Source organism: Narcine bancroftii, chromosome 5 (assembly GCF_036971445.1).
Source record: "Narcine bancroftii isolate sNarBan1 chromosome 5, sNarBan1.hap1, whole genome shotgun sequence".
NCBI classification, from domain to species: domain Eukaryota; kingdom Metazoa; phylum Chordata; class Chondrichthyes; order Torpediniformes; family Narcinidae; genus Narcine; species Narcine bancroftii.
In genome coordinates, this window is record NC_091473.1 from 138,821,460 (window position 1) to 138,965,638 (window position 144,179).

At 40.5% G+C, this 144,179-nt stretch overlaps 1 protein-coding gene across 6 annotated transcripts; it reads right to left on the bottom strand.

Moving 5' to 3' along the window:
* Positions 1–16,621: 16,621 nt before the first annotated feature.
* On the bottom strand, positions 16,622–103,724 carry znf644b (zinc finger protein 644b). 6 transcript variants are annotated; one of them, XM_069939168.1, is made up of 9 exons: positions 103,621–103,724; positions 89,363–89,518; positions 88,434–88,579; positions 57,145–57,237; positions 32,482–35,675; positions 25,515–26,126; positions 22,837–22,959; positions 19,610–19,712; positions 16,622–18,652 (listed from the first exon to the last, which is right to left on the bottom strand). In XM_069939168.1, the coding sequence occupies exons 4-9, from the start codon at positions 57,183–57,185 to the stop codon at positions 18,460–18,462; spliced, it is 4,266 nt and encodes a 1,421-aa protein (XP_069795269.1). In that variant the 5' UTR covers positions 57,186–57,237; positions 88,434–88,579; positions 89,363–89,518; positions 103,621–103,724; the 3' UTR covers positions 16,622–18,459. The 6 variants fall into 6 exon arrangements, with proteins under 6 accessions (XP_069795269.1, XP_069795268.1, XP_069795267.1 ...); XM_069939167.1 differs by lacking the exon at positions 89,363–89,518; XM_069939166.1 differs by lacking the exons at positions 88,434–88,579; positions 89,363–89,518; positions 103,621–103,724 and adding exons at positions 45,890–46,032; positions 51,072–51,261 and having other exon boundaries at positions 57,145–57,229.
* Positions 103,725–144,179: the final 40,455 nt, after the last annotated feature.

Below are 144,179 nucleotides of genomic sequence, written 5' to 3' on the forward strand. Positions count from 1 at the left end.
ACTTCCAGGCCAAACATTTTGGCAGTTTCTGCAAAACAGGCTCTGAATGGGCAACTAAAACAGCATCATCTGCAAAGAGTAGTTCACGGACAAGTTGCTCTTGTGTCTTGGTGTGAGCTTGCAGGCGCCTCAGATTGAAGAGACTGCCATCCGTGCGGTACCAGATGTAAACAGCGTCATTCAACCAATAAATCCTGAACTCTTCATAAAATTCAACTAGAAATGCATCTTCTCCTGGAGATTTATTATTTTGTAAACTGGAACACGCATCAAATACATCCTGTTCAATAAAGGGACTATCTAATTCATCCTTACCTTCTTGAATTAAGCTTGGTAATGAACATTGTGACAAATAATCACCTATAGCCTCTTTGTCATGTAATGATTCAGAGGTATAGAAATTTTCATTGAATTTCCTAAATACATCATTAATTTCTTGTGGTTTATCATTATCTTGCTGTATTGTATTAATTGTTCTAGAGGATTGTTCCACTTTTAGTTGCCAAGCCAAAACCTTATGCGATCGTTCCGCCAATTCGTAATATTTCTCTTTAGTGCGTTGTATCATTTTCTCTGTTCTATATGTTAACATTGTATTATATTGCAGTTTTTTTTATTAACTAAAGTTCTATGCTTATCCTCAGAAGGTGATTTTTGAATTTCTTTTTCCAATAAAGTTGTCTTCTTCCAATTTATCCATATTTTTTAAGTTTTGAAGAATATCATAATTTGTCCCCTTAAATATGCTTTCAATGCATCCAAAATAATAAACATATCTTTAGTTGAATGTAAAATAATATCACAAAACTATTGAATCTGTTGTCATATAAATAAACAAAAATCTGGCCTTTTCAATAATATAGAATTCAATCTCCATCTATAAGCTAGGGGTTGATTGTATCAAGATGAATATTTTTCCACTAATTCAATATTTATTTCAAACTTTGCCTATAACTTTACCCCCAAAAATTTTTCAAGATTTAAATAAGCAGCTTAGTAAATTTCTTTGGAAAGGAAAAGTGGTAAGAAATTCATTAGCAAAATTAACATGGAAATATGAACAAGGAGGGTTGTAACTTCCTAATTTTAAGAATTATTATAGAGCAGCTCAATTAAGGTTTTTAGCTTATAAGTTTGTTAAATCCAGACCATCATGGGTAGATATTGAGTTAAGGAAGATAGGTGAAGTTATGCCAGACAAATTTATTTGTAAATGGGAACCTAAATTTAGTATAATAGATAAGGAAGATAAATTGTTGAATATTTGGAATAAAATTAAATTAGAAATTGATGGAAATATTCTTTTGTTAAAAACACCATTACTCAATCCTTTTAAACTTTTCAAAAGACACTCCTTTTTCTATAAACTCCAACTCAATTAAAGAGAATCAGCAGATATTAATTTAGATTTATAGTCCACACCAATTACTCTTGATTGATTATGGGCAGGGGAAAGCAAAAAAAAAAAATCAATTCTAGAATATGTGTCAAATCTACTGGAGTAAAAAGAATAATCCCTGTCCTTAGGATGCATTCTTCGCCATTAGATTAAAATCTTTCATCAGAGACAACAATATTTTAGCTGCCTTTGACTTCACTATATTTTTCGAAGATATATCCAATACAGGTTCTAAACAAAAGTTAAAATCACCCCCTACCAAAATATTTTCATGTACATTCACTAATTTAAAAAGTATCTTGAATAAATTTCTGATCATCCAAATTGGGTACATAAATATTCAATAAGGTCCAATCTTCAGAAAATGTTCCAGTCTGAATCTCTGGATCCATCCATAACTCCTGCTGGCAGCTTACAATCTGTTTCGGCACATCTCTATTTGGTGTAATTTGTATCTTCAAAACTTCTCTTTGTATTTCTTGTTTTAGGGCTTAAACTCAACAGTTCCTGTTGTTTCTCCTGAACCGTAGGAAATGATTCTGCAAATCTTTGTGCTTCCTCCTCATCTACAAAAAATCTGGGTCGCTCATTGACCCAAAACACTTTTAACTTAGCTGGATATCTGAAAGAAAACTTATAAACCCTTCTTCCAAAGAATCACATTTATTGGGTTAAGTTCTACCCACCACAGCCTTACTTAAATCTGGAAAAAAAGAAAACTTTATTTCCATCAATAACCATAGGGCCCATATTTTGTCTTGCTGTTTGAAATGCCAATCTTAAGATTTTCTCTTAATCACTTGATCAATATAGCCCCAGGTGGTTGATTTGGCTGTGGTTTCCTCCATAAAGCTCTAGGAGTTCTTTCCAATTCAATTCCATTTGGAAAATTTTCTTCTCCAAAAATTTAGGAATGCACTTTTAAAAAAACAATTATACTGGATCTCCACTCCCTTCAAAATCTTCTTATAAGACACACAATCTTAACATTATTCTGTCTACTTTGATTTTCCAACATGTCTATCTTTTCCATCATTTCCTACCTTTGCTTTTAACAATAGAAACATAGAAGATAGGAGCAGGAGTAGGTCATTCAACCCTTCGAGCCTGCTCCGCCATTCAACGAGATCATGGCTGATCTTAAAGTTCAGACCCCGTCCCCGCCTTCTCTCCGTAACCTTTAATACCCTTTTACTGAAGAAATAGATCTAATTCCCTCTTAAATAGATTTAATGAACCTGCCTCTACTGCCCTCTGTGGCAATGAATTCCACAGATTCACCACCCTCTGGGTCAAGAAATTCCTCCTCATCTCGGTCCTAAATGGTTTGCCTATTATCCTCAAACCATGGCCCTGGGTTCTGGATTTTCCCATCATTGGAAACATCCCATCTGCATCCATTCTGTCCAGTCCTGCCAGAATTTTATAGGTCTCTATGAGATCCCCTCTCAATCTTCTAAACTCCAGCGAGTACAATCCCAATTTGTGTAATCTTTCCTCATTAGTCATTCCTGCCATTCCAGGTATCAGCCTGGTGAATCGCCTCTGCACTCCCTCCATTGCAAGAACATCCTTCCTTAGATAAGGTGACCAAAACTGCACACAATACTCCAGGTGTGGTCTCACCAAGGCCCTGTACAGCTGCAGTAAGGTATCCTTGTTCCTATACACAAACCCTCTTGATATGAAGGCCAACATACCATTTGCCTTTTTAACTGCCTGCTGTACCTGCATGCTCGCCTTCAGAGACTGATGTACAAGTACCCCTAGGTCTCTCTGCACTTCCCCATCTCTTAATCTATTGGCATTCAAATAGTAATCTGCCCTCCGGTTTGTATTACCAAAGTGGATAACCTCACATTTATCCACATTGTAGTGGATTTGCCATGTATCTGCCCAGTCCCTCAATTTATCCAAATCACACTGGAGCTTCCTGACCCCCCACTTCCGTGCACACAACCCCTCCTAGCTTAGTGTCATCTGCAAATTTGGAGATATTACATCCAATCCCCTCATCCAGATCATTAATGTAAATTGTGAACAGCTGGGGTCCCAGTACAGATCCCTGTGGCACCCCACTGGTCACCGCCTGCCACTCAGAAAACCAGCCATTTATCCCAACTCTCTGTCTTCTACCTGCCAGCCAGTTCTCAATCCACATCAATACTTTGGCCCCAATCCCATGAGCCTTGATTTTGGAAGCCAGTCGTTTATGCGGGACCTTATCAAAGGCCTTTTGGAAGTCCAGGTAGACCACATCCACTGGCTCTCCCCCATCTATTTTCCCAAAGCTTATCAAAAATTTTAACCCTATCAATTCTGGCCATACAGGTTATCCACATCATCTTTAGCAATCTTCACGTCCAAATCAACTCTCTGAACTGCTGCTTTGACTTCTGAAGCACCTTTCAATGTTTCACTTTTAACCTCTTTCTTAACAGTTCTTACAATCTTAATATCTGCGCTTAAAATCTTATATTGTCCCTTCATTAGTAAATAAAGATCTTTCATATCTCCATATCCCAAAGCCTCTTCCACACCTTCATCTGTGTCTCCTTGATCTCCCCTTTCCTTTTGATCACCAGTTGTCAAAGCAATAGGTGTTCCTGACAGCTCTGGTAAGTCTGGCTGTAATTCCTCAGTTCCACCACTACTGGGAATGGTGCTATGGAGCGATCATTTTGCTTCTTCTTCATGTATACTCAGTGGCAACCCTCTGCACATGTGCATAAGAGTAGTGTATTCTTCAGAGGAGATCTGAACCAACTCAGCGCCATCTTCCCCGATTTTCTCAAGAGGTGGCACTGGTTTCGGTTGAAAGAAGGTCATCATTGCTCGTGTTGTTCACTGGAGCTTCGGGACCTGAGATCCAACTGCACGGTAGGCTGCTTCTCTTCAGTTTTCTTTATCTCTTTACTCATGTTTTTCTTCCTCTAGCTGCTATATCCAACAGTTCCTGAATAAATTCCAGAGGTTTTAATCTAGTTTAATTTAAAAAAAAATTAATTCAGCCTTTATTTTTAATCCCCCGGGAGTCATAAATCCACCTCCTTCCCCATACGTCATTACGCTTACCCCCCCCCCGAAAATTAATTTTAAATGACATTTTGCACTTCATGGTTTTCTATACCATGTAGGAAAGGGTTAAGGGCACTCTAGAATTCTTTGTAGTGTCTTTGAAGCAAACTTAAAATATGACAGGAAATCATAAAATAGGTTGTATCTTAAAAGGTACATGATAGGAAAAGTTTAAGGTGATGTTCGTGATCAGCAGCCCAAAATTCCATAAAATATACCCAAAAGAGTTCAGGAAGCAAAATCTTCATTGTCCAGTGTAATTGATCCTTTTTTTTATAACAATCTTTGAATTTTTACCCATTTATTTGAGTTTAGAAGTTGAACTTTACTTTTGCACTTCTTCCCATTATGCCCAGTAATCCATATCCCATACTCATTCTCAGCACTGTTATGTCAATCACTGAAGACTTCCCAGAGTTTGTACGTACCCTCATCCCTCGCACAGTGCATTCATACCTACTGTCAGTCTGACCTACTTATAGATTTTGTGAGATTGTACGTTTCTGGAGCTTCCCCATTACTGGCTGTTACACCTTCTCTGGTGACCTCTGTCATAAGAAAACTCTTAACAGTCTGTGATCCCTGGAGATTAATACAGTCTCACTGCAGGATGTGTTGTATGCAGCACTCTAACTCTGGAGCTCAAATTTAGCCCATGGTAATAACCGGGACAGTGATAATTTTAAAAACATCTGAGGAAAATGGTAATTTTCTATAGTGTGACAGGCAAGGGCATAATCTTTTCATGGTTTTCCAGGTCAGTTAGATTTACAGGTTTATAGATCTGGTTGCATGATGGCCAATTGAAAAATGTTATTGACATTCCGTTTCACAACACAGTTATGTCAATAATTTAAAAAAAAAACAAGCTAATTACAAAAATAAGCTAATTACTTTTTACTACAGTTTAATGTTATTCTGAAGCAGTTTCTCAGATGACTTCAAAAATGAGTATTGGCTAACACTCTTAAATATGCTAAAGGTGAACAAACTAATTATAGATGAACACTGATGAACTACACATCTAATATTTTGATATCAAATTAGACTGACTAAATATTTGTCAATTCTACTGTGGAATTATGCATTTCCACTGCAGTATTAAAAGAACAGCAGAATTGCCTAGCTTGACAAATGTGTAAGGATTTGCATGCATAAAACCTCAATGGTAGTTGCAGTGATTTCTGATTGCATAGTTTCAACATTTTCCATTTAATTTGTCTTTATTGAAGGTCTAACCTAATTGCAGGCTTTGGCCACCTTCTGTGAAGAGAGTTTTTAAAGGCTCCCTCCCAACTGTTACTATGTTGTACACAAATGAAAATCATATTGATCCATTGTCCATGAGCCATGCCCCAGGCATTATCAATAATATATTAAACTCTTGCATACAACATGCATTGTCTGCTAGAGCATCATTTTCTTTATTATGCATTCCTCTCATGCTTTTCATTTTACATTTATATTTTACACTTACCTATGAATAAATCCTTTTCTCCCACATTTCCCTTGCAGTCATCACAAGGTGAAAACCATGTCCACTGTGTTTCAAGAAGAATGGAATCACTTCAATTCAAGGAACAGCTCTTTGGTCACTGGGAGCAGGAGGCTCATGACTTTCCCTGTGGCAGATAGATGAGAGACACCGATGTAGTTAATGCAATCAGATTTGTCTCCTTTCTTGATGGTCATAACAACAGTATGATCTAAAGTCATCACGTTTATTGTCATCTGATTGCACAAGTACCACCCAATGAAACAGCATTCTCTGGTTCTTGGTGCAAAACTAGACATAGTAGACATGTAGACAAACAATACATATGCAGGACAAGTATTCAGATATACAAATCAATAAGTAAATAAATATTGTTTCATGAATATGCAAGTCTCGATTGGTTAGTGTGACCAGGTCCTTTGGTCGTTCAGCATTCTCACTGCCTGTGGGAAGAAGCTGTTGGTCGATGGTGGCTCTGATACTCCTGTATCTCTTTCCTGACAGGAGCAGCTGAAAGATACTGTGTGCAGGGTAGAAGGGTCCTCAATGATTTTGCGCACCTTCTTCAGCCAACAATCCCGGTAGATCAAGTTGATGGGGGTTGGGGGTGGGGGGAGACTCCAGTCATCTTATGGTCCTGTGGTTTGACCTCAGGGCAATTTCCCCTCTTCCCAGCTGTGAGAAATTAGATTGTGAATTTGGGTCTGAAGTTCATCTCCAAGTTTTAGTACATCAGCAGGGATACACTTTGTCACTTCTCATTTGATACAGTGTATGATCTTGTCATCTGGGGTGATGCTAAGAGTGTACTGAAGGATTAGTTGTAGGAAAGGGTTAAGGGCACTCTGGAATTCTTTGAAGTGTCTTTCCAGTGGGCGCTGATTCCCTCTGCCTTGATACATTTGCCTTCATTTTTTATTTGTCTTCGCATCACTGAGCACAAAATGATTTCCAGACTCATTCACACCTATTGAAATAATGTATTGAGGCCCCATTTGAACAACCTTTGGAAGATGGCAACTCCAGCAACATGGTCCTGCACAGCCAAAAGGTAAATGTAAATATCATCTAGGACTTTAGGGCAGTTCCAGCACAGATCATACTTAAATTCCAAGGGTCAAATTCAGATGGAATGATCATACTATTTCCATCAAAGGGGTTTCAGCATTATTTTTACATGGTTACTTAAAGTTGTTAAAAGTTAAAACACCCAGGATATTTGTAATACCAGAAGAGCATTAAACCTTTAATACCCTGTAATCTCCTTAAATTACGACTCGTCTTCAAATCATTGTGTTCTACTTCCTTGTACAACCAGACTAAAGATTCAGCACACTGGGAAACCTCCAGTAACACACATTTAATTTTTCAGGAAGAAGTTTGGTAAAGGTTTTTCGTGGTGTTATAAAATATCACACCCCCAGTATAGATTTTTTTTTATTATCACTCCCAAGATTTAGCTCTCTGTTACAGTCATAGGGCCCTCAGCCCAACAATTCCATGCTGACTTTTCTGGACCAATACATTTGCCTGCTGTGATAGTACAGATTCTATCACCAATGTGTACAGATGGTAGTGTAGGATGACTGTGATTGGCTGAGAGTGTAGCCACACCTACTGGCAGGTCTTAAAGGATTGCTCCGAGCCAGACCAGGTCATTCTGGACTGGTCGACCTACTTGTGATACGCTCCAGTCTTTTAGTTAATAAAAACCTTGGTTTGGATCAATAAGTCTTTGGTTCTTTCGACGCGCATTACACCTGCATTTAGCCCAGATTATTTTAAACTCTTCCTATCCATACACCTGTCCAAATATTGTAACAGCATGTGTTTCTCTTGCTTCCCCTAGCAGCTGATTTCAGATAATGGATTATCCTCTATAAGGTTTGCTCCTCAAATCCCATTTAAATCTCTCCCCTCCCACCTTCAACCTTTGCCTTCTTGTTCGAGAATCATCTAATCTGATAAAAGATTGAAGTCACAATTTATCTAAGATCCTTATGATTTGAAATAGCTTTATAAGGTCATCTCTCCAGTCCTATTCTCCAGGGAATAAATATCCAGCTTCTCCCAATAAGACCTCAAGTCCTGGATAATATTCTGATTCTTTTCCATAGCTTTTCTCAACTTAATGGCATCCTTCCTACTCCTGGGGCAAACAGAATTGCACACAGTACTCCAGGAGTGGTCTCACTAATCACTTGTGAGATCATGGTTTCCCAATGTTTGAAATCAGTACCCCGCCCAATGAAGCCAAATGTGCCAAATGCCTTCTTCTCCACCCTGTCCACTTGAGTTGACAGTTTCAGAAAATTATGCACCTGCCATCAAACATCTTTCTTTCTAGGGCTTTACCATTTATCATGTAGGTCCTGCCTTGGTTTGAGTTACCAAAATGGAACACTTCACACTCATCAATGTTAGATTCCATTTGCCATTCCTTCATCCATCTTCCTAAATGATCTTGATCCATTTGTCAACTTAAATATCCTTCTCGTCGTTCACTGTGTCACCAATTTTAGTCCTGTGTTCTCTCCCCTATTCTCTGATTAGTCTTTCAAAAGCTGCAATTTTGGTGCAACACCATAATTATATCTGGATTCTGATTAAACTACTGAGATGAAGTATTTTGAGAGGCTTTTGTTGAAGCATATCAGCTCCTGTCAGAGTGGAAACATGGATCCATTCCAATTTACCTACTGCAGCAACAGGTCTAAAGCAGACACCATCTCAAGGACTCTACACAAAATCCTTGAACACCTGTACAGCAAAGATGCATTCATCAGGATGTTCTTTACTGACTACAATTCTGCAATCAACACAATCATTCCCTGAAAACTGATCAGCAAACTTTAAGACCTGGGCCTCAACACCCCACAGTATAATTAGATTCTGGATTTTCTCACCTCTAGACCCTAATGAGTGTAGATTGGCAAGAACATCTCCTTCTCAATCTCCATCAGCACCAAAACACCACAGTGCTGCTTACTTAGTCCCCGTCTACTCGCTAAACACCTATGACTGTGTGGCTCAGTGTGACAACACCACTACTTACAAATTTGCTGACAATACCACAGCCGTGAGCTAGAAAAAAAGGGGCAATGAGTCAGTACACAGGTGGGAGATTGAAAATTTTATTGAATGGTGTACTAACAACCTTGCACTCATTGTCATCAAAACCAAGGGGCCGATTGTAAACTTTAAGAAGGGTAAAGCAGGGGTGTCAATTTAAATTCCTGAGAGTCACCATCTCAGAGGACCTTTCCTAGAACTAACAAACTAATGTCATCAAGAAAGCACATCTACTTCCTTATGAGTTTGCGGAGGTTCAGTATGACATCAGAATCTGTGGCAAACTTCGACATTTGTGTGATAGAACATGTGCTGTCCAGCTGCTTCATGGGCTGGTATGGGGGTATCAATACCTCTGAGCCCTGCAAAAAGTAGTGGACACAGCAAAGTACATCACAGGCAAAACTCTGCCCACAATAGAGAAAATCTATAGGGACTGTTACCAGTGGAGAGCAGCAGCAATCAAGGATCCACACCACCCAGAACATGCTCTGTTCTCGTCAGGCAAGAAGTAGAGGCTACCACAAGACTTGTACCACCAGGTTCAGGAACAGCTACGACCCCTCCACCATCAGGCTCAATCAGATCGCATTTTTTACACAGTAACTTTGGAATTATTTTTTTTTAAATTAGCATACTTACCTCTAGTGTGGTACCCAATGTGGTCGTTTACACAGGGGCACTTTTACACAGCCTTCCTGTGTTGTGGAAGTTGTCAGAGGTTGAACATCATATTCATTAGGCCTGTGGCTCCGGTCAATTGCTGCAGCTGCTTCGTAAGGATGTGTAGGGTTATGAGTTGAAAAATGACGGGATGGAATTTGCATAAAAAATTCCGTCCTGACATTTTTACACTGCCACTGGAGCAGAAATTTTCTGCTGTTCAGAGGCTGGGTAAAAGTGCACAGAGACCCATTTAAGGTCTCTTACTTTGCACGTTTTTTTAATTAAGGAACAGTACCACATTGTTTGCATGGTCAACTTGCTACTCCAGGGTTCAGATAAGAATAATTAGCCCAATTTTTAACTGTTGGTATTCATTGAATGCAGCATTGTTAATGCACTGAGGTAGTGATTAGTGCAACGCTGTTACAGAACCAGCGAACCAGCATTGTTAATGCACTGAGGTAGTGATTAGTGCAACGCTGTTACAGAACCAGCGAACCAGCATTGTTAATGCACTGAGGTAGTGATTAGTGCAACGCTGTTACAGAACCAGCGAACCAGGCTCGAATCTGCTGTCTATAAGGAGTTTGTACGTTCTCTATGAGTCTGTGTGGGTTTCCTCTGGGTGCTCCAATTTCTTCTTACCCTTTAAAATGTTTGAAGGTTTGTAGGACAATTGGGTGTAATTTGGTGACACAGGCTCAAGAGCTGTCTAAACTTAAAATTTTCATTTTGTATACATTTATTTTTCTTGAGTACAATTTACACTACTGATAAGTAAAAATTCTGCCTTGTCCACAGGAAAAAGAATCTCAGGGTTGTATGTGATGTCATGTACGGTGCCCTCCATAATGTTTGGGACAGACACTTCTATCATTTATTTGCCCCTGTACTCCATAGTAATCAAACAATTCACATGCCATTAAAGTGCACATTCCAGATTTGACCACGTAGAAATGACAGCACTCTTTATCCATTTCAAGGCACCATACATTTGGGACATTTGGTTTCACCGGTGTTTGTGATTACACAAGTATGTTTAATTGATTAATTGGTGCAGGTAGAAGAGAGCTAGGCCTGCTTCTAATCTTTTGACCATGTTTGAAGTTTGTAGCTGCCATTTTTCACGAGGAACGGAGTTGTGCCAACAAAAGTCAAATAAACCATTATGAGGCCAAAAAAAAAACAGGAATAAAACGGAAAGAGACATTGCCCAAACCTTCGGATTACCAACATCATTGAGAAGAAAGAGCATATGACCTCAAAAAACTTCATGAACACAAATACAGAGGCTACACTGCAAGAGGCAAACATTAGTTAGCCACAGAAACAAGTTGGCCAGATTAGTTTGCCAAGAAGTATTTAAAAGAGTTGTGTTCCTTACATTACAGATTCAAAAAGAAGGGAATTAAAATGACCACTATAACTTCCATATTAAAATCACAAACTTGCTGCTGAGAACTGATGCATTTTTTAAAAAACAAATGATTTACAATGATCTTTTTCCACCAAAGCATTGGTTGCTAAATCCTTTGAGCCAATATTGATGTGATACAACATTCAATTCAATTAGTTTTGCATTTCCAGGATAAATACAAATTAAAGAAGAAATGCTGACAATCCACATTAAAGTGAGGGCCTGCCTGAACACAATAGAAGAGAAATAATACCAGGGAATCTGCAAGAACTGACACTCTCTTTCCTATACAGTATTAGACTGTTGATGCAATTTTAGAGAACCATGCACTGGATAGCCTTTATATGTCTTAACAGTGGTGATCATATTAGAACTGCTCTTGAAATACTCCGCAGAACTGTCATTTTATTTCAACCATCAATCTAGTTATTTTATTAAAACAATAATTGGAGATAAATAGCTTCTCTTCATGCAGGTTTTCCTTTGGGTTTCTCTGATTTCCTGATCGTCAGGGAAGATCAACGCTTCTGATCTGTTGAAAATGCTAGGTCATTTCAGGAGAACTTAAGGAAATTCCAGGAACCATGTCCACATAGCTAGAGATTTTTTTTCTTATTAGCAAGATACCTCTGTGGGATACTTTATTTTTTTTTTAAACTTTATTTATTCATTCAAAAAACAAATAATATATGACATATACAGCAATTAAACATGAACATTTTTTATATATATAAAAAAAGAAAAGATTCCCTCCCCCTCAGCCAACTCTCCTAAGGAGAGCCATAAAAATAGAAAGAATATTTAAAAAAGTTAAATATACATATTAAAATCTAATCAATATAAAATGAAATGTAAATATTCAGAGTATAACAAACACTTATTAATATAAAAAATTATAATTATCATGCGAAACATATGTAATTTTTTCCATTAATAAACAATATTTCATCTCATTATGCCATCTATTAATATCAATCATATTTGTATCTTTCCACGTACTAGCAATACATTTTTTTCACTATGGATAAAGCTAAATATACAAAAGCAAGTTGAAACTTATCTAATCCCAAGCCTTTCAGAGGTTGCAAACTACCCAATAAAAACTGATGGATCTAAAACTATTTTAATTTTATACAGATATTCTAAAAACGATAAAATACGCCAAGACTCGCTTACATTTAATCGAACTATTTAATCCTTGAACATTAAAAGTAGCAAACCTTAACTTCAACATATCTATTACTAAATACCAATAATATCTTTACATAAAAACTCAAATCAACGTATATAGGCCCTCCAATAAAAAAAATCACAAATTAAAAACTAATAAAAAAAGTAAAAAAACAAATAAAAACAATTAAATAAAATCCCCCCCTCCCCCCAACAAAAACTACCAAAAGGTAGTAATCCCCCAAACAAAAATTGGGTGTGGATCACCCACCAGTGGCTGATGACTAGTAAAGAACTTAGTGCAAATCTCCCCCTCCCCAGCCAAACAATCAGTAACATCCAAGTATCATAATAACAAAAGAAAAAATAAAATAAGAAAATTCTTCTTTTCATCCAAAAGACTCCAGTCTCGAAGATCCCATTTCGGAAGGAGGTGGACTCTTTCCATTCCCATTTTTCCCATTTCTGCCATTTCCAGAACTACCAAATTTTTCTTAAGGAGATAATGGTGAGCTATGTCTTTGCCCTCTTATATCCGGCAATGAATCAACAAAAATCATTGCTTCACAATCAGTTTCAAAAAAACCAAAATTGATAGTCTCCGTAAAAGACCTTCAACACTGCAGGGTAACGAAAAGTAGACTTATAACCTTTATGCCACAAAACTTCTTTAACTGGATTAAATCGACGTCGATGTTGAATGACATCTTGACTCAGATCAGGATTAAAAAAAACTCTACTATTCTGAATCAATAATGGGGTTTGTTGTTGTCTTGCATTTTGTACTGCAAGTCGAAGTATTGCTTCTCTATCCAAATAACTCAGACATCGAATTATTACCGGTCTCGGGGGTTGATCAGCTGAGGGTATTCTTCTTAAAGCTCTATGGGCTCTTTCCAGTGCCAATCCCCCAGAGAAAAATTCTTGCCCTAATATTTGCTGAATCCAGTCTTTAAAGAAACAAAGAGGGTCTTGTCCTTCTATACTTCCGGCAAACCAACAATTTTCACATCATTCCTTCTGCTTTGATTTTCCAAATAATCTATTTTTTCTTTCTAGCTCCTTCTCACGATTTCCTAATTCTATGACTGATCTTTTCACCTTCAACACTTTCTGTTGTAGAAGTCACTTGTTGTTTACAGTCCAAAAAAGCAGTCTGAAATTTTTTTAATTCTTCAAAAGATGCATCCACATGTGTCTTAACCATATTTAATTCTGAACTTACACCAGCATTCATTTGAACCACCTCATTCATTAGAGATGTCAACATAGGTTGAATAACTGCATTTAATTGCATACATTGTGAATCCGTAAATCTCAGCTCTGCTCTCTCTGACATGGTGGCAGAACAAGGTAACTGCAGCTCCTGCTGCAATTCAACAAAAGGCATTTTAAAAGATTTACTGCGGGTCTGGACTCCCAGCGACGGAAACCCGACTTCTTCAGGGAGTCGCTGCTGGTCTCCTCCCATTCCATTCGCGAAGAAAAACGACTTGTTCAGATTGTAATGCTGCCTGATGCATTTCCTTTTCAGCCTCCACAGGCGATCCTTGGGATTTAGGCAATGAAGAAATTGAGCCCGGGGCTGTTTCAAGTCATCCAGGCCCCAAATCTTCAGCACTTCGAAAATGTATTTTCCTTTGAACTTGAGATTTAGTCTTTTTACCATTAATGGTCATAGTAATTCCTTAATACTTTAAACTAAAATTTAAAAAGTTTAAACTTGGAAACAAAGGGTTAAAAAAAATGGGTATTTAAAAGTCTGGCCAGTCAGGTCGAGATTGCACGTCTAGACTCTACGCCATCTTGCCACACCCCCCTGTGGGATACTTTATTTAAAATAAATGACACAGCACAGTAGACTCAAGGATTTTGTATAGAGTCAGTGAGATGTGTCTACTTGCCACATGAAATCCATGCCGCCCAATTAACCTATGAAGCCAAAACATTTGTAGAGGGTGGGAGGAAACCGGAGCACATGGAGAAATCACATGCTGGTTTCTAATCTGGGTCACTGTTGCTGTAATACCATTAGCTAACCATTATGATAACCAACTGTGCCTGTGCTAATATGGGTGACAAGGGTGTAAACTAGTGATTCCCAAAGTGGGCGATGCTGCCCCCTGTGGGCATTGGAAAGATCCAAGTGGGCGATTAGGGGGTGGTGAGAAAAAAAGGGGGCGTTCTGAACCTTCCGCCTTGTTATTATACAATTTGCTGAAAAGTTTAATGAAGAAGCAAATGCAGTAATTTTTTTGGCCAGACTCTGGGTGGCAGTAGTGTGCAAAATAAACAGTGCCAAAGCATTCTCGCGAGAGCTGGTCTAGGTGGCTGCCATGTGGTATTGGTGTCATTACCGCCCACTCAGCGCCGCCACAAACCCCCCTCCCACAGCATCGTTACATTGGGGGGGGGGGGGGGGGAGGTACTCAGGATGTGGCCTGGAGGCCAAGGGGAAGGCATCCCGAAAAAGACTGGGAACCACTGGTGTAAACCTACAGCGCCATAAGGATTTCTGAACCAGCAAAGACAATAGTGCATCTAGTTTTCCTTCAACTATTCCAGTAATTTTGACTTCTTAAAGCTAAAAATATATTTTTTTCAAATAGTCAACAACAAACTACAAATGATGCGATGAAAATGCAAATGGTGGAAAGTTTTAGAAACATGGAACCCAATATCAGCTATTCCTACCCAAGCATTCCACATTAACTGATATCTCTCACATTATTTGTACAAAGCAGTCAAACTATTATTTCCTGGGTTAAAAAAAAGTCTACATTGATTTAGTTAAAATTTTACTCAGGTACTGAAGTATTGTTTCTGCAAGTTAGTTTGAATCTATCCTCTTTCAACCAAATGTCATATTTTTTGGTTCCAATGTTCTGAACAAAATTACCTTGTCAGCCATAATTTACCTCATCTATTTCTTTGTAAACTATTTTCATTTCAATAAAAGTACTGAAATTGAAATAAAACCAGTTTCCAGAAAATATGATGGGAGACATCAGAATATGGTACAGCATGTACCATTTCAAGTCCTCAGACCTGAATATTAAATCTTAGCCACTTCTAACATCATATTTGGAAAGAAATAATGGATTAGGTTTCACTAACCCAAGCCTATCACTTAGAATTAATACCAGCAATGTCCCAGCACCCATACTTACCTAATTCAGTCATGGGGGGTTTATCTTGTTGGCCCAAAATGTTCTGTACCTCAGGCAAAGTTGGGTGCAGGACCTCCAAATGCACAGAAGAAACCCCCATCCTCATGCTTTGAGCATGAGCAAGACTGTGCCACTATCATTTCCAATTGCGAAACCAGAAAGATTTTTAATTCTTCATAAATGTCAGACATGCAATGCTATTTAAAGGCTATTGTAAATAAATCAACATTTAATTTTAAAATGTACATTTGGCTAGGACACGAGCTTAATTTTGATAGAAATTAACTTACCTTCTTTTTTGCTTGGCATGCACAAACCAGAGGAGAGATTTCCTTGCAGAAACATGATGACATTTCAGCAAAATGGGGCTCTGCTATCAGATTCCACAAGCAGTCCAGCAGCAGAGAAAAATGACAGATTTGGTATTTAATCTAAGACATTGGCAAGTAAGATCAAGATCAAAGGTACTATATATACTCATGTAATAGTCGATCCCGTGTAAATGTCAACACCCTGGCCACATTCTCCTCGGCCTTGGCTGCCTGCCCATCCGAGCTCCAGACGCCCCGAACGCGGACATGCCATCTTGTCTTGGCCATCCACACTCTTAATGCCTTGAACAACGCAGGTACTACTATGGTCAAATGTATGACTCGTGTAAAAGTCAACCCCCCCCCCTTCATTTGACCCATAAAATTGATCCAAAAAATTCGACAATTACATGAGTATATACGATAAGTGCCAAGAATTTTTAATTGAACACTCTTTTCTGCTAAAAGTGAAGCATCCTTGAGGATAGAACAAAAAGCCCAACTTCCCCAAATGATGACAAAGTTATCCTCACACAGTCATGTAAAAAGAAATAGATAAAATATTGAAGGTATTTAGTAGCAAAACATCAGTTACAGGGGAACATACTTGAGCAGCTTAAACTGTGTCAACTAATTGGCAGAGTTCAATGAAAAACAGAATTTCAAGAATAAATGAATTAATTGACAATTAGAAGAGTTACATAATTCTCTCTTTCCTCTTGTAAAATGAGGTTAACCAATCTTAACATCCACTAATAAAAATATTATTCATCAATTAGTAAACATATTCGCATCACTTGACTGAAAAATGTGGATAATAAAAACACAAGACTTCAACCAGTGTTAAATGTATGACTGTACATTTTATTTCTGCCACTAGATAAGGAGACTTGTAGTAATAGCACATTTCACATAGTGTTTACACGGTTTACTTACAAATATGAGCGTGCACAATCACGTCTGAGCACTTAATATCATATACCAGTGTACTTGTTGGATACGCAGTAATTAGGCATTAAAATGCCTGAAGAATACAGTGAATTTTCAGGAATCTCATAACTCTTCAGAGTTGTTAAGAACATGCTTTCCTTTACAGTTAAAATTGTACAGAAAAAATATACTTTTACAATATCCAATTATGAAATACAGGGAGCTCAAAAAAAGTTAGGCAAGAGAAGTTAATTTTAGTTTCAGCAAATTAAAAGCTACATTAAATCAGTACCTGTAAACCTACTCCAGATAAGTCAGCTGGTTAAATACAATCTCAGCCTATTTAAGAAAATACAAATATAAAATCCAATAATATCCATCTCAAAAGCAATGCACCCTGGTAGTTATGTACATGCTAAACCTAGTAAAAGACAAGTACATACAATTTGTTGAGTTACCCTTAGGAAGATGAATACTGACCTCTGTCAGGAACAAAATTTATAATTAAATGTCCCTTTCTAAGAACATGACAATTCTAAAACAATTAATATGCTAAATGTACAGCAATACAATAATCACTAAACTTGAGGAACTATTATCTATACACTGCCATATTTAAAAATGGTCTGACTACTAGAAAATCTCCTAATGACATAATGTTAAGATGTTTTAGTATGGACTTAAAATTACTAGCTATTGCATACTAGCAAGCAGCCATCGAGATTTCAATTCAACAAAACTGATGAAAACAAAATCAGAAATTGAGAACAAGGTTTGCAAATAATATTCTACATAAAAAGCACACTAAGGAGATTTTAGTCCAGCAAAAAACTGCTTGCCGTAAAAAAATTGAACCGTGCTCAAAATGTATTCTGAGTTTAGTTGCATTCTGAATTCTTGCAATGGAAAAATCATTGTATGAATCATACTTTACATTATATCAGTGTTAATGCTTCTTTATTTCATGACCTGGGAGTTAAAGTAATTGAGAGCTCATCATCATTAAGTTGAATGTATGAATCCCAAACTGGCTGGATCACTCTAATAGAGGGGCTTCAATCAGGGAAACTTCCACCATTCTTATCATTAATAGTTCTTTGTTTCATGCATTAATGGTATAACATTAATGTTAAAAAAAACCCTGCATTTCATGAAATTCCAAATGATCATGAACATATGCAAATTTATCTTGGGGACTGTTGCAAGTTTTTGTTTTAAATTAAACTTCTGCTGCAACCAAAGATAACTATCCACAGTTGTTATACACAATGCTGAACAGGAAGGTCGCTTCCTTACTAAATTGGAAGTTAGAATAGTGTTCGTGAATGTGTCAGTGAAATTGAATGCTTCATTTCCTGCTGCCATAAGGTTCCTCAGGCAAAAGGACTATCTTTCCGAAATGATTAGGGGAACATCTGACTTGCTGTTTATGCTAATATCTACCACTAGCTATGGTAAACGATCATCTTCATTGTATTTTTGACCAAATTGTGGTAAATCTAGACAGAATTCTTCAAGCTGATTGGCTGGTGAGCTATTTTACTGAATAAGATTTCTGAATATACACATAATCATTCAACCTTTTAAGGAAATCGAGCATTTTCAAATAATTTTAAGGTTATAAATAGTTTATATAGTTGCAGTGATCTAATAAGCCTTCTAATGGGGAATAGAATGTACTTTTACTAGGTGCTAATGGAAAAACACCAGATCAAATTTACAGCAGATTAAGTCACCACAATCTTATAATTTTAGGAAGCTGGTTGTGTCATTAATAAAGAAAATGATGATTCAGTTACTGGCAAATTTTCTTTTGAGGGCAATGAAATTTCTACCATTCCAGCACCAGTACGAGGAAGATTCGCATTTACAACATGCCGCTGCAAGTGCTTGATCCAATCTTCTTGGACAGAAAGCGGACCCCGGAAGACCAGATCACAGAACCTTAGGAAAGTAATGAAAACACATTTCTAATGAATCATGCATTTATGTTGCTATTTCGACTACCATGACTTTTTAAAGTTCAAAACTACACATTAATATCCAATGAGATTAATTCAGAGAAAATTGTAAGCCATGAAAAATTTTGTGAATTTCTTGAAAATACTTGATAAAATGAAACTACTGTAAAATCACTGTTATCCAGAATTCCAGCAACCGGAAACCTTAAGCAACTAGCCAAAAAAAAGGGGAGGAAAATAAATAATAAAATATTAGGTAAAATATGCACATTTAAAATTGTAAAAGTAAATGTTCTCTGAAATAAACACAGAAGCTTTTGGTGAAGATGGAAGCAAATATTCAGCCAGCAGAGTGTCTTGGCTGTGCTTTGCTCGAGGCAGCTGTTTAAATAAAGTTGTGTGAAATAGTAATGCCATCTCCCAGGATGAAGAGCTGGTTGATGCTGGTCACCTTTTGGGGGGTGAGTTGCCTAAAGTATCTCCTTATCCCTGCTTAGCAAGAGTTGCTCTGGTCAGAAGCTTTATCTGTAAAATTGGGAAACATGGGGGGGGGGGGGGGGTCATTAAATATATATAATGTTATCATTCATTTTTTGGGCGGCTCAGTGGATGGGGAGGAATTTTCAAATGCGAAGGTTAAATGTTTTCAAAGAATGTGACTGTAAATAAAGTAAAATGCTTTAAGGTTTATATATTCATGTAAGTGAAGTTTGTTCATTATAAGTGCAGTATAGTATTTTTGTTTTTATACTATTTATTCTTAACTCTATTAGTAAGTCTCAAGCAACCAGAAAATACACTTATCCGGCATCTAGCAATCCTCATGGGTGCTGGATACCAGGGTTTTACTGTAGAAACATTTTGTCTAAAGCCTTTGAGATGTAAGTAATTTTAATCTGCAACACAGGTCAGAGACACACCTTATAATCAAGCTACTTACCTGCATTTGAGTACATAAGCATCATCAAGTGACGGAACAAATAGGGAAGACTTCTTTTTGGTCCCAGACCGTGATCTCGACCTCTTTTGCTTGCAGTCAAAAGCTGGAAAAAGATAGCTTGAGGAATAGGTTTGGTCTTTCTTGCAAAAACCATTTTATTTAGCTACATATTATTACAACAGAAGTTTCAAAAACAAAGATTATTCATTACCATATTTCCATAATTGCAAAACTGCACCAACAAAAGTTAGCTGGATATTAAAGTTCGCAAAAATTCTTCTGAAAACACCATTTAAGTATTTTTTAAAAATCTGATTTGTATCCAATTATTCAGCTCCCCCACAACCTGAGAGAGCAAAGCATTTGGTCATTAACCATACATAGGATTGATCTACTAAGTCCAAAAAAGTTTTAGATGGATTGGATTCAATGCTTCAGTGGCCTCAAGAATCAACTACACTGCCATTTCCAGCTGCAAGCTGTGAACCACCATGGGGCTAATTGCAATGATGCACAAGAAGAAATGACCAGCTATGACTCATTTCATACGTCACCTGAGTCACTATCATAGGGATGCAACTTCCAACTATGGCATAATCTACAGATGTCGACCACTTTGGGCTTAATTGAGATGGATAAATTGCTGCTACGACTCATAACACATTAGGAATATCACGAGGCCCATTATTAAAGAGACTTTTCAGGCAGCGAGTCAAATTGGTGGCTGTAGATAAAAATGCTATGTAGTATGAAAGCAATACTGTTTTCACTTGAATTTTCAGAAGGCCTCTGATAAGATGGCACATATGAGGCTGCTAAATAAGATAGGAACCCATGGTATTATTGGAATGCTACTAGCATGGATGGAAGATTGGTGACTGACAAGCAAAGAATAAAGGGGGCCTTTTCTGGTTGGTTGCTGGTGTTCCACAGATGCCAGTGTTGGGTCAGCTACTTTTCACGTTATATGTTAGGGATCCAGATGCTGCAATTAATGGCTTTCTTTGTACATAAATGGAGTGGCAGGCTGTGTTGACGAAGCAGGGAGTCTGCAAAAAGGCATGGACAGGTTGAGAAAATAGGCAAAATGGCAGATGGAGTGCAGTGTATGAAAATGTATAGTCATGCACCTTGTTAGACGGAATAAAAGCCTAGTCTATTTTCTAAATGGGGAGACAATACAAAAATTGAAGGTCCAAGCGATTTACAAGTTCTCATGCAGGATCCCCTACAGATTAACTTCCATGTTGAATCGATAGCAAGGAAGACAATGTTAGCACTCATTTTGAGAAGACTAGAAAAGTAAGGACATAATGCTGAGGTTAATAAGGCGTTGGTCAGACCATATTTTGGAGTATTGTGAGCAGTATTCCTTAACTATGGAAGGATGTGCTGGCACTTGAAAGGGTCCAGAGGAGGTTTACAAGAATGATGCCGGGGATGGGAGGATTAACCTACGATGAGTATTTGATAGCTCTGGGCCTATACTCGCTGGAGTTTAGAAGGATGATGGGGAAATCTCAGTGAGGTCTGGAGAGAGTGGATGAGGAGAGGATGTTTACAGTTGTGGGATAGTCTATGACGAGAGGGCATAGCCTCAGAATATAAAGACATCCTTTCAGAACAGAGGATAAATTTCTTCAGCTAGAGAGTGGTGAATGTGGAATTCATTGCCACAAACAGGTGTGGAGGCCAAGTCATTGGGTATATTTAAAGCAGACACTGATAGGTCCTTGATTAATGAGGATGTCAAGGGTTACAGAGTTTGGTGTTGAGAGGGAAAAATAAATCAGCCAGGATTGAATGCCATAGCAGCATCAATGGGCAGAATGGCCTAATTATGGCCATCTCTTGTTTAATTACAGTACATATAAAAATTGCAAATTTTAAGACCAAAATAAGATTCCATTGAAATTATTAATAACATTGTTACCCAAACTGAACTGATAAAACTAATTCACTGTAATGAATAGAATAAACTGGAAATAGACTTTGAAGTTAAAACTCTAATCTATACATCTAATAGGCACAATGTAATTAGTATTTAATCAGTCTCCAATATATTTGTTTCCAAGTGTTAGTATTTAATCAGTCTCCAATATATTTGTTTCCAAGTGTTTTATCTCAAATACACCATATCCATAAAATTTCTCAACTGAAAACTCAAATAACCAAGGCAACATATTATTTTGAACCAAACATTTGCATGAGAGTTGCAGTCATCCATTTCCCTGTTAAATGGACTGGTGGGAATCACAGTTCCAATCAGAAACATAATCTTAGTTGCTGGATCACAACTTCATGAATGACCTTGTACATACATTTTTATTTCAAACCGTATGCATGGGGCTACACAGTGAGATCAGGAGAGCTAGATGTTTATAGAACTAAGAACAGGACAGCACACGAACAGGCCCTTCAGCCCACAATGCCTGACCTGACCACAATGTCAAATTAAACAAATCTCATCTGCCTGCAGATGATCCATATCCCTCCATTCCCTGCATCTCATATAAATGCTTCTTAGATGTCACCATCATGTCTATTTTCACACCTCTCCAGCAGTGCATTTCAGGTATCTACCACTCTCTTTGTATAAAAACTTGCCTTGCAAATCTCCTTCATACTCCACCACTCCACGTTAAGTTTAAAGCTAGTTCCTTTAGCATTTGACATTTCCACCCTGAGAAAAAAACATTATATCACCCATATCAATGTGTCTTGAAATTTCATAAACTTCTATCTGGTCTCCCCTCAGTCTCCGACGCTCCAGAAAAAACAATGCAAATTTGTCCAACCTCCCTTTATAGCCAGGACTTGGTGAACCTCTGCATTTTCTCCAAAGCCTCCGTATCCTTCCTGTAATGTGGTGACCAGATACTCCAAATGTGTCCAAATCAAAGTTTTATACAGCTGCAACGCTAGGTCAAGAACTGAAGTTAGCTCAATCCTTTATCTAACCCAAGTTGCAACTACCTGCATATCTGGCTTAAACACAAAGGGTTATCAGATTGATAACAATTCATTAAACTGTGGATTGACCACTAACTAGCATTAAGGACAATACTACCCACTTTGGTGATTGCTCAAAATTGTTAGTTATGGCAAACCCACACTATTTGATAGGTTAAAAGTAAACAATTTAAAATGTTATAAAGGCAAGAGCTCAGCAATTTGTTTCCTCTGCCTCAAATACTTGTTTAAAAAGAAAAATAATGAAAACTTACGAGTGCCAGTCAGATCCCCAGCTTGCTTTCTTCTTGCATAGACTCTGAGATGATTTGCCAGGCTAACTGCACTTGTAAAGGTTGCATGACAATGGACACAAGTTCTTAACTTCACAGGATGGCCTTTTTTGACGAGAATGGAAAGAATAATTTTAGGGAGATAAATGCAGGCTAATTTTATAAGCAGTTAGCAGAATAAATGAAAATTTCTGAAAATTTACACACATGTAAAATAATACAATCTTGTAGTTTTATTTTCTTCATTTGGTCAGTATTAAGATCATCGATATACTCATTAAAAGCATCTAGTTAATACATTTCAGTTCCTATTATGCTCCAGGCAAACATGATCAGTGACTGAAGTTTTGATATTCACAATATGGATTGGTGATAATAAAAGATCACTAAATGTCTAATCACAATCTCTTCTGTATTGACACACCTTAAAAGGGCCTTATGTATGATCTACAAGACTTAAAAGACACTTGCTACACTGGACGTCAAGCAGCACTAAACCAAGTATTGACAAAGTTGTAAATACAGTGTTTACTCAAGTCTTGAGAAAAGCTGTTCAGGGAATGAGGGGACTGTAAATGGCTCTTTTACTTCACATGAAATAGCTGATGAAGACTTGGGAGGCAAGGTGGCAAAATAAAACAGACTGGTGAACAGCTGTTAAATACAACACTTAAATTAGTGCTTTTGTACAGTCATCACTTTGCATGTGCAATAAATAATGAAAGCTAATGATTTGTAATTCTGATGGCGACACTCAAACCTCTGTGTTGAACAAAAGAATGGACCAACTTCCAAGCAAACAGCATTTACTACAGTATGGATAAAATTTAGCATCAAGTATATTTCCAATTAGTAATCATGAATCCACATACATATTTAATGTTTTAAATATTAAAGTTATGATCAAGAAATGTAAGCCAGCTGTTTGCCCTGTGGTGGTTAAATGTAGAGTGCTATTTTAGGCATATACAGAAACTCAGGAAAAAAACTAAAATCTTAAGGACTTTGCTGCAATCTCTTCCTTTCAAAATCCTGAAAATATTTTCCTTTTTCCAACTGTGCTGTCTTTATAAGATGGTCTCTTTTTTAAAAAAAAATCACTTTTTTTCCAATAAATAAAAAATTGAAATAATTTTGGCATCCACGGGACAAGGGTCAAAATTTTCAACAGAATAGACATGTGTAGATGGAGGTAATGGGGGGGGGGGGGGGGGGGGGGAAATCAATTGCCTGGTGAAGCTTATGAAATCTCACTTATTTTCACTACCGGTATTGCTTATTCCAAATAATGGCTAAATAAAACACAAAAGCTGGGGAAAATTCCACTCTAAGCTAGACTGTAATGGTTAAAGGAAAGTCACAGCATACATTGTGGCACTACATTGCAAGTATTTTCCAATAATTTTATTCCAAAACGGAGTACTATTTGTTTTCGGCAAGGTCTTGAAAGTACAAGGGAAATGGTCTTTCCTACAGTTGGAAGGAATTGGTTAGCAATTGTTTGAGTTTGAAGAGCAAACTATGTTTAATTATTAAACTGGGAAACTGAGTACCCCACTCAAGACCTTTTGATTTTAAATTCCACTTATAAAAGTCATGTTTCACTTTGCGGTAACAGGAACAATTGAAATCATTACATGGTCCAATTGCAAAGATTATCTACAGAGGACCTGGAAGACGTTCTGATGACATACACTGATAGTTTTTGCTATGAACACACAGGCTACGTTCAGTCTTTCTGCTTAATGGGTTCTGTGGAATTTAATAATGAATCAAGGAGGCTTTTCATTTGTTGGATGGAAGTATGCACAACCAATTGACTAATGCCACCTACAGAATGATCCAGATCATAAAGTTTCAAGGCAAGTCCCTTTCTTAGCCACAGGTATGACATTCAACAAGTAGCTGACATCATCAGCCTTGCAGGTAATACAGAAATCACTCACTGTGCTTCTTTCTTAAATGCAGGAATAAAATAGGTGATCTGTACACCCACTTGGTTAAGGTGTGGTGAGAGTTGTGGGAAGCTGGGCTCTTGCCTACGTTTCTGTTTGTCGCTTCATGCTTTCCGCTTCCAGCAATGGATAAATCCATTTACTACATATATTTAGTTACCCAAGATTTCCCATTGGCATCTGGTAAAAATGTCTCTGATAAATCTTCTGGAAAACTAAGTTCAGCAGCCGACACAAAGTGAAACACAAAATTAACAAACTCGCAATTTGTCGAAGACTAGGTAATAACTACTCTAGATGCACGTTAAAATGAAAAGGCCAATTTTAAAAAATAATTTGTCGGTCCATTATAGAAACAATGACCAAGACAATAAATTCCTAATTTTGACTTCTGGGTCCAAACAATACTTCAATAAAAAAATTGCTTTATCTATTTTATTTAACACTCAAAATGGCAGGAGACAAACAGAAAATAAAGGATTGTCAGAATTTTCAGGGTCCAAGAGGCCACATTACCCTGTTAAAACCCTAACCCTGACACAACATGAAACAGCAATTATTTCCCAAGATTCAATATTACTGATCAATTGACAAGTTTTAAATACACCTCAGTTCCAAAATGCTCATGAATGCACCAAAATTGCTAAAATTATTTATAATTATACAATTACTACTATGTCACAATTTAATGCAAAGACAGCTAACCTGATTGATAGGTCATATCTGCACTCGTCATTGGTTGTGATAGTGAACTGGATTGTAAAATTGAACTGCCAAACTGTGGCTGAAAGGGGCGTCTGTGATCAGGCAATCGTTTTTTTGCAGTTTGAACATGACCTCTTCCTGGTTGAGATTTTGTTGGTGATGATGTCTCCTCTCCAAATTTATGAAGAATTTGCATTAAAGAACTTGACTGTTCATGTCCCTCACTACATTTTCTTGGCTGCAGGTCAGGAAGACCATCTTGCAAGTCTGATTGTGGTAGGGGGAAGGATTTTGTCTTTACCTCATTTTGCTGCAGTTTTATAGTTATACCATTTGGAGCAAGAAATAAACCATCACTTGTTGCAAATTTCTGTGATACAAATGGCTTATATCTGAATTGTTTACTGCTCAACAACTTTGCAATGTTTTCAGATTCTGCATCATTCTGCATCATTTCAGTCAAAATGCTGAGTGGGGATTTGTGTGCTTCCAGTTCTGTTTTCCCCAACCTCTTCAAGTGACCACGGACATGGTTTGACAGGCCAACCTTTGTGTCAAACCAACCCCCACATAGAGGACAGGTATTCTCAGTTGATGATCCAGATTTTACTTCTGTGGAAACAAAAATGAAAATGAGATTAACCAATCTAATTAATGTAACGTAGCTTTTGAAATGAAGAAAAGTGATTCATCAATTAATTTAGATTACTAATGTGAATAAAAATTTAATGGAATCATTAACAGAGATGAATCAAATTTATTTCAGCCTCATAATTTAATTTGAGATTTAACGCAGAGCAACTCATCCATATTAAATACACAATCCACAAAAAGGAGCAACTAGTTTCTTTTAAAACATATGACAAGAAGAATTTGGTATATTTTGCTATCATTAGTGGTTGCAAAGTATCTAGATTTACTAATAACAAAACACAACGTGCAAGGTTACAGTGTACAAACTCAACTTGTATGATTTCCGAGGAACTTGTTCAACCAAATAGAGCTTGCCGTTAAGTTCTATGATACTGGACTTGAGTTTCTGGGTCATAATTTATTCAAAGCCAAATGTAGAAAATTGTGTTGACTTGAAGTAAATGTCTCTGTGCAATTACTCAACAATATTAAGCAGTTAATCGCAATTCACAGCCAGTGAAAAATTTTGAAGGGTCATAATTAAGTATCTCATTCTTATTAACAAATCTGTGACAATAATTGTGCCATGTTCTGAATTTAACTTTATTCTTTTAATCCTTTGCTCTATTTCCAATTTTCAATTCTCTTTTTTCAAGCATCCATCATTTTCTTCTATATAATTGATAATTACAAACTATCATTTTTCTTGCTTACGATTTATTTTTCTTTATGCTTTTTTAAAAACACTATAATCACAATCTTTGTTGTGCATCCTTTCTCAGTTTGTAGCAAAATGAAACGTTGAAACTCTATATACTAATTTGATTAGCTGAGAGATGTTCAAATTTAATCTCGATTAAAGCAGTGAGGCAACAGACAGGCATAAAATAATCATGGCTGGGTTCCCTCAAGAGAACAAGGTAGCTATGGGAAAGATTAAAACTAGCTACTACAAAATATATTAAAGCTATAATTCTGCATGAATACACAGAAATGTAGCAGTAATGTCAGAACTAAAAATCTTATTTATGTTGAAGGAATGTATTTGAATACTTCCTCTTAACTGTATAAATTGGCAAAAGCAAAACATGCTGTGTACCTCAGAGACTTGCAGCTTGTATACTTGCTTCATTCTTTCCTCATCTAGGAAGTGAGGTAATTTCAAAAAAAAGTGATCAATATTCAAGGATCAAAATATTTTCTGATCCAGACCAAGGGTGGTTTTATGGAACTGTGATACCAATACATGAAGCAAATGACACCATTGAATTAAGCAACTCAGAAGACAGCTTGGCTAAAAACTAGTTTTCCTGTAAACAAATTTTTGACACCAGTCCTTAATAGATCAATAGAGAAACACAAAGGCTACAGATCATGAGCAAACAAAAAAAATGAGAGAAATGACTCAGAAGTGATATAGATAGGACAGAGGTGTGAGATGGAAAGACAGGAAGAGAGAGAGAGAGAGAGAGAGAGAAACCATTAGGAATGGGGTGAGGAAAGAAAAATCAGAGAGAGAAAAAATAGTAAGTACAGGAGTAGGTAAAGAAGAGATGGGAACCGTGGAATCAGATTGGGGAGGTAGGGAAGGGTAGGGGTTACCTAAAATTAGAGAAGTTAATGTTCATGCTGTTAGGTTTAAGGCTGTCCAAGAATATGATCTGTTGTTCCTCAAATTTATGTTGAGCCTCACCCCAACAATGGATGAGATCATGTCACTGTAGGAATTGGAAAGAAAATAGTTGGCTGGAGGAAACTCATGTCTCCCCCCCACCCCTAACTTTTCTTTCCCCACCCCCATTCCTAATTGTTTCTCCCTCTATTTGCCTCTCCACCTCCAATGCATTCTAGGCTCCTCCCCAGCTTCTTTTATTATATGATTTTTCACCTGTTCTATATTAGTCTTAATAAAGAGTTCACACCTGAAACACTGCCTGACCATTTCTACTCATGGATGTGTTCTGACTTTCTGAGTTCCTCCCGCAATTCTTTAGTTTGCTCTTTGTTCAGTATTTGAAGGGGTATGATTTGTGCAGGATACTGCCAACAAACTCTTAAAATCATACATTAGGAAAACACCAGAAGTCATTCAGCTGCTGGATGATTTAAGGGCAATTACTAGCAGACATCTTTGATTTGAACTTCATTCAAGGTGCGCAAAGCTCTTCTGGAGTGCATCCTCGAGGACTATTTTGTTTGGTCATTTCGCTATTTTGTCAGGTTGTACTTGTGTAAATGGATGATAATGAACTTGCATAATGGAAAACTTGCCAAATTCTTTCACTAAACTCAGGATGTGTGCACAAAACAATATTGCAAATATCTGGGGGGAAAACAGTACAAACCTGGAACCCCAGAGAGTCAGGAAAAAAAACAATAGGTTAAAAATCAATCAGCACAAAAAGTGAAACAAATAAACTAAACCACAGAAGACTGACTGGAAAAGTAACTGAATTGCAACTGACAATTCGGCAGATTTGTGCAGCTTAATATAGTAAAATGTTTTAGTTTTTGTATGTATTATTTCTCAATGATTGTAAACAAAAAAAAATCATTAACTGATCAAAATCAATTTTTTGTTGGTTTGGTGACTTGTGGTGTAACAGCTAACGCAATGTGGAATATTACAATTATTCTAGCAAAAACTCGGATTGCAGGGGCGGTGAAAGCAGTGGAGTGAAAGAGTTAAAGATCTTGTGTTAAACAAAATAGAAAATATGTCACATTTATGTTTTTCTCCAATGGATTGGGGACTTTGGTGAGTGGAAATAGAAAGTTGCACTAAAGGAAAAAGTGAAACACAAAAATCTGTAAGACACCGTGGTTGGATTAAAAACACATTGCAGGAGAAACTCAGCTGGTCAAAGAGCATCCTTCATAGAGCAAAGGTAAAAATACATTTAATCATACCAAATTTTTTAGTATGACTTATTACAATTAAAGAACAGAGGTGTGTTAGATCCTGACTTATACGTAATAAATGATTTGTTCTTAACAAAAATTAACTTAAACTCTTAGTCAATGTTTGGAGTCACGTTGTAAGTAGAGGTGACAGAATCAAGCGGTAAGTGCATTTTAACTTCATGTATTACATTTTGAAAATGCAAGCAAGAAAATCAAAAATTAAGAACATTTGCACAAATTCTATTTAGGTTTTGATTTTTAACTTTATATTCTGCTTCACAACAGGTTGGCCATTACAGTTCCATAATAATCTTCTCAAAAGATAATTGACAGTTATGCATCAACATGTTACTCATTATTTCTGTTTACTGGCTATTCCTATTTTTAAAAATCAATGAAGCAGAAATAAGCTCAAGACTGTGTCTTGACTCAATAGTCTAATTTCTGAATCAGAAGATTCCAAGTTCTAATTCCACAGGAGAAACTTGAACACTCAACTTTGGGTTGACTCTTCAGGACACGCACTTAGTAAATGATCATACCATGACATTGTCCAATGAATTAGCTGTTGCTACCCTTCTCTGTTAGTCTGCTGCACATCATCTTGTTATTGCCACACTTATCTTGAGTGGTCAAGGTCACATCTGCATTCTGTTACTCCTTAGTACTGGGTGACTCCTTCTCCGGTCCCATCTCATGATGTTTTTACCTTACACTCTTCAATACAGTTATGAGGGAGTGTAACACTGCTGACATTCGGATGAAATTAAATTATTCTCATCAACTTTCTTAGGAGGATGTAAAGCATGCCACAGTATTATTCTTAAGTGGTTTAAAAAAAGGTAATAGGGAGAATCCTGAGAATTCTAGACTAGTGAGTCTTAAGACAGTGGTGTGCAAACTATTCGAGAAGATTCTTAAGGACAGGATTTCTGACATTTGGATTAATACAGTCTTCTCAGGAATAGTTAGCGTAGCTCCATGAGGGGAAGGCCATGCCTCATGAGCCGAATTGAGATTTTTGAGGAGGTAACATAGATTTTAACAAGGCATTTGACAAGTTCCTCATGAAAGACTCATTCAGAATGTCATGAGGCATGGGATCCAAGGAATCTTGGCTGTGTGAATTCAGAATTGGCTTGTCTGTAGAAAGCAGAGTTGTAGTGGACAGAACATATTCTGTCTGGAGGCCAATGACTAGTGGAGTTCCTCAGGGATCTGTTCTTTGTAATTTTTATAAATGACCTAGATGAAGAAGCAGAAGTATGGGACAGTAAGCTTGCGAATAATATGAAGGTTGGAGGAGTTGTCGATAGTGTTGAAGCTTGTCACAGGTTACAAAAAGACATAGACAGGATGCAGAGTTGGGTAGAGAAGTGGCAAATGGAGTTCAAACCGGCAAAGTATTAGGTGATACATTTAAGGATTTTAGAAGGTCAAACCAGAAGGCTTAATGCAGGGTCAATGGATGGATAATTAACAATGTAGAAGAACAGATTGACCTTGGGGTCCAAATGCATACATTTCCCATGGTTGCTGCACAGGTTGATAGGATAGTTTAAAAGGCCTATGGTATGCTGGGCTTCATTAGTCAGGGGTTTGAGTTCACAAGTCAAGAAGTCATGTTGCAAGTCTACAAATCTCTGGTGAGACCACACTTAGAATATTGTGTTAAGTTCTGGTCACCTCATCATAGGAATGATGTGGCAACGACACAGAGAGTGCAGAGGAGATTTACCAGGATGTTGCCTGGATTGGAAAATAAATCTTATGAGGCAAGGTTAGCAGAGCTAGGGTTTTTGTCGTTGAAGCATAGAAGGATGAGAGGTCTACTAGATTATGAGAGGCATAGATAAGGTAGTCAGCCCTTTTCCCAGGACGGCAGTAGCAGATGCCAAAGGACATTTGTAAACGGTGAGGGGAGAAAAGTTTAGGGGAGACATCAAGGGTAAATTGTTTGGTTTTTTTTATTACACAGAGTCTAGTGGGTGTCTGGAATACCTTGTCAGGGGTAGTGGTGGAGGCTGAAATATAAGGGATGTTTAAGAGACTATTAAGACAGACACATGGATGAAAGAAAAATAGAGTTACAAGATAGGAAGGATTTGGTATTTTATTCATTTTGGTAGGAATATATAGGTTGGCATAATATTGAGGGCCAAAGAGCTGGTACTGTGCTGTAGTGTTCTATTTTCTAAGTGTGGGAGCAATATCCTTCAAATCCTGGCCAATGTTTACAGGTAGGAATTTAGGATTTTGTCATTATTACACTATTTGTGGAAGCAAGCACAAATTCTCTGCAATTATCCTTCAGTAGTTAATACTTCATTGGCTGCAATGTGCCTTTTTCTTAGGAAATCTGAAATTAATATGAAAGGCACAATACATTAATGTATATATTTTTTATTTTTATGCCCACTCCATTTGCTTGGCATAAGCACTCAGATTTCTGACCAGGATGCAAGTTTACACTCTACAGAACCTGAGATTTTATCTTCATATTTAATTTGCATGGCCATCTGATCATCACTCCACGTCTATCAGGTTCAATCACATTCAATAAACTTGAATTGGTTGTGGAATCATACTGTAGCAACAGTAAACTTTTTTTTTAATTTGAGAAGAATAGATTAATGGCATTATTTCCCTATGGATGATCTATAGTTATTTCCTGATACAATGCAGCTGGAAGAATTTTAATCAGCTCCATTCAGCTAAGACAGCTTTTAGGATATTTTCTTAAAATGAGGATTTAGTCTAATTGTTTCTCTGACTCAGCCTTCACTCCCATTGGCTAGGCATGACTAGGACTAGAACATATGTCCAAATTTCATTCCATATAACCATTTACGGAGCGGAAACAGGCCATGTTGGCCTTTCGAGTCCGCACCGGTTCACTGATTTGTAAAAAGTTCACCAGGCTTTGGTGCTCTCCTCTGCATTTGAAATGCCTTTCTTGCTTAGATCAGAGCCGTCTCTAACAAGTGCACATTCAGGTAATAATCTGCTATTGTCAACAGTTCAATGCAAAACTGAATTACTCTTTCTGTTGAAATTCTTCAGATGGAGACTTCTTTTAAGGACATGAGCAAGTTCTGTATCCTTAAATGGTGGATTCCTGCTAGGAACTGAGTTGGTGCTGATTGGAAAGTAAGGCGTATACATCTTCTATTTAATTATATAACCGGCCTTTTATCTTGTTTTCATTCATTGGGAGAAGATCCTGTGAAGTACTGTTTACGTTGGCCTTTTGAACTGAAGTTCTTTGTCCTTCAGTATTGTTCACTTATAATTACTCTTTTGTGTTTGTTATTTTTAAACCAAAAATGTATTCATTTCTCATTAAAGCCTTGCGCATATTGAATGAAAACTGAGAACTTAAATCCCATTGTTGATTAATTTTAGGCAGACACATTTAAATGAAACTTACCTTTTTTTAGTCTCCTAACAGGAGCATCATTTTTTTTGATCCGCCGCCTCTTATCACTGGATGCTATCTGCTCTGGTGGAACCAGATGACGAGCATCATAGGTTAAGCCAACTCTGTAGAGGTGTCCTCGTACGTGATTTGACAAGCCAACACCTGTGTCAAATACAGCTGGGCAGTATGGGCATGGCCGCTTCTCAGTGTGAAAATCCGTCCAATTGTAGGTTATATTAAACGGAGCATCATGTTGATAAAGAACTGGATCCATAACTTCTATACATTTAGCATTATTATTTATATGAAAATCTTCATTAATAAAATGGTTGTGAGTCACCTCTTGATATTCTGCTGAGTAAAGGCTTTGGTTACCATAGTCACTGTGGCCATAATCATGTATGTCATCGAAATCATCCAAATTATCGTCCTCCTCACTCTCATCGTATGTATCAAAATCATCTTCATCAACTAGCTGTACTTCAGTACTGAAGTACTGAGTTTCTTTATCACCAACATCAAAATCATTCTCAGCAAGAGTCATTGCAGTAGCATCACTCATACCGTTAGCAGATTCAACCACATCAGGTTCTGGTGAATTTTCCTCACCATCGCCTTCTAATTCATTTGCACATGGCTCAAGTTTATTCAAAATGACCACAGGTGCTTTGTGAAATACATCTGGATACTGATCAAAAATATCATTGCCAACAGAGACACTAACCATGACATCCTTCACGGATCTCCTAACTGATACAGCTCCAGCGTCTACACATTCTGTTTCTCCTGATATTTCTTCAGCATCTGTTCCACGGAAGCTCAAAGCCGATTGTACATCCGTTTGTTTTGTTTCTATTAATGTCGATGGAGGCAGCAAATCTTTCAAGATCCCCACGTCATTTTCAGTTTGGGCAAGATTCTGATAGCCAACTGCATTGTTCCCTTGGTCATCAATATTTCCCTGCTTTCTAGTGTGCTCTTGATTCAGGAAGCTCACCTTTTGATTATCAGTATTTAGTCCTGTCAGAATCCTTGTTGAAGACTTGCTGTAATCAATCACAGGATCAGATGAATGATGGATGTTTTTTGTGGCGGTGTAGCATGGTTTTTCAGTAATAGTATTATCATTGACCTTGCTGTACAATCTCGAGAAATTCCCCAGTGTATCAGGTGCTTCAAAACTCCTTTTTATACCTCCCTTTATAATAAGTTTGTTCAGACATTCAGACTCCTGCGATGCAGTCTTATCGTCAATCACCAAATTAAATGGTTTTGAACTCAAGCCAGGCATCTTTGATGCATGTTCATTTTTATTCCGAACATGATAGAGACGTTGATGCAAGTATTTGACATGCTTTTTAAATATACTCCTAGCTGGTGTGGTAAAAGGGCATTTTGTACATACATATATGCCTCCCGACTTACAGTGACTTAATAAATTTTCTAATGATACACCTTTCAAAGGTTTATGAATGGACTTATTAATAACTGCATCATGAATATAAATTTGATGACCTTCGAGTTCATCCATTGATGCTGCCATGAAGTTACATTTATCACAGCAGTAGTATCTTTTGTCCTTCTCATGAGTTTTAGCATGCTGTACAAATGTTTTAGGGCAGTTTGTCCCAAATACACATTGTGGACACTGTAATTTTGCATTCCGGCCTTCATCTTGGAATGTGCGGAGCTCACGAATCTCCTCCATCAACCTCTCTCTTTTCTCTTGATGAAGGCTCCTGTGCTTTTGGAGAGGGGCACGGTCACGAAATGCAATTCCACACTCTTTACATATGTAGGGTCTTGGCAGATTTGTTTTGCTATGTCCTTCTAAGTGATAAATCATGTGTCTCTGCAAATGCTTTTTTTCCCTGAAATTGACATTACATTTAGTGCAGGGGTAAAATGACGGCTCTGTCTCGGTATCTTCGTCTGATGGTGACTCAGAACCAGTTTGTAGATCATCTATTTGTAGAGCACTGCCTGGAGGAAAAATTGTTGAACCAAAAGGTAAAGTTCCTTCTACAAATGTAGTTGCAGCAACATTTGTTCTTGCTGCTTCTAGGTTTTTGATGGGAAATTTATAATCACTGAAGATCAACTGCTTAATTGCTTCCACTGTTTCTTTGGGAAGGTTTGATCGTGTCTCGCCAACAAGATTTTTTTTGGCAGGCGAGTATTTTGGTTTTACAGCTGAAACCTTTTCTTCACCCGGTTCTGTCCCTTCCAAATTAACTGCAGTCTTTTTAGGTATAAGGTGCATATCTGGATTTTCCAGTTCAGAGAAATCCACCATTTGAACAATCTCCATTTTCCGCCTCCTTTTTCTTCCACAGTTCAAATTTGATTGGACTTGAGAATTTTCATCAATTTGAACCATCTGTTCATCCTTTTCCTTTGTTAGCAGAAACTGCATGAATTCTTTTTCAGGGTCCCAATTTAAGCCAACATCATTTGAAGCTTCTGATTCAACCCCATGAATATCAGAACTACTTAATATTCTTTTCCCCTTTATATCTTCTCTTTCTTCTTTCGTCTTTTCATTTTCTTTACAATATAACAACTGGCTTGTAGAAGCACCATTTAACTGGACTGCATGTTTGTGATCCACTATTGGCAAAGAACGTGTCACTTTAGGCTGTGCATTAACTTGACCCTGAAAAGGCACTACATTGGGTACCAGCAAGAGGAATGGGGCTGGTGAAACTGGCTGAACTTTATCTGAATTGCCAGATGATGTTGGAACCTGAACAGACTGAACAAAGTGAGATGATGGGCAAGAATCTGCAACTGACTGGCACAGAGATTGAGAAATACTTAAAGAGACATCAGCCTGCTTTGTGTTGGAAGATTTAGTTGAGGAGGGATATGGAACTCCATCCCTCACAGCTGTTCCTGTAGGCGAGATAGGTTTTGCACTCAAAATAGTAGGAGCACCAGTTGGCATAAACACAGTCTGCTGGGTTCCACTTAAGGCTTTTATAGAACTGTCCCTGGACAGATATTTAGACAAGTTTAGAGTATTGCTTTTTGGAGCTGACATTTGATTCTCTGTTAAGGTCTGAGGTATAATTGTGGTAACAGTGGTTGATGGGAGATCTTTTTCATCTCCAAATCCGCTTTTAGCACCGGGAGAACTAATATGGGTCTTCATGCTATCTGCATTACTCATCTTCAATCCAGAACTTTCGATTTTGTTAATCCTGCAAATAATAAAAATAATTATTACAAGTAAAAAGTAAAACCTTTTAAAAATCATAAATATTAATGATAAAAAGTTCTTAAAATTCAAGAACCATCTGCCATTAAAATGGCTGCACCAGGGATAGAACAATATAATTATCATCAGTCATAAAATAATGCACTAAAGCAACATATAATATTTGCAGTTCCAGCATCAACAACGTTCAAATCAGCCCTTTTATCATGGAATGCAATAAAATCACATCCATAATTGAGATTCCTGAGACAAGTCTACCACCCAAAGGTTTTGGGTTAACCTGGTATGCAAACCTGTAATAAATTTAACAGTCAATTAAATGATAACCTTGCTGAATGCTAATTAGATGTTTATATTTCTTTGTTCCCTTAGTATATTTCAATTTGTGCATTTCTAGAGACGTGTGACTTGATAAATACCCTTTTTACGCAAAATACTTTTTAAATATATTAAACTCCATCAGAGATGAAATAAATAAATTTAAGTTACAGTTTTATATCTCTAACGCATCATGTATTGTATTATCAGAATGGTATAAAGTGCTGGTAAATTATGAAATGTTTAACCAATAAAGCCTTCATGGACTTATAAATCATTCAAAATCTTGAGAATACATTTAATTATATATTATTCAAACACAGCGTAACAGAATTGTAGAAGTAGATGATTACATTTTATTTATAATATTTTTACCTTGGTTTAACACTATGAATAAAATGATTATAACGACTTAAATCAACTAGGTGCAACTGCTTCATCAACCAAGAGATTAGTGGTTTCAACAACTATTACATCTACATCTTGTCTGTTGCTGAAGGAAAACGATTCCTGCTGTCGTTCTCAAATACTGGGGACTTTAATTATGTGTGAAGAATCAAAATTCCACACATTTTAGTTACAACCTTCCTGTTTCCCCTTCAAAACTCTCAGCTGCTGCTAAAATTGACCAATTTCCATGGGAACAAAATACACTTCCAATGAGATCATATTCAATGTTATCACTCTAAAATGGTGCTAAAACAGTTCCCAGCATGAGTCTCTGTGTTAAATACGCAGCAGAAGCTAAGGGGTGGGCACGTACAAACAGGTGCTAAGAATCACGACTGAAAATGTCAATGAATAGGAAAACAAGCCTGGAAATGCTATAATGTTTGTCTCATTTACCTTAACTGATTTTAATCAATATGAGCAACCTGTACAGAACAAGTGCTGTAAAATTAATTGCTGTGACAGTGAGCAATGGGAGTTTTATAACACATCCTTCCTTCCAAAAGCTCTCATTTAATTTGTAATCAAACAAAAAAAATAACAAGCATTTAAAACCAGCTGAAACACACAGAAATAGTGAAAGCTTTAATTTCAAAATGACTCTGGTGTCCAAGATCCATAGCCAAATGTATGCTCAGTTAATTTAATATGCTGTACCTGAACTAGCTTTTCTCAACAGGAAGCAACGTTGCTAACGAAGTGGTAAATTCAGTGTTAATGAGTGGTGGCTTCACTGTTACCACCTCAGAGGTAAAACCTTCCGTGCTCCATATTCTACCCATCTGTTCTGGTGTTAGGGGTTCAAAGAAAGAACAGACGTTTCCCACTTAAAGCAAACTTCTGTGGTACCCTCTGAACAGCAGGATAGCAAACCCTCACAAAAATAACGAATGGTCTCAGATTTCAGGCCTCATTTATTAAGAAGTTCTATATTAACAGTCCTATCTGCAAGTTACAAAGACTTTATATGCTTCAAAACCTTATGTGCTTTTAAATCAATGAAAGGGGTGGAGAAGGATGAAATCATCTAATTAAATGTATGGATAATAAAAATCAACAAAATTAAAAGATACCCGTGGAATATAAACATAAACCAGCAGTAGGAATTCTTTGTGCACTCATTATTAGGGTCTTTGACAAGTCATTAAATTCACAAATTACAACATAAAATATTGTTGAAAATGCAGACCTTGCAGCAAATGCTGGAATGAATTAGAAACTTCCCTTTACAGCAATCTATCCAAATCACAAACAAAACTTGTACTCATGGAGATAAAGGTCAAAATTTTATTCATTATGATAAGAGACCATTATGAAGCTATCGTTATTGACTTTCCTTAGAAATCTCAAATGTCAGTATTTTTGCAAACTATCAGCACTTGCTATAACACCCATATTGCACTACATCTTGAGGGTAATGCAGAAAAAATGAGGTGATAATTGCATATTAACATAATTATTCTGTAATCCCTTTGAGCAGCCTTCCTGGGTCATTTAGTAATGCAGATTAAGTACAACCTTTCTGTCATCAGAACTGTGTCGCCCACTTCTGTTCTCTAACGATTATTTATGATGGAATAGTCGTCCAAAATTAAATCAACAGACTGTTTAAAGGACAATTTTGTAATGATTACTTTTGGCAAATATTTCTGAAGTACAGTTCCAACAAAGAATCCATGCACAAAATGATGAGATTATTCATATAAAGACAATAAATGCAATTACTTCAACAAGTCATTATTATACTGATCATCACAGGTACTTCATCATTGTTGCTTTTCAATATTATGCAGGTTTCATTATATTTAAAAAAAATCAAGGCCAAACTGCACATTGTAATATAATGTAACAAAATTAAAACTCTTGTATACTAAGATACAATGGTCATCTCCTCCTTAAATACATTTTGCCTTTCAGAAATACTTCGATCTGCATTCCTCTGAAAGACATGACATGGTGCTGGGATTGAAAACAAAGTCGTGAAAACAAAATAATTTGGAATCTCATATATTTGTTTTTTTCCAGTACCATATCGAACACTATCACAGACACTGTGATCCTAGAAAGCAGCATTTTCCTTTTCCTTTCCTTCTTACCAAAAATAACAGAGTAGGTCATAGAACATAAATTATCACACTGACATTGCAATAATCAGTACATTGCAGATGGCGTCTTCAAGAGCCAACGAGTCCCATCCTGGGTCCCATCCGTACACATCATAAAATGCCTGACACTGAACTTGGTAACTAAAATATGGTGAATTGGAGGATTCGTCAATTAACAAATTAAAATTAAGTTGGATACATATATTGCTGATCCATTAATAATGAAATGCTGTTATATGAGAATCAGTGAAGAGAAGCAATCAGACACAAAAAGCATCTAATAAAATAAGTTTGGCAGTCAATACTTTAATGAAATACAGTTTTCTAGAACACAAAAGGAGCAAAACTGGAGACAATGGAGGAATGATTCATGGTTAAGAAGTTATACATCTCAATTGTAATTCTTATTATTAAACTGTCCCTTGGAATTCAGGATAAAGTCCTTCCATGTCAAGATAGCTGATGAGGCCAATGTGGATACCACCAGTGCTGCAGAAGCTTGACAGGGCAGGGTGGTGGAGAGTACTGGTGCTCCTTCTGCAGTTTACACAAATTTAGATATGTTCCCTTGAGGACTGTGAGGTTCCCAAAGGCTTCTCAAATGCTCCTTTTAATTTTTCAAGGTCAATGGCCAGGTTGTAATGATCCCATTGACACGATAAGTCAATGAGTATGTTACAACTTTTCAGAGGTTTTCAGAATGTTCAGAACCTCTGAGCTTTTACTAACCTCCTCCAATATCAAAACCTGATGCAGGGAGTCTGTCCATCCAATCCACCTGACTGTAAATATATAACCATATAACAATTACAGCACGGAAACAGGCCAATTTGGCTCTTCTATTCCGCACTGATCCAAGTACCCTTCTCTAATCCCACTTACCAGCACTGCCCATATCCCTCCATCCCCCTCCCATCCATATACTTATCCAATTCTTTCTTAAATGACAAAATTGACCACCCACCTTTCTCGGAAGCCCATTCCACACAGTAACCACTCTCTGAGTAAAGAACTTCCCCTCATGTTACTCCTAAACCTTTGCCCGTCAACTCTCAACCCTTGACCTCTTGTATCCATCTCTCCTACTCTCAATGGCAAAAGCCTTTCCACATCAACTCTATCTATCCCTGTGCTGAGAAAAACACAAAAGTGCTGGAGAAACTCAGCAGGCCAATACAGCATCCATGGAAAGCAATGGGTAGTTGGGCGGGGTGGGGTGGTGGTAGAGGTAAACAAGATTCACAAAGGGGTGTGAACCAAAGTGAACAGGATGAGGAAGAGGTGATTAGCACACAAGTAGGGAAAGCTGGTGGGAGTTGTGGAAAGACAGGCAGATAGGACAAAATTGCCACCAGTGGGACACAGAGTCAAAAGTAACAAATACAGGACTAAACATTTTGTATTTAAATGCACACAGCACAAGAAATAAAGTGGATGGCTTTGGAGAACAGCTACACACTGGTATGTACGATGTCGTCATCAGAGAGTCGTAGCTAAAGGATCGATGTCATTGGGACCTTAATGTCCAAGGATATAGTGTATCAAAAGGATAGGCAGGTAAGCAGATGGGGTGGAGAGCTCTGTTGGTGAGGAACAACATTAAATTATTAGAATGAGGTGACATCGCATCAGAAGATAGAGTCATTGTGGGTTGAGTTAAGAAATGGGAGGGTAAAAAGATGCTGTTGGCATTTATATAAAGAACTTTAAACAATAGCCAGGATGTAGACATAAATTACAACAGCAGACAGAAAAGGCATGTCAGAAGGGCAATGTTAGGGTCGTCATGGTGGATTTTAACATGTAAGTAGAGTGGGAAAATAAGGATGGGACTGGATTTCAAGGAGACAATTTGTAGAAAGCCTTCAAGATAGCTTTTTAGAGCAGCTTGTTAATGAGCACATTATGGGAAGAGAAGCAATGGATGGAGTTTCTATATGAAATGAGCAAGGTTTAGGATAAATACAGACCAAAAAAGAGGAAATATTCAAATGGAAAAATGTTACAACTGTGGTTGTTAAGAAAAGTCAAAGCCAACCTAAAAACAAAAGAGGGCATACAAGGAAGCAAAAATTAGCGTGAAAATAGAGGATTGGACGATTTTTAAAAATGCAATGATAACTAAAATCCTTATAAGGAGGGAAAAGATGAAGTATGAAAGTATATTAGCAAATAATATCAAAAACAAAAAGTTTCAGGTATATAGAGTAAAAGAGATGCGAGGACCATTATAAAATGACACTGGAGAAATAATTCTGGGAGACAAGATGGCAGAGGAATTAAATGAATATTTTGCATCAGTCTTCACTGTGGAAGACATTAGCTGTGTGGTAGATGTCAAAGAGCATAAGGGAAGTGAGTGGTTACTAACTTAAGGGAGAAGATAATAAAAATATTTTAAAAAGGAAAAAATGGTGGTGGTCAGAAGCTCTAAGGGTAGACAAGTCTCCTGGACCAGATGCTTTGCACTCGGGTTCTGAAAGAAGTAGTGGTAGAGATTGTGGAGGCATTGGTAATGATCTTTCAGGAATCAATAAATTCTGGTATGGTCCCAGAGGACTGGAAAATCGCAAATGTCAAGAAGGGAGGGAGGCAGCAGAAATGAAAATATAGACTGGTTAGCCTGATATCAGTGGTTGGGAAGATGTTGGAGTTGATTGTCAAGGATGAATTTATGGAGTACTTGAAGGCACATGGCAAGATAGGCCAAAAGTCAAAGCCATCATGATTTTCTTAAGGAAAAATCTTGCTCGACAAACCTAATGGAATTTTTTGAAGAAATGACAAGCAGGCTAGATAAAGGAAATGCAGTGGATGTTGTGAATTTGGATTTTCTGAAGGCCTTTGACAAGCTGTTGCACATGAGACTACTTAACAAGGTAAACAGCCCAGTTTTACAGGAAACCTACCTGGGTGGGTAGAGCATTGGCTGATTGGTAGGAACCAGAGAGTTGGAATACAGGGATCATATTCAGGTTGGTTGCCAGATGCTAGTGGTGTTCCAATGGGGTCAGTGCAGGAGCCACTTTTTTTGTGTGTTGTATATGAATGATTTGGATTATGCAATGAATGGCTTTGTGGCCAAGTCTGCAGATCATACGAAGATAGGTGGAGGAATGGGTAGTATTGAGGAAAAAAAGAGGCTGCAGAAGGATTAAGACAGATTTGAAGAATGGGCAGAGAAGTGTCAAATGAAATATAATGTTGGAACATACACAGTCATGCACTTTGGAAGAAAAAAAATATACAGGCAGACTCTTTTTAAATGGGGAGAAAATTTAAAATACCCAGATGCAAAGAGACCTAGGGGTTGTCGTGCAGGATAGCTTGAAGATGAGCTTGCATGGTGGTGAAGAAGGCATTAATTTCAAGAGGAATAGAATACAAGAGCAGGGATATGATGTTGAGGCTTTACAAGGCAGTGGTAAAACCTCACTTGGAGTATTGTAAGCAGTTTTGGGCTCCTCGTTTTAAGAAAGGATATGCTATGGAAATGCAGGGTTGAATTTCTCTGGAGAAGATTACATATAACTTAAGGAAAAAGTATGGGACATTCGTTGAAGTGTGGCAGCTGTATCTGAAGCACATAGGTGCACAAATTTTGAGCCTTGAGTAATGAGGGGAGAAAAAAAATCCATTCCACGAGGTATATAAAGGAGAGAGTGCATTGGAGGGCATGGCACAAACAAGTGTTTTAGTTTTAATTTTTATTCTCATTTTCATTGTTTGCCCCCTACCTTTTATTGTTTATTTAATATTGTTTATTTAATATTTGGGGTCTGGTAGCATGTTGTTTTTCTTCTGCAATTGTGTATCTGTACAAGTTATGGGAGAAGGGAGGGGAGAGGGGAAAATGCTGGACTCTGAATTATATTTGTGCGGAAGAAAATGTAACTATATTATTTGCTTGAATTTGCATGAGTTGAAAATAAAATAATTAAAAATGGAAAGGATAAGCTGACATTGTAGAGGGTTCAGAGGCAGTTCACAAGGATTATCTGAGGAATGCTTGATGGCTGTTGATCTGCAGTCATTGGAATTTAGGAGAATGGGAGGGGGGGGGAATCTCAATGAAACATTTTGAGTGTTGGAAAGGGTGGTCAGAGTACATGTAGAAAGATTGTTTCCCATGGTGGGTGAGTCCAGGACAAGAGGGCAAAACTTCAGTCAGAGGGTGGCAAATCTGGGGAATTTGTTGTCACAAGCCGTAGTGGAGGCCATTTCACTGATAGTTTCTTGATTAGCCAGGGCATCGAATGTTATGGGGAGAAGGCCCGATAGTAGGTCCGAATGGGAAAATGGTTTAGCTCGTGATTAAATGGCAGGGCAGGCTCGATAGGCTGAATGGACAATTGTTGCTTCTATGTCATGGTCTTGTGGCTTTTCAGGCTTTTCAACAGGAAGACGAGTGGATACTTAAATAAAAAGGTGGAGGGAGGATGTAATCAAAAGAAAAGCACAGGCTAACAGGTAATAGGTAGATGCAGATAAGCGATGGTGAGAAGGCAGAGGGGCAAGAATGATGTCTTTCTGAGAGAAGGAAATGAAGTGGGCAGAGGAAAGGAGACAGAACAGTGTGGAAAGAGAGAGGGACTGGGAGAGGAGAATGTCCACCTGGTTGCGGACTGTCAAGACGGATTCGAGGTGAGGGAGTACAAGTGTAGCACTTCTTCCAGTCACCGGGATAGGTACCAAGGAAAGGGATGAATAGACTAGGGAGTCATGGAGGAATTGAGCCCTACAGCAAAGGGAGTAGACCAGGGAGAGGAAGAGGTGTTTGCTGGTAGGATCTCATTGTATGTGGTTGGCTGCATCACAGTGTGGTTCATTGCTCCAGAACATTGAATTGGAGGTCAATCCACATGACCATAAAAGTAGCAGAAAGGATCAATGGGGCCTCACCTCCATCAATATCATTTCCTCAGATAATTGTTTGAAGAAGGCATGCAAAATCATTGAGGACTCCTATCACCCCACATACAGCATCTTTCAGCTACTCCCATTGTATGTGTGTTATGTCTGATTGTGTGTTTGCACGTTTTTGCACCGAGGACTGGTGAACTTTGTTTCGTTGGGTTCTACTTGTACAATTAGGTGATAATAAACTTGAAATTGCAGAGAATATGTTGGATGGGGAGGCTGATGGGGTGGAAGGTGAGAACAAGGGGAGTCCTGTCTTTGTCGCATCTTGGTGGAGGAGGAGGGTGTGTTATGGAAGGGGCCAGGATAGATGTGAAAGAAATAGACGAGATGCGGCTGAGGGTTGAGTTAATGACCCACCGACCTACACATCTTGGAAATCTGGGAGGACCAAAGCACATAGGGCAGTGGTTTGCAACCCTTTTCTTTCCACTCACATACCACCTTCAGTAATCCCTTAGTAACCACAGCACACCTATGGCATCCTATGGAACTACTGACCTAGTGGAAACACAAGCAGTCACAGAAAGAACTTGCAAAACCAAAGTGCAGGTTTGAAATCAGATCGAGAAGAACGGAGAGGCTGTATCACTTTTCACAAATCTTCTACCTACACTGTAACAGCACCAGTGACCAGGACTGGGATTTGTATACCGCACTGCCTATAAGGAATTTGTACATTTTCCTTGTATCTGTGTGGGTTTCCTCCCAATGTTCAAATCGTACCAGGGTTGCAGGTTAATAGGGTGCAATTGGGTGGCGCGGGCCTATTACTGTGCTGTACATCTAAATTTAAAAATTTAATTAAAAAATTTAACTTAAAATTTAATTTAAAAATGCTAAAATTTAATTTGACACTGATGCATCTCAGCTATAGAGGAGCTAATCTGCAGGACAATTAGAAAAACATTCAATCAATATAATTTCCAATCCAGAACCAACATCACCCTAATTTCAGCAATCAAGTTGCAGTACACAGATAATTTTACATATATACACTTTTGGAGGCCAAGCTCAAAGTCATTGACTACTTAATGGAATGGCTTAACATGTAAAAAAAAATCCCCTACCAATCAGTCCCTGCTGCACAACACCATACTCAACAATAAGTTTGGAAAGCGTGAACTGTTTCTTATTCTTTTGAAAACAGATATTAATGATGAAATTAGCCATCATATTCAGATTGCCCATTGCCATCTCTGAAAGAGTATTTGGAGATCACAACCCCAAATAGTGCAAGGTGGTTATTAGTATTTATAGAGTAGTGAGTTTGTAACAGTTTCTGAGGAGGGAATCAAGATAAACATACAACAGAAAATGGTTTTAAAAATACATAATGGAACTAAGAGTATTAAAATTATAGCCCAGAAGGCATACTTTCCATAACACAGTATTGAAGAAGGCAAGTTTGCAAATATTCTTGAAAATAAAAACTATAAATAAAGAATTTTAAAGTGGATAACTTGAGAAATTCATGGATCACTTCATCTTAATAACACATCAAAGATGAGATTTTCCACATTGACAGAATTATCTATTTTGGAGGTTGTCTATAATGGAGCAGAATATTTGAAGATTCAAGACTTAAGAATCAATTTATTCTCATGTAATAAGGAAAGTGTGATATTACATGGAATTTGTTTTCGTCTGCCATAAGGCAGACATTCACTTTTGGGAGAAGTTGCCTGAAGAGCTCTTATCGTCAGAGAAAGAAAAGCAAAAGAGAGTCCCATCAGAGTCACTGAGCATCTCCAGCACTGACGCAGCCACACAGAGTCCAGCCCAAATCATCTGCAGTCTGAGCTCAAGATCTGAACCTAACCCTAACCCTAACCCTAATATTAATAACCAAATATTAATACCCTTCAGCCCTCTTGGCACCCTCTCACATACCAATTTCAATACCTGACACCCCTTCATTTAGTCTTGAGCCAGTCTCTAGCAGTCCACGGATCAGTGCGAGTCCCTTGACTGCAGATGCCTGCGTATCTTCCTACCTCGAGTCACCAACAGCCAGCTGCCTGTGTGTCTCTTCAACCGCTACCACGGTCACCATCTGTGGTTTGTCTCCTCTGTTTCCCCTGATCAAACGGGGTGTGGGGGTGGGATGGTCTACTCAGAGTCCACGAGTTGGCCGTAAATTTCACTGAATGCATTTGCAGTCACAACAGGCATATGCAGTGTTACTTTTAATTTCTGGGGCTGGAAAACTTTACTAAATACACAGTGGAGTGGTGGGTCATGCTCTTAGCAATGGTGTTACATGTTTAATGCCCCTGGACCCGCATAGCAATATTAGAAGTATGTGGTACATGAAATTCCTGAGCATACAACATTTTCTTCCTTATAATAAATAGGAAATAAAGGCTTTGGCTATTTCATATCCTGACATAAATACACTCACCCATATTTTGGCAGATTAATTTTGTTGTCATTATCAATGTTGAAATTAGTAAATATGATTTTCCATCCCATTCTGGACCTTCTGCTGTTTATATTTCTTTGATATCAAAACAGATTTAGACCACTGGATCGATTTTGTGGAGTCTATAACATGCAAAAATTAAAATAAAGTTATACGGTAAATTTAAAAGCATGCTTCTGAAGGGCATTTGAAGTGCTTTCCCAACAAATACAGCTAAATGTGATCAGCAAGTTCTCAAAAGCAGAGATGAATTTGTTTTGTTCAGGACAGTTAATCAAGATAGTCAAAATGTAGTAAATGAGCAAAATTATGAAAACAATGTCAATTTTAATAAATGTTCCACAAGTGCAGCAAAACAACTTTCGCCACACAGAGCCCATTCTCCTAAGTCTAGAATTACCCCCAAATTATATAAACAGGATCTGATGGCTTTGAACTGCTATGAATTTGAGTTTCATGCGATGCTGCAAAAGAGATTTGGCAAAAATTAAGACATAATGTAGGTGCACAGGAAGAGATAGGATCGTAATTCAATGGCTTTTAAATACATTGATACAGACAAGAGTGTTCCTCATATAGCAGGAATCCTGAAACCTCTTTGGATACCATTTATATTTATGATATTTTTAAATTCATTTTCAAGATCTTGGTGTTGCTGGGAAGACCAGAATTTATTGCCCATCCCAAATTTCTTTTGAGAAGGTGATGGTGAGCAGCCTTTTTGAATCATTCCAGTCTTTCAGATGAAGGGACTTCGGCAGGGCAGTTTCAGCATTTAGACACAGTAAATGAACCTGAATCAGAATTTATTATCATAAACCAGTCACGAAATGTGTTGTTTAGTGGCAGCATCACGCTGCAAACATTTATATAAACTACCTTAGAAAAATAAGTAAAAATAGTGCAAGAAAAAGAAGTAAGGCAATATCTGTGGTTCACTGTTCATTCAGGAATCTGATGGCAGAGGAAAAGAAGCTGTCCTTGTGCCACTGAAAACTCGCCTTCAGGCTCCTGCACATTTTCCCCAAATGGTAGCAGAGTGAAGAGGACATGGCCTGGGTGGTGGGGTCCTTGAGGATAGAGGCTGCTTTCTTAAATCACCGCCTCTTGCATATGTCCTGGATGGAATGATGTCTCAGGCTGTGTTAACAATCATTTGGAATTTTTTCTCAACTTGGGCATTGGCACCTCTATACCAGAGAGTGATGCAACCAGCCAGAATGCTCTCCACAGTACACCTGTAGAAATTTGAGACTTCAGTGACATTCTGAATCTCCTCAAACTCCTCACAAAGCCACTGGCAAGCTTTCTTCGTGATTGCATCGGCATGGAGACTCCAGGATAGATCCTCGGAAATGTTGACACTCAGGAATTTGACCCTCTCCATTGCTGAGCCCCCGAGTAGGACTGGTTCATGTTCTCCTGACTTCCTCCTTAAGTCCATATCATCTCCTTGGTCTTGCTAACATTGAGTGCAAGGTTGTTGGTGTTACACCACTCATTTAGCTGATCTATCTCCCTCCTGTATGCTTCCTCATTGCCGTATGTGATTTCACCAACAACCGTGACGTCTTCGGCCAATTTGTAGATAGTATTGGAATTAAGCAACCAGATTGCAGGATGTAATGCGATTTTCCAAGTGCCCTCTTAGAACTTCCTTGGAAAATGATAAAGAATAAAAGGAAATATACCATGAATATATGGTTCATAAGTGGAATAAAAATGGATGCAAATATAAACATTTCAAACAGTGCAAAATGTTATGAAAAAGCAGAGTTTTGGGTTTGTATGCAGAGCAATATTGAAATGAAAAGATGTGCACCAGTATTCATGATGGCTCTTTTGGTCCTCCACCCCAAGATGGAAAGACAAATTTTATTAACTGGTATGTTTGAACATACTAGATATATTACAGTTAACTAAGTAAGTACTTACATTTCTACAGCTAATGTCCTGTTACTACAAAACCCAACAGATACCCCGTGCTCCTCAATTCATTTTTTACACAATCCAATAAAGTAATCTGCAGGCACTGTTTCTTCATCGTTGACTCTTTGCAAATCTGGGCTTTATTCCAGAGAGTCCCCAGGTTTGAAATCAAAATTCTCACAACAAATTAATATTGCTTTTCATTTCCTCTGAAAATGTTCAACCACTCCTCTCTCCCCCCCCCCCCCCCCCCCACCCCCGACCTTATAATTTACTTACAAGGACATCTGGGCAAAATTCTTCTTCTGTATTGGTTTGTTACTGGTTAAGCTCAACAAACTCACTGAACTGAAAACCTTTGAATTTATTGGGATGATCAGTTTAATGTTATTTAGTGAGTTGACATCTTCAGCCCTTCACAAGATACATGCAAAAAGTATATTTCTAGAAGGTCAAAAAGGTTGCTTTCAGTTTGATGTTCATGATAACAGATGGCAGGACTGGTCATACATTAACATGGATAATTTTGAGTGCTTTCTTGTCAAGTAATTGCAATTCTTAGCAAAATGGCAGTTTTGAAGCATAACCATTCCATTTAAAAATCGAACAGCTTGGCTCTGTAAATCTTGTGAACATTACCAATTTGCAAAATAAAATACATTTCTGCTTTATACCAAACAATTGTTCAGATTGATAGTTTTAAAACATGTCAATCATGAATTTTATAAGCAACAATAATGTTTAAAACAAATATGACTGAAACTCAAATTTTCTTTCACAAACAGAAAAGGAATTTCAAGTGACCACTTAAATCTGCACGTGTCGGGGCTTTAAAAAAAATACTTCTCTTTACTGAAATGTTTCCCTTCTTGAGATCAAGAGCATCAAATTTAAAGTGAATTCTGACTATGAATTTGAGATTTTCTGATTATAATTATTAAAAGATTTTCTTTAGCATAATAAAACAAGTCCGCTGCACTACAAATCTCATATTCTGGCAACAGGACAAACACGAGTTGGTCCTGTTAATCTGGCAGTCAAGAGAAACAATGAACCAGAATCAGGGCAAACAGCAAGAATAAAATTCCTTTATGAGGTGTGCATTTGTCATTTGAATATAAACCCATGCATTATTTTCTATTTGCAAATAATAAATTAAATGGTTTTAGCACCAGTTTGTGAATACAAATGACAGAATAACACACACTCTAACACTTTGTTAGCACAAATCTGGCAAAGTCACCAAGACAATGCCACTAGAATAAGGCAAATAAGACAGTCAACTTCAGAATCAGAGTTTATTGTCATGAGTATGTGTCAAAAAATTTGTTGTTTTGAGGCAGCCTTATTGTTATCGGCAAGTTTGGAGAAGCACCAGTCGGTTGCAGCTTCTAAAATGTTAATGCACCTTAAATCTATATACCAAACAATTGTGTTCACAACAAGTAAAATGCCTGAATACAATTTAAATCCTTAAAGTTAATACAGTTAAAAACCCCTGGTATCTGGTGCTTATGGTGATTGGTAGATGTCGGATAAGTGAGTTTTCCAGTTACTTGAGATTGCCTGTTGTGTGGATTGGTAAATAAAGAGGCACAACAATTTTAAACTTCCATTTTTTTTAACCTCTTTATTTTCCTTGATTTTTTTTTTGCCAGTTGCTTGAGGCTGCTGGTTGCTTAAATTCCGGATAACAATGATTTTACAGTATTTATATCTTAAAAATCAAAAAAAATTGTAATTTCCCCATACTAACTAAAATATCAGTTCAAAACCATGATGAAGAATGACCATATTGGGCAGATGAGATGTTTTTTGGCAAACTCAAATCAAGTCAGATTCACTGCCCCTATATTATTTTTACTCTTGTAAAACAAGCATGCGCCATTGCAAATCACCGAGGCTACTTGGACAGACAGCACTTCTTTTCCCTATGATCCTTACTGCCAGGGGAAAAAGCTACAGCATTCAAGATTCTGATGTTTTCTCCCAGTCTGCATGACTTGAAAATATTTTATCATCGCTAGAATATTGTCCTGCATTCTCTACCTGAAATCACCCCAAGGACTGCAGCAGTTTAGGGGAAAGGGCCATCACTGACTGGCAACTAAAAAATGTGCAATGATGGACCACCGGAAACACAAGAGAAAGGTGCTGAAATGAAAATGACATGACATGCTCAGCTTGATAGAACCATTACATCTAATAATAAGCAAGTTAAGCTAGACATTGGTGAGGCTATTGTAGGTGTATTGGTGACAATTTTGGGTGCTACACTTTAGCAGAGAGGGTGCACTGTGATACCAGTGTTAATTAAATTGCAAAAAGCGATGAGCATCGCTCAGATGGTTCTCTTTCAAGTAGTGACTTTTAATTATTCTTAAACTGGATATAGTTTTTGGTGAAGCCACAAAAATTGTTAGTAGTAGGCAACAAAAAAAACTAACCAGAAGATGGTGATTTAATGGCAAATTAGATAAGGCAGCACTTGTCACAGTCTAGAATGCACTGCTTAGGATGGCTGTGACAGATCTTATAGCAGCTTTCAGACAAGAACCTGATATAGAATGGAAAAGGAATAATTTGGAGAGAATTGGGAAAAGGTTCAGCGGTATATGGTGAACCAAGATCAGCACAATGAACTCTCCTTCTATGCTACTAGATTTTATGATTCTAAGCAAAGCATTTTATCTCAGAATCCCTCTTCATGGAGAAATAACCACTACTGCCATTCTCTGAGAAAGAAAAAGTCCCACAAGAATCTATGAAAGGAGAAACTATTGCATGATATGTTAACTTGGTTTAGAAATCAAAATTCTCTCTATTCTGCTGCAATTAGTGGGTGCCATTCCTTTCAAGGAATACTCAATTATGCCTTTCTCTCCTTATTCCACAGAGGGCTAAAGATCCTACTGTACTCGTGACGAGCAGTAGATTCAACATGCCTCTCTCTCCCAGTGCCAAAAAGAGTATTTCATCATTTTGTGGTTCTTCACCTGTGCAGCATTTGGTTAGATAAAATAGTAATTGCATATGCTGGTAATTTGTTGCACTACATTAAGTCTCTGGGCTGGAATATACTACAAAGCTCTTAAAAATACAACATATCTGATTATAATAAAATAAACACAATCATGGCAAGTTCCTGTATTTAAATTTTGTTATATATATTTTTTTTGTTCATCGTGTTTTTCAGGAAGCCACGACTGCATCAACCACAGATGGTGCTAACCTTTGAGCTTGAAATCTTTTTCAACAACCAAGCTATCAATTAGAATCTTCCTGAATCTGTAAAGAAGTTGGCTTCCCGAGTTGAGAGAAAAGGAAGATCTGGCTGGCATTACTCATTAGAATGCTGCATAATCATGACGTGTGAGGGGTTAATATGAGTTGAAAGGATTCGTTTTTGCTTTCTGAGAATCCTATGAATGAAATAGAAATGAAACAGTACATGATTTATTTTGTTCATTTGGAACAATTGGACATCTAGAGTTCACAACTGCCTATTTTTGCTCAAGTCAAAATATAACAAGAGCTTTATGTCCATTATTTCAAATTGAATAATTATTAGGTAATACCAAGTTTTAGTAATTTTCTGAATAATTACTGGATTCACAATCAGTTAATTTTGCTTCCTTTATTAGTGCTGAATATATTCAAAATAATGGAAGAACAAAATTAAAAAGAAAATTAGTTTCCACCAGCCCAGCAAAATCTAATATTTTTTCTCTCCAGTGATACCACATACATTTCCAAGTAATTCCAATACTTTCTATCAATTCACCGGCTGCACTGAGACAATCAGAAAATTTTTCCTTCCATAATAATAGCCCGTCCATTCAGGACTCATACAAGGAAATAAACAAAGTCCTGACTGTTTGCCAATAAAATGACTGGTTACCATTAAAATATAGAGAGTGGCCCAAAAGAGACCTTAAAGCTCAAGCAAAGCATTTGAGGAAAAATTGTATCACAGTTTGCCTAGTCTGCTACAAAGGTGTAAACAACCAAGTAAAATGCTATAATCTTAGAACTGGAACATTAAGTTTAAGAAAGGGTAACAAAACATTTTGGTGGCACTCTTAAGAGAAAAATTCTTAAATTTAAACTGTGGAGCAAACATAAATGGGAGTGGGTCAGGGTGACATATTCAGTAAGACAGAACTAGAAGATCATATCAATTAAAAATAATGTTCCACAAGTCAACTTCTGAAATTAAATTTGAGAGATGGTCTTAACATAACAAGGCCACCAATTACTGATAACCTATTGCTGCTCAAGTCATTGCTGGTGTAATTAATTGTCAACCATATTGGTGCGGCATAAGAATCAAATGTAAACCAATCCAAAGACATCAGGTCTCTTTTCAAGTGCATTAATGAATAGGGTAATTCATCACTACAATGTTATATTTCCTTAACTTTTCTTGGTTTAAATTAAATTGAATCAACCAGCTAACGTGAGATTTGAAAACAATTTCTGAACATTAGTTCATAGAATCCAAATCAAGGTCATCTTTTTCTGCGATTGGTGCCAAAAGCTGCAATTAGATTTTCAATATTTTTCAATTTGACTCCAGATAGCAGCTTATTCCACACTCTCACCACTGAGTTAAGAACTTTCCCCTAATCTTCCTCCTGATTCTTTCCCCTTTCAGCTTAACCTGTTTAATTTTTCCCAAAACCTGATGTACAAGTCAAAGGCTCATTCTTTACCTGCTGTTGGTCCCCACGGGCATCAGAGGCACCCCAGAGGTTAGTAGGCTGTTGGCGGACATATTGATTACCGTGTGCGCGCAAATGCCGGCATGTCCACAAGTGCGCATGCACCATGGACTGGGTCGACACATGAGCACTTGCCTCGGTCCCAGCAACGAATGGTTGGAGCTGGGAGCCAGCGTGTTCAAAGGAGCATGCATGATAGTTTTGGGTTTGTTTAAATATAAGTTCTACAGCCAGAGTCGGTAGTTGGTGATCCCATGAGGGTTAGTTAGGCAGTGATCATTTCTGTCGGCAGCTTCGCTACGCAATATGTTACTGAACATGGGCCGTTAAACAAGAACATTATAAGGACATTATAATTTGTTGAGATAAATCGGTATTTTAGACATTAGCCCTTTTATGTTTATTATTAAAGATTGAGAAAATTTTTTAAATGTAGTAAATCACTGAAAAGCTAAAATAGAAGAACCATTTTCAGCTAATCATGTAAAACTATAGTTTTTGCCAAAGTCAATTTAAAATTAAATGACTCTGTTAACTTAGATTTGTTGGTTTTTTTCACTTAATCATTTATTAGTACTCCATCTACAACAAGCCCAGAAGAGAAACAACATCTGATGAAACTGAAAGCACTTTCAATAGTTTTAAAGTTCTTCTTGCTTGCAAGTTCAATGTCTTTTGTCCCTTATATAAAACCAAAGCAGGCTTAACTATATTTATATACAGTGCTCTCTTGTCATTGTTTGGTAGCTTCAAGGGTTGGTAGCTTCAAGTTCCTTGGTGGTACAGCATATGAAGCAACCATGAAAAGGCATACCAATGAATCTACTTTCTCAGGAGTTTGAGATTTTGCAGGTCATTGAAATCTCTATCAAAATACTACAGGTATACTATGAAAAGCAAGCTGACTGATTGCAGCATCTCCTGGTTTGGGAAATGTGAATGCCCAGAAATGTAGAAGGCTGCGGTAAACGGCATACATAGCCAAGATCATCACGTGCTCCAACATTCAAAATCATCGAGGACATCTACATTAAGCTGCCAACATCATGAAATACCACCATCACTGATACATTCAGGAACATGGGTTGAGTGAGGCTAGCCACCTCTTAATTCAAGAACAGTTTTTTTTTACCCAAACAGCTATCAAGCACTTGAACCTTTCCACATTACCCTCAACATAACACTATTTCAAGGCTACCAAAGATCTGTCTGCTCTACAAACTCAGCCAACGATGAATATTTACTATTATTTACTTATTCCCTTGTTCTTTGTGTTGTGTGTTGTTTCTTCTCACGTACCTGAAAAACAAAGGACTCTACATCACCTTTGTTGACCTCACCAAAGCCTTCGACACCGTGAGCAGGAAAGGGCTTTGGCAAATACCAGAGCGCATCGGATGTCCCCCAAAGTTCCTCAACATGATTATCCAACTGCACGAAAACCAACAAGGTCGGGTCAGATACAGCAATGAGCTCTCTGAACCCTTCTCCATTAACAATGGCGTGAAGCAAGGCTGTGTTCTCGCACCAACCCTCTTTTCAATCTTCTTCAGCATGATGCTGAACCAAGCCATGAAAGACCCCAACAATGAAGACGCTGTTTACATCCGGTACCGCACGGATGGCAGTCTCTTCAATCTGAGGCGCCTGCAAGCTCACACCAAGACACAAGAGAAACTTGTCCGTGAACTACTCTTTGCAGATGATGCCGCTTTAGTTGCCCATTCAGAGCCAGCTCTTCAGCGCTTGACGTCCTGCTTTGCGGAAACTGCCAAAATGTTTGGCCTGGAAGTCAGCCTGAAGAAAACTGAGGTCCTCCATCAGCCAGCTCCCCACCATGACTACCAGCCCCCCCACATCTCCATCGGGCACACAAAACTCAAAACGGTCAACCAGTTTACCTATCTCGGCTGCACCATTTCATCAGATGCAAGGATCGACAATGAGATAGACAACAGACTCGCCAAGGCAAATAGCGCCTTTGGAAGACTACACAAAAGAGTCTGGAAAAACAACCAACTGAAAAACCTCACAAAGATAAGCGTATACAGAGCCGTTGTCATACCCACACTCCTGTTCGGCTCCGAATCATGGGTCCTCTACCGGCACCACCTACGGCTCCTAGAACGCTTCCACCAGCGTTGTCTCCGCTCCATCCTCAACATCCATTGGAGCGCTCACACCCCTAACGTCGAGGTACTCGAGATGGCGGAGGTCGACAGCATCGAGTCCACGCTGCTGAAGATCCAGCTGCGCTGGATGGGTCACGTCTCCAGAATGGAGGACCATCGCCTTCCCAAGATCGTATTATATGGCGAGCTCTCCACTGGCCACCGTGACAGAGGTGCACCAAAGAAAAGGTACAAGGACTGCCTAAAGAAATCTCTTGGTGCCTGCCACATTGACCACCGCCAGTGGGCTGATAACGCCTCAAACCGTGCATCTTGGCGCCTCACAGTTTGGCGGGCAGCAGCCTCCTTTGAAGAAGACCGCAGAGCCCACCTCACTGACAAAAGGCAAAGGAGGAAAAACCCAACACCCAACCCCAACCAACCAATTTTCCCTTGCAACCGCTGCAATCGTGTCTGCCTGTCCCGCATCGGACTGGTCAGCCACAAACGAGCCTGCAGCTGACGTGGACTTTTTACCCCCTCCATAAATCTTCGTCCGCGAAGCCAAGCCAAAGAAAGACCTGAAAAATTGCAGTTGCACTATCATTGTTGTTTGTACATTGTGCTCCTGCACATGACAACCGTTCACTGTCAACTGCAGCCAAATTAGCACTTCTTGCCCTGCACTATTGCAAAAGTCGATCCTTGTCCACTCCATCCATCACATTCCACAAACTCATAACATAACATAACAATTACAGCACGGAAACAGGCCATTAGGCCCTTCTAGTCCGCACCGAACCAAACACCCCTTTCTAGTCCCACCTCCCTGCACAATGCCCATAACCCTCCATCTTCTTCTCATCCATATACCTGTCCAACCTTTTCTTAAATAATACAATTGACTCCGCCGCCACTATTTCTCCCGGAAGATCATGTCATATTTGACATGTGATCAATCATTTTTAATACAACAAAAACTTTTAACCATTGTACATTCTTGATGAGGCAAACTGATTATAAGGTTGACATTTTGCTAGACTCCATGCAGCCTATTTCTACAAAAGGATCTGAATCCAGATCGATCTGAATGGGGACTCTTGACCAGAAGATTAGAGTAGATGTAGTCATTTTTGTTTAGGTATCTTTTTCTCATTAATCATTATTGTTGTTAGTGTCTTAATTTTTAAAAATTTCAATAATTATTTAAATCTCTCAAAAATCAGTCACATTTTCAAACACAAAATCTGAAAGCCTTTGAAGCAATGCTCCATTCCCTGTTTTCGTCCTGCCCAATGCTGTTGGGATATTCCAAAGACAGGGATTCAGTGGGACAATGGTCTGAGGCCTCATCAGCAACGTTAAATATCTGGAATTTTCTACCCCAGGGAGTTGTGAAGACAAGCACATTTTTAAAAGGTCAGGGATTGATGGTCTGTTGGGACCTGGCAGTGGTTAAAGCCTGGGTGGCTCAGCTCTGATCATACTGAGTTATTCTCGTGTATTCTGGCATTTATTACCAATCATTACTTGAAGCAAAGGATTCAGAGTAATTAGACTCAAATAACCATTTGGCTGCTGTAGTACTTCTGTCATTATTTGCCCAATTGGTTTTGCGTCTTTCAATATCTCAATTCTTAACACTGAATCAATATCTGGGGAGAGAATTTTTTGTTTTCCTTTACATAGTGTAGCCAATTTTGTTCTTTGGCATTTCAAACAGTGAAAGTTGATCGAAGCATACAAAAAACCTAGAGGACATAACTGTGGGTGGTGATGTGGGAGAATCTCCACAAGAGGATCTTGTTGCAGGATTAGGTATCATTTATTTAAAACTGTGGTGCTTGGTAACCTTGCAAAAAATGGTGAAACACTGAAATTCCCTATGGTGGCTAGATCATAGAGAGTATTTAAAGACAAAGTAGAAGGACAATCAAAGGAGATGGGGGCTGAGATACATTAGCCTTCGTTATTTTGAGTTGTGGGTAGAATTGAGGGCTCAATTGGCCAATACTTACTCGTATTTTTTATGTTCTCAAATTTGTTTGCCAGCCTAATATTTTTAAAAAACTGATACTTAAAATTGGGATGGTTAAAACAGAGCGTACAGTTCTTTGGCCGAGAATGTTGTTCCAACCTACATAATCCTATTCCACATCAATTTCATCCTTTCCAACCTCACACAACCCGTGTTGAGTGCTCTCTCCGTATCTGCGTCGGTTTCCTCCTACTGTTCAAAATGTACAAAGATTGTTGGTCAACTGGTGTAATTGGGTGGCATGGGCTTGTGGGACGAAAGGATCTGTTACTGTGTTGTATGTCTAAATTATAAATGATAAATTACAATGAAGTCATTCAAATTTGTTAAATGATTTTAAGTATGTCAAGATATGACAATAAGATGCTCTGAAATCTAGGCATTAAACATTTTACAATTTTAAACTACAACTAAAATAAGAAGAGCACTTACTCTTTACATTCCTCAGCCCCATCTGTGTCTTTCAAAGCCATGGTGTAGTTGGAGGCCAAAGGGTCTAAATAGCGACAATATTGGCCTTAAATTCTGTTTTTCAAAAAATACACAGTCATTTCCAAGAATATGTTCCGTTATTTAAAAAAATATATTTTATTGTAGGTTTTCAAATTAGGCAAACTCTAAACCATGTTCAGACATTGCAGATTTATGATTACAATAATCCTTTCAAATACTTACCAGACAAGATACCTAAAAAGCTGAAAACTAATAAGATAATTCAACAATATACATACAGTCAAGATATAAAAACAAAATGTCTTATATGTAAGAATCATTCTAGCTTTAATTGTTATGATGGTTCAAAAATGTAGCAGTTTTTGGAACCGTTCACAATTTTATTAGCAAATATGCACAATCTAAACATCTTGATTCACATTAGTGCTTTGATAGTCTCCATAACAGAATGTTGAAATCTTATTTAAAAAAAACATATTTGTTTGAACCTTGGTATTGATTGACATTTATAGTTAGTTATCCTCAGTGGCCTTGACTTCAGTGAGAAAGCATACTATTGCAAGAAAGAATTACTAGCCCAACATAGCCCCATCCTCAAAGTAATTTGTAAATTACTGATAATGGCTAACTTTCTTGATTGAGGAACCATCATGAAATGAACACACAGATAGAATTATAGCAATATTAAATAGCACTGAAAGAAATTCATTCTCAGGAAGCTATCATTTTGTTGTGAAAATCTTTTAATAGAAGAGAATGAAAATTTTAAGAATAAAATGCACAACTCAAAATAAATAACTACTAGTCAGTTTAAAAAAAAGTAAATGTTTATATATGTCAGAGAAACATCCTCACATGCCTCTATTTAAGTCAGTCAATTGTCAATATTATTTTAGAAATGCACAACAGGTTGAGAACAATTTTGACACAAAAATTACTTTATTGCACAAGTTCCTAAGCATTTTCAAACCTCCTGATCAATATGAGACTAAATGTTTTTGAGTGATTCGGTAAGTTTTCATTCTATTGTTCCATCTGAATGCCGCTCTTCAAACCAGCTCTGATTTCTTCTGTCCTTTTTGGCAAAAAGTGGATGCCTGGTCCTTAGTAAAGCTTGCTTAAAATAAAGTAACCATAAAATACTTGATTGCTTGACTTATGCATGATGAATCATAAAATTAAATCAAAATGTTTATATTATAAAGCAAACAGATATCCAATTTTGAGTTACTTGACAAAAATAGTCAAGTTAGTTGAATGTAGCCACTAATATTTTAAGAAAGCGATTGAGTGTATACTTAACTGCGACATTGTCAGTTCTTGGATTTTACAGTTATCTGCCTATAACTAAAAATACATTTTGAAAGATTCACTTAAAAACTTATTTTTTATTCCTGTTGTTTTGCCAACATATTTGTATTTATTTGTTCATGGATAGTGCTTATAAAGAGATTGGGTAACACAGGATACAAAAATTAGTAAACATTTGGGTGTAAATAGACAACTTTCTCAATGTAGAAATAAAAATTCTTTATTTTTAGAACAGTTACAATTTATTTTAGAAACTATGATAATATTCTGAATCAAACCAAAATTAAAAACTGAAAAGTTTCAGCGCTAACCATTATGTCAGATATTTTAGATAAAAGTAAAAATGAAAGATCAAAATAATATTTCATTGAAAACGGTTAGTCGATTACCAAATTAGGATTTAAAATATGTCCCCTGATACAATGAGCAAATAATGTATAATGTATATAATATTTTCTCAACTTTCCTCTCTTGAAGGCGTTGACAACCTCTGTGGAATAATAGCTTGTGCGTGCCCTTCATCACTTCACTCAGATAGTACTTATTCACATGCAAGTCTAAAGAATGAATATTTTCAGGCTATTCAATTTAGAGGATCAGTACACCTGAGCCAGAGGGCATCTGCTTATTCAGTTCCTTGGGAAGGATGGCCCATTTCCACTCCTGTTTGGTGGGTTCTGAAATAATGAAAAAGAACAATATGGGAATCATAGATTCTTCCATGAATGGGCAGATGGGTAATTTGTAAAGTGGCATCCTGCTTCTGTCTGCTATTGACGTATGCTCTTCATGCGTGGGCTGAAAGTTTTCAATAACTTCTCCAAGATCATGGGCCAGAGGATGTCAGGATTTTTCTTTAAGGAGCCTTGAATCCTTTTTGCTGACGACATGGATATCTCTTCCCATGTAATCGAGTATCAGCTTCAGAAGTCTGTCGCTGGACAATGCAAACAATGTCTGGTCTGCCCAATAAAGGCAAAGAAAAATGTCTAAGTACTGGGGAAGTTGGCCTCAAAGATATTGCTGTTAATTCACTTATCCTTGAAATGAATTTGGAGGATTTTGCAGTTTAGTCATACCCAGGGTTCCAAGCTGCCTGTTGGAAGTGCAGATCGCAGAATTATGCAGGAGGGCAGGCATCACACTGCCAGACAGGGCAGTAGCTTGTGCCACGTTTAAGATTTGAACTTCAAATATTCTTTCCTTCAACTAACTAAAGACTGTGCTGGTGCATTGAAGGTGGTGATGAATTTCATCATTAATGTCTGTTTTCACCAAGAAATGGCTCCTGATATGTGGGAACTAGTCCACATTTATCAGTCTTTTCATGAGGCGACATTGTGTCAGAGTCATTACAGCCGATGCCTTACAACGCCAGTGACCCAGGTTCAGTCCTGACCTCCCAAAGATGTGGAAGGAAAGGTCTTGCACATCTCGATAAAGTGCTGGCACATCCGCATCCTTCACCATATCACAAAATGGCAATTGTTTTGAATAGTAAAAGTTAACAAATCATAATTTCCATTTGAGAGCTCCCTCCTAATTTTCTATTAGTGATTTCAAAATTTAAACTGGAAAACCAGAAATTCTCAAAAATGTTGGAGAAAGTAAATTAGGTGGAATTAAACTCCTCTGTAAACTAACTGCTCCTTACCCAAACAGAACAATCTGGGTTGAATCCACATAACTGATTCAGTAAAAGTAAGAAAAACAAAACATAACAAGAGTGAATGACAAAAAGCAGCAGTATTTGGTGAAGAAACAATACTCTGAACACCATTAGGTGATATGGTGATATCAGCTTCAGATCATGTTCTAAGCACTTTGATTTGAAACTGTGTAAGAAACTAAGGCATTATCAGCGCCATCTAGTGGCCATCTTATCTTTTTGATTTTGGTACTAAGAATTTACATCACTAGATGTCACTATTATTAACAGTAAATTCACAAAAACACGTTAATTTTCTGCTGCAAGTATCACATAGTTATTTCACAGCAAACAAATTGTAAATATTATGGCCACAACTTCTGTTGTTTCAATGACATTTATTTAAAAACACATTTTCATAAACTTGCCAGATTTATTCAGTTTTGTGCCAACTGTGAACTGTAATGGTGTTTTGGTCTTCATCTGTTGGGAATTGGGTATGGGCTGCCCAAACACATTTCATTTAGAACCCTTAGAGAGACTTTAATCCCATCTGTCTCAGATCAGTATTCCAACTAACACCACCACAAGATCATTGGAATTTGCCAATTCTACGAACAAACAAATTAATTTTTAAAGTCTCACAACTGTAACCAATACAAAACAATTACTTCCACATTCCAACGATTTAAAAAAACCATTTTCAATGTTATAAACTGATCTTATTCTGTGATTTATGTCAAATCCAGTAGAACCTATCTTGTCAACTGTAATGAAATGCTGCCATCCACAGGCTGCTACTGCCACTTAAACTAAAATTGTTTTGAATCAGTCTGTACTTAAAAGACATATATATATATAAATTTTTTGAAATAATTAATTTTAGGAAAATAACTGCAATAATAGCTACTCAAAAATTACTCTCCACACTGTTCAAATACCAACATTCACTTTCCTGGCTCCTTGATTCTACGCACATCTGCCAAATGACATTCTAATTGCACATTTTCAACATTTTCCTCTTTAGAAATGGATCTTTTGAGCTATGAAATGTTTAATTATTTGGGCCAACAGGTTATACCTCTTCCAAGCTTAATCCAACCACAGGCATCTTTGCTAAAAGATTTTCAATAACTCTTTTATTGTCCTTCAAGGTATGGAAGTCGCTGTCCATTCCTAATTAAGAATGTCCTTCAAGGGGCTCATTAGCCCCTTGAATTGTACTTTGCAAGGGTTTACAATCAATCTCTCTTAAGTCAGCTACATACTATACCCAACTCATTATGAAAGGCTCCTGTACGAGAAGACCAAATAGTCCTCAAATTTCTGCTGCATTATAAAGTACTCTGGTTCCACAACACAATGTCAAAAAAGTTAAAGGTGAACTGAGAGAATAAAAGCTTTTATCTAATTTCTCTACAGTTCTAAATATTGTTCAAATTCTACTACCCTAACCTCATACACAAAGATAGACTTTGATGCATCATTCCTGTAAATATCCACCATCATCTCAACATCACAGCAGGAGAAGCATTAACAAAATATCATGATCACTTTGTTCTGTCATATTAGGATAGAAGCTAGCAATTATAATCTAATGAAAAAAATACAGAATTATTTTATGGAAGCAAAATCTGACTTCTCATTCTCAAATTGACATGACCAGTTAATATATTTGAGAATGCATACATATCATTGTCCAAGTTAAACAAAAGTTTAAAAAATTATTGATACCTCAGATGCTAAAATTGAAATAAAAAACAGAAAATGGAAATAATCAGATACAGTCACAGAAAAATTTTTAAAAAGTTAATGTTTCAGAACATGAGAACTTTTTCAAAGTTTACACTGTGACAAAATTAACAACTCAAAATCAAACTTTGAACTGAAGATGCCTTTTCAAACATACTTCCTGGTGTCATTGAAAAAGATGTGCTGATTTTTACTGTCAGTTTTAGCAATACAGTAAAATTCCTAGTATCTGGAATTCAAGCAACCGGCAAGAAGAGAGGAATTTTTTTTTTAGAGGAAATAAGTAAATAAATAGACAGGAATAAATAATACATAAATATGTAAATACAAGTTTAAAATTGTAGAAGTAGATGTTCCCTGAAGCAACACACAAGCCCTTGGTGAAGATGGGAGCAAACGTTCAGCCAGCAGAACACCCCAGTCATGCCCCAGTTGCAGCACCTGTTTGAATAAGGTTTCAAAAAAGTTGTGCTTGAATAAAATGGTTACGCCCAGGATGAACGGACAGCTGATGCTGCTTACAGCTGAGAGGACTCCCCCAAAGTGCCTCCCTATCCCTGCCTAGCAAGTCTTTATCTTTATTAATATATTAGTAACATTCAGAGCCAGCTCTTCAGCGCTTGACGTCCTGCTTTGCGGAAACTGCCAAAATGTTTGGCCTGGAAGTCAGCCTGAAGAAAACTGAGGTCCTCCATCAGCCAGCTCCCCACCATGACTACCAGCCCCCCCACATCTCCATCGGGCACACAAAACTCAAAACGGTCAACCAGTTTACCTATCTCGGCTGCACCATTTCATCAGATGCAAGGATCGACAATGAGATAGACAACAGACTCGCCAAGGCAAATAGCGCCTTTGGAAGACTACACAAAAGAGTCTGGAAAAACAACCAACTGAAAAACCTCACAAAGATAAGCATATACAGAGCCGTTGTCATACCCACACTCCTGTTCGGCTCCGAATCATGGGTCCTCTACCGGCATCACCTACGGCTCCTAGAACGCTTCCACCAGCGTTGTCTCCGCTCCATCCTCAACATCCATTGGAGTGCTTTCATCCCTAACGTCGAAGTACTCGAGATGGCAGAGGTCGACAGCATCGAGTCCACGCTGCTGAAGATCCAGCTGCGCTGGATGGGCCACGTCTCCAGAATGGAGGACCATCGCCTTCCCAAGATCGTGTTATATGGCGAGCTCTCCACTGGCCACCGTGACAGAGGTGCACCAAAGAAAAGGTACAAGGACTGCCTAAAGAAATCTCTTGGTGCCTGCCACATTGACCACCGCCAGTGGGCTGATAACGCCTCAAATCGTGCATCTTGGCGCCTCACAGTTTGGCGGGCAGCAACCTCCTTTGAAGAAGACCGCAGAGCCCACCTCACTGACAAAAGGCAAAGGAGGAAAAACCCAACACCCAACCCCAACCAACCAATTTTCCCCTGCAACCGTGTCTGCCTGTCCCGCATCGGACTTGTCAGCCACAAACGAGCCTGCAGCTGACGTGGACTTTTTACCCCCTCCATAAATCTTCGTCCGCGAAGCCAAGCCAAAGAAAAAGTAACATTTTATCTCTAATCTTGGGGAAGTGGCTTTAATTATGATAGCAGCACGGCTAGCGTAGCGGTTTGCACAACGCTGTTCCAGCACAAAAACTGGGGTTCAAATTAGCCAATTAAAGTGAACTTTACATAATTAAGGACAACAATACATATTGTTTTTTTTTCAAATTGCTTTACATTTTGCACGGCCTTTTTTGTCCTTTAAACTGTTCATTCTTAATGCAGTTGTATTAGTTAGGCATTGCAAGAGTATGTCTCAGGCAACCATAAAATTTGCGTATCTGGCATCCACAATACCCATAAGTACTGGATATTGGGGATTATTACTGTATTTTGTTAAATTAATGTCGCTTCACTTCTTTTTACAAGTAGAATTAAAATAGATTGCAACCAGAAATAGTTGACACGAAAACGTGAAATGAAAAAATTATCAATAACACTATGGCATTGAATGAATAATTATTATCCTCCCTCCAAAGAAATTCTGGTATCTTCCACTCCTCAATATTAGTACATTTCTCTTTTCCTCTGGTCTCCTTTACCCTTCAAGAGGCTCTCACCCTGCTGCAATCAAGAATTAAGTTAAGGCATAATCCAGATCTGTTAAAAGACATTCTTGATGTAAAGAGATAAACAATGAAAGAGGGTGATTTAAACTGAGGAAGTTGAAGTGGAATCTATTTCCCTTTGGAGACCCAAAAGACATTTGAATATTTATCCAATAATAATAATTCTATAAACCAATTTAATGAATCTCTGCATGCCGCATGACTTCTATAACATTTAGACATGGGATGATAAGCATTAAATAACAATTGCAAAACAAATCTACTAGGCAATGCCATCGCCAACAGTTTTACACAGCTATCCCTGGTACACCACCATATCTGCTGCCATCAAAATCCTGAAGCCCGCTACTGACTAAAAACTCAACTGGATCACTGAATCAAGACATTGCAAGAAGAGTGGATTGGAGATTGGATCTTCCATTACAAGTAACTTGCATCCTGACACTGCTGGGCACGTGTTGTAATGTTATTCATTTGCCTTGATGAGTGCAACTCCAACAACATTCAAAAAACATACAGGACAAAGCAGCCTCCTTGACTGGCACCCACTCATTGCCCTAAACATTCACTGTTTCAGTGAGCCACGATTCCAAAGAGCATTATTGTTTCTGCTTGCTCTATCTTTTCTCTCCTGGTCCAATCCCTTCCCAACCTACATCCACGATACCTCATGTGCCTTCCATCTCTTCAATGACTTCAGATTCCCCGAACTGGACCACCTCATTTTCACAATGAATGCCCAATCCATTTATAACCTCCATCCCCCTTACAGAAGGTCTTAAAGCATTTTGCTTCTTTCTACACATCTCGGGACCAGTACTGAAAGAGGACGAGTGTAGGATTTGAGAGAGCTGGGAGCGTCAGGAGTCAGCTTAAGGTGAGTGCCTTTAAAAAGCGATTGGAGCCCAAGTTAAGGGTTAAACAGAACAGTTAATTAACAGTTAATTCATTAATTAAGAGGCAGTGACAAATAAAAAGAGGGGTAACTCAAGAGGAGCAGCCAGTGAAGAGTGGCTCAGGATAGGATTCAGAGGCAGAGTCCAGTCAGATAAGATCTTTGAATTTCAATTAGGAAGAGTTAATGGAGACAGCAGCTAGGCCAGTAGAATGCTCCAATTGCAGGATGTGGGAAATCTGGGAGAGCACAATTGTCCTCGATGACTACACCTGCAAGTGGTGCATCCAGCTGCAGCTCCTGGGAGACAGAGTTAGGGAGCTGGAGCTGGATGAACTCCAGATCATTTGGGAGCCACACACAATGATGGAGAGGAGCTTCAGGGAGACAATCACCCTTAAAAGTCAGGAAACACGGGCTTCTCTAACTCATATTTTGGTAATGCCCTATGTTGGAGTGTATGGGGTATCTAGAGATCTGACACTTGACTCTCAACTGTGGCTCCAAGTAGCTGTAGCGTACGCAGCAGCCACACCCTGATAAACAGTCTTGACAGATGGGCTGAAACAGGTTAGGGTAGCCGACAGGTCTTCGACCCTTGATGTGGTAGGGGATTTGTCTATCCCAGCATGTGAAGTCTGGCCCTGGTGGATTTAGTGGAAGAGACTGATTAATGGTCCAACAGTCAAGAATGTAGGCCCAGCTGGTGTTGTGGAGTGCTAAGAGCATGATACTCAGATGTCCTGATCATCCAAAGCAGCAAAAGAGGTCTCCAGCTGCAACAGATGTCTGTGCCATTGGATCAAGGTCTATTCTGCTGAGATAGTGCAACGGCTGTGCAACGGCTGTTTCACTTAAAACTCCATCACGTACAGGTTTAATTTTATTCTATTTATATTAATATTAGTGTCTTCTTTGAACTGAAGGACTACCAATATAATATGTGAGAGAAGTATTGGATAGATATTTTTAAGACTTTGTCAGCTATTATTGAATACGAGTTTGGAACCTAACCCGTTAACTGCTCTTTTTGTAATTATAGTTCCAGAAGTGGGACAAGTTCCCACTTCTATACATTGGATTGTAGCCTTTTCTACATTGTTGGCTGGAGGAGCTATTTTATTTAAATGGAAAGATTCTAATCCACCTACTTTGACTCGATAGTTCTCTCAAATCACGTCATGTTTAAGTTTAGAGTAAGTTGAGAATTGTACATTTGATACTTCTGTTAAATTTCTAGAGACTTGGCGACCTTTTATAAATTATTTCGACATGACTTAGTATAGTTATTTTCCCTTCTGGACTATATTTAGTTTTATTTCTTTTCTTTGTTGGTGAACCCCAGATGACTGCTTATTAATAAATTCTCAGTTTTTCAATTAGATGGGGTTTTATATTATAACTTTTCTTTTGAAGATGTCAGTTTGAGATGAGAACATATTTGTTAATGTGATATTTGTGACATGTTAAATCACGTGCTGTCCATATAGTGATATTTTTTCTTTCTTGATTGTGTGTTACTCTCATGTATATGATTAATTAAAAAGATGGGGGGGGGGGGAAAGGAAACAGGTGACTGTTAGGAGAGGGAAGGGGAATAGGCAGACAATGCAGAACACCCCTGTGGCTTTTCTCCTCAGCAACAAGTTTTAGATACTGTTTGGGGGCAGGCGGGGGGGGGGGGGGGGGTGGAGAGAAAAGAAACTATCTACCAGGGACAAGCTGTGGTGGTTACATCTAATGCACAAAGGCTGACCCCTTGGCTTAGAAGGGACTTGGTTAGGAGAGGAGATAAGGAGGTTTTGTGAAGGATATCGAGGCTCATGGATGGCATGTTGCCTCCCAGGTGCCAGGGTCAGGGACATTCCTGATCCAGTTCACACCGTTGGGGAGGGGGAGCAACCAGATGCTGTAGTCCATGTGGGGACCAATGATGTAGATAGGAGGTCCTGAAGAGGGAATATAGATAGTTAAAAAGCAGGACCCCAAAGGTTGTAATCTCAGGATTGCTGCCTGTTGTGGCAGATGAATGTGTGGCTGAAGAGTTTGTACTGAGGGCAGGGGTTCAGATTTGTGGATCACTGGGATCTCTTCTGAGGAAGGTCTGATCTGTACAAAAAGGACAGGCTTCATCTGAACTGGAATGGGACCAATATCCTGGCAGGCAGGTTTGCTTGAGCTGTTGGGGAGGATTTAAACTAGTTTAGCTGGGGGGGGGTTGGAACCAGAATGTGAGTGTAGAGATTAGGATAGAAGGTCAAAAGATGATTCCATGTGTTCGGAATTTGTGAGGAAGGACAGGAAGGGGATAAAACATGAATGTAGCCAGTTAGAGGGTTTGAAATGTGTCTATTTCAAAGCTAGGAGTATTAGGAAAAGGGGCTGAACTTGGAGCAAGGATCAGTACGTGAAACTACAATGTAGCCATTACAGAGACTTGGCTGGAGGAAGCGCAGGATTGGCTGATGCAGATACCAAGGTTTAGGTGTTTTAAAAGGAATAGGATGGGAAGTAGGAGAGAGGGGGTGGGGGAAGTAGCATTACTGGTCAGGGATAGCATCACAAGTATAGAAAGGGAGGGTATTGCAGAGTGAGTGTCCACTGAGTCGGTGTGGTGGAAGTCAGAAATAAAAAGGGAGCAATCATTATGCTGGGGGTAATCTAAAGGCCTCCAAACAGCTCTTTGGGCACTGAGGAGCAAGCAAGCAAGTAAATTTTTTGAATAGTACAGGAAATACAGGATTGTAGTTATGGGTGATTTTAAACTTCCCTACTATTGACTGGCACCTCCTGACTGCAAGAGGGATGGATGGGCTGAATTTGACAGGTGTGTTCAAGAAAAATTCCTGACACAGTAATGTGGAACAGCTGACGAGAGGAGAGGCCTTACTGGATCCAGTTCTGGGTAATGAACCTAGTCAGGTTGGGGAGCATTTTGGCGAGAGTGATCACAACTCCCTTAGCTTCAGCATAGCTATGGAAAAGGATTAAAAACAGAGAAAATGTGGAAGTGCTTAATTGGCTAATTACAAAGAGATGAAGTGAGTAAATTGGAAACATATGTTCAAGGGTGAAATCACAGAAGTAATATGGAGGAAGTTTAGGGACCACGTGTTGAGTTCAGGAGAGGTTTGTCCCATCGGGACAAGGAAAAAGGGAACTGTGCCTGACAAAACAGGGGAGGAAACTAGTCAAAAGGAAGAAGGAAGCATATATTAGATAAAGGAAGCTGGACACAGGAGGATAGAAGAATGAGGAGACTTAATAGATAAGCTTACAAGATTATGAGAGGCACAGATAGGGTGGACAGCCAGCACCTATTTCCCAGGGTAGGAATATCAAACGCCCAAGGACGTATGTACAGTGCGAAGGGAAGGAAGTTTGGGGGAAACACCAGGGGTGTTTTTAAAAAAAATATAAATGCAGAGTTGTGGGTGCCTGAAATACCTTGCTGATGGAGCTGAAACATTAGAGACATTTAAGAGAAAGGCACATGGATGGAGAAAAAAGTGGAGGGTTACAGGGTAGGGAGGGTTTAGTACATTTTTTTAGGAATATGGGTCAGCACAACATCAAGGGTTGAAGGGCCTATACTGTGCTGTAGTATTCTATGTTCTAGACCAGAGACCTGACTAGTCACCCTCTACCATCACCCTCCTCTGCCTGGCAAAACCTGTCCTCACTCTAAACAACTTCTCATTTAACTCACTATAAACCTTGTGTTTTAAAAAAAATTAGTTAATTTTGTGCCTGTCTCTTTAAGAGATTATTGTTTGTAGTGTTACCATAGTGACTATGATGTAATATGTCATAATATCTGCGCAGACTAACGACTTGCTTATTATTTGACGTGAAGGAAGTGTGAGCATGAGAAATTTTTCTTTGAATTTTTCTATGCATCGCTTTAAATAGCATTTTGTATCTCTAAAAGTATTTTTATACATTTTCTTTATCATGGTTTATTCTTTGTTATGAAAGTCTTAATGAGAAGCTATGCAAAAGGTTTATCTGTTTTATCAATGAATTTAATTGAAGCAGACACAGAGTTGAATTTATTGGATTAAAGATCAAAATTCAGAATATTGTAGCTCATGCTTTTGGAAGATGATATTTTGAAATTAGGATATATTAGAATAAGGAAAATGTCATCTATACTTGCCTCACTTCCTCCAAATCAAAGGAGTAGCCATGGGTACCCACATGGGTCTCAGCTATGCCTGCCTGTTTGTTGGCTTTGTGGAGCAATCCATGCTGCAAGCCTACACAGCCAAGACCCCTCAACTCTTCCTCTGCTATATTGATAACTACATGTCAGGGCTACCTCATGCACCAGTGATGAGCTTGTCAATTTCATTCACTTTTCGGCCATCTTCCACCCCGATCTCAAACTTACCTGGTCCATCTCTGAAAATACTCTCCCCTTACTGGATCTCTCTGCCTCCATCTTGGGAGATGAGCTTTCCACCAATGTATATTACAAACCCATGAACTCCCACCCTAACCCTAACCTTGTCTACATTTCCTCACACCCTGTCCCCTGCAAAGATTCTATACCCTTCGAGTAATTTCTCCATCTCCATGGCATATGCTCCCAAAATGAGGTCTTCCGGTCCAGATCTTCCTGTGTTTCTGCTGCCTTCCACAAACATGGCTTCCCCTCCACCACCATCCTCAACTCAGCCTTCACTCACATCTCCTCCATTTCCCACTCATCTGCCCTGGCCCCCTCTGCCCCCAGACACAAAAAGCACAGAATTCTCCTTATCCTCACCTACCATCCCATAAGCCTCTGCATCCAACACATTATCCTCAGAAATTTCCAGCACTTGTAACAGGATCCCATTACCATCTTCCCCTCTCTGCCTTCCATAGGGACTACTCCCTTGTACACCCATCCCTCCCTACCAATTGCCCCTGTAGTCACAGGAGGTGCCACACTTGTGCCCACACCACCTCCATCACCACGGTCTGGTACCCCAAACAGGCCTTTCAAGTGAAGCAACACTTTACTTGTGTATTTTGCAGGATTGATTTACTGTATTCAGTGCTCCCTGTGTGGCCTTCTCTACATTGGAGAGACTGGGCGCAGATTGGGAGATCACTTCACTGAGCACCTTTGTTCCGTCTGCACCAGTGACAGTAGCCAATCATTTCAGTTCTGAGTCACACTCCCATATTCTCATGTCTGTCCATGGCCTTGTGTACGGTCCCACCAAGACAACCTGGAAATTGGAAGAACAACACCTGATTTTCCACCTGAGCATTCTCCAGCCAGATGGCGTTAACATTGACTTCTCTGGTTTCTGCTGACCTGCTCTCCTCTCCCCCCTTCCCCTGCCAGTTCTTCTCTCCTCTTCCCTCTCTATTCACCCAGCCACCCCTCCTCCCCTTGTTTGCTGCTGTCTCCTACGTCCCTTCTCGACCTATTAGCTCCTGCTTTAGCGACCACGTCTCCCCGTACTCTTTTGTTCAGACGCCAATATTTTTTCTTACCTTGATGAAGGGCTCAAGCCTGAAATGTTGGTTATGGATTTTACCTTTGCTATATAAAGGACACGGTCGAGTGAGGCAGGCGGAGGCCCCGGTCCGGGCAGGGAGTGGGAGGCGGCGGCCCCAGTCCATGCACAGGGAGAGCAGCAGCGGCCCCGGTCCGGGCAAAGGGTAGACGGCGGCGGCCCCGATACGGGCAGGAGCAAGGGGGAGACGGCGGCCCAGTCCTCGGTCGAGTGAGGCAGGCGGAGGCCCCGGTCCGGGCAGGGAGTGGGAGGCGGCGGCCCCAGTCCAGGCACAGGGAGAGAAGCAGCGGCCCCGGCCCCGGTCCGGGCGAAGGGTAGACGGCGGCGGCCCCGATACGGGCAGGAACAAGGGGGAGACGGCGGCCCCGGCCTCGGTCGAGTGAGGCAGGCGGAGGCCCCGGTCCGGACAGGGAGTGGGAGGCGGCGGCCCCAGTCCGGGCACAGGGAGAGCAGCAGCGGCCCCGGCCCCGGTCCGGGCGAAGGGTAGACGGCGGCGGCCCCGATACGGGCAGGAGCAAGGGGGAGACGGCGGCCCCAGCCTCGGTCGAGTGAGGCAGGCGGAGGCCCAGGTCCGGACAGGGAGTGGGAGGCGGCGGCCCCAGTCCGGGCACAGGGAGAGCAGCAGCGGCCCCGGCCCCGGTCCGGGCGAAGGGTAGACAGCGGCGGCCCCGATCCGGGCAGGAGCAAGGGGGAGACGGCGGCCCCGGCCTCGGTCGAGTGGGGCAGGCGAAGGCCCCGATCCGGGCAGAGAGTGGGAGGCGGCGGCCCCAATCCAGGCACAGGGTGAACTGCGGCGGCCTCGGCCCCGGTCCGGGCAGTATGGACCGACCTAGGAGGGGAGGCAGGCCCCTCCAGCCCGGGTAAGAAACCTGCATAGGAGAAGGCCATTCCGATATAAAACCTACGACCCAAGGACCTCGCTGCCACGTCCCAGCTTGCTTGGCCACAGCACACGAACCATGGGTGTAAAGGGTGGGGCCAGTACTGCGCGCACTGCACTCCACCTAAAAGCTCCTTTGCGCAGGCCCGAGGACAGGTCCACGTCCTCCCCCTCCACGTCCTCCCCCTCAAAAGATGCTCACAAACTCAAGCTAGCATGCTGGAACATCAGAACCATGCTAGACAAGGCTGACAGCCACCGACCTGAACGTCGGTCTGCCCTCATTGCACATGAACTCCTCAGACTTGACATCGACATAGCCGCTCTCAGTGAAGTCTGCCTGGCAGATGTAGGCAGCCTCCAAGAACGCGGCGCGGGCTACACACTCTACTGGTCTGGCAAGCCTTCGGATGAACGACGCCTATCTGGTGTAGGCTTCATGGTCAAGAGCTTCATTGCCTCCAAACTCGAAAACCTTCCGACAGGCCTCTCGGACCGAATCATGTCCATGCGACTCCCACTTCAAAACAAGCGTCACATCACCCTCATCAGTGTCTATGCTCCAACCCTCCAGGCGGAACCAGCAGAAAAGAACAACTTCTACACCGACCTGCGCAACCTCATCCAACGTACCCCTACAGCCGACAAGGTTGTCATCCTGGGCGACTTCAACGCTCGTGTCGGCAAAGACTCAGAAACCTGGCCAGGAATCCTGGGCAAGCATGGCGTCGGCAAGTGCAATGACAATGGGCGCCTCCTGTTGGAGCTCTGCGCAGAACAGCGACTTGTCATTACAAACACCATTTTTCAGCAGAGGGACAGCCTTAAGACCACCTGGATGCATCCCCGATCCAAACACTGGCACCACCTGGACTACATCCTGGTGCGAGAAAGTGACAAACAAGATGTGCTCCACACCAGGGTCATGCCTAGCGCGGAATGCCACACTGACCACCGGCTGGTTCGCTGCAAGCTCAACCTTCACTTCAAGCCAAAGCCCAGGAACAATAAAGCGCCCAGAAAGAGGTTCAATGTTGGAAACCTGCAGTCAGACGAAGCGAGAGGAAACTTCCAGGCAAACCTCAAAGCAAAGCTCGATGTTGCAACCCGCCTCACGGACCCGTCCCCTGAAACCCTCTGGGATCAGTTGAAGACTACCATACTGCAATCCACTGAAGAGGTACTGGGCTTCTCCTCCAGGAAAAACAAGGACTGGTTTGACGAAAACAGCCAGGAAATCCAGGAGCTGCTGGCAAAGAAGCGAGCTGCCCACCAGGCTCACCTTACAAAGCCGTCCTGTCCAGAGAAGAAACAAGCCTTCCATCGCGCATGCAGCCATCTTCAGCGCAAACTCCGGGAGATCCAAAATGAGTGGTGGACTAGCCTCGCCAAACGAACACAGCTCAGCGCGGACATTGGCGACTTCAGGGGTTTCTACGAGGCTCTAAAGGCTGTGTACGGCCCCTCACCCCAAGTCCAAAGCCCGCTGCGCAGCTCAGACGGCAAAGTCCTCCTCAGCGACAAAATCTCCATCCTCAACCGATGGTCAGAACACTTCCAATCTCTTTTCAGTGCCAACCGCTCAGTCCAAGATTCCGCCCTGCTCCAGCTCCCTCAACAGCCCCTAAGGCTAGAGCTGGATGAGGTTCCCACCCTGGATGAGACATATAAGGCAATTGAACAACTGAAAAGTGGCAAAGCAGCAGGTATGGATGGAATCCCCCCCAGAAGTCTGGAAGGCTGGCGGCAAAACTCTGCATGCCAAACTGCATGAGTTTTTCAAGCTTTGTTGGGACCAAGGTAAACTGCCTCAGGATCTTCGTGATGCCACCATCATCACCCTGTACAAAAACAAAGGCGAGAAATCAGACTGCTCAAACTACAGGGGAATCACGTTGCTCTCCATTGCAGGCAAAATCTTCGCTAGGATTCTACTAAATAGAATAATACCTAGTGTCGCCGAGAATATTCTCCCAGAATCACAGTGCGGCTTTCGCACAAACAGAGGAACCACTGACATGGTCTTTGCCCTCAGACAGCTCCAAGAAAAGTGCAGAGCACAAAACAAAGGACTCTACATCACCTTTGTTGACCTCACCAAAGCCTTCGACACCGTGAGCAGGAAAGGGCTTTGGCAAATACCAGAGCGCATCGGATGTCCCCCAAAGTTCCTCAACATGATTATCCAACTGCACGAAAACCAACAAGGTCGGGTCAGATACAGCAATGAGCTCTCTGAACCCTTCTCCATTAACAATGGCGTGAAGCAAGGCTGTGTTCTCGCACCAACCCTCTTTTCAATCTTCTTCAGCATGATGCTGAACCAAGCCATGAAAGACCCCAACAATGAAGACGCTGTTTACATCCGGTACCGCACGGATGGCAGTCTCTTCAATCTGAGGCGCCTGCAAGCTCACACCAAGACACAAGAGAAACTTGTCCGTGAACTACTCTTTGCAGATGATGCCGCTTTAGTTGCCCATTCAGAGCCAGCTCTTCAGCGCTTGACGTCCTGCTTTGCGGAAACTGCCAAAATGTTTGGCCTGGAAGTCAGCCTGAAGAAAACTGAGGTCCTCCATCAGCCAGCTCCCCACCATGACTACCAGCCCCCCCACATCTCCATCGGGCACACAAAACTCAAAACGGTCAACCAGTTTACCTATCTCGGCTGCACCATTTCATCAGATGCAAGGATCGACAATGAGATAGACAACAGACTCGCCAAGGCAAATAGTGCCTTTGGAAGACTACACAAAAGAGTCTGGAAAAACAACCAACTGAAAAACCTCACAAAGATAAGCGTATACAGAGCCGTTGTCATACCCACACTCCTGTTCGGCTCCGAATCATGGGTCCTCTACCGGCACCACCTACGGCTCCTAGAACGCTTCCACCAGCGTTGTCTCCGCTCCATCCTCAACATCCATTGGAGCGCTTACATCCCTAACGTCGAAGTACTCGAGATGGCAGAGGTCGACAGCATCGAGTCCACGCTGCTGAAGATCCAGCTGCGCTGGATGGGTCACGTCTCCAGAATGGAGGACCATCGCCTTCCCAAGATCGTGTTATATGGCGAGCTCTCCACTGGCCACCGTGACAGAGGTGCACCAAAGAAAAGGTACAAGGACTGCCTAAAGAAATCTCTTGGTGCCTGCCACATTGACCACCGCCAGTGGGCTGATATTGCCTCAAACCGTGCATCTTGGCGCCTCACAGTTTGGCGGGCAGCAACCTCCTTTGAAGAAGATCGCAGAGCCCACCTCACTGACAAAAGGCAAAGGAGGAAAAACCCAACACCCAACCCCAACCAACCAATTTTCCCTTGCAACCGCTGCAATCGTGTCTGCCTGTCCCGCATCGGACTTGTCAGCCACAAACGAGCCTGCAGCTGACATGGACTTTTTACCCCCTCCATAAATCTTCGTCTGTGAAGCCAAGCCAAAGAAAGATAAAGGACACGATTTGACCTGCTGAGTTTCACCAACATTGTATTTTTACTTCAACTATGGCGTCTACAGACTTTCATACTTTACTTCTTAAACATTCAACCTCTGTTACTAAGGACACATGGTAACATCAGAGCCTGTAAGAACTTAAGAAATAGGACCAGGGCAAGCCATACGGCCTGCTGAGCCTGCTCCACCATTCAATAAGATCGTAGACTCAATTCCACCGACCTGCTTTTTCTTCATAATTATCTACCAGAAATGCATCTAATCGTGTCTTAAGTATATTTTATAATATTCTGAAGGTTAACGAGCAACTAGGGAGGAACAATGATAGCATTGCCAGCTCCCATATTTAATTTTAACAATTAAATACTATATTCAATAAATGTCGTTCAATTTGATAAAGATAGACTTCTGGGCAATGAAAACTATTATAAATAGATACTTTAAAAAAATATCTTTAATCCAGAATTATTTGAAATGCTAAAGAGGCAGAACAACACTAAAGACACAAGGGAAACTGTAAAAGCGAAGTAGCATTTTAAAAGCCAGAACCCGACCCTTACAGTTATGAGCAACAAAAAAAAAGCAAAAAAGTGGCAGATGTTAGGAACCCCAAAAATGGAGCAGGGGGAAAAAAAATTATAGTTTATTGTCACGAATATGTCATGAAACCAAAATAATTTGTAATAGACATCAAAATTTTGATTTGATGTCTTATTTTAAATTTTCAACATTTTAAGGGGAACTAGTAAGGTGGATAATCTATTTCCATTGGTTGGAGATGCTGTGAAAAGAGAAAATATTCTAAATGTCAGATCCAACATTTCACGAGCAGTAGTAAAACCTACATGGAGAATAGTAGAAACTTGGCACAAATGTCAAGCGGTAACTGATGCCAGATCAATCATTTGATTTAAATCTAGTGACTAGTGAGATACTTGATAACCAAAATTAATATTGGGTAAGAGATTCCGATTTATTGTCAGTCACATACAACCCTGAGATTCTTTTTCTGCAGGCGAGGCAGAATTACCACTTATTGGTAGTGCAAAAGTAAACAAATAAAGAACTGTAAAGTGGTAACAAATGTAAACTGTGCAATACAGAGAATTTAAAAAGAAATCAATTAAGTGCACACGTAAGAGTCCCTAAATGAGTCTGATTGAGTTTGTTGTTGAGGAGTCTGATAGTGGAGGGGTAAAGAAATCAATTAAGTGCACAAGAGTCCCTAAGTGAGTCTGATTGAGTTTGTTGTTGAGGAGTCTGATAGTGGAGGGGTAGCAGCTGTTCCTGAACCTGGTGATGTGAGTCTTGTGGCACCTGTACCTCTTTCCTGATGGCAGCAGTGAGAACAAGAACAGTGTGTGTGCTGGTTATCCTTGATACCTGCTGCTTTCTGACTGCAGCATTCCCTGTAGATGTTCTTGATAGTGGGAGGTTTTGCCTGTAATGTCCTGGGCAGCGTTCACTACCTTTTGCAGGGCTTTACACTCGGGGGTATTGATGTCCCCATACCATACTGTGATGCAGTTTAAATTACTGCAGCAAATATCCAACATGGATGTTAAATTTCCTTTATCATTTAAAAAGGTAGCAAGCTGCAATATGGCAACTGATGATTCTGTCAGAGTGTCTAATTGGTTGGAACTTTTGATTCTATCATCATAACACTGTGGACTGATCAGGCTTGTTTGGGGTTATTTGTCCATGTATTTTCATTTTAACCCATTTCAATATTCACTTTCTCAGTAAAATGATGGGCCAAAGGGAAATATTGTACAGGTTGAAAGTAGCCAAAAGGCCATACATGGTGCACAACAGGATAAATAATCAACTCCTATTTTGAGGAGTAGGACACAAAATATATTTACTTCAAAACTCAGTGAGATGGAAGGATTAACTTGTTCAAAATGAATCCAGTATATATCCAGAAAATATGGGGATATGTATATTCTGTGATATGAACTCTTCTGAATGGTTATACTTCTGGCCTGATAGAACAAGTACAGGTCCAAGATAGAACAGTGAGATGGAAAAGATGAAAAATGCAGGAAAAAAAATGCACGCTTTCTAAATTAACATTCGTGAACCAAGAAATATATTTATAGAAAAATTTCCAAATAAAGTTAATGGATAAAATTAAGCTTACGATAGGGTAGATAAGATAGAGGATATATAATTTGCAGAAGCAGTTTTGATCAACTCAGTCACTTCATATTCCATTTGAATTTTTGTTTGTCTAATGTAGAATTTATCTTCAAATCAAAGGTAACAAAATACACGTTAAAATTCCAATAACCTGGTATCACTCAGACTTTGATGGTGTAGGACAACCAGATATTCCTCTTATTTATTTCCAAATCTTAATCACACGATAAATTTGCTAGTGAACCCTGTGTATTTAGTGGAAGCATAAAACATACAGGGTGTCCAGCTCCAGCCAAAAAACTTTCTATATTTCTAACTACTGGAATCCATGGAACCATGGAATAATTACAGCACAGAAACAGGCCACCTCATCCCTTCTTGTCTGTGCTGAACCATTTTTTTTTGTCTAGTCCCACTGACCTGCAGCTAGCTCAAAGCCCTCCATACCTCTCCCATCCACATACCAGTCCAAATTCTTTTTAAATGTTAAAATTGAGCCCACATTTACCATTTCAGCTGGAAGTTCTTTCCACACTCCCATCATCCTCTTGAGTTAAGGGTGAAAGGGGAAAGGTTTAGGGGGAACTTCTTACTTTCCCCTTTCACCTCTGGTTTATATCTCACCTTTCATCGATGGTGTGACAGAGTATATAGATATGTTTTTGGGAGATAAATTACAGCAGGGTTTGTTAGTGTAGGTCTCATTCAAACACTTTAAAACAGATCTCATTTAAAATACTGGAGCTCTGCTAATGCTAGACATGTTGGGGCCTCAGATCATTTGCAAAAGCTTTGGAGAATGCCAAGTGACTTCACTAATGGATTGTTCCTTACGAAAAGGGAACTTACATTCTAAGAGAGCCATGTAGTTTTGCAAGCAGAGAGAGTAAAAGAGACTTTCTCTGTGTGTTCACTCGTTAGAGAGAGAGAGAGACAGAGAGATCAGTCTGTAAGACCAGCAGCTGGGACTGGAACAGGGCAAGTTGGCAAGCTTGTGGAAAAGCCCTTTTGGAAGATGGGTTATGAGTTCTTAGTTCAGCCTGGTCAAAGCCCTTTGGTTCATCCAAGAGGAGAGGACAGGCTGTCTAATGTTTCACTTGAAATAAGAGAAACAAAAAGGAACTCTGTGGTGACCCGAAAGAAATAAGTTATCATCTGGAAAACCCTGAGGGGGCAAGTTTCGTCAGCAATACACTGAAGTGGCTGATGGAAGTAAATCAGTTGTGGATGTCCTAGAATAACAAATCTCTCTCTGAAAACCGACAAGAACCTTCTAAGGAGTAACCATTTACCTTTCAAGCACCAAAGCCTGGTGAAATTCATAAATGTAAAGTTCTGTGCACAGTATAAGAATTGCCTGCAACTAGTGAATTTAGAGGAATGAGAAGTGAGATTAGACTGTGAATCAAATAACTTTTCTGAATTTACACACACATTACATACACGTGCACTTAGAATTAGAAGGGGGTTAAGTTAGGTTAGTTAAGTTAAAGTGTGATGTTTTCATGTTTAAAAATAATTAAAAGCAACTTTTGCTTAAGCAACCATTTGTCTTGGTGAACATTTATTGCTGCTGGGTTATGGGGTCCTCTGGGCTCATAACAGTGGAAAAAGCCTATCTCTATCCCATATCCCAAACCTGCCTGTTCGTGCACACCCAATCTAGCTAATAGGCCATACACTGGCCCTGGACACACTTCTGTTCCTTGGCTCTGGATACACATGTGGTTTTATTCTGGACTAAAGAGTGAGACAAATACCAAACTTCAAGATTCCAAACAATCAGATACTGGAATGGTGAGTGGAGAAAAGTCAGAGGCAAGTTTTTAATTTAAATGCACAAGGGGGAATGGTGGTAGAGTCTGGTACAATAGGAACAATTAATAGGAGATGGGCTCATGGATGTAAGAAAAATAGAGAGCTATGGGTGTGTAAAGTAGGAAAGGATTAGATTTTTGTGGAGTAGGTTGGCACAACATCATGAGCTGAAGGGCCCGACTATAACATTTTTCTCTGAAGGGACTCTCTTTTGCCCTCTCCCTTATTGTAAGGGGTGCCAGGCGACACTAATAGTGACTCTTAGTCTGCCTAACAACAGGCAGAAGACAATTTTGTGTAATATATGTTCTTGAACATATATTACATTTCAGCCTCAAGTTCCAGGCAATAGTAAGAGCTAAAAAAGGCTTTTGAGTGTTTGCGCTGAAGATGGCTGCATGAGTTTTTCAAGCTTTGTTGGGACCAAGGAAAACTGCCTCAGGACCTACGTGATGCCACCATCATCACCCTGTACAAAAACAAAGGTGAGAAATCAGATTGCTCAAACTACAGGGGAATCACGCTGCTCTCCATTGCAGGCAAAATCTTCGCTAGGATTCTCCTAAATAGAATAATACCTAGTGTCGCCGAGAATATTCTCCCAGAATCACAGTGTGGCTTTCGCGCAAACAGAGGAACTACTGACATGGTCTTTGCCCTCAGACAGCTCCAAGAAAAGTGCAGAGAACAAAACAAAGGACTCTACATCACCTTTGTTGACCTCACCAAAGCCTTCGACACCGTGAGCAGGAAAGGGCTTTGGCAAATACTAGAGCGCATCGGATGCCCCCCAAAGTTCCTCAACATGGCTATCCAACTGCACGAAAACCAACAAGGTCGGGTCAGATACAGCAATGAGCTCTCTGAACCCTTCTCCATTAACAATGGCGTGAAGCAAGGCTGTGTTCTCGCACCAACCCTGCTGAACCAAGCCATGAAAGACCTCAACAATGAAGGCGCTGTTTACATCCGGTACCGCACGGATGGCAGTCTCTTCAATCTGAGGCGCCTGCAAGCTCACACCAAGACACAAGAGAAACTTGTCCGTGAACTACTCTTTGCAGACGATGCCGCTTTAGTTGCCCATTCAGAGCCAGTTCTTCAGGGCTTGACGTCCTGTTTTGCAGAAACTGCCAAAATGTTTGGCCTGGAAGTCAGCCTGAAGAAAACTGAGGTCCTCCATCAGCCAGCTCCCCACCATGACTACCAGCCCCCCCACATCTCCATCGGGCACACAAAACTCAAAACGGTCAACCAGTTTACCTATCTCGGCTGCACCATTTCATCAGATGCAAGGATCGACAACGAGATAGCAAGGCAAATAGCGCCTTTGGAAGACTACACAAGAGTCTGGAAAAACAACCAACTGAAAAACCTCACAAAGATAAGCGTATACAGAGCCGTTGTCATACCCACACTTCTGTTCGGCTCCGAATCATGGGTCCTCTACTGGCATCACCTACGGCTCCTAGAACGCTTCCACCAGCGTTGTCTCCGCTCCATCCTCAACATTCATTGGAGCGCCTTCATCCCTAACATCGAAGTACTCGAGATGGCAGAGGCCGACAGCATCGAGTCCACGCTGCTGAAGATCCAGCTGCGCTGGGTGGGTCACGTCTCCAGAATGGAGGACCATCGCCTTCCCAAGATCGTGTTATATGGCGAGCTCTCCACTGGCCACCGTGACAGAGATGCACCAAAGAAGAGGTACAAGGACTGCCTAAAGAAATCTCTTGGTGCCTGCCACATTGACCACCGCCAGTGGGCTGATATCGCCTCAAACCGTGCATCTTGGCGCCTCACAGTTCAGTGGGCAGCAACCTCCTTTGAAGAAGACCGCAGAGCCCACCTCACTGACAAAAGACAAAGGAGGAAAAACCCAACACCCAACCCCAACCAACCAATTTTCCGCTGCAACCGTGTCTGCCTGTCCCGCATCGGACTTGTCAGCCACAAACGAGCCTGCAGCTGACGTGAACATTTACCCCCTCCATAAATCTTCGTCCGCGAAGCCAAGCCAAAGAATACTATGAGGTATACTACGAGCTGTTACTTTTAATCTTTGTTTTGCATGCTTTACAGGCAGGTTAACCCATACTTCAGTGTAGCAGGTAGTGCAGTAATAAAACAAAAATGTGTAGTGTTATAATAAATCTAAAATGTGCAGGGTGTCGTGTTACTTGGACAAACTGCAGGTCAGAGAGAAAAGTTCTGTTAAACAGTGCAGGGGCAAAGAGGGATCCATTCAAGAGTCAAGAAGAGCAGGAAAGAAACTGCTTGAATCTGAAAGTTTGTTTTTCAAGTTGATGCATTTTTCATCTGATAGATGAGGTGAGAGGATATCGTGACAGGAGAGAACCACTCCAAAAATGGGATGGAATAGCATGCGACATCTTCGTGAAGTACATTTGGAAACAAGTGATTTGCTTGGATTTTGGGGGGGGGCTTAAATCCTAATCTTGAAAACTAATCATAGCTAAGAAAAATATCTGAACATGGTGGGAAAAATGCATTTTTTTTGTCCAAGTAAAAATCACTTAAAACTGAAGCTAATATTGATAGATTAGTCAGTTTCAATTAACATGCTGATAGAATTGTAGTCTTAGCAGCTTCTGGAGAAATGTGTCACAAGATGAGTGCTACACTATAATTATTTACTGTTGCATTAATTATGATTGTGTAACAAAATTATAATGCCTTACTATCATCTCTTAATGGGGATAGTACTATTTTTATGAAGACAGAATCATGTTTATTATTTTCATGCTATTTATATTGGAAGAATGACAAATTTAGCAGTTCTTTCACTATAAATGCTTGTGATAAAAAGCTGATCACCTTTCCTCCACTCTGTTCCATTCCTTTGTTGCACTTTAGTTATTTGGTATTAATTTAAGTTTCTGGTCATTTTAAATTGTATTTTGCTAACTGTGGATCAATCTACACTTGATAATTGTGTTTGTCAGCTGATTCTGTATAGACGGTCGATGGCATTCTGTGATTCTATTTTACAACAAAACATTTAGCTGTTGCTTGAAAGTGCTGCAATCAATTTCAAAATCTCTACCACCATGATAAGAAAAAAAATCTTTAGTAACCAGTGGATAATGAGTAGAGAGATTTGATTTCTGTTATTAGACTGAAAGATTTTTTTTTACATCATCCTTTTTTCTGGAGAGAGTAAACTTGCATTGGTAGGACACCTGTCACAGCCCTATAATTGTGGACAGCTAGTTTGTGCACTGCATATTTTTGTGAATGACAAACTTAAAAATAACCAGATAACCTGGTATGCTTATTTTCAGTATAGGTTGTACCTCTTTAATCTGGCGGCGTTGAGACCTGGCCATTGCCGGGCGACAGAAAATGCTGAAAAATAGAAATTTATCCCTAAGGGAATCCTCTATATAATGTCAAAGGTAGAACAAAGCTAAAAACAGGAACTAATTCTGTGGGGTGGCGCGGTTAGCATAGCAGAGAGTACAATGCCTTTGCAGCACCAGTGATCAGGACCAGGGTTCGAGTCCTGAGCTGGGAGTAGAGTTTGTTCTAACAGCAGCAGATTCAACTGTGCTGGACCACAGAATGCTGGATGAGAGAGGTACAACTTTTACTGTGAAATGAAACAATGTGTTTATAAGAGAATGCAGATGCAGGAATGAGGATTTTTAAAAAAACTGCTGGAGGCCTTGACGAAGAGAAATGATGGCCATCCCCTTGCCTTCGCAGATATTGCTTGACTGCTGAGTTCCTCCAGCAGTTTGTTTTTTTGCTCTGTTAGAATATTTTGCTTTGATTTTCATTTTATTTTATTTGGATTATAGTAGTGGGGGTGTGTGTATGATAAGGAATTGTATCCAACAAGTTCATTGTTCTGTTCCAGTCCCAGCTGCTGCTGAGAACTGTAGAACTGAATTCTCTCTCTCTCTCTCTCTCTCTGTCTCTCTCGCACAAACACACCCCCTCCCACACACAGAGAAAACCACATGAACAGCCAACTGCATTCAGACAAACTGTAGCTCAGGATCTAATCTTCTGAGTCCTTTGCTTTCCAAAAACAATAATCCATTACTCCACAATGTGTCCAATTAACACCAACTTGTGAAGTCCTGAAAGACACTCTTCAAAGTTTGTGCAAAGGCACTCGGAGCCTGGACTGTCTGGCTTGAGCAGAGCTCTGGCATTTTAAATGAGATCTGTTTTGAAGTGTTTGTATGTGACCGACACTAAAAACATGCCACAATTTATCTCCTTTAAAACATATCCATATACAATATAAAATATAACAATCTGTCATAATAGGAACACTCTACTTACATAAAGTGGGGTATACCTGAAGTCATTTTTTTTTGCCCACCTCATTTTAAAAAATTACCTGTGTCATAACGCACAGTTAAAAGAAACCAAGTCATCTTCAAATTGTCAGTTGACCTGTACTTATCTGAAAGAATGTGTGCTTACATAACATCTTTCACAATCCCACTGTGTTTTCTGGACAATTGGATACTTTTGAAAATGATAGAAATCAGCTCACAAGCTATTGCATAATATGGTTGCAAAAACAGCAGTGATTTTCAAATTGAAAATTTACACAGCATCTTTTAGCTATCCCCATCAGGAAAGAGATATAGGCATACCAGAGCCTGAACCAGGCTGAGAAATGGCTTCTTCCCACATGCAGTGATGATGCTGGATGACCAAAGGAACTGCTTACACTAACCATCCAAGAGATATATATTCATGAATCAATATATATTTATTTAATTTGTATGCATGACTGCATTGTCTATGTCCTGTCTGGCTATGTGTCTACATGTTTTGCACCAAGTACCGAAGAACGCTGTTTCATTGGGTTGTACTTATGCAATCAGATGGCAATAAATTTGACTTAATACCTAATATATTTGTAGCAAATAAAATGTAAAATCTTAAATATTCCTTTACCCCCAAAATGTACCACTTCAAATTTAATCTTTTCCAACTGCCGCTGAAACATCAACCATCTCAACTTTACTACCCCCCTCTCATATTCCAACCTCACCACCTCAGAACGCTTTGCCCTCCACTCTCTCTGTAACAATTTCATCTTCAACCCACCGACAAGGGTGGGGCAGTTGTGGTCTGATGCACTGACCACTATCTTGCCGAGGCCAGTTGACAGCTCTCAGACACCTCTTAATTGACCCCTCCCACAGGATCCTACCACCAAACATCAAACCATTGTCTCCAAAACCATCTCAAACCTCATCACCACCTCTTGTCACCCATTCCACCCCCCCCCCCCCATGGCTACCAACCTCATTCTCTCCCACTCCCACAATGCCCATTTCTACCTCCTACCCAAGATGCACAAACCCAACCACCTGGGTAGACCCATTGTTTCTGCCTGCTCCTGTCCCACCAAATTCATTTCATCCTAACTTGACTCTATCCTTTCTCCCCTGGTCCAATCCTTCCCAACCTCCATCTGTGACATCTCGCATGCCTTCTATCTCCTCAACAACTTCAGATTCCCTGAACCAGACCACCTTATCTTCACGATGGATGTCCAATCCCTTTACATCCCCTACACAGAAGGTCTGAAAACACTTGCTTCTTCCTAGACCAAAGAGCCAACCAGTCACCCTCTTTCCCATCCTCCTCTGTCTGGCAGAACCTGTCCTCACCCTCAATAACTTCTTCACACATCCCACTTCCTCCAAATTAAAAGAGTAGCCATGGGTACTCGCATGGGTCTCAGCTACGTGTGCCTGTTTGTAGACTTTGTGGAGCAATCCATACTGCAAGCCTACACAGGCAAGACCACCCCCCAATGCCTCCTCCGGTATACAGACAACTTCATTGGGGCTTCCTCATACATCCACAATGAGCTTGTCAACTTCATCCACTTCATATCCAACTTTCACCCAGAGTTCAAACTCACTTGGTCCATCTCCGATATCACTCTCCCCTTCCTGGAGACCAGCTTTCCACTGACGTATACTATACACCTTCCAACTCCCACAACTACCTGAATTATATTATAATTCCTCACACTCTTGCCTCCTGCAAGGATTCCATCCTGTTCTCTCAATTTCTCCATTTCGGCCGCATCAGTTCCCAAGATGAAGTCTTCCAGTCCAGAGCTTCTGAAATGTCTGCCTTCTTCCACAAACGTGGCTTCTCCTCCACCACTATCAATTCAGCCCTCACCCACATCTCCTCTATTTCCCGCTCATCTACCATGGCCCACTCTGCCCCCAGATGCAACCAACATTGAAATCCCCTCATCCTTACCTACCTCCTCACCAGCTTCTACGTCATCCATCGGAATTTCCGGCACTTAGTACAGAATCCCCTGCACTAGACACATCTTTCTCACTCCTCCTCTCTCGGCCTTCCACAGGGACCGCTCCCTCTGCTATTCCCTTGTGCACTCATCCCTCCCCACCCACTGCATCTCTGGCAGCTTCCCCTGTGCCCACAGGAGGTACAACACTTGCTTCCACTCCTCCTCCCTCACCACAGTCTGAGGCCCCAAACAGGCTTCCATGATCAGCAACACTTCACCTGTACATAAAGAGGACTTATTTACTGCTTCCAGTGCATCCTTTGTGGCATTCTCTACATTGGAGACCGGTCGCAGACTGTGAGATCGCTTCGCTCAGCACCTCCTCTCCATCTGCAAAATCACAGTGACCTCCCAGTGGCCAACATTTTAATTCTGGGTCACCCTCCCACGTTCACGTCTGTCCATGGCCTTATGTACTATCTCACCCTGACCACCTGCATATTGGAGGAACAACACCTTATTTTTTGTCTGGGCGCCCTCCAGCCAGATGGCATGAACATTGACTTCACTGCTCTCCATTAAACCTGCTTGTCTTTTCTTCCCCCTCCCCCATTTCCTGCCTTTCCAGTTCTTTCACCAACACAAAAGCCCTTCCTTTCCACCTCCTTCCCCTCAGTGCTGCTGTCACCTCCCTCCCTTCTCTACTTATCAGCTCCTTCCCACTATTTTATTCTGATGCTCAATAGGATTTTTTTCATACTTTGATGAAGGGCTCAATCCTGAAACGTCAGTTATGTGTCTCTGCCTTAAAGGACACTGTTTGACTACTGAGTCTCTCCAGCATTGTGTGTTTTTACTTCAACCAAAGTGTCCACAGAATTCTGTCTTTTACCTCATCTTTAATCAGATGAACTGCATGTACTAGCCACTCACCCACTCTTATTAATTTGCCTCTGACATATTGTTATCTGTCATTCTAACTGTTTAGCTTAACAAGAACTAAATTTGTTAGTCAGTCAGAAATTTCAACTTTCAAATTCACATTTCGAGTGTTCAAATGGAATTAGAGAGAAAAAAATTAAGTTCAATTTTGAAAGACTGTAATCGTTCTACACAAGGTGAAATGTATATTTAAGTTGTATGCGTGACTGCATTAGTGGTGAGTTAGAACATAGAACAAAATAACACAGTAGAGGCCCTTCATCGCTCAATGTTCTGCCAACCCATATATTCATTTCAAAAAAGGAAAACCTTGCAAACCTCTATTTTTCTTTTATTCATATGCCTGTCCAAGAGTCTCTTAAATGCTGCTAATATTTCAGCCTCCACACCACCAAGACATTCCAAGCACTCACAAATCATTGTGTAGAAAAAAAACTTAACTCCTGACATCTCCTCTAAACTTTCCTCCCTTCAAGTCAAGTCATCTTTATTTGTCGTTCAGACAAGATAATGTTTCTCCAGCACCACAGAGCATATTTACAAAAATATAGGTTAGAATAGAAATTCAACACATTTTAAATATTAAGACTTGTACGTTAACAATACACAGTACCAGTCCCCAAATGTTCTGGGGACTCAGGAATCTAATGGCTTGGGGAAAAAGCTCCTGCCCAATCTGAATGCAAGAGTCCGAGTGCTGCAGCACCTCCTACCAGATGGCAGAAAGGAGAACAGTTTACTTGAGGGGTGTGTGGAGTCCTTCACAATGTTTATTGCATTTCACCTGCATCGAGTGTTGTAGATGTCTGTCATGGTAGGAAGAAGCCCCCGATGATCTTTTCTGCTGATTTCACTATCCTCCGCAGAGTCTTGCGGTCCGAAGAGCAACGGCTTCCAAACCAGGGGGTGATACAGTTGCTCTCGATACATACTCTGTAGAATGTAGTGAGGATGGAGGGTGGGAGATTTCTCAGCCTTCGCAGGAAGTAGAGGTGCTGCTGGGCTTTCTTGGCTATGTAGAAATATCTCCTGGTGTTTGCTATTCCTGACCTGGAAAAAAGGTGCTGGCTGTCCACCTTATCTATGCTTCTCAGAATCTTGTAGACCTCATCTCCTCACATCCTTCTGTGCTCCAAAGACAAAAAAGCCACAACAAGCTAACCTTGCCTCATAAGACTTGTATTTCAATCCAGGAAACATCCTGGTAAATCACTTCTGCACCCTCTCTATAGCTTATGCATCCTTCCTAGAGATTTGTAGAGTTACAACATGACCTCTAGACTCTTGAACTCAATCCCCCTATAAATGAAGCCTAACATCTCATAGGCCTTCTTAACTATGCTATCAACCTGCGTGGCAACTTGGAGAGAACCATGGATTTGGACTCCACACTGTTAAGTATCCAGCCATTAACCCTGTACTCAATCTTAAATGCATCACCTCACACTTACCTGGATTGAATTCCATCTGTCACTTTTCTGCCCAACTCTGCATCCTGTAACCTACAACAACTTTCAGCTCTATTCACCACTACTCCATCCTCTTTATTAATAGGTGTTTTCTTAAAACCCAACTGTCCTACTGATCAAAGTGCCACATTTGCTATTGGATAGGATTTAGACCTAGAAATTTTTCCTTTTTTTGGGTTTTTTTTAAAGACATAGAGAAAAGTATATCTAAAATTGGTGCCTCCCAACTTTCACCCTATTAACCTATACCCCCAGTAAGTTTCAAATGGTGGGAGGAAACTGGAGGCCCCTGGGAAAACACATGTAGACACGGAGCGAATGTACAAACTACTTACAGACAGCGCGGGATTTGAACACCGGTCCCAATTGATGGTGCTGCAACGGCGTTGCGCTAACCACAAGGCCAACCGAGACGACCATGATAAGGAAGGGACAGGGGGAGGAGGAGGAAGAGGTGAGGAGGAGAGGGGGAGGAGGAGAGCTGGGATAGAGAAGGAGGAGAGGCGGGGAAGAGGAGGAGGAGAAGTAGAAGGGACGAAGAGAGGTGGAGGAAAAAAGGTGAGGCGGACGAAGAGGAGGTGAGGCGGACGAAGAGGAGGTGAGGCAGACGAAGAGGAGGTGAGGCGGACGAAGAGGAGGTGAGGCGGACGAAGAGGAGGTGAGGCGGACGAAGAGGAGGTGAGGCGGACGAAGAGGAGGTGAGGCGGACGAAGAGGAGGTGAGGCGGACGAAGAGGAGGTGAGGCGGACGAAGAGGAGGTGAGGCGGACAAAGAGGATGTGAGGCGGATGAAGAGGAAGAAACGGAGAGATGGCATCAATGACTAGTTTTTTCACATGGCCTCCCACTATCTAAGGTTAAATGAATATTGAAACTCTTAAAACTATTAGTTTGCTCCACTTTAATATCCAAATATTATACCCATATTAACCTCAGAATGCAAACATTTTTTAAAATGCTCTGAAATCTGAAAAAAGAAATGGAAATATTGTAAAAAGGGTCTTTATAGATATGAGTGATTAGGTAAATAATTCTCTTACATTTCCTTCAATCACTTCCTTTTCCTATCGTTTCTCACTCGTGATTTTGCAAACAGACTCTTTTGTGCCAGCAAAGCTACCTTTCCGTTCCTCTCCTCAGATGCACTATCTCTTTCTTTTCCAATGTGCAATGAATTCATCTGCAACTAAAAATAAAATAAATTTTAGAGCATTTCAACTAAATACAGTTTGACTAACAACTTCTTCCATCATCACATTTAACATTTTAAAACACATCTCCAGCATTACTAATAAAACACATGGGAGGCACGGTTAGCACAACGCTGTTACAGTGCCAACGATCGGGACCAGATTTCCAATCCCATGCTATCTGTAAGGATTTGTATGTTCTCCCCATGTCTGTGTGGGTTTTGCCTGAGGGCTCCAGTTTCCTCCCACTCTCCAAAACGTGATTGGGCGGCGTCGGCTCGTGGGCTGAAAAGGCCCGTTACCATGCTGTGTCTACTTTTAAATTTTAAATTCAAATATTGAAGAGAAAATTTTATATTGACTTTAGGATTAAAAAAATAACATTAATTCGCTAACATAATTCTTCAGAGATTGTGAACCATAAATCAGCTGTATAATGGAGAAACCAAACATGTAATGCATTGGACATTTGTATCTGCATAAAATTGCACTGAAATAGTTAATTATGGGTCCCCATTAGATAAATTATCTGGAGAATTTAATAGGTGAAATACTGTTGGGCTTATATACTTCATGTTGTACATATTCTTTTATGAGTGCCCAGATGTCAATCAATGCACTGCACAAGGAAACATGCCAAGGTTGAAATGTACTGTTATAAAAACATAAGAAATTGGAACAGGAGTAGTCCATCTGTATTCCTGAGCACTAGAATTCTCAAAGCTGGTTGTGATACTAAATCTCCTCAGACTTCTAAGAAAATTGAGGTGCTGGTGTACCTTCTTCACAAGAGGTCCTCCATTGCGTCTCCTGGAGCCTGAAGCTACAAACTTTCTTCACCGCCATCCAGGCAGGTGCATGGTTCCTTGTACTCCCCTTTCCACAATAAACTTCTTGGGCTTCCTGACGTTGAGAGCAGATTGCTGTTCTGGCAACTATAAAACCAAATTCTTCATTTACATCCTATATCTAGACTCATCTTTTCTAATTACTAAGCTAACAATGGCAGTGTGGTCAGCAAATTTATAGGTTGCATTGGAGCAAAACTTGGCCGCATGCGTGAAGAAGGAACTGAGCAGGTAGTCACATGTCGACAACTGATCATGAGGTGATGTCAATACACACTGATTGGGGAGTGCTTCTGATGAAATTAAATAATCCAGTTGAAGAGAGATGAACAAACCCAGATCCCCAAGCTTGATTATTAGTTTTGCTGGTGTGATAGTTTAAAAACCAAATGTGCAGTTTTGCCCTTTTTAAAAAGTGTTGAAGTAGTGCCTGATGATGCCATGGCCAAGGTAATCGTGATTTGTCTTTGAACTTGTCATTCCACCAGAAGTATCCAAAAAAATTACTGTATATTTCTACATACAAGTCGTGAAACCCAAAAACAAAAGGTGGTAGATTTATTCGCCAGATGTACTTTGGAGATCTTAAAATTCAGCTCAAAATCCAATCCACACTGATCCAGCATATAAATTAACCCTTAAAAAAACAGTTTGGAGTATCAGTCAACCCTTAAAAAACTGTAACAGATTTTTATTGAAAACAACGCTATTAGCACCCTTCAAAATCTGTATCATTGTCTGAAAACAACACATTTAGAACCCTTCAAAGCCACTCTCCCTATCATCGGCTAAAGGAAAGATGGCAACAAGCACATCCATACTCTCACTGTTTAAACAGTCATTATATGGGTTCCAGTCTGTATCTAATGAGGTGGTTTCAGCTTCGTCGTCAGTGTCCCACGATAAATCATCTTCCGTGCCATTAATTGCACAGAGATACCACACTTTTTAAATGATTTTATCAGAGTCTCTACTTCAACTTTGTCCCATGTCTTGAGCACAAAGTTACACAGCATATCGAGTGATTCAGCACAGATTGGCCAACCTTTTGTAAACTACTTTTCTGCACTCGACATCCATGTAGTCCATTCCTCGTGTACGTGGTCTTTGAATGGCTTCTTCATGCAGACATCAAGAGGTTCTTCAAACTAACCGGGATAACCGCCATGTAAGTATTATGCAGTGCTAATGTTCTCAGTTAAGTGGCTATGAAAAATATCAGCAAATTCCATTCTTTGCGTAAACCGCCTGGCTGCCTTTTCCACACATTGTCTAATGTTATGGGCCCAGAGGATCCCAAAACCCAGCACCAACAGAAATTCACCAACACAAATGGTTACTTAAACAAAAGTTTAAACGTGAAACAGGATCAAACTTTAACTTATCACTATTAACTTAACCCCCTTCTAATTCTAAGCGCAGGTGAATGTAATGTGTAAGTTCAGAAAAGTTCTTTGATTCACAGTCGAATCTCACTTCTCACTATTCCAAGTTCACTGGTATCAGGAGATTCTTGTACTGTGCACTGAATTTAACATTTATGAAATTCACCAGCCATTGGTGCTTGAAAAGTAAATGGTTACCACTCAGGAAGATTCTTGTCGATTTTCAGAGAAAGACTTGTTGCACGTTGGACACCCACAACTGATTCCTTCTGAACAGCCACTTCAGAGTCTTCCCGAAGAAACTTGTTCCATCAGGGCTTTCCAGATGATAACCTCTTTCTTTCACCACAGAGTTCCTTTTTGTTTCCCTTAATTCAAGTGAAACATTATGCAGCCAGTCCTTTCCTCTTGTATGGACCACAAGGGCTTTGACCAGGCTGAACTAAGAACTCACAACCTGTCTTCAAAATGGGTTTTTTCCCGCCAGTTTGTCATGTTCCAGCCCCAGCTGGTGCTGAAACTGTAGAATCGAATTCTCTCTCTCTCTCTCTCTCTCTCACTCAGAAGACCATTTCATGTAGAACCTCCACCTTGAGACTGGCTGCAGAGCAGATTGAAAAATGGGAATTTACCTTTCTGACAGCAGCTCTAAAAGGCTGCTCCAGCATCCCATTAATATCCAGAGGTGCCTCGTAGAGCCCTCCGGATCCGACAGAGATGAGGCGACTGGTGCCGTAGCACCACCTGTCATCAATATGTGGCAGAGCAATGGCTGTTTTCCCTGCCCATAATCCCCCATGCAGCTGAAACCGCTCTATGGTTCCCAGAACAGTTTCAGCTGCATGGGGAATTATGGGAAGGGAAGAAAGCCATTGCTCTGCAGCATTTTGAACCGCAGAGTGTGGACCCAAAGGCCGAAGCGGCCCGCTGTGGCTGTCCCAGCCCGCACTGCCTGCCCTCCCAATGGCCCTCGCTGGCAGCCCCCACTGCCCCGATGGCTCCCAGCCGCCCCTGACTTGGAGGGAGAGGAGTTAGTGGGAAGAGGGGTCACGGGCTGACAGCATCACCAGCCTGTACATTCAAATTGATTGGCGGGAGGGCTGCACTGCAGAGATTATCCCTCTCGGAGAGGGGTTGGAATATGCAGCTCGGAGACCTCCTCCGTACATTCAGAAAGGTAGGTGATTATGTGTTTTGGTGAAGTTTCTCCTCCTTTACATCTCAACTTTTGGGCTTATCTAAAATGCCCTAGAGAAAACCACATGACCCTCTTAGAACAGTCAACTGCATTCAGACAGACTGCGGTTCCGGACTTAATCTTCTGAGTTACTTTCCAAAACAATAATCCATTACTCCACCACATGCCCAATTAACACCTACTTGTGAAATCCTTATAGGCACTCTTCAAAGTTTTTGCAAAGGTACCCAGTGCCTGCATCTGTTTTGAAGTGTTTGTATGTGACTTACACTAAAAAACCTGCAACAATTTATCTCCTTTAAAACATATCTATATACAATATAAAATATAACATAATCCGTCACATCTATCCATAGTTTTACACCATTTTCATCCATCCATCCTTTTTCTTGAAAATGTACAAAAAACCTGCAGGGAATTTCATTTTCAGTTTAATTTTGCATTTGAACATTACCATGGGTCTTAACTTTATCTCGTCAACCATGCACATTTACACCACGGAAAACCTGGCCCTTTTGTGGCCTTTACTGCTGGTTTGCAGTTTTAACACCTTTCCATTCCACTATACTATTGCCCATCATGTTGAAATTCATAGTGGTTTCATCCACGTTTCCGATATTTGCCAATGCAAACTGGTGTTTAGCCGGTCTCGTATGATAAACTGGTGAAAACTTCAAACTTTAGGATAAAGATCTTTTGATAGTTTCTGACCAATTTTTGTTTTTTGGCATAATACCAGATATGTCCTGTTCATATCATCACTGCCTCAAAATCGTCACTGAGGTCTGGGTGCAACTCGGCCCACTGAAGTGAAAAAGTTATTTTTTTCATTTTGGGTGATTGTAGCAATCTTGCCTCTGTTCACATACCCATTCTGCAACATGATTTTCTAACCCTGGCCAACGAGTGATTCCTTTTTCTCAAAGAACATGGGCTTTTTGGTATGTTTCTTTAAGTCTCTTCTTCCTCCAATCTCTTACCAACTTCTCATGTACATTAAATTTTCTTACAACAGCACAGTTGTTGGTTTTCTTGGCCATTTCTATTCTTTCAACTTAAATTTCCTTTCATATCTTCACTGCGTGCTGCATTTTGTTGATGGACTCTCTTTGATAGCAATCACCTCAAGCCAATGCCCAGCAGATCAATCCGTGTGATCTATGGAGGTCGATGCACATGCCAGTCAACAGCCCATCTCAGGCATCATGAGCTTTGGGGGTTGACTTTTCCACCGGTCAACTGGGCACCTCAGGCAGCCAGAAAATTGGAGTCGACTTATATGCTGAATATACCATAAAACCCTCAAAATGAGGCTAAAGAGGGGGCAGGGGCTTTTACGCCAGTTGTCTTACAAGCGAAAATATATGGTATTGGATCATTTTAAAGACCTCCGTAAAATGACCCCCCCCCCCCCCATCTTGCCTGTGAAACATTGCTCCTTCCCCTACTACTACATCTTGCTTGCCCCTCACCCCACTATTTCATTCAGGTGCTTGTCTACATTTTGCTCATACCTTGATAAAGAACTCAGGCTCCAAATATTGGTTATGCATCTTTATCTTTGCTATATAAAGTGCCCTGTTTGGCTTGCTGAGTTTCTCCAGTATTATTTTTACTTCAATCATTGAGTCTGCAGACTTTCATGTTTTAGGGAAGGGAGGGGGAACCCACTCACATAGATTCTATGAGAGTGAATTTTATTCCATATCTCATCCTTTTAAGTAGTCATCTGCAAATTTTGTAGGAGTGAATTTTCATAAACTAAATGGCCGTAACACGGGGGTCACCTGTTTCTAAGGCGTTTCTTTAGCATCTTTCTAAAGTTAATTTTTTTCTAAAATATATTCACCTAACTGGTTTAAATTGTGTATCTGGTCTCCTGTTTGGTGCACAAACTTTGTTTCTTTAGGTGGTTCAAAAAGACCAAAAGTTCTAGGTCAAGACCATTCAGTTGGTACCTCAACAACAGATAGGGAAAAATTTCAAGCTTTCAAAGGTGAAAATTAAAATTAGGCCGCTTATGGTTATGGATGGTCTCCTATATGGGTTTTAGAAAAAAAAGTGTACATTTTTATACTCAACCTAACCTACATGAAAAATGTCAGATTTCTAGATTGCTCTATTAATGAACCATGCACAAGACTCAAGGACATTCTACTGTATTGTATTCCTTTAGATTAGCCAAGCACATTTTACAGTACTGAAATTATTATGGGATATGTTAGAATAGTTATGGGTAAAATATGTCTTTAAAAGAAATAGATTGTGAGGTTAAGGTTACACTTCACAAACTGAGTAATACTTCACAAAAGACATCTGTGAAAGAGTATATAGAGGTGTCTGGGAAAAAAATGGGGAAAGGTGTATTTGGGCAGGTCACACACAAATACCTTAAAATGAGAGAAAGAGAGAGAGAGGAGAGAGAGAGAGAGACCATTTACCTGTTAAGCACCAAAGCTTGTTGAACTTTATTTATGTTAACTTCTGTGCACAGTATAAGCATTGCCTACAACCAGTGAGATTGGACTGTGAACCAAAGAACTTTGCTGAACTTACACACACATGCGCTTAGAATTAGAAGGGGGTTAAGTTAGGTTAGTTAAATCACCAACCCTCTTTTCAATCTTCTTCAGCATGATGCTGAACCAAGCCATGAAAGACCTCAACAATGAAGACGTTGTTTACATCCGGTACCGCACGGATGGCAGTCTCTTCAATCTGAGGTGCCTGCAAGCTCACACCAAGACACAAGACCAACTTGTCCGTGAACTACTCTTTGCAGAAGATGCTGCTTTAGTTGCCCATTCAGAGCCAGCTCTTCAGCGCTTGACGTCCTGTTTTGCGGAAACTGCCAAAATGTTTGGCCTGGAAGTCAGCCTGAAGAAAACTGAGGTCCTCCATCAGCCAGCTCCCCACCATGACTACCAGCCCCCCCCACATCTCCATCGGGCACACAAAACTCAAAACGGTCAACCAGTTTACCTATCTCGGCTGCACCATTTCATCTGATGCAAGGATCGACTACGAGATAGTCAACAGACTCGCCAAGGCAAATAGCACCTTTGGAAGACTACACAAAAGAGTCTGGAAAAACAACCAACTGAAAAACCACACAAAGATAAGCGTATACAGAGCCGTTGTCATACGCACACTCCTGTTCGGCTCCGAATCATGGGTCCTCTACCGGCATCACCTACGGCTCCTAGAACGCTTCTACCAGCGTTGTCTCCGCTCCATCCTCAACATTCATTGGAGCGACTTCATCCCTAACATCGAAGTACTCGAGATGCCAGAGGCCGACAGCATCGGGTCCACGCTGCTGAAGATCCAGCTGCGCTGGGTGGGTCACGTCTCCAGAATGGAGGACCATCGCCTTCCCAAGATCGTGTTATATGGCGAGCTCTCCACTGGCCACCATGACAGAGGTGCACCAAAGAAGAGGTACAAGGACTGCCTAAAGAAACCTCTTGGTGCCTGCCACATTGACTACCGCCAGTGGGCTGATATCGCCTCAAACCGTACATCTTGGCGCCTCACAGTTCGGCGGGCAGCAACCTCCTTTGAAGAAGGAGCCCACCTCACTGACAAAAGACAAAGGGGGAAAAACCCAACCCCCAACCCCAACCAACCAATTTTCCCCTGCAACCGCTGCAACCGTGACTGCCTGTCCCGCATCAGACTTGTCAGCCACAAACAAGCCTGCAGCTGACGTGGACATTTACCCCCTCCATAAATCTTCGTCCGCGAACCCAAGCCAAAGAAGATCTACATGACAAGATTCATCACTTCTTTGCATTCCGGAGGAAACATTTGTGCACACAATGCCTCTTGATGGAGAATGCAATGAAACGTCAGCAGTTTTCTATCTAGTGACTTCTGAAGTAAAGTCACAAACCCCTTCTGTGCTCCTGTCATACTCGGTGCCCCATCAGTAGCCACTGACACCAGGTAGGTGGTGTTTGCTTCTTTGGTCTTTAAACAATCTAACACAGCCTCACAGATGTCCTCCCCCCCCCCCCCCCCACCGTGTTTGGCCTTTAAGTGGTATCAACTCAATGATTTTGTTCCTGTGGCCCAGCCGAGTTTGCATATCTGCATAATAGCGTTATTTGCTGAATATCACTTGCATCTTTTGATTCGTCACAGGCGATTTGGTACACTGGAGCCGAATTAATGTCCCTAATTAGTTGACTGGTGATATTTTCTGCCATTTTTATGGTCCTATCCTTGACAGTCTTTGCAGAACGTGGCATATCTCTGATTTTCTGAACAATTTTACTCTTGTTTTTGAAGTCCGACAATAGATGTTTTGATATCTTGATAAACTATTCTTTTATATATTCCCCATATGTGAACAGCTTCCCGAGCCCGGCTATCTCCCGAGCTGCCACAAAACGAGCAGAAGACTTCATCCACTTCTTCAAAGTATTTTTACTCTGATCAGCTTTCCGCAGCAGTTCCAAAATTGCTCCTTTTTCTTTCATCTCCAGATGGGTATTTTTCAGAAAAAGTTGTGTTTATTCTGGAAATGTCTTTCAACGTTTGATTTTTTGTTGATTGCTAATTTCTCGCCACATACAGGTAAACCAGCTTTGTCAGCAAAGCAAATCAATCTGTCCATGAAGCATTAGATGTTTTATTTTCATCAGAAACTTTTTTTTAAATTTATCCATGGGGAGTGTCGAAAGTTCAAAACAAGTCACTTGCCGGGTGGCAACAGGTGACCCCTACAGTGGTATGAACCGCTACAGTGCTGTGACGTAAATTTTGATAGACAAAATATTACAATACATTTTATTTTAATGTTACAAGATCACCTTAATCTCTGAAATAATAATTATTACATTGATAAAACTAATAAAAAAATAATTTAAATAAAAGCCATTTACCATATTCACATTTTTTCAAAGCCACAGGGAGCCACGGCAGAGGGATGAAAGAGCCACATGCGGCTCCAGAGCCCCGGGTAGCAGACCCTTGGGTTATGCCTTTGTCTTGAGATATTCATCTATTTAAAAAATTTTTGTGCCAAGTGGAAAAAATAGATTTTTTTGTGGAGCTTAATGAGGCAAAAGTGTATGCTGATTCTTTCCAGAAAGAGAGTCAGGTGGCTATTGATACTTGAAAGGTCCCTGTGAGCGTGAAAGAGCTGAGATTTTCCGCTGACTTCACTATCCTCTGTGGGGCTTTGCAGTCCAGCTTCTAAGCCAGGTGATGTAGCGGCCCAGGATGTTCTCGATACATCCTCTGTAGAATGAGATGAGGACAGAGGGTGGGAGACCAACTTTCCTCAGCCTTCACAGGAAGTAGAAGCGCTGCTGGGTTTTTTTTTGGCTATGGAGCTGGTGTTAAGGGACCAGGTGAGATTACTCACCAAGTGCACTCCAACCCAACTAAATGGGAAGAGTTAGAGAATGAAGACATAATCAAAAGAACATGGAGAAAAGAAATGCAGGTTGCAAAATGCCGAGATGGGAGCTGAGGGTAGGCATGCCCTTGCTGCTGTGCATTAGGTAAATGTAATACACTATGGTCAAACAGAGGTGGGAGAAGTGAGTGGCTGGGGGGTGGGGGGGGAAGAAATAAAAGTAAGGGAAGGCTTGGATAGAGGGCATTTTGTCAAGCCACAAAAATGCTAGAAGAACTCAACAGATCTCACAACAGCTACTGAAGCCTACCTTGAAGGACTCAGGTCTGAAGCAATGGTTATACATCTTTACTTCCTATGGATGCTGCGAGACGTGCAAAGTCCTCCAGCATTTTTGTGTTTTAACTATAATCAGTGTCTGTAGACTTTCATGTTTCACTATTTTGTCAGAGAAACTGATTAAGACAGCAAGTGTTTGTGAAGATGACATTTCCACATCAATCCTGTCAAGGCCTTGAAGCATTTTGTATGTTTGCAAGAAAACTTTCAAGATGTAAAATCCTCAAAACATCCGGCCCAGAAAATGTAACTGATCACACCCTTAAAACCCATGAAAATCAATTGGCAGAGTTTTGCAGGCCCACAACTATAACCCTTGGGCCAATCTAGCACGTGCCAATTTATTATTTGGCCTCGTCCCAATGATATACTGCTAGAACATCGTCTTCCACTCCTCACATCCATGTACTAGTCCAATTTTTTTCTTAAATATCAAAATGGAACCTGCATTAACCACTTCAGCTGGCATCCTGTTCCACTCTCACCATTCTCTGCATGAAAAAGTTCCTCCTAATGTTCCCTTTAAACATTTCCCCTTTCACTCTTAACCCGTGTCACCTCACCTTAGAGCTTTGTATAACTTTGTATACCTCTATCATATTTCCACTCATTCTTCTATGTTCCAGGGAATAATGCCCTAACCTGCTCAACCTTTCCCTTTAACACAGTTCATCAAATCTCAGCAACAATGCAATATGCTTGTCAATCTTTTCTGCACACTTTCCATCTTATTGATAGCTTTCCAGTAATTAGGTGACCAAAATTACACACAATACTCCAAATTTTGCCTCACTAATGTCTTGCATAGCTTTACCATAACATCCCAACTCTAATACTCAATGCTTTCATTTATCAAATCTCTTTACCACCCTATTTACCTATGACGCTTTGAGGAAATTATGTCTCTATATTCCCATAATGCTCTGTTCTTCCGTACTAAGTGCCCTATCATTTGCCGTGTATGTCCTAACTTGGTTCATCCTCCCAAAGTGCAGCACCTCGCACTACTTCCCATGAAATTCATCTGCCATTTTGTGGCCCATTTTTTTTACACAGCTTGTCCAGATCCTGCTGCAAGCTTCCAAAGCCTTCCTCGCTGTCCACTACACCACCAATCTTTGTGTCATCTGCAAACCTTGCTGATCCAATTTACTGTACCATATGATCATCCAGACAGTTGATGTAGATGACAAACAACAATGGACTTAGCACTGATTCCGGAGGCACACGATTTGTCACAGGCCTCCACCCTGAGAAGCAATTACTACCACTCTGTGTCTTATCCTGCAAAGACAATGTCTAATCTAATTTACGACCTCACCCGGAATACCAAGCAACTGAACCTTCTTGACCAACCTCCGTTCATCTTCAATCTTGTGCGACAATGGTCATGTCCCCACCTATTTCAAAAGGACCCTTATTATTCTGGTGCCTGAGAAGAGCAAAATGACCTGCCTCAACTATCAGCCAGTGGCACTTGCATCTACTGTGAGGTTGGTAATTGAGTGCGTCAACTCCTATCTCAGTAATGACCTGGTCCCACTTCAATTTGCCTATCCTCACAGGTCATCAGCAGATGCAATTTCACTGACACTCCACCTGCGCGAGATCATCTAGACCACAGGAAAATCTAGGACAGGCTGTTAAGTGAACACCTCAACATTCAACACCATACCAGAAAAACCTCTGAACAGACTGATGGATCAGGGACTGTACATCCCTCTTCAACTGGATCCTCTATTTCCCCATTGGCAGACCCCAGTCAATGTGAATCGGCATCTGAACCAACAATTCATGCCTGAGCCCTTTGTCAAGGTTACGGTACCATGCTGCCAGTGGCATAAATGTGTGTGGAATTCATTGAATTAAGTAATTTTACTTGATGTTATTTTCATTTGAATGCAAGAACTAGGTCATTTTATTTAAACAACTGATACCAGAGCATCTATGTAAAACCACTGTCCCCAGCTTGCACATTGGAGTAGCACAACTGTAACCATTTCTTCAAAGATGTATTTTAATTAATTAATTTCCCCAGTACACAAAAACAATCTAAAACCAGCTCAGTGAAAAAATGCACAATTCTCAACCCTAAAAACTTTTACAGATCACTTGCTCTCTAATCCACAACTTTATCACTTTAGTTCAAGTTCCTTTTGAATATCTCCTTCCAAAGTCATTGATATTCTTTTCTTGTCTTCAGATCTCAGATTTATTGTCAGATCACATACAACCCTAAGATTCCTTTGTTCCTGTGGGCACGGCAGAATTATCACTAATTGATAATGCAAAAAAATAAACTGTACACAGCACAAAAAATGTAAATAAAGAACTGTAAACAAACCGCAATACAGAGAGAACAAAAATAAAATCAACAAAGCCCAGAGTCCTTAAATGAATCTCTGATTGAATTTGTCATTGAGGAGTGGGATGGAGGAGTAGCAGCTGTTCCAGAACTTAGTAGTAGTGCGAGTCTTGTGGCACCTCTCCCTCTTTCTTGAGGTCAGCAGCAAGAACAGACCGTGTGCTGGGTGGTGAGGCTCTTTGATGATTAGATGATTGATGATGAGACCTCAACAATGAAGACGGTGTTTACATCCGGTACCGCACGGATGGCAGTCTCTTCAATCTGAGGCATCTGCAAGCTCACACCAAGACACAAGAGCAACTTGTCCGTGAACTACTCTTTGCAGACGATGCCGCTTTAGTTGCCCATTCAGAGCCAGCTCTTCAGTGCTTGACGTCCTGTTTTGCGGAAACTGCCAAAATGTTTGGCCTGGAAGTCAGCCTGAAGAAAACTGAGGTCCTCCATCAGCCAGCTCCCTACCATGACTACCAGCCCCCCCCACATCTCCATCGGGCACACAAAACTCAAAACGGTCAACCAGTTTACCTATCTCGGCTGCACCATTTCATCGGATGCAAGGATCGACAACGAGATAGACAACAGACTCGCCAAGGCAAATAGCACCTTTGGAAGACTACACAAAAGAGTCAGGAAAAACAACCGACAGAAAAACCTCACAAAGATTAGCATATACAGAGCCATTGTCATACCCACACTCCTGTTCAGCTCCGAAACATGGGTCTTCTACCGGCATCACCTATGGCTCCTAGAACGCTTCCACTAGCGTCGTCTCCGCTCCATCCTCAACATTCATTGGAGCGACTTCATCTCCAACATCGAAGTACTCGAGATGGCAGAGGCCGACAGCATCGAATCCACGCTGCTGAAGATCCAACTGCGCTGAGTAGGTCACATCTCCAGAATGGAGGACCATCGCCTTCCCAAGATCGTGTTATATGGCGAGCTCTCCACTGGCCACCGAGACAGAGGTGCACCAAAGAAGAGGTACAAGGACTGCCTAAAGAAATCTCTTGGTGCCTGCCACATTGACCACCGCCAGTGGGCTGATATCGCCTCCAACCGTGCTTCTTGGCGCCTCACAGTTCGGCGCGCAGCAACCTCCCTGGAAGAAGACCACAGAGCCCACCTCACTGACAAAAGACAAAGGAGGAAAAACCCAACACCCAACCCCAACCCACCAATTTTGCCTTGCAACCGTTTCTGCCTGTCCCGCATCGGACTTGTCAGCCATAAACGAGCCTGCAGCTGACGTGGACATAACCCCTCCATAAATCTTCGTCCGCGAAGCCAAGCCAAAGAAGTATAGTGCTGAATGGTGGGGAGGGTTTTGCCTGCGATGTCCTGGGCCATGCCTACTACTTTTTGGAGGGCTTTACATTCAAGAGGTAGTGGTGTTTCCATACCAGACCAGAATGCAGCTGGTCAGCACCCTTTCTACACCTCTGGTGAAATTTGCCAGGGTTTTTTTTGGGAAAATTTTATTTAATTTCCACATATGCAATAAAAACTTAAATTGTCTTGTTCAAAAAATATTAAAGATTAATGCATAGTGATTTTTAAAAAATTAACCCCCCCCCCCTCAAATCAGCCCCATAGAAAAGGAGGAAATAAAAGAAAAAGGAGAACATCTTGATATTATTTTAGTAATTTTTTAAAATCAAAATCAAGCATCTTAATTTTAAGAGTTAGAAGATTCAGGTTAATTACTATGATTTGAAAATATGGTTTCCAAAGCTTTTGAAAATTTTCAAATTTATTACACATATGATGTAATCTTTTCAAGTGATACTCAACTTCCTATTTCAGTATGCCATCTACTCATTCCCAAATACGCACCCAACCTCCTAGTTACTGCTATACATTTTATAGCTACCACTAGGGCTATTTTAATAAATTCCTTTTGATACTTATTTAATTTCAATTTGTCAGGGATTCTGATGTCATACCAAAACTCTTGAGGAAGTAGAGGCACTGACATGCTTTCTTCAAGATGCCACTGGTGTGTTCTTCATTCAACTTCATGAGTTTTCTCCTTTTCGATTTTACCCCTTTCATACCAGTTCACCTTTACTGGTGTCTCATGAACAGGTTTTCCATTTGTGATTACTGTTAATGTCCAGAAAAGGCTTGCCTTCAAGCATCAGCTATGTACTGGATTAAGTTACAAATAGACTTCAGCTGAATTAAGGTCACATTACCCACAAGCTTTAGTTTTGAGCTTGTAATCAATGTACCTCCTCGTCAGAGAGCCTATTGGCACTTGGTCCTCACTGCATCCCCATTTACCATCACATTTGCTGGGTCTGTCTGCAGGATTTGAATCAGCAAGGATATTGAGACAGCAGAGGCTATTACCATCTGTGCAATCATGTGAGAAGTTCTATTTTCAGAAGAAAGAATGGATGAGAAAAGGTTTGATACCAAAATCTGCTGGATCACCCCAACACTGTGGAATCACAAAAACATCATGATCTTTTAGCAGAAGGTTCATCAAGTATCCTGTGAATTGCCATAGATAAACTGTTGTGTCAGTTTCAACACAGTTCTCTACTGAATCTTGAGTTCTTGTAGCTGCTAGCACTCACCTCAGCAGCCAGCCTGCTCCTGGAGATCGATATATAACATGAGGAATATGCTTCCCATTAGAGGTGTAATGGATGGATGCTCTGACAACAAATAAGGTTGGGTGAAATAGTGCACGAAACACAAAAGTCTGCAGATGCTGTGATTGTAGTAAAAACACACCAAAATGCCGGAGGAACTCAAACAGTCTTTTCAGTGTCCATAGGAGACAAAGATATATAACTGACATTTCAGGCCTGAAGGAACAAGCCGGGGGCAAGAAATCTCAAAGTCTCAGAATTCAAATAATGGTGGCTGGGGGAGGAATCCAGATGAACAAAAGGTGTTAATTGTATATGATAAGGGATGAGGTAAGAATTTATCATGTTTGTGCGAAATGAGACAAAGGGGAGAGACAGAGCTAGGGGAAGGAGTGAGGGGATTAACGAAAACCAGAGAAGTCTATATTAATGGCATCCAGTTGGAGGGTGCCCAGTATTGTTTCTCCTATTAACAGGTGGTCTTAGTCTGGCAGTGCCTGAGACCATGGGCAGACATGTGAATGGAGAACTTAAATGGGTAATCACTGGGAGATCTATACTATTGTGGTGGACAGAGCCAAGGTGCTCAATAAAGCAACCTTCCAATCTGCATCCAGTCTCTCCTATGTAGAGGAGACCACAATGGGAGCACCATATTGCAGATTCACAAGGGAAATGTTGCTTCACTTGGAAGGACTGTTTGGGGCCCTGAATGTTGATGAAATAGTGCTCCTGAGCAGACTGGCAAAGAGGATAGCTTGCAGGACACATTCTTCATGCATGGGATCACAGACTGTCCTCTTCTAAGAGCTCCTGGCAAGAGAATGCTAGCAACATCACCATTAAAAAAATGAGCATGGTTTGTGAACACTTCATTTTAAGGAAACCTACAAGCAAAAATTTCTCTGCATCTGAATATTGTACTTACCTATATAACAATAAACTCTTATTGAAATTGAGGGTAAAAAGGTAAATATCAGTGTCCATTTCATCTTTTCTTGTTGGTTGACTGGGAAGTAAATGAAGGGTCTTCTCCCTGAGAATGAAGTTTGGGTGAGAACTTAATGCAGCAATGAGCATCAAACTGCAAGGTTTTAATTTTATTCATTTCAGATTCATTGTTAGAGTACATAAATACATAAATGATCCTGAGGCAAAGAGCTAAGTGGCAGAGAATTTGACTGCAGATCAAGAGGTCCTATCATTTTGACCTCGAGCAGCAAAATAGCTTACTTACCAACACACGCAAAACGGTATTTGAAACTGCAAATCCCAGATCTCACTGGAATACAGTTTGAACATTTACCTTGAAATCATGTTATTTAAAGCGGTAATGGTTCAAATATTCTATGAGTAAAATCTTTAGGCCAGTGAGATCTCACTGGATGAATTCTGAAAATCTCACTACCTGTGACATCATTTGGGAGAGTTTAACACCTTAAAAAAAATTGCTTGGCAAATGAGAATCCCGACACGGGGCACAGTTCCTGAGAGACACCAATATGCTCAAAGATGTGTACAAAATTGCATCATTTTGGGTTAAACTGGTTTTTAATGGCAAATCATTGTATTGTTTATGTTTTCCAAATAATTTCTTGGCCAAAATTTATATATAGATGCAAACACCTTTATTTCACAAGCCATTTTAAATACTAGTTGCAAAACCTGTCGAGTGAGCTTCAAAAACATGGTCAAGCACTTATTTGCAAATACAGTACACTTCCAATTATCTCAAAATCAGTTATCCGAATATATTTTTGGTCCAACATGACATCACAAGTTGAAAAAATTTTTCACCCAACGTGTTCATGTTCTGTCGTGCTGTTAGTACCAGTTCGGTAACAACAGGACTGAGAACCAGCTGGGAAGACAGGGGCTGAACACCTGGATGCTGGCTCAGAGAAGCAAGCTAGAATCTTGAACCATCAGTGAGCGATTGGCGGGTCAGGCAGCTCATGAGGAGATTGTCCTCATTTCAGGTAACTCCCTCCCCTCTCTTTCCAGTTCTTCTTTACTTCTTCACTGTACTTGGTTCTCTGCTGTCCTGGCGTCATCAAGTAGAGCAGCCTCCCAGGCAGGAGTGGGGACCTTGGGTTCCTGGGCAGGATTGGCAAGGTGTCAGAGATCAGCTGATGCTACTGAGCTACTTAAAACCATTATTCAGTTGTCCAAAATATTCATTTGCTTTAGCATTTTTCTCCAGTATAAAATACCCTCAAATTATCAGATTGGCTTCAAAATTGTCTCCAGTTAGATCTTTAAAGCCATTGGTCTAGGAAATTCACTTGTTCTCCGTTAACTTGGAACCACCAGATTTTACTAATCTTATTTCAGTAAAAGTCTTAGCTTGAAGGGCTAACATTCTCAAACTGCATTCTTTGTTGACAGCAAGATCAGTGACCTGCAACCTCAAGTTTAACCAAACATGTGTCCAGCCTGTTTTGCCAATGGAATTCAGGACCCAGTCAGATAAAGCTACGTTTCAAATTTATTTTAGGCTACGTGCCATTTCTTATAGACTGCTGCTCATTGTTGCATTAAGGAGACCACTGAACTCTATACTTGTGGTGAGAAATATCATTTATCACTCCTTTAGCAAGTGAAAAAAAATTTAAACTGCAGATCTTGCAGAAAGTACTGCAAATGCTCTATATCTATGAGAAACAAAAGAATCAATATTTCAACTCAGGTCAGGGCCCGAAAATTTGAATCTGTTTCTCATGCCACTATGTAGCCTGGCTGAGTATTTCCAGCATTTTCTGTTTTATTAATCCTTCAACCTATCAGTGCCTGTTTGCAGGCTTTCTAAAAGTGCAGGGTAATAATGCCTACACTAATCTGCATACAATGATCAGCCATCCATCTCCTATATCCGACTCGAAGAGTGAAGGGTCTCCAAGCACAAAGAAAATTACTTGCCTCTTGCAAGTAGTTTTCACCAGCCTAGCCAGATTGCTTTGCACAAATACCTCTTTTTTTTTTATTTTGGTTCTACCATCATTCTAAAATCTTTCAATTCATGAGCAACATTCCTCTTTAGCTGAAAGAATATATTCTTTACCCCTTTTGAGAAGAGGCAGCAAAGATCTTGCAAGACTAAATCCCTCCATAATGTTTGGGACAAAGACACTTTTTTCCTTTATTTGCACGGGCTCAAGTTTTAAATTTGCAATCAAACAATTCACAAGTGATTAAAGTGCACATTCCAGATTTTATTCAAGGATATTTGTGTACATTTTGGTTTGACCCTGTAGAAATTACACATCCCCTCATCTGGGCACCATAATATTTGTGATGTAGTAATAGATGTATATTAAAGTAGTCATGTTTAGTACTTTGCTGAATATCCCATGGCTGCGATGACTGCTTGAAGTCTAATTCATAGGCATCACCAGGTGCTAAGTGCAGTGTAATAATGCCTACACTATTCCTTGGAATACCAGTCCCTTTGCGATTACTGAGCTCACCAGTCCGCTCTTTCTTCCTGATGTCTTACTGTTTTATTCTTGTCTTAATGGCTTCTTTGAAAAATGGCAACGAGAGACTCCAAAGCTGATCAAAAGCCTGAAGCAAGCCTAGCTCTTATACCTGTATCAATTAAGCAATTAAACACCTGTGAAGCCAAATGTCCCAAAATTATTGTGCCCTGAAATGGTGGAACTGTACAAAAAGTAATTTCTACATGAATAAACCAAAATGTATACAAACATCGAATAAAATTTGTAATATGCACTTAAATCACATGCGAATTGTTTGATTACAAATTAAAAACTGTAGAGCATGAGGTAAATAAAGAAAAAGTGTCTGTGTCCTAAACATTATGGATAATGTAGATAATGGAGAATATCATAATTAGACTGCCAGTGCCAGTTCAAAGCAACATCATGTAGTAAAATCTTACAGTGCTGTTCTGTGATCTTCATAACTTTATTTCTGTATTTTTTGTGACTACTTGGCAGGATGATCTATAATGCTGCTTTAATACTATTGCAAAGGTACTTTGGCAAATTCTAACCTATCAACTAGGTTGTATGGGGCTGTGATACATGATGGACACATAAGCATCATGAATATAAGAATCATGAATATACATTCATGATTATTTTTTTCAATGATCTTAACCTTCTAGGACTTCTATTACTTGACAAAAATAGTTGTGCATTTCTTAATGGTCCTCTATTATTAGTCAATTACGAAAGCTACAAAATATTGACAATCTGGGCTTGTACTTGCTAAGTTTTCAGAGTTGTACATAAAACCCAAAAATTTGATCAACTATCCTGTTAAAGGATGCAAGTTTTAAAACCCTGGCACCATAAGAAAATGGATATATTCAATATCAATGCAATATTCCATTTGTTATATGCATTTTCTTTTTAAATTGTATATTTCATATACTTTTAAAGCATTTTAGGCTTGTAAATAATGAACTATTATTAACATATAATAGAGAAGGAAATCTTGTAGGACGTGCAATTAAAATTTAGAGAAAGTTGGGTTTCCACATGATTGCCTGCTCTTCCATGTGGCATTCTCTCTTAAATAATATGCATTCCTGAAATTGATGTTGTTATAGACTTACACAGTCAAATGATGCTGAATACCAACACCATGGTTCCCACCTCCCTATAGATACCTGGTCCAGATGAAAAAGGGTGTTTTAATTGGTTATTTTTTTACTAGACTAAGAAGTCATCTAGCAAAAATGGAATGGAATTGGCTAGTTGACAGTTAATCAGTCTCATGGCAAAGCTAAAAAAAAATGTTAGGGCAGTCCCTCGGATGTCCAAGAGTATAAAAGGCCACAAATAGACAAAAATCATGTCAGCTTAATAATAATGAAACCCTCAATGAATACAGAAAGATTAAATTAGAAAAGTTGAGGGTATCAAAAATATTTTCTGGTAAAATTAAAATCCTTTTGGAAGTATAGAACAAGGTAAAAGTTGGACCAATATGTAATTGAAAAGATAATCCACGAATGCAGAGAGGATGTGGGTAGGATTCTTAATGAATACTGTGATGGAATATTTGGGAATATTTTTGGGAGATAAATTGGTAAAATTAAAGTAGGTTACACACTTTAAAAAAGATCTTATTTGAAATACTGAAGAATTCATATTCAGTGACTTTACAGAAACTATGGAGAATGCTATGCACATTTCACAAGTAGGTGCTAATTGAAATGATGTCATGAAATCAATGGACTGGAGTCAGGTAGTCTGTGATGGACGTTTTTGACCTCTCTGCAAAGTGCTCACTCAAAGGACAATGAGAGGCTTGTTTACCTAAAACAACAGATGAGAGCAGAAAACTGACTCCTATTGTTTGCTGCAGAAGGAGGGGGGTTTGCAAGTGAGAGAGAGAAGGAAATGTGGCTGGCAGTTGGAATCTCAGATGGAGAGAGAGACACAGCTGAAACAGTGTCAGCCAGGAAAAGCTTGTTGGAACTGAAACAGAAGCTCCAGAGTGGCAGATAGCTGAAAGTGCTAACAGTATGATGTTTCTCTTGTAATAAGTGGAACAGAAAGGAACTCTGTTGGTAGCCTGAAAGAATGAGGTTATCATCTGGAGAACCCTGATGGGTCAAGTTTCATCAGCAAGACATTGAGGTGACTAATGGTGGTACCTCAGTTGTGGAAATCCCAGAACAACAAATCTCTCTCTGCAAACCCTACAAGAACCTTCCTGAGCGATAAACATTTACCTTTTGAATATCAAAGCCTGGTGAACTTTATACATGTTAAATTCTGTGCACAGTATAAGAATTGTCTGCAACCAATGAACTTGGAAGAATGAGAACTGAGGCTGAACTGTGAACCAAAGAACTTTTAAATTTACACACACATTATATACATGTGAACTTAGAATTAGAAGGGGGTTAAGTTAATAGAGATAAGTTAAAGTTTCATTCTGTTTTCATGTTTAAAGATAATTAAAAACAACTTTTGTTTAAGTAACTACTTGTCGTGGTGAATATCTATTGCTGCTGGGTTTTGGGGTCCTTTAGAATCGTAACAATACCTTGACACTGTCTTTGTGAAACACAATGCTGGTTGCAATTATAGAGGAACTAGTCAAGATGAGAATAGTACTATCAATAGCATCTCTGAAAGTAGATAAACCATCAGTGATGGATGAAATGTATCCCAGGCTGTTTTTCAAAAAAAAAAGCAGAGGTGAAAATTGTGAAAAAGTTGACTTGTAGCAGCTACTTTCGGTAAAGTAATACACACACTGCAGGTTAGTCAACACAAGACTGTTTTATTTAGACTTTACAGGCTTATTTTATATACCCCACGTCCCGAGCTTCACGGGACAGGGTTGGACATCATTATGAGTTTGCTGAAGATCCTTGGTACCAGCAGGTTTAAATTAAGCACAGTGAGAGTCCCACACCTTCTGGCATGAGACTCCATAAACCAACGTGCTGTTACTCGGCACGCAGCACCGCTGAAGAACCATGCCTGCGACAGTTTGGAATACCATGCTGCCCACTCGACCCGCTACACAGCCACTACAGACTGTCGTCTTTTCTTTATATCTGGCATCAGGGATGCTAGAGGTGCAAATTTTTTATTAAAAAAAGGATGGAGAATACCAATTGCAGAGCAGTTAGTTTACATTGGTCCCAAAAATTGGCAAGGAGAGGCACTATGTGATGCTTTTCTATCAAAACAATTACACTACATAATCTTTTATTTGAAACCCTTGCGACCAGAACTTTCCAGAATACGCACAAGAAGGGTCTCTGAATGGGGGGGGGGGGGAGGTGGCAGCGCTGGACTTGGGGGGGGGGGCGACAATGGCAGCCCTGGGGGAGTGAAATTACAGTAGCGCTGGATGGGGGAGGGGAGCAGGGTTGGTAAATGAAGTGAGATAGAAGCTCTTTTCCACTGGCACCTTGTCCCAGGAATTAACCAGTTATGGTTCTAGTGGAAGAGGAAAATAATCAGCTCGCCAGCATCAGATGGCACCAGGATTGACAGCCTCTGCCCATTCTCATATCCTGGTGTCAGCTGATGCCAGTGTGCTGATTAATGCAGTGGAAAATGGCCAACTTACATCATTCCATTCAAAGATAGATTCTCCAATCCCTGGGATGAGTTGTGTTCAGTGGAAAAGCAGTTAGTGTTCCAGTTAAAGGTGGCCCAGTGAAACAGTACAAACAGCTTCCTATCCCAGGACGCTGCACGGCCAATTAACTGGATGCCAGTGAAAAAAGGGCTACTGATGGTCCATAAAATTACTAGCCTACTAAAATATACAGTAAAACTTCAAACATAAACTGGCTCAAACAATCAAACCAATCAGTGGGATGCATTCACTTCGTGGGTGTCTTTTGTTTTCAATATTTTTATTAATGTTGAAATTCCAAATGCTATACAAAATATTAATTAACCTCAGCCTGAGGTGCATGAGTGGGATTTTTTTTAAAATGCCGACAGCTCAGCAGGTATGACGTCGATTTGGCGGGCTACGTCACCAGCTGCCCCCTCACCTCCATTGGCTCCAGAGGGTACTACGAAGCACCACTCAACATGAATGTGATGCAAGTGCAGCCTTTTAGGGTTGCTCTATGAAAGTTTATATTTTTCCTTCTCTGCTTATAGCCGGCCTCCAGACGGAGGCTTGGCATGAAAGGGCCTAGAGAAAGCTTTCAAAGTTAGTCAAGTATGGAAAATATGTATCCATTAATCCATTACTATATAATAATTTACTATGTACTTCAACTACACTGTTTATGGAAAAAACTCATGTAATTAAGTAACAGCCACAGTGTGTATAAAAGTCTGCTGATTATAGTATGTGTCGAATTTGCTGACTCCAAAACCTGCTTAACTTTAAAACACAGAGAGAAAATATTTTCATCCCCAAAACTTTAAAACAAGTCCAGAGAGAAAACATCAAGGTCATACATTCAAATCTAAGAAAATATTAGTGGTTACAGGCACCAGAAGAACAGGATGAGATCAGGAGATCAGATAGGAGAGGTTAGTCAGGACAAGGTAGGGGAACTAAAGTGGCGAGTGATTTATTCTAAAACAGGCCGGTTACAAGATAAGTGTAGCGCAAGGAGAAGTTATGAGAGTACCATGACTGAGAAAGTAACCCAGGATGAGGTAATTGGTACAAAACATCAAAGTTAAACATTGATAAGTAACTGAAAATCTGTACATTAAAAAAGGGCAGTGTTTCATAGCAACAGGCACTTCTAGGCTTTGATTTGTCTCAGCTTTTGTGTGCAAATAAAGGCTTAGATTTTTCTGAAGAATTCTCTGCGCTTTCTGACTCATTTTTGGACATCAAAAAACCACAACAAAGGTTACTAAATTACTACGTTTGCCGCTTGATTTGGTATTTGAGATTTGTGCAACATGATTAACTGTGCAGCCTGATTTATAACATTATAGTTGCTGAATGACAGATCCACTAGTCCTGATAATGAAAAGAAAAATCCATGCTATATTGGTTCTTAAAACATTTGATAGCTTTCTTCAGAAGTAGATACTTCCAATTTGTTGCTATACCAAAATCTATGCTTTAAGCGTTTCCTGAAAAGCTTATTTTCAAGTTTGATCTCATACTGCCTATGCAAAAGTTGTTGAATCTTTCAGCTGTGCCTAACAGCACTTTCCTTTCGAGGAATGTGGTGATATTCAAGGTTTAAAAAAAATTTCCCCTTAAATTCACTTGATTTTTCTCAAAATTCTAGAAATATCTGCTGCAAACCTAGAATATTTAATTTTAGTAGGTTTTAGATCATCTCATTTTCTGTTTCCACGATTACGTTGGACACAAGTTGTCCATATGACATGGAGCCGTGCAAGAGGTGCACCTAGCTCCAGCTCCTGATAAACTGGAGCTGCAATTGGATGAACTTTGGATTGTACGGGAGGCAGATATAGAGAGGAGTTTTAGGGAGGCAGTCACTCCTAAGAGTCAGGAGGCAGGCAGCTGGGTGACTGTCAGGGGAGGCAAAAGGAAGCGGCAGAAAGATGTGGCCGTTCCCATCAATAATAAGGAATAACATTTTGGATACTATTGGTGGGGATAACCTACCAGGGACAAGTTGTACTGGTCACACCTCTGACACTGAGACTGGCCCTTCGGTTCAGAAGGGAAGGATGGATGAGTGCAGAGATGATAGGGGATTCAATAATTAGGGGGACAGATAGGAGGTTCTGTGAGAGAGATAAGAGCATTCGGATGCTCTGTTGGCTCCCTGGTGCCAGAGTCTGAGATATCTTTGATCGAGTTCTCCCGAATCTAAGGAGGGAGGGTGAGGAGCCGGATGTTGTGGTCCATGTAGGGACCAATGATGTGGGTCGGAAGGGTGGAGGTCCTGTTAGAGGAGAGTTTAGGGAGTTGGGTGCAAAGTTGAAGCACGGGACCGCCAGGGTGGTAATCTCAGGATTTCTACCCACGCTATGTGCTAGTTAGGCTAGAAACGGGAAGATAATGCAGCTAAACACGTGGCTAAAAAGATGGTGCAGGGAGGGAGGGCTTCATGTTTCTGGTTAATTGGGCTTTGTTCCAGGGAAGGTGGCACATGTTCTGACAGGATGGTTTGCACCTGAACTGGAGGGGGATAACATCCTTGCGGGTAAGTTTGCTAGTGCTACTCCAGAGAAGGGGGAGGGGGGTTTTAAAACTAGATTTGAAGGGGGAGGGGAACCAGAGTGATAGAGCAGATAGTGAGATGTTGGACTGTAAGGGTCATGCGAAGACTGCATGTAAAGACAGAAAGCAGAGATTTATCAATGAGAGAAATGATCTCTGATGTGCCTATTTCAATGCAAGGAGTATTGTCGGTAAGGCAGATGATCTTAGGGCATGGATTTGCACATGGGATTATGATATTATTGCTATTAGTGAGACTTGGTTGCAGGAGGGGCAGGACTGGCAGCTCAATGTTCCAGGGTTCCAATGTTTCAGACGTGAGAGGTGGAGGGATGAAAGGGAGAGGAGTGGCATTGTTAGTCAGGGAAAATATCACAACTGAACTTAGACAAGAGAGTACTGTGGACTCACCTACAGAGGCCATATGCCATATGGGTGGAGCCAAGAAATAGGTACAATGTGAGCAAACTAATAGGATTGTATTATAGACTGCCCAATAGTCCAAGATAATTGGAGGTGCAAATCTGTCGGGAAATAGCAGACCATTGTAAGAAATGGTGAATGGGCCTCCCATACTGTAAAAAGACTGGATGGCTTGGAGTTTGTCAAATGTGTACAGGAAAGTTTTCTAAATATGTAGAGGCACCATTGAGAGAGGATGCTATACTTGATCTCGTATTAGGGAACCAGGTAGGTCAGGTGGCAGAACTCTGTGAAGGTGAGCATTTGGGGACCAGAGACCATAATATCATTAGTTTCAAGTTACTTATGACTAAGGTTAGGTCTGGTTCTCAAGTTGAGGTTCTAAATTGGAGAAAGGCCAATTTTGTGGAAATGAGGAAGGAGCTCAGAGGAGTCTATTGAATAAGCTGTTTTCTGGCAAGGAAGTGTCTGGCTAATGGAAGGCATTCAAAGGCAAAATTTAGAGGCCTAGGGAACCTTGGTTTTCAAGGGATATTGGTGATATGATTAAAAAGAGATGAATAACCAGTATAGGCAACAAAGAGCAAATGAAAATATAAGAGAAGAAGGAAATCACGAAGGCAAAAAGAAGTCATGAGAGTGCTTTGGAAGATGATGTGAAGGTAAATTTGAAAGATTTTTAAAAAGTATATTAAGAGTAAGAGGATAACAAGGGACCAAATTGGTCCCCTAGAGGTTCAGAATGGTCAACTAAGTGTGGAGCCTCACGAAATGGAGAAGATCTTAAAGTTTTTTTGCATCAGTATTTACTCAGGAAACTGGTATAGTGCAGGCAGATGGAAGGGAAACAAATAGAAGTGTCATAAAAGATGGAGATTAAGGAGGAGGAGGTGATTGTTGCCTGACAGCAAATAAAGGTAGACAAATCCCCTGGGTTGCATATGATATTCCCTTTGACCTTGAGGAAGACAAGCGTTGAAATTGCAGGGGCCCTGATGGATAAATTCAGAATGCCCTTAGCCAGGGGAGAAGTGCTGGAGGATTGGAGAGTGGCTTACATTGTCCCACTGTTTAAGAAAGGCTCCAAAAGTAAACCAAGTAACTACAGGCCAGTGAGCCTGACGTTAGTAGTAGGTAAATTATTGGAAGGAGTTTTGAGAGATAGGATATATAGATATTTAGACAGCCATGGGCTGATTAAGGACAGTTTTACTTTGCGTGATAGGTGTTTAACAAATCTTGTAGAGTTTTTCGAGGAAGTTACCAAGAAGATAGATGAAGGAAAGGCTGTGGATGTTGTCTACGAGGACCTTGGCTTTCGACAAGTTACCACATGGGAAATTAGTTCAGACGGTTAAGGCACTAGGTATACATAGAGGGATTGTAAACTGGATTTGAAATTGGCTGTGTGGGAGAAAACAGTGGTAGTGAATAGTTGCTTCTCAGACTAGAGGCCTATGACAAGTGGTGTGCTTGAGGGATCTGTGTTGGGACCATGGTTGTTTATTGCCTATATTAATGATCTGATTGATAATGTGGTAAATTGGATCAGTAAGTTTGCTGATGACACAAAGATGGGAGGTGTAGTGGAGAGTGAGGAAGATTTTCAAAGCTTGCAGAGGGATCTGGACCAACTGGGAGTAAATAGATGATGGAGTTTAATGCAGACAAGTTTCAGGTATTGCATTTTGGAAGAGCAAATTACAGAAGGGCATACACTGTAAACGGTAGGGCACTGAGGAGTGTGAAGGAGCAAAGATTTGGGGATACAGGTACATTGTTCCCTGAAGGTGGCGTCACAGGTGGACAGGGTTGTAAAGAAAGCTTTTGGCATCTTGGTCTTTATAAATTGAGTATAGGAGTTGGGAGATGATGTTGGGAATGTTCAAGACATTTTTAATACTGTGTGCAGTTCTGGTCATCTAGCTACAGGAAGGACATCCATAAGATTGAAAGAGTGCAGAGATGATTTACGAGAATGTTGCCAGATCTTCAGAAATTGAGTTACAACAAAAGATTAAACTGGTTAGGACCTTATTACTTGGAATGCAGAATAAGGGGAGATTTGATAGACTTTTACAAAATTATTCTCAAGTAATACTACATTTAAAATGTTACATAAAATTCTTTTATTTTTGTCCAGTATGAAGAAGACAGAGAGTCGCTACTTTGTCCAGCGCCCCTCACAGAAATGAGGCCCCAGCGAGGATCGAACTTGCAACCCCTGGTTTACCAGGCCAGTGCTTTAACCACTGAGCTATCAGAGCCTATATTTAATATTAATTAAATGCAAGCCAGTTCTTTCCACTGAGATTAGGAGAGATGAATACAAGAGGACATGTGTTTAGGGTGAAAGAGGAAAGGTTTAGAGAGAATATCTTCACTCTGAAAGTGGTGGGAGTGTGGAATGAGCCATCTGATGTGAAGGGTGCAGACTCGATCTTGAGTTTTAAGAATAAATTGGATAGGTACATGGATGGAAGAGGTCTGGAGGGTTATGGAAATGGGACCAGGTTATTGCGACAAGCTGAACAGACTAGAAGGACCAAATGGCCTGCTTTGTGCACTGTAGCTTTCTACGGCTCTTGCTGTGGCTATCCCTTGTAGTCAAGGATAATGGTCTTCATTCCGTTGATCCATTGAGCAAATACGCCTGTGCAGGTAGTTGTCTAACGTGTACTTGATGTTGCACTCCAAGAAGCACATGACACTTCACAAATCAAATGAAGTTTAAGAAGTATAAGTGTGGGGTGTTGCATTTTGAAAGGACAAACCAAAAGGCTGAGTGCAGGATTAATGGTCAGTTCCTTAAGAGTGTGGATGAATATAGGGACCTTGGGTCCAAATCCATACATCCCTCAAAGTCACTGTGCAGCAGATTGATAGGGCTATGGGAAGGTGAGCTTCATTAATAGGGGATTGAGTTCAAGAGTCAACAGGTCATTCTGCAACTCGACAAATCTCTTCTGAGACCACTCTTAGAGTAAAGGTACTCCCTGACTTAAGACTGTAATTGGGACCAAAGAATCGATTGTATCTCAAGATAGGCGCATGTCGAAATTTTGCTAAGGCGCATGGAGCACTGAAGTCTAAAAGCAAACTTTTTAAAATCAAATACTTTTTTCATTATAGATTTGACGATAACTTAAAGCTTCCTGAATTTTTCGAACAACCTTGGCGAACCTACCCACTTTCTGGTCCATGCTTACCTTGTTAGCCGGCATCCTGGGGTCCTAGGCTGGGCACAGCCATCTTGATTCATGTGCGCAAGTCTTCAGTTGGCACATGCATGGTGGGTTTGCGTATTGGAGTTTAGTTGGCACATGAGTGAGAGTTATGCACCCCAACCAAAGGCTCACGCATACGCACTGTGGTGAATCTCTGCTAAGCAGCCTGTTTCCCCTTTGGCAAGCCTTGCTGTACTAACATTGACTGTGCATTATCTCTACCGTTAAAGACACACTCCCCTTGGGTAAAACTGTATATCCACCCATTGTCTTTCATTATTGTACTATAAGTTCTGCTAATAAAAGCCATGAATATTGTTTGACCGCATTGTCTTTCTTTGTCTACTTCATCAAATGGCACTACACCCACAGCAATCAAGATGGCCATGCCCAGCCCACAGACCTCAGAACGCCGACTAACAAGTACGCACATTTTCGCTTTTGCATGCCCCGTATCCCTGTTATAGTTTGTCAAATATAACATAATCTGTGTAAAATTTATATTGTTTCTTTATATTTTTTAAAAATTTTGGTTGTATATGCAGATGGACGCAAGTCAAGTAGGTCGCAAATCGGGGAGTACTGCATTTAGTTCTGGTCACCTCGTGGAAGCTATGGAGAAAGTGCAGATATTTTCCAGGATGTTGCCTGGATTTCAAAATAAGTCTTCCAGCAGAGCTAGAACTTTTCTCTTTGGAGCGTAGAAGTGGAGACTTAATAACAGTCGACAAGACTATTGGAAGCAATAGCCAGTGGACAGCCAGTGCCTTTTTATCAGGGCAGGAATAGAAAACACCAGAAGACATCAGGGGCAAGTTATACACAGAGTGGTGGGTGCTTAGAATGCTTAATGTGTTGCAGCAGGATATCATCTATATAATGGGTGATTGACACCTCTGGGGAAAGTTGATTGGGTGTTGTGGGAGATTAACTGTGACAAGATGCTTTGTCTCGTGACCCATTTAAATGCAAATTGCTTTTTCAAAAGTTTGTAATTTAGAATACTACACCTGTGTATTGTGTGTGTCTATGCTTTATAAGAATATTTTCGCAAAATTTATGATTTTCTGCGCATTATAGGAGTGAAAATACAGTAGGTCCCACAAAACTTGTACCACCACGTTCAGGATATGCGAGTTTAACCTATCAAAGCTGTTCTGCTCCTCGTCTTAAAGCCCGTCCTTGTTTACTTCTCCCATTCCCATGATTTTTGCAACCCCAACTCTTATTTATTCTTATCCTAGTTTGGTATGTCTTGTCACATGGTCCCGTTCTTTCACAGTTTTTAAAAAATATATCAAATTGGCCTTGCCTGCAATCTCTTGTAGGAACTGTCCTTCCTTTGCTAGCAGAACTTCCCCCCCCCCCCCCCCCTTTTCTTCTCTCACGTCTCATCTCTGTACAGCCGCTGTTAACACTGATTATTATATTTTTCTGAAACAGCACTTTGGATAATTCTCTCAGAATCAATTAAATAGATCGAAGACAGGCTTCAGAGTTGAATAGGATGTTAATTCTAATGTTGTCTCAAATCAGAAGCACTTGATATGTTAATCTCCTCCCTCAGGGAGGGGTCTGGGCAATTATCATTGATATGGTGCAGTACCCTAGCCAGAATGTCCAGTTTATAGAAATACCATGGCATTCAGTACAAAGAGATATTCCCAAAAATCAGGATTTCCCACTCCTGCTACAAATTGTGCCCATTCTTTCAATGCCGCTATTATAATCTCGTACTCACTATAATATTTCCAGCATGTCTTTCCCGTGGCCACTATTAATTTGCGCATTCTTTCAATGCTGCTATTATAGTCCCACACTTCCTATAAATTGCCAGTTCGACTTCCCACACCAGCTATTAATTGTGCGCATTTTTTCAAGATGTAAAAATACTCTTGTATCGCACATGCATACAACGCACAGGTTTGTAAAATATGCATAAAATGTGCACATTATATGCATAAAGATATGGTATTCTTCCTTTCCTGATGGCAGTCGCTAGAACGTAGATAAAAAGGAGGTAGTGCTGAAAAAGGATTACAGAGAGCTAGGACAGAAGCTAAGAAATAGGACAGCCAGGGTGGTGATCACTGGTTTGCTACCTGTGTCAAGTGCAACTGAGGATAAAAATGGAAGGTTAAGAAAAATGAATGTGTGGCTGAGAGGCTGGTGTAAAGGACAGGGTTTTGGCTTCTTGGATCATTGGGATCTCTTTTGGGGAAGGCATGACCTCTACAAGAAGGATGGGTTACACCTAAACCCAAAAGGGGTCAATATATTGCCAGCTAGGTTTGATACAGCCATCGGGTGCGGTTTAAACCAATTTGGCAGGGGGGTGGGAACCTGTATGATAGGGAAAAGGACAGAAAAGATAAAACAGGAAAAGTTAGGTTAGGCAGCGAAAGTAAAAAAATCAGAAAGAGCAAGGAGGGTGAAAAAAGCAAATCTGAAGGCTTTATATCTTAATGCAAGAAGCATTCGGAACAAGGTAAATGAATTAGCTGTGGAAATTGAGATAAACAAATATGATTTGATTGGGATTACAGAAACATGGCTGCAGGCTGGGCAAGCCTGGGAACTTCACATCCCGGGGTGTACGATATTTAGGAGGGATCAGCAAGAAAGCAAAGGGGGTGGGGTAGTATTGATGGTGAGAGAAGGGACCGACACGATTGACAGAAAGGATATCAACTCGTAAGATGCGGAATCTATATGGGTAGAACTGAGGAATAGCAAGGGGCGTAAAACGTTAGTGGGGTGGTATATAGGCCTCCAAATAGTAGTGTAGAGGTGAGGGAAGGCATTAAAAGAGAAATAAGAAAAGCGTGCAATAAGGGAACAGCTGTCATCATGGGAGACTTCAATTTGCATATAGATTGGACTAGCTAAATTAGTAAAAATACTGAGGAGGAGGAATTCCTTGAATGTTTACGGGACGGTTATCTAGACCAATATGTCGAGGAACCAACTCGGGAACAGGTCATTTTAGATTGGGTATTACGCAATGATAAGGGGCTAATCAACAATCTTGTTGTACGAGGCCCTTAAGGTCCTGAAATTAAATAAAAGGAATTATGATGGTTTGAGACGGGAGTTGAGTAAGATTGATTGGGTGGTGTTTATGGGGGAGTTGACTGTGGATAGACAATGGAAAGCATTCACAGATCTAATGGAGAAATTGCAAAAATCGTTTGCATAAATTGCATAAATTGCATAAAAATAAACCAAAAAAGGTGACTCAACTGTGGATAACAAAGGAAATTAGAGACAGCATTAGGTCCAAAGAGAGAGCATATCAATTGGCCAAAAAAAGTACCACAACCGAAGACTGGGAGCAGTTCAAGATGCACCAAAGGTGGACAAAGGGATTAATCAAGAGAGCAAAAATAAATTACGAAAGTAAGCTTGCGGCAAATATAAAAACCGACTGCAAAAGCTTTTATAAATATGTCAAGAGGAAAAGATTGGTGAAATCCAGAGTAGGTCCCTTGCATTCGGAATCAGGGGAATATATAATGGGGAATAAGGAAATGGCAGACCAATTAAATTCTTACTTTAGTTCTGTTTTTACAAGAGAGGATACAAATAACCTCCCAAGGATGTTGGGAAACATAGAGACTAATGCAAGGGAGGAACTGAAAGAAATCAGTATCTCTAAGGACATGGTCTTGGGGAAATTGATGGGATTGAAGGCAGATAAATCCCAAGGGCCTGATAATCTACATCCTAGGGTACTTAAGGAAGTGGCCATTCAGATAGCAGATGCTTTAAGAATTATTTTCCAGAACTCGATAGACTCAGGATCAGTACCCATGGATTGGAGGGTAGCTAATGTTACCCCACTATTTAAAAAGGGGGGTAGAGAAAAAGCGGGGAATTATAGGCCGGTGAGCTTTACATCAGTAGTGGGCAAAATGATGGAATCCATTATTAAGGATGTAATAGCGGAGCATATGACTAGCAGAGTCAACATGGATTTACAAAAGGTAAATCGTGCTTGACAAATCTATTGGAATTCTTTGAGATGGTGACAGGTAAAATAGATGGGGGAGAGCCAGTGGATGTGGTGTACCTGGACTTCCAAAAGGCCTTCGATAAGGTCCCGCATAAACAACTGGCTTCCAAAATCAAGGCTCATGGGATTGGGGGCAAAGTATTGATGTGGATTGAGAACTGGCTGGCAGGTAGAAGACAGAATGTTGGGATAAATGGCTCGTTTTCTGAGTGGTAGGCGGTGACCAGTGGGGTGCCACAGGGATCTGTACCGGGACACCAGCTATTCACAATTTACATTAATGATCTGGATGAGGGAATTGGATGTAATATCTCCAAATTTGCAGATGACATTAAGCTAGGAGGGGTTGCGTGCACGGAAGAGGGGGTCAGGAAGCTCCAGTGTGATTTGGATAAATTGAGGGACTGGGCAGATACATGGCAAATGCACTACAATGTGGATAAATGTGAGGTTATCCACTTTGGTAATACAAACCGGAGGGCAGATTACTATTTGAATGACAATAGATTAAGAGATGGGGAAGTGCAGAGAGACCTAGGGGTACTTGTACACCAGTCTCTGAAGGAGAGCATGCAGGTACAGCAGGCGGTTAAAAAGGCAAATGGTATGTTGGCCTTCATATCAAGAGGGTTTGAGTCTAGGAACAAGGATACCTTACTGCAGCTGTACAGGGCCTTGATGAGACCCCACCTGGAGTATTGTGTGCAGTTTTGGTCACCTTATCTAAGGAAGGATGTTCTTGCAATGGAGGGAGTGCAGAGGCGATTCACCAGGCTGATACCTGGAATGGCAGGAATGACTTATGAGGAAAGATTGTGCAAATTGGGATTGTACTCGCTGGAGCTTAGAAGATTGAGAGGGGATCTCATAGAGACCTATAAAATTCTGGCAGGACTGGACAGAGTGGATGCAGATGGGTGTTTCCAATGATGGGAAAATCCAGAACCCGGGGCCATGATTTGAGGATAATAGGCATTTCGGACCAAGATGAGGAGGAATTTCTTGACCCAGAGGGTGGTGAATCTGTGGAATTCATTGCCACAATGGGCAGTAGAGGCAGGTTCATTAAATCTATTTAAGAGGGAATTAGATCTATTTCTTCAGTATAAGGGTATTAAAGGTTACGGAGAGAAGGCGGGGACGGGGTACTGAACTTTAAGATCAGCCATGATCTCGTTGAATGGCGAAGCAGGCTCGAAGGGTCGAATGACCTACTCCTGCTCCTATCTTCTATGTTTCTATTTAACAGCCTGGGTGATGTGGATCATTGATGACTGCTGCTGCTCTCTGAAGATTTTCTTGTCGGTGGGGAGAATTTTGCCTGTGATGTAATGGCATGTGTCTATTACCTTTTGCAGGCTTTTCGCTGAGGTTCTCGTGTCGCCATACTAACTGATCAGCACACGTTCCACCACACATCTGTAGAAGTTTGCCATGGTTTCTAATGTCATGCTCCTAAGGTAGTCGAGGCGTCGACTTGCTTGATTCACAATGACCTTAGTATGTTGGGTTCAGGAATTTAAAATTGCTCACCTCTCCATGTGTTTGCTGATTAGTTTTGAGTGAATGATTGTGTTGAATGCTGAAACATAGTTAATAAAGAGCATCCTGATGTATGCAGCTTTGTTACCCAGGTGTTCCAGGGCTTTATGTAGAGCAAGTCAGATGGCATCTGCTGTTTCGTTTCTTTCTTTCTTCTTTGGCTTGGCTTCGCAGATGAAGGCTCGTTGGTGACTGACAAGTCCGATGCGCGAAAGGCAGGCACGGTTGCAGCGGTTGCAAGGGAAAATTGGTTGGTTGGGGTTGAGTTTTCCTCCTTTGTCTTTTGTCACTGAGGTGGGCTCTGCGGTCTTCTTCAAAGGAGGTTGCTGCTCGCCGAACTGTGAGGCGCCAAGATGCACGGTTGGAGGCGATATCAGCCCACTGGCGGTGGTCAATGTGGCAGGCACCAAGAGATTTCTTTAAGCAGTCCTTGTACCTCTTCTTTGGTGAACCTGTGTCTCGGTGGCCAGTGGAGAGCTCGCCATATAACACGATCTTGGGAAGGCGATGGTCCTCCATTCTGGAGATGTGACCCACCCAGCGCAGTTGGGTCTTCAGCAGCATGAATTCGATGTTTGCGGACTCTACCAGCTCGAGTACTTCGATGTTGGTGATAAAGTCACCCCAATGAATGTTGAGGATGGAGCGGAGACAGCACTGATGGAAGCGTTCTAGGAGCCGTAGGTGATGCCGGTAGAGGACCCATGATTCAGAGCCGAACAGGAGCGTGGGTATTACAACGGCTCTGTACAGCAATCAGCTCTCCAAACCCTTCTCCATTGACAACGGGTTGAAGCAAGGGTGCGTCCTCGCACCAACCCTCTTTCCTATCTTCTTCAGCATGATGCTGAAACAAGCCATGAAAGACCTCAACAATGAAGACGGTGTTTTCATCCGGTACCGCACGGATGGCAGTCTCTTCAATCTGAGGCGCCTGCAAGCTCACACCAAGACACAAGAGTAACTTGTCCATGAACTACTCTTTGCAGATGATGCTGCTTTAGTTGCCCATTCAGAGCCAGCTCTCCAGCACATGACGTCCTGTTTTGCAGAAACTGCCAAAATGTTTGGCCTGGAAGTCAGCCTGAAGAAAACTGAGGTCCTCCATCAGCCAGCTCCCCACCATGACCACCAGCTCCCCCCCCACATCTCCATCGGGCACACAAAACTCAAAACGGTCAACAGTTTACCTACCTCGGCTGCACCATTTCATCTGATGCAAGAATCGACAACGAGATAGACAACAGACTTGCCAAGGCAAATAGCGCCTTTGGAAGACTACACAAAAGAGTCTGGAAAAACAACCACCTGAAGAAACACACAAAGATCAGCATGTACAGAGACGTTGGCATCTGCTGTAACCTGTTGTCAAATACTCTATCATGCTTAAACAGGCATGCAGCAGTATGCAGGCATACTCATTGGTTTTATCACCTTCTAGTTTGGTAACTAAAGTGCCCAGAACATAGAGGGCTGCAGAAAATGGCAAACAGGAACCCAGTTCACAACCACTGAAGACATCTATGTAAGGTGCTGCATCAAGTAGACAGCCAAATGACTCCCATTCACCCTGGTCACAACCACTTCTCATTGAGACTTCAAGTTTATCACCTATAGGTTCAATAACACATTTTATCCATATGGTCAAACCTTTGGAAATGAGAAATGGCTTAAGTTGATTATAAAGACAGACTCAACACTTAGAGAACTGGCAGCAGGAAGGTTGTTTTATTAGCCTGAAGTGGTAGCCCACATGCAAGAGTGTAAATCTCTTCTCCACAGGGAGCGCTTTTGAAATTGCTTGAAAATAAAAATTTTAAATCTTTAACAACTACTAAACTAAAAGCTTGCCACAAATTCCCCATTGGTTCAAGGACTCCCTTCAGGGAAGGAAATTCCGTTCTCATCTTGCAAGATGCAATTTATTCTCAGGGCAACTTGGTTGTCTCTTGCCTGTTCAATGAAATAGCTCAATCAGGAAATTTTAGAAAGCATCTTCAAAAGAAAAAAAAATGGTCCACCTGACATCAACAGAGGTACAACAGAAAGAGACATTCCATGTAGCAACCTTAAAATATCCTTAAATGTCTCAGTACTATTTTTCAAATTCGGATGTTTATGAGTTACCTCTCCTAACCATCAGAGAAGGCCATTCTTTTTACTCCATTCCATTTACTCCACACAATGCCAAGAAAATTCTGTGAACATCGGACACTTCAAATTATATCCCACTGTAACAACCTGAGCTCACAATTTGCTGTGCCTCTCAACAAGTTCTTCCGTCCAGCACAGTTATAACACTGAAGCATTTCTTCAGTCAAGTTTAACTCTTCAGCACGGTAACAAGCCATTTCAGCCCACGGACTCGTGCCACCCAATTACACCCAATCAACCTACAATCCACGGTACGTTTCAAATGGTGGGAGGAAACCAGACTCCCCAGGGAAAACCCACGCAGACGTGGGAAGAACATATAGACCACGCAGGTTTCGAATCCCGGTTCTGATTGCTGGTGCTGGTAACACTAACCATGCTGCTCAAAAGTGGATAACTGCCAAGTTATATTTTCACTACAAAACAGTGCAAATAGAATCCAACAAAGTACCACTATGTAGCTGCGCACCGCCACAATCGAGCCAGCACTCCAGGCGGCAAGTGCAACCAGGTGGTCAGGAGGCTAAGGTAGCATAGGGCGGGCCAGCATCCATAACATGACGCTGGCTCTGCTGGACAGCCAACAGAAGGTTTCCTCAGGTACATTCTCCGCTAAGAATGCGCTTGAAGTAGAGGAAACGGCCTTTTGAATCATTGTTCAGGTGGCAATGCTAAAAGCGCAGAGTGTGACAGCTGCACGGGATCCACCTCTGAGCACACTCCAGCTCCTGTCCCTTTGGGCTGTCAAGTTAGGGCTGGCTGGCTGTCAGAATTGGGACAGCCAGCGTGGGCTTATCAACGAGAGGACATCACCACACTGATCCTGCTGCCCCGCTCTCCCAACAGTCTGATATCAGTCCCCACACCGTGGGGCGTTAGGCGCGGGCTGCAGGGATTTGGGCGACCGGCTGTAGAGGATGGAACAGCCGGCGCGGGTTGTACTACACCCGCTATGGCTGCCCGAACCGCTGACAGCCCATGCCGGCTGCCCCTGCCCTGACGTACCACGCCGGATGCAGGGGCAGCTGGAAGGGGGCCTGTCATGTGGTGCCAGCTGATTGTCATCCCCTTAGTAGCCACTTTCAGGCGGCTACATTCAGATGGCTGGGGGGAAATCACTGTGCTGCGGCGATTATCCCTCTCGGAGGAGGGTTACAAAGTTCACCTCTCAGGCGCTTCCTGCGCATTCAAGTGGCCTCCTGACAGCCGCATATTGCCACTTGAAAGTGCCTAGAGAGAGACAAGCGCGCGGGGAAGAAGGCATCGTCATGTAAGACTGTACCCTTGCGCGAGACCCACTATTATTATGCAAACTCTGATGTTAGCAAACAGGGGCATCCGGCAGGAACACGAATGATAAAAAGTCAGGCTTTCAGCCCCATTAAAGCAGAGCTCTACCTGATTACACTCATGTGTGTCTTTACTTCGAGTACCGCGCAGCTACAGTTGGCGATCCCGATGGTTTAGACGGCATCTTAACCCTAACGATGAGCGAACTGCCAGCCCATGCAGTCGCCCTGAAGCTGCCAGCCTTCTGGACATATTGGTCATGCATGTGGTTTAATCAGGCTGAGGTGCAGTTTGACATCTGCCAGATCACAACAGAGTTCACCCGGTACTACCACATGGTGAGTGCCCTGGACCGGGGACACGGTGAGCCAGGTAGCCAATTTCATCCAGGATTCCCCCATCGGATGGAGCCGACACTACTTTCAAGGCCCTTCTCATCAAAACCTTCAGGCTTTCAAGCAGTGAGAGGAACACATCTGCTCCACTTAGACAGGTTGGGGGACAAGCCCTGATGAATGACCTGCGAGCCATCATTGGGAAACATGAGCACTGCATACTGTTCGAGCAGGTGTTCTTCGAGCAACTACCTGAAGATATCTAAATGCTCCTGGCAGATGCCGACTTCAGTGACCCCCCGGAAAGTCGCAGCACGAGCGGACATCCTTTAGAAACAGATGAGAGTGCTTGGCATCCGTGGGGCTCATCACCAAACCTCGTGGCCAGAACTAGATCAACACTCCGAGAGAACAGCAATCCCACAGGGGAGGTGAGTCCAACGACCAGTGGTGCTTTTACCACCAGTGAAGGAGCTCTGGAACCTGCCGCTGCTGGTCTCCGCGCACGTTCCAGGGAAACACCAGAGTCAGCCATCGCTGATGACCACGATGGCTGGCCAACAGGACAGCCTTCTGCACATGAAGGACCGTCAATCCAGACAGCGGTTCCTCATGGATAAAGGGGCAGGACACCAGAAACAGAGAAGTGGGCCCCACGTTGAGAGCTGCCAACAGCAGCACAATCAGGACCTATGGCACATGCAAAATCCAGCTATAATTGGGAGACAGTTTCTTTTCAAGGGTGTTCATGTTGGCAGCAGCTGTTCCTCGGGGCAGACTTCCACTGCACCCACAGACTACTAGTGAACCTGAAAGGTCAGAGACTGGTCCATTCACAGACTTTCCAAACTGTCCCCCTTAAGGACGCCAGGCTCCCAGTTCCTCACCTCAACTCGGTGCAGTGACACACGGACTAATACACCAAGAACCTCGCAGAGTTCCCAGCAGTGATTAAACCCCCCCCTGCTCTCCCCACCCCCCCCACCAAGTTCATCACAGGCATGCCCCAGCATGGCGAGGCACCACATCCTTAGCTAAGGCCCACCGCTCCACACACGAGCAAGACGACTACTCCCTACCCCCACCCCACAGAGAAGCTCCAACTAGCAGAGGAGGAGTTCAAGATGGAAGAATGCAGCATAATACAGCAGTCTGACAGCCCGTGGGCTTCTCCCCTGCACGTGGGGTCACTGGGAGTTGGAGACAGTTTAGCGACTACCACTGTCTCAACAAGGCCACTATGCCAGATCGTTACCCCATGCCACACATCCAAGAATTTGCAGCCAACCTGCACAGAGCAAAGATCTTCTCAAAGGTGGACCTCATGCGGGGATACCATCAGATCCCAGTACACCATGACAACACCCCCAAGACTGCCATCATCACCCCTTCTGCCTGTTGGAGTTAACGCATATGCTGTGCAAACATTCCAGCAGCTGATGGATGTGGTGGGCAGAGTCCTGGATGGCACTTTCGTGTATCTGAAAGACATCCCCGTGGGGAGCAAAGACCCGCAAAAACACAGTGCACCTCCGCAACCTTTGAAATGACGATCAACCAGCCAAATGCCAGTTCGAATTTCTGGGCCATAGGATAACCAAGGAAGGGGCCACACCACTGCCCAGCAAGGAGGAGGCCATCCAAAAGTTTCCTAGCCCCAGCACGACCAGGGAACTGCAAGAGTTCGCTGGGATGGTCAACCTTTATTGCAGGTTCATCCCCTCTGCTGCCGGATTCATGCAACCCTTATTCACCCAGATGGCAGGTAAGGCCAAAAACGTAACATGGGACAGAGAGTCAGCGCCCCAGAGCAGACGCTCCAACGGCCCTGATGGTGGGTGCCTCAGGCATGGCAATTTGCGGTGCGCTCTGGAGCAGCAGATCAAAGGGAGCTAGTGACCACTAGCTTTCTTCAGCAAGCATCTGCGGCCTCCAGAGCTGAAGTATGGTACTTTTGACAGAGAGCTACTTAGTCAACCACCACTTTCAGTACTTCCTTGAAGGCTGGACATTCACTGCCTTCACCAACCACAAGCCCGTAACCTTCGCCCTGACCAAAATCTCGGACCCCTGGTCAGCTCACCAACAGCATCTTCTATCGTACATCTCTCAGTATACCACAGCTGTGTGATACGTCTCAGGAAAGGAGAACATGGTGGCGGATGCCTCATCCAGTCATAACATCCATGCTCTATCAAAGGGAGTGAAATTCGTGATGCTGGCAAAGGTGCAGAAAGACAAAGCAGAGATTCCCCAGTAAAGGTCTGCCATCTCAGGACTGCAAATGCAAGACATCCCAGTCGGCGCAGGTAACACCACCCTCCTGTGCGACGTGGCCGGCGGCTTGAAAAATGACAGGTTTCACCCATCGATCCAAACCAGAGTCCAACTGTTGGCCAGGAAATATGTGCAGCATGGTCTCCAGATACAGGTTACCAGGTGGGCACCCAGGTGCAGCAGCATACCAGAGTCCCACCACAGCACGTTGTGCCCACAAAGTATAGGTTTGACCACGTCCACATGGACATCGTGGTACCCCTACCAGAATCACAGGGGTTCCACTAAATGTTCACAATGGTCAATCGTTTCACCAGATGGCCAGAAGCAGTCCCGATGGCAGACACCTCCACGACCTATTGCTCCAGGGCCCTCGGCTTCTCCTGGGTGACCCTCCCACATTATATCAGACAGAAGAGGCCCCAATTCACCTCCAGCTTATTGTACAACCTCGCTCAGCTACACCTCAGGCTATCACATGCAATCAATGGGCTGGTGGAGCATTTCCACGGACACCTCAAGTCCGCACTTATGGCCAGACTACAAGGACCCAACTCGGTAGATGAGTTACCACTGCTAGGAATCCGCTGAGCTCATCTACGGAACCCCATTGGTGGTCCCCGTGGAATTCGCACCACCCCCAGACAAACAACCAGTTGACAATGCAGCACTCCTCCGCAAGCTTCGGGAACAAATCGGCAACCTAGTCCCACATTCCACTGACCAGACACGGAGGTCTGTGAGTACGTTTTCATTTGCAGGGGTCTACACCGCCACCACTACAGAGGCTGTATGATGGTCCAATCCAGGTTATACGCAACAATGATGCCACATTCAAACTGGAGGTCGGAGACAAGACAGAGGTCTTCATTACAGACAGGTTAAAACTGGCACACCTGGACTCAGCTTGCCCAGTTAAGACGCCAGTGTGACTCAAGAGAGACAGACCGTCAAAGTACACAGAGACAATACCACCAGTTCAGGGGTCGGGGGAAAAGAAGAGTCATGTAGCGGGACACTGCTGCAGCAATCGGCCGGCACTCCAGGTGGCAAGTGCAACCAGGGTCAACAGACCACATAGTGGCACTGGTCCCAGCAAGCGAACCAGCGGTCGGGAGGCTAAAGCAGCATCGGGGCCAGCATTCTCAACATGGCACTGGCCTCATTGCACGTCCAACAAAAAGGGACAAGCACACAGGGAAGAAGGCATTGTCATGTGTCTTTACTTGAGTAGCACGCAGCTACAACTCAATCACCTATGAAATGATGCAAGACCTCTTCAGTGATATCAACAGCAATTTAAAAAGTTCAGCAAATCTTTTACGTATTCATATTTACAGGACCATATTTTTAATCAAAACCCCTTGCCCCATGTCATCATCCCTGGATCTATTCTGTCCCAGCATCAGAGAAAAGTCAGAAAATCAACACGAGGATAAGGGATGGATCTGTCAGACAGGAAAGGGAAAATCTAAAGAGATTCTACTTTCTATACTGAAAGTAAAATAATAGATAAGGAGATCATTGATCTTATTAAAGATCTACATGTATGCCTTTATGTGTACTACAGGATCTAGATGAGATTTTAAAGGAACATTTTTCATCAGTTTTTGCTGTGAAGCTCGTGGAAGCTAAGCAATATACGCAAATGTATGGTGATATTCTGGACTATATACAAAGTATCAGGAAGGTGATCTTGGCAGGTGCATCAAGCTAAACACAAATCAATCCTTGGATCTTAAAAGAACCTAGGAAAGAAATTCCAAAGATCCTTGCAGAGATATTTGCATCACCTTTGGCCTTGGATGAAGTGCCAGAGCCTGAGGGTGGCTAGTGTTGTACCATTATTTAAAAAGTACAGCAAAGACAAACCATGGAACAAAAGGCTCATGAGCCTGACTTCAGTGGGAGTGTCACAGAAGTGGATTCAAAGGAAAAGAAACACCAGTATTTGGATAAGCAGAGAATAACACTGCGCCTTGATGATTTTGCTTCCTGAACACTTTTCTGTGGTATTTTATGGACTTTTACATTAAATATTAAAGCACTGTCCAGGCCCTTCATGTTATGTTGAACCATATAAAAGTGCTAAAACTTCCCTACCCTCTATTTCCTTTCGATCATGTGCCCAATAATCTTTTAAAGACCCCTAATGTTTCAGACTCTACCACCATTCCCGCCAAGGCATTCCAGGCCTCAACAACTCTGTTAAAAACTTACACCGGATGTCTCCCCTAACTTCCCTCCCTTAATCTTATACATATGTCCTCTAGTAGTTGTTATTCCCAGCCTAGGAAATAGGTATTGGCTGTCCAACCTATCTGTGCCTCTCATAATTTTGTAGACCTTGATCAAGTCCCCTCTCATCCTTCTACTCTCCAAAAAAGTCCCAGCTTTGCCAACCTTGCCTTGTAAGATATGCCCTCCAATCCAGGCAACATCCTGATAAATCTCATTTGCACCTTCTCCATAGACTCCACATTCTTCCTATAATGAGGCAACCAGAATTAGACACAATACTCCAAATGCAGTCTCACCAGAGACTTATAAAGCTGCAACATGACTTCTCTACTCTTAATGAAGCCCATGGGCTTTTTTTAAACTATCCTCTTAACCTGAGCAAATACCTTAAGGAATGTATGGACATGAACCCAAAGATTCCTATTCATCTACACTCTTAATTAACCGACTGTCAACCCTGTACTCAGATTTTTTATTTGTCCTGCCAAAATGCATCACCTCACACTTGTCCAGATTGAACTCCACATTTGTCATTTTTCTGCCCAACACTGCATCTTATGTCCTCTTGCAACCTCTGACAACCTTCTGCTCCATCTACAATTCCTTCAATCTGCATATCATCCGCAAAACTTACTCATCCAACCTTCTGTATCATCATCCAGATCATTTATAAAAATTACAAAGAGCAAGGAACCAAGAACTGATCCTGTGACACTCCATTCGTCACTGCCCTCCATTCAGACTACCTCCCTTTCACCACTACACTGCTGTCTTCCTGCAAGCAATCAAAAAAAAAATCCAGACAGCCAAAGTCCACTGATCCCATGCCTCTTGACCTTCCAGATGAGTCTCTCATTGGGGACCTTATCAAACACCTTCCTGAAATCCATATAGACCACAGCTACCGCCCTACCCTCATCAATTTCTTTTGTCACTTCCTCAAAGAATTCCATTAGATTCATAAGGCACGACCTTCCCTTTACAAAGCCATGCTGACTATTCTTGAGTAAATTATACCTCTCCAAATGCTAGTAGATCCTATCCTTAAGAATCCTTTCCAATAGCTTACACATCACTGACATGAGACTCACCAGTCCATAATTCCCGATTCTCCTTATTACTTTAAAAAAAAATAAACAAAGGAATACATTTGGCATTTTTCAATCCTCTGGCTCTTCTCTTGTAGTCAAAGATGATTCAAAGACCATCTTCTGTGAAGCAATTGAGGCAGTAGACGAATTGCAGTGGGTCCAGATCTTTAGTCAAGTACGTTAATTCTGGCCATGATCAACCTCTTAAAGCATTTCATTACAGTAGATGCTAGTAATAATCATTGAGGCAGTTCACTCAGCTCTTCTTCTGTACAGGTATGATTGATGCCCTATAGACAACACTCTCCAGGTTCAAGTATTTCCTAATTTCAAAACGTGTCATTTTCAAGGCAACATGGGGATGATAATCTGAATTATTATCTTATTAATCCAATACACCAAACTTTGTAGATGCAGCTTTAATTCATTGATAAAACAAACATTTTGGATAACCACATTAAGATTTTCATAACGATAAATAAACAAAGCATATACTGTATTTAAAGACATAACGATATTCAACTTTAAAGAGATATACAAGAAAAAATAAGACGAATTCAAAGAAAATTATCTCGAGCTCAGGTTCTCTTCATAGTTCATCAAAGAATGAGAGGCTTTTAGTCTGCACGGATATTACAACATAATACATAATAGTCGCTATGGTAACACTACAAACAATAATTATAAGAATCAAAATCACAAGCTTTTAACCTTTACATTCCGGCCCTTAATTATTATAATATACATTAATGACTAATATATAATTACTATTAAAGATACACAAGTAAATATAGTAAGATTAGAAATCAAAACTTTCTGCTTCTTGTAAAAGACAGATTTTAGTAATAGGTCTACTTAAGTAACCAGTCTTGGTTTTAATCCGCACTTACCAAATGAAACCTTTCTTGTCCAGAACTGTATCCACGATTCTCCCAGCAACCAAGAATTTCTTGGTGCAGAATCATTCATCATAATTACAATGTCTCCACAAACAAAATTGTGTTAGCTTTGGACCATTTTGTCTCTCTTGTAATAATGAAAGATATTCTTTAATCCGTCTTTTCCAAAATAAATCAGCAATAAACAGCACTCATTTCCATCTGCATCTTACATAAATATCTTCTTTCTGAAATTGACCCAGAGGCATTACATGTTTAGATTTAAGTAAGAGATGATTTGGTGTAAATGCCTCGATGTCATTTGAATGGACAGAAATTTTAGTGATTGGACAACTATTTAAAAGATCTTCAATTTTGCAAAATACTGCGTGAAGAGGGTCATCATTGAGTATTTGACGATTCAAAATGGAATTAAGAATTTTCTTGATTCATCTAATCATTCTTTCCCACACACCTCCATGATGTGATCTTGTGGATGGGTTAAATATCCAACTAATTTCTTTCTGAAGTAATGAATCATGAATTTGATGTTGATTCCAATTTTGAATTGCTTTTCGTAACTCTAATTGAGCTCCCGTAAAGTTAGATCTATTGTCAGAACGCAATTCCTTCATTTGACCACAGCTGGTGATAAAACGGCAAAGAACACTGATAAAAGTGTCTGTATCGAGTGATGACGCTACTTCAATATGAATTGCTCTCATAGTCGAGCAGTTAAAAATAGCTCCTTATCGTTTTTCAATACTTCTTCCTTGTTTTACTTGCAAAGGACCAAATTAATCAACTCCCACACATATTTGGGGGTTCATTTGTCTCATGGCAAATCTGCCATTTGTTGTTGTCCAAGTTTAGCATTTATGTTTGACAACTCCTGAACATTATTCATTTTTCTTGCTAATGGTTCATTAATTGTCCATCCAAGCAACGTTCTCAAGGCACAAGGTCCATCATTTTGACTCCTTATTACTTCTAGAGGTTTGAGAGATTTTGGTACATTTAATTCAATTAATATCTTGATTTTGGCATCAATCTTGGGCAAGCAAACATCTTCTAGATGATCCCACTGTTTAATATCATCCTGATATGGAATGTTCTCCTTTTTCACAGGCATTGTCTTCTCAGTATATACATTTGGAAGATATCAAAATTCATTGCTATTCAATCCACCAATCTCTAAACCTGAAACTATATTAGTTTCAATATTCTTTTCATCATTCATTGTCTTCAACAAGATGTGATCTTTTACCATGAAGATTAAGTTTATTCATTTATTCAACAGTACAAAATGATGTGGTAATTCCTCAAAGTATGAAGCTTCCATTTTTATCTTTAACCTGCACAAGAACTATTGAGAGAACTTTGTCATCAGCTCCAATAAGATTGAACCAATCTGACTGTGTTTTTAGTCATTCTCAACTTTACTTTGTTGAGTATATAGTAACTTGGGGTGTTTTAAACTGCATATATCACAAATGAGTCGCTTATTATAAGTTTTGCTGATGTGTCTTTTACACAAGCAACCAAAACATATTCCATTCTTCTTTAAAAAGGTTAATTTCTCGTCATGCAACTTTTTCTCCAATCATGAACACCTTTCTAAAGCAAACATATCTTTGCAATACAAACAGCTTTCCTGTACAGTTTGGTCTTTCTTTTCCTTTGTTTCCTTGTTCTTTCTTGTGCTTGTATCTGACACAGCAGAACAAAAGATTCCTGTTGAGTCGAAGATTGAGACCCTTTTACAGCTTTAGGAACTACTGAAGTATCCTTAATATTTCAAAATACTGGAATGGTGTAAACATATACATGTCATTCCAAGAATTGTATAACATCCTCAAAAGTGGAGTCCCTTCTGGGAAGCATCTTAAAGCTCTGCAACTTTGATTCTCCATAAATCCTTCACCTTATAAGACAATTTGTTTATAATAATCAACAAATTAACAAGCAAATTCAGCTCTTGCAAATATACACTACTTCCCATTGAGTTACAACATTCTCTCAGAAAGAGTGTATATGCTTGTAAACCCTTTGTGTCCTCTGATTTTATTGACGACCAAGAAAGAATCTTATCTATGTGGGCCCTTGTGATTTTATGTTCATCGCTATAATTATGGTGCAATAATTCTTTTGCCCTTTTAAAACTTTGTTCTGGATTTATATATTGGCAACTTTTGACTAACTCCTTCACCTGTCCTCCAGTCTACTGTTCCAAGTAATACAGATGATCTTTCGCGTTTTTGGTATTACTTCCAATGTGCTGTTCAAAAGATTTCGTGAACGTCAGATATTGTAATGGATCTCCATTAAAAGCTGGAATTTCCTTCTTAGGTAAACCGTATGAACCTTGTTGCTGCATTAACATAGCAAGAGATTTCATTTTGTTTTCCTATGAGTATAATGTCTTGTCCACCATGGCTTGCGACTGGTTGGCTCGATGTGAACGGAGCAAACATTTCTTGAACTGGTGCCATCAGTGTAGGACCATGAGTTGTAAGTAATGGCATTGATGGGAATCCTTGGTATGTAAGTGATGGCAATTGTGGAGATCCTTGACGTTGCTGACTCTTCAGCCACATGAAGAGACATCAATAGATGAGTATGATCAACTCGCATGGTTGAACTTTTTTGAAATACCCTCCTTTTGGAATGGTCATTGTCACTTGAGCACTAGCAGCGCTACCCGTGGCTCCTTCCTTGAGTATATTTGTTTCTTGTGGCTGGGGTACCCATTGATCTGCTGGAATGTTAGGTGCTAGCCCTTTAGGTATTTGAGTGGTAAATATTGTAGAAGCCTGAGCTAATTTTTTTTACTTTGGCCTGTATTCATAGCAAGTTGTTCCTCAAGCTCTATTTTTTTTCTTTTCTCTTTTCAATAATCTATTTTGTTCTCCACTCACCATTAGTAACCTTTTAAGTTGGTCTTGCTCCAATTGTTGTTTCTTAATTTCAGCATCTTACCTCGAAGCCACATCTTTTCTTTGACCACTGTTGCTGTGCAGACAGCAGCCAAGTCTGCTTGCGCCTCAGCATGCATAGTGATATGCTTGAAGCACGCGAAGCTGTACTTACTCTAGATGCCTTTGAAAACTTTGAAAATCTTCCTGCACTCATAAAATTGGAAATACTATCATCAAGATTCACATCTGAACTTTCAGATACCGTTGATTGAGTCTCTATCTTCAGTATTTCATTCGGTACACCACCAGTGGGGCTTTGCAACGTACATTCATCTGTTCCAGTTCCACTACCCTTTAAGACAGCTAATGAGGCCTGCAGTGCCTTGATGGTGTCCTCTTCTTGCTTGGTGGTTGAAGCCGCTTCTTCTTTGATGGAAGGCTCAAACCTCCTGCCAAGCGTTGTTGGTCCACCTTGCTGGCTCAACTCACAACCAAGCAGTTCTTTGAGAGGAGCTGTTTGCTCAAGGTCTTTAGCCCGACAAGTTTTCTTATCCATCTTGGGTTCTTCATACTGCAACCTGGCTTCTCATGGTTCCTGGGACCTGTAAACAAATTTGCATCTTGCATTGTCCCTTTAAGAGAATTTTTCTGAATAGTCTTGAATCTGTGAATATGCACACAAGCTTTCTTTATCTCTGTTTGTTTATAACTTTTAAGAACACATTCTTCTGGACTGTGATGTAATATTTGTAGATGTATTTGGGAGATAAATTGGTAAAATTAGAGTAGGTTATATACATACACACACTTTAAAATAGATCTTATTTGAAATACTAAAGAATTCATATGCAGTGGCTTTGCAGAAACTATGGAGAATGTTATGCACACTTCACAAGTAGGTGCTAATTGAAATGATGTCATGAAATGAATGGACTGGAGACAGGTCATCTGTGTTGAACATTTTTACAAGACCTCTGACCTTTCTGCAAAGTGCTCACTCAAAAGTCACTCCTGGGTTCTTGTTTACCTAAAAACAACAGATGGGAGCAGAAGATTAACTCCTATTGTTTGCTGGAGAAGTGGGGGGGGGTGGGGGGGTTTGCAAGTTTGTGAAAAAGAGAGAGAGAGAGAGACAGACAGACATGTGGATGAAGTTGGAATCTGAGATGGAGAGAGGAAGTCAGAGCTGAAACAAACAGGAGAAGCTGGTTGGAACTGAAACAGAAACTCCAGAGTGCTATCTGCCTGATGTTTCTCTTGGAATAAGTAGAACAAAAAGGAACTCTGTGCTGACCTGAAAGAAAGAGGTTATCATCTGGAGAATCGTGATGCGGCAAGTTTCGTCAGCGAGACATTGAGATGACTAATGGTGGTACCTCAGTTGTGGAAATCCTGGAACAACAAATCTCTCTCTGCAAACCCTTTCAAGCAATCAGTGAACTTGGAAGAATGAGAAGTGAGATTGAACTGTGAACTAAATAACTTGTCTTAAATTTACACACACATGCGCTTAGAATTAAAAGGGGGTTAAGTTGGGTTAGTTAAGTTAATAGAGATAAGTTAAAGTGTGATTCTGTTTTCATGTTTAAAGATAATTAAAAACAACTTCTGTTTAAGTCATCATTTGTCATGGTGAATATCTATTGCTGCTGGGTTTTGGGATCCTATGGGCTCATAATAGGGCTTTCTGCAAACCAGAGTTGTATCTTATCTTTCCAAGGTCACAGGTGTCTTCCAAGATTTTAGGTCAATTTTAACCTGAGCAAATGACAGACATGTTCTTTTTTTTTTTTTACAAGCTTTTAGTATGCGCAGATATTACAACATATTACATCATAGTCACTATGGTAACACTACAAACAATAGTCTTTCTTCAAAAGACAAGCACAAAATTATCTAAGAATCAAAAAAGATTTTAACCTTTACATGCCCTTTTCAAGCAGGTTGAAAGTGTCCAAACATTTCAGCTAATTCGTTGGCCCAGATTTTCAGTACCCTTCATGTGACACCATTAGTCCATGACGCCTTGCGAGGGTTCACCCTCTTGAAAGAGGTTCTGACATTGACCTCAGCAACAGATATCACAGGGTCACTAGCTTCTCCAGGGATTCTCATTGGTCCCGTTGAATTCTCCTTTACAGAATGAGCATAAAAGGTGTTCAGCTCATCGAGGAGTGAAGCATCATAGCCATTTATGATGTTAGGTTTCCCCTGCAACCTCTGCCAAAAGTGATTCTGTTTCTAGCATCACTCTGAATTGCCTATTTGTTGTTAAGATAGCCTTCCGTATCATACCGAATCACAGGTCTAAAACACCATTGTCCTTGTCCTCAGCAGGTTTACAATCCTGTGATTCATCTACAGCATTCAGCTGGGGTACTCACGGTGTGTGTGCGCATGGGCTCACACTCATCCACACAGGTTTTGATTAATGGCCCTGCAGCAAATCAGCGAAGCTGTTCTGATTACATGCTCCAAACCAACAACCTCTACCACCTAGGACTAGGACAATCCCATTAAATAACAACACCAAGATGCACAGCATCTCAAAATGGAAGGAAACTGTCATTCTTCAGTCATGGAAACAAAAGATCTAATAACAATCTGGGAATATCTGCCCCAGTCAGAGAACAGAAGTTTGAGATGAAGTCTTCTCAAAGTTAACTATGTATATGCAATAAATGCTGGCTTACATTTGATTTTGAAAAATGAGTGGTAACTATTGGTCTCATAATAAATAAATGACAAAGTACTTTCCTTTGTTTTAGTTTCATGAAATTCTAACTGTTTATTCAACTGTAGCAATGGCAGAATGATTTTGCTATACAGCGTGAATACATTAAAGTTTTGACTTGCCTAGGTGATATAGACATAAGACATAGGACCAGATTTAGACTATTTGGTTCATCAAGTCATCATAGCTGATGTAATACCCTATGCAACTTCATTTTCCTGCCTTCTCCCTGTAACCTTTGATTACCTTCCCAATCAAGAATTTTTCTAGCTCTGTCTTAAAAATATGTATTAACTCTGCCTCCACAGCTTTCTACAGCAACAAATTCCAGGATCACCCCCCCCCCCCCACCCCCACTCATAGCCCTTACAAAGAGATCCTGTCATTAAGCCAGCTTTGCTTTTTAAAAAAAAATTGCGATTTTGCGCTGTGACTACCTCCACTACCAGCTTAAAGGTAGGACTACACTGACTCCCCATTCCATGTTCGTACCTTTATTACAGAACAGCATGACACAATAAAGGCACAATATTCCCACCTTGAAGAGGCTGTATCCTCTCTACTTACACACTGTCAAGGCCTTTCAGTATTCAATAGGTTTCAATGAAATCCCCCCTTATTCTTCTAAATGCCAGCAGTAACTGTCCCGAAGTCATCAGGGGCTCCTCAAATGATTACAATTTCTTTCCAGGGATCATTCTCGTGAACCTCCTCTGGACCTTTTCCAATGCCAACACATCCTTTCTTTGATAAAGAGCCCAACACTGCTCACATTACTCCAGATGCAGTTAGAACAATGCCATAAAATCTCAAGATTACTTCCCTGCTTTTATATCCATCCTTTTCAAAATAAATGCTGACATTGGATTTTCTTTCCTTGCCACCGATTCTCCATGCAAGGTAACCTTTAGGGATCTTGCACAAGAACTACCAAGTGCCTCTTATGGGATACCCTCAAAGCATATTTGAGGTCAAATGATTGGATACACCAAAATAGTAAAATAAAATGAAGGAGGTAGACAAATTAGAACAGGAAATTACTTGACGAGAAAAGGACTTCAAAAAAAAAGTACAGAGGACCATTACAGGGCTCTAATAAATAAAATCAAATACAATATGCTTCAAATGTAAAGTATGGAAAAGGCCACAATGCTGTCAAAACAAAAATATTATGAATTAGGAAAGAAAGCCCACAAAGTCTTCTCTTGGCAGCTGAAAATAGAACAGGCCTCAAGGACGATCAATGCAATACAAACTGGGAATGGCAGGATCTCGCATAAACCAAAAGAGATTAATGAGACCTTCAGGGAATTCTATGAGTGTTTATATAAATCAGAATTGACAGGGATGGGGGGGGGCTGATGAAGCCAGCGAGTTCCTGTCCACATTAGTGTTACAAAATTTAGACCCAGAAGAACAAGAAGGGGGGGATAGGTCTTCCCTTCATGGAAGAGAAAGGAAAAGCATTTAATTCACTGTAGGCTAACAATTTAAAGATTTATTGATGCCTCTCTATATGGAGGTGGTAGACCAGGCAATGGAGACCCATACCCTCCTGGAATCTTTTTCGACACCAATCATTACAAAGATACTTAAAAAAGACAAAGATTCATGAGTACCATATTCTTATAGGCCTATGTCACTGCTAAACACAGATTATAAGATACTTGCCAAAGCCCTGGCAAATAGATTGGCAAAACATTTGTGAAACTAAAAGACCAAGTGGGCTTTGTGCAAAAAAGGTAGGCATAGAATAACATTGGCAAACTGTTGAGTATAATGCATCTGGCACAAACCAAAATCATGAGGGGTTTAGCTGTGGCCCTGGATGTGGAAAAGGAACTTGACTGATTGGAGTGGGATTTTCTATTCAAATTGGCTAAGGGCGCTGCACCACATCCCCAAGGATAAAGTTGTGACCAATGGACAAATTACTCAAGTTTTCCCCCTGAAAAGATCAAGTAGACAAGGGTGCCCACTATCTCCAGCTCTATTTGTGCTAACTCTGGAGCCACTGGCCAAAGCCATTTGCCAAGATCCAAATATCAAGGGTTTGAAAATAGGCCAGGAAGAACATAAAATCAATTTATTTGCCGATGACATACGGATATATCTGACAGACCCAACAAACTCGTTGACAAAGCTGTACTGTACTCTGGAGGTATGGGGAAATTTCTGGGTACAAAGTCAATTGGGACAAAAGCAAAACCATGCCACTTAATAGGGGAATTATAGTCAATATCAGTAATATTTTTTTGAAGAGTTTATTTTTTGAATCATGATGCACCCGTTTAAACAATTAGTGAATAAAACTTAAAGAATGATACACAAAATACATACATATTTTAAAACTAATCCCCTACAACCCCCCCCACCTTCCTCTAACCCACCCCAAAATAAAAAAAAAAATCACCCATAACAGCAAAATTCATCAGTTAATTCCCATGGTTTGGAGTAACACCACGACTGGGCGGCGAGGAGATTTAATAATTCAACCCCATATAATCCAAATACGGGTCCCAAGTTTTACGATAAAAAAGATAATTATCACATAAATTATGTTTTCTTTTCCAATGGAATACAAGACCTCAACTCCATATGCCATCTCTGAATACTCAAAGTAATTGCCAAACACTTTCTAGCCACAGGTAATGCCAATTTCAAAAAATCAATTTGAAATCTATTTAATTTTAATTCTAAACTAATCCTCTTAATATTACCCAACAAAAATACTGAAGGATCTAATGAAAATTTCACTTTCAGAATAACTTCTAAAAATTCCTTAAGTCCATTCCAAAAAGGTTTCACTGTTTCACATGACCAAGTAGAATGTTAAAAAAAAACCATATCCTTACGGCATAATTAACAACAAGCTGCACAGCATCTCAAAATGGAAGGAAACTGTCATTCTTCAGTCATGGAAACAAAAGCTCTAAAACATAAATCTGAAGAAAATAATATTTCTTTAATTTTTCCAAAGTTCAATATAATTTATGAATAAAATTATAATGAACTAATCGATACCTTACATTTACAATTATAGTCATACTACCCCTACATAAATTTATCCAATCATCTTAAGAAAAAAAGTATTCCTAAATCTTTCTCCTATTTCAATCTAGATTTATGAATATCCAACTTAAGCATTTTATTCATGATAAAGCATACATCTCAGATATATGCTTCTTATATACCCTTCTTACCACTCTCAGTAAGTAAAATTTCAAACTTAGACCGTCTTGGTAACCATAAAATATGCCCAGAATTATCCAACAATAAAGCTTTAATTTGATAAGAAAAAAAAAGAGTATTTGAAGATGTATCATATTTCTCTTTCATTCTTTGAAAAGAAATAAAATATCCTGCTTCATAACAATCTTGCACCGTTAATATCCTTTTGATCCCATAACTTCAAAAGTTGATTATTAAATGTAACAGGGAAAAGCTTATTTTGATACAATGGAATTTTACATGAAATCTTGCCTTGAGTACTTATGGCTTCACTTTTTTTATACCATAAATCTATTAAGTGTTTCAAAACAAGTAAATTATAATTACTCAATAACTTAGGATTCCATCAATAAATAAACGGATCCATCTTCTTCTCACCAATTTGAGATATTCCAATATTCGCCCACATCAAAGGTTTATCTATTTCAAACATTCTATTAATAAATTTCAATTGTACTGCATCATAATAATTTTGAAAACTAGGAAGTTGCAAACCTCCTAATTCATATTTCCAAGTTAATTTCTGTAATGATACCATTACCATTTTATCCTTCCATAAAAATTTCCTCACCAAGGCATTTAAAACCTTTAAAAAATTGAGGAATCTTACAAGGAATAGACTGAAAAAAATATTGAATTCGAGGAAAAATATTCATTTTAATACAATTAACTCAGCCTATTAATGTAATCAGTAAATCTATCCATCGATTCAAATCATATTTAATTTTAGACAATAAGGGCAAATAATTTAATTTGTATAAATTAATATAATTACAATCTATCTTAACACCTAAATACTTAATCTGATCTGACCATTTAAATTTCACAATAGGCCTACATGAAGAATAATCCATTTTAGATAAAGGGATAACCTCACTCTTTTCTCAATTAATTTGATAAACTGATATCTCACCATGCTGTTCCAATCTATCATGTACACACATCATAGAATTCAGAGCTTCAAATAGTGTTTTTAAGTGGTCACAAAATAGGATGAAATATCAGAGTCAGAAGAGGCAATAACTTGAATATTTATATAAACAAAATTATACTCCCTTGCTTGGGAGAATTGAGGAGGACTTAAATAGGTGGATGTGCCTGCCCATAAAGCTACTGGCCAGGGACAACTGTGTTAAAATGGATGTGTTGCTGAGACATCAATACCTCTTCCAGACACTTCCCATGTCATTGCCCCGGACTTTCTTCCAAAATTTGCTTTCACGAATAAGGACATTTCAATGGAACTGAAAAGTAGCCAGGGTGTCTATGGAAAAATTGACCTGGGATTACACTCTGGGTGGACTTCAATAAATATTATTGGGCAGCCCAGTGGAGATCCATCGCCTCACTATTCAAGGGGGAAGGTGTACCACCCTGGGCACAAACTGACCTGCAAGTGGTAGGTGAGAAGGAAGCAAAGGTCTTTATTTATAAATGGGACACCAATTTTTTATCTGGGAAAACAGGCAGCCCTATACTAAAATAAATAATCTCCATTTGGAATAAAATTAACCAATCTCTAAGAATCAAAGTGGGGCTATCCCCAAAAACACCTCGGACTCCAAATAGATTAATACCATTGACGGTGGGTAACAAGATCCTGGACACCTGGGATCGTAATGGCATCAGGTGCCTAAAGGACTGTTACGAGCGGGGACAGCTAATGTAATTTGAATAATTTAGGAATAAATATGATTTATCAAATAATACGTTCCACTTCTACGTTCAGATAAGATCTTTTCTACAGGACAAATTAGGTACAACTATGGCCCTGCCAGCATGCAGTGACATACGGGGGTGGGGGAGGGTGAACATGTGGAAGTTCATCTCAACTATGTATTTCTTGCTCCAAATTGAAGGACCTAAACCAGGCCTTCACAAATCAAGGCAGAGGTGGGAATTGGACTTAGGGATAACAATTCATGAACGGTGCTGGACTGACACAAGTCAGACTAGCATGAATGCAATTATTAATGAGCGGTACAGATTAGTACAATACAATTTCCTGCACCAGCTGTACCAGATGCCACAAAAATTTAACAGATCTAAATCAGAATTATCAGACCAATGCTTCAGATGTGGCATTGCGACAGGAACTTTTGTGAACACAACCTCGACATGTTCTAAGGTGAGACCCTTCTGGGTGGAACTGGGGAAAGCCCTGGGGAAAAAAAAATCATAGGTAAAGAATTCCTACAGTACCCACAGCTGTTCATGCTGGGAAACATAATGGACATAAGACTTAAAATGAACCTGTCCAAATTTCAAATCCAATTCGTAATGATCTCATTGGCAGTGGCCAGGAAGTGCATAGCAGTTACCTGGAAGTCCGACTCCTGTCTGAGCTTAGCGTACTGGAACACAGAAATGCAAAGCTGTGTTCCCCTGGAGAAAATTACTTATAACTTAAGGAAAAAGTGTAACACTTGCTTGAAAATTTGGCAACCATAGCTAAATTCCATAGGAGAGCAATTATAGTGTGGACCATTGTGCCACGTCGCCTTACCTTCCCCATCTACCCCTCAATTGGCCTGATTTTTTTTTGGGGGGGGGAGGGAATTCCCATCCCAACCAGGAAAAGTCAAGAAAAAGAAAACAGCCTGGGCACTGGCCATCATGACATGACAAACCCATAAGCCCCCAATATACGATTCGTACCTTTGTTGTGAAAGGCCTGAATGCTGTGTGTAACTGTGGTTGGTAAGTGTTTAATGTTGAAGGTATGGGGGGGGGTGGGGGGGAGAAGAAGGGGAGGAGGGAAAGAGACCGAAAAAGCTTGAACTCGACAGAAAATCTTGAATAGAATTGATAATTGTAAATTTTAATCAATATTGATATTGTCAATATTAACAGCGATAATACTGATAACTGTTTGAGTTTGTTTGGAAAATCATAAATAAAATATTCAAAAAGAAAGAACCATCAAGATTCTCTGATAGTTCTCTGAAAATAATGACTCAAATTGGCAGTGGCGAAGAAGATGTATGACACACTTGCCTTCGTTGGGCAGTGCACAGAGTATAAAAATTGGGAACTCATGACATAGCTGTATGGGTCATTGGTGAGTCTGTGCAGTTTTAATTGCCCAACTCTAGAAAGAATGCAATTACAGTACATTGGACAGAGTACAGAAGAGATTCACCAGGATGCAACTGCAACTTGATCTATTGGAAGAGGCTCAATTGGCTTGGTCTTTATTTCTTGAAGCATAGTAGGCTGAGGATGGATGACCTTATCGAGGCTAATAAAATCATGAGGAGTATGATTGCTCATGGTCTCATTCCCATGGTAGACAATTTTAGAACCAAAAAACATAGCTTTAATATGAGAGGGGAGGGGTTTAAGGCGGACCTGAGGGGCATCATTATCATTCAGAGGGTGGTGAGTAGCTGGAATGAGCTGCCAGAGAATTATTTGGAAGCGGGTACAGTTTTCAAGATACATTTGTACAGAAATATGGATTGGGATAGTTTAAAAAGATTGAGGCAGGCCAATGGCACTACCCCT

Bases quoted from the DNA above. Each gene is read 5' to 3' on its own strand.
- znf644b (XM_069939165.1), bottom strand. From the start codon at position 45,960: ATGGGATGGAAAATCATATTTACTAATTTCAACATTGATAATGACAAC. The intron at 35,676-45,889 runs GTGAGTGTATTT...TATTATTTGCAG, and splicing joins ATTAATCTGCCAAAATATGG to GATTAACAAAATCGAAAGTT. The intron at 22,960-25,514 runs GTTAGCTGTCTT...TCGTCAAAAAAG, and splicing joins AGATATGACCTATCAATCAG to GCCATCCTGTGAAGTTAAGA.